Here is a 127,500-nt window from a genome sequence, read left to right on the forward strand (position 1 = left end):
CTAATCTTGAGCCCCCTCCAATGTTTGCCCCCCCCCCCCCCCAATCCAAAACTGCTTCCGGCGCGCCTGATTAGTAGAACACATCAGTGAAAGTTTGAGGAAAATTGGACAATCGATGCAAAAGTTATGAATTTTTAAAATTTTTGTGTTGGAACCGCTGGATGAGGAGACTACTACAGCTTGTGAGTCATATGCGTACAACAGTATAAAGAAAATGTGAAGAAAATTCAACATATTTTCACTTTTTTCGCATAATAAAAGAGCACTTGACTTGCCTCTTTCGAAAGGCAGGGGGAATAATATTACCCATAACATTTGTCGGTAACGAGTCGGGAGAATGTGTACTTTTTTCAAAAGATGAAATTTTGTGAAATTCTCTTTATATTTTTCTTATATTGTTGTACGCATGTGACATCTTATTCACACACTGCAGTAGTCTTCTCATCCAGCGGTTACTGCACAAAAACTTCAAAAATTCATAACTTTTGAACGGATTGTCCGATTTTCCTCAAACTTTCAATGATGTGTTCTACTAATATTGCTACATTTTCTCAATCCTTATATTTATGAAGGTGAACTTGTCCTTTAAAACATACAGAAGTCAATATATGGCAGTCACTTGTCGGACATTGAATCTGAAGGCACTGAATCATAATACATGTAGCCTGACCATTCAAAGGGATTGACAGAATGAGCTTTTTTGCTTCATCAGCAGCATAGTCTCAATGGTTGACAGTACAACCGAGAAATCTTTATCTCAGCCCATTAAAAGGGAAATCCAGTCAAAATTATTGTGATAAGAAAGTAAAATACTATTTAAACGGTAAAATTTTGGTCGAAATCAGGTGGAAAAAAAAATAGGAAGTTACAACATTTTGAAGTTTTGCTTATTTGTGAGGAAACGGTTCTTGAATGGTCAATATGAAGACCGCTATGCAAATGACAAAAATGAGCATGTCATACCCTCACAACTTGCCATATACAATGTAGTTTGTACATAAAATTTTGAAATTTCCAGTTTTTCATTCAAATGCAATTATGCCCAAGGCTCAAATCCTGATAACAAGTCAATATCTAACTGATCACTATTCTGAATTTATTCAACCAGGAATAACATCATGTTTCAAATTTCAACGACAGAAACATTGATTTTCGTAATTTTTTTTAACACGATCACTGGAATATTGTGAGGTTACGACAGGGTCAGCTCACTCATTTGCATATTCATATCCATTGTACAAGAACTGCAGAAATTTGCAGAAATTAGCAAAACTTCAAAATTTCATAACTTCCTTATTTTTCATCCGCTTTCAGGTAAATTTGTACTGTTGAACTCATGAGATTTGACTCTTTTTTCATCAGACTTACTTATTTTTGGACTGGATTTCCCCTTTAAATACTGAGGTTTGCAGTCATGATTGATTGTAATACATGTACAGTGTACTAGTAATTGTAGTGATTATGACAGCAGCCACGCAAGTTGCTAGTGTGGTATGTGCAATTATTCCAACTAGCAGCAGGTACAATATGGGTTAATGCCGTTTGGATGATAATCAAAGCAGGAAACCCAGACCTTCCAAGTCTTACGCCTATGGCGTGAGTCTCACTCACCAGCAACGCATCTCACGCACACCTACCCAGCAATAACTTTCTCATACTTCACAGAAAGAAAAAAAAATGCGGCAGGTAGATCAATGATAAACGTTGGATTCATATGCTGGCTATAGACAATACATATACCCTACAAGCACTGTATCTTACAGCTATTCTTTCTAAATACCGTAGGTATTCCAAAGAAGTCTCCAAAAATTTTATCATCAATCTACTAGGTCACGTCAGTCATATAATTCTAGACTCATTCACACTTTATCAAAATTTAGGCAAAAAGGTCTCAAAATGCTGTCTTGTAGGACCATCTTCCGTAATGAATAGATGAGAATTATGCAGGTAAATTGTGTTAAATGTGTGCACCAAATCGAACAATTTCAAACTCCAAGATGAAAAACCCACGGAAAAACCTCAAAACGGTAGACGGGGTATCTATTCCAACCGCCCCCCCTTTTTTTTTTTTTTTTGTTGCTCTCGGTTGCTTCGCTAAATCGCACTTCCTCACTCCCAGCCAGTTGGAGAAACTTTATCTCTGCAATGGAAATGTGAAACTGGAAAGCTTGTAAGAGGGTGGCATTTGGATATAAATGGCTTGGCTGCATGGCCGGTGCCAGACCAAAGTCAAATGTACCTCAAAGCTCGGGCGTCGAATTAGGGTACACTGTAAAACAAAGCGATCCTAATGAAAGGTGGGTCCCATCTTTCATGAGGATTGTTCAGTTTTGTATATCTCGGCCGATTTCAAAACAAATTTTCATCAATTAAACATTGAATCCCTATTACTTTTCACATTTCATAAGAGGTTTCTCATTATCATTTCACCAAAAAATGTTAGAAACCTGAGTTCGGTCTCAATCAAAACCATACGATCCCTTAAAATGAAATGAAAAACGAAGACAAAATTCTATGTAGGTACAAACATTTGCAGTGTAAATATAGGTTTTCCCATCCATTTTCGCACTTTTGTCATTCAATTTCAAAGATTTATTATTCAATTCCGTCCGGGGAAGCACGTGGAACGCAAATCCTAACTTCAATTTCGTCAATTGTCATTGTAATTCGTTTTTTGTCAAACATTTTCGAAGACATAGTATTCAGAATCGTCATTTGTCATTCAAATTCATCCCTCCCGCTGACGGATCGCAGAATGTGAAGATCAAATTCGTTTTTGTTCACACAATTTCATGAATTTTTCATTCAAATTCGTCAGATGTTGTCGATTCTTTATTTTGAAGGTGAACCAACTTTAAGCCGACATATTTTTACTTTCTCTCGTAAATTGCATCGTTACACATTATTCCCTAACCATTTGCTTAGACAATACACACGAAAAACATGACTGCCAACCAAAATAGATTGAAAGATAAACGACAGTCAAAAGACATAACCCAGGACAGTATGTCAGTGTCACCTTTTGAACTTAATATTCAGGTTTTCACATCATAATGCATGAAGCAAACTTTAATTTTTGTACCCTGGAAAGTAGCAAACATAATTATGTTATCCATTCTTTGACATTAGACAGGCTATTATTCTACACTTAAATTTTGTCTTTAATCATGTTTGCCTGGAAATCGTTTGTCAGTGTTTTCGTCTGCGAGACGGTACGTCTGTTAGTATCAGTGTGTCCTCAGATTGCTTGTGTGTGTATGTCTGTATCTGTGGTTCTGTGTGTGTGTGTGGGGAGGGGGGACACTTGTGTGTATGTTAACTCCTCAATGTAAAATGTGAACGGTTACAGACAAAAATACATGAATGACTGGAAAATCACACCGGATAGAGATATGAGACGAATATGAATGAAAATATAACGAAAATGATTGACAAAAGACGAAATCGATCCTGCTGTTTTGAGTGCTGCGAGTGAGACTGACGAATTTGAACCGTAAATGACGAAAATGCATGCCAAATGACTAAATTGAATGGACTTTATTTGAAAATGAACGACGAAAGACGAATTTGAAAGTTAGATTTGCCTTTTCCCGACATCCTGCGACGAAATTGAAATAAAAATTTATGAAATTGAATGAAAAAAGTTTGAAAATGAATGGAAAAACCTATAATAATTGTACAGTTGCTGTACCTGAATCTGGGCTCCGCGCACTACGGGCCAGGAGCTGGACGTCACGTAAAAAAATCCAGAATAGCGCCATCATGTGGTGAAGTTACAAAAATCAGGAGGAAGTTAGTGGTGATGTTACATCTCACAAGTCATCCACTGATAATATCATGTAAACACATTAATTTTACGAGACTTTTGAACATAAAATCATGAAGAACGAGGGGGATTATATTTCACATGAATTTATGGCAGCACATCTATAACTCTATTAATATAGCAACAGCAATTTTCAGGGGGGAAACGGATTGTCTGGGAGATGCTAGATGATTGACGAAAATGTGATCGGCACACAAACTATTGGGGGACTTGAGAACGAGCTGATTTTCATTGTCGTCTCCAGCCAGTTTGCGTGTGTGGCCGGGTGTGTGGTTATTTACGGTGAAATTCCATAACTTGATTTAGGTCTATTTGATAAAACATTTGTCTTTCACTGCCAAGATTTATGTTGACTGTGGGATTGGACTTACCTATACCATTCAATGGGCCTCGATTTCCCGGGATATTTGTCTTTACCACGGATGACAAACGAAACGACGATCAAAGCTTATAAGTATATTCTGATAGAACAACGCATCTCCGGTCTACCCGTAATCAGACGGTTACAGTTCGTTATTCCGAAGATTCGCTATTCCGAAGGTTCATTTTTCCGAATTTCATTTTCGGATTTAATGAATCTTCGGAATAACGAACCTTCGGAATAACGCCACAATGTTCGGATTAACGAACCCTTTTTCATTTTCGGATTAACGAACCTCATAGGGAATTTGTGTGTTTCGGATTAACGACCCTTCGAAATAACGAACCTTCGGAACAGCGAACCTTTGGAATGACGAACAGCACCCAATCAGACGGTGGCAACTCTAACGTCCATAACTTTCTCTTTCTACTTATTCCTGTCATATTGTATCTCACTCATATATAGCCTCTTCGCACATCCTTCCGAATTGCTAATGTGTGCAATGCAATGAGAACATGAAAAATAAACAAATGAACAGATTGAAAATAAATCTTGCATGCCTGATTATGGTGTTGCGTTTTAATCAAAAGCGTTGGCATGCATGCTTGCGTAATGAAGTAACTATTTCCCCACCCAGCTCAGCCAGGTCGAGTGTTTACTGCGAAGGTCATTGACCTTGTACTTGATCACCTTTAACTGTATCACATTTTCTTTTCTTTTTTCTTTTTTTTTTCTCAACCGTCCATTTAGATATTGGAAAAAAATAAGAAAGGAAGAGGTTTTGCCGCTTCATCTTATACACCAGAATTTATCTTCCAATTCATGCACAAAATAGTGTCAAAGTGGTGACTTCATCACATGTTCTTCCGAAGGTTACTAGTAGTTAATCCCAAAATGAAATAAGGTTCGTAATTCCGAACATATAGGGTTCGTTAAATCGAAAACATTTGTTTATATCTAGGCCCCCAATCTGAAAATGAAATCACGAGGTTCGTTTATTCAAATATGACTAAAGCCGTTAATCTCCCCCCCCCCCCCAAAAAAGGAAGAAATAAATAAATATGATAAGTGATGTGCGTACAGCGAACCTTCATATCTGGCAAATCTTAGTTCATGTTCGGATTAACGAATCTTCGGGATAACGAACCTTACGTTTATTGTGTTTCGATTTAAGAACCTTCGGAATAAAGAACTTTTCTATATTGTATTTCGATTTACTTCGGAATAACGAACATACTTCATTTTTCGGATTATAGCAAACCCCAATTCTGAATGACAAACTGTAACTCCACAATAAAGCCCCAGCCCCCATACAGGCCTCTAAATAAATAATAAGATTAGATGTCCAGCTTTACCTTATGTGAGACCAAGAACAAAGTCGAACAGTCATTGCTTATACAGTAAATACAACCATAAAAGCATAGAATAGAGCCTATACCAGAAATACACAACATGATGACAATAAAGATTCTAATTAGGGAAAGGAATTATTAGCGAGTGACAATAGATAAAAAGAAGTGCTGATATTTCTTCTGTGGTTATGACTGTGTGATATTGACTATTCCACTCTACGTCTACTATCCATTTCCCAATTTTTAAGATTAATTAAAAAAGGAGAGAGTGGCTTTGCCAGTGTTCGCACACATTTCTAATCAGGAGGAGGGGGAGGAGGAGGAGGAGGAGGAGGAGGAGGAGGAGGAGGAGGAGAAGGAGAAGAAGAAGAAGAAGAAGAAGAAGAAGAAGAAGAAGAAGAAGAAGGAACATCGAAGAAGATTGATGAAAAGAGGATAATAAAAATTTCAAAGACAGACAGAATCAAGTTGAATCCTGAAAGCCTTTCACCTTTGGAATCTTTGTTTATTTTTTCTTCACTGATGTACTTTCTGCATATTTCTCGTGCCTCTATTCAAACTCAACTCTTGATGACTGATTTTTATTTTTCAATTGACAGGAACCTCTGAATTTGTAGATGTATATAATGATCTTTAAAAAAATCACAAGTTTCATGTACAATAGCATCATGTGCTAGCTATGTCTAATAGGCGCGTATATGCCTTATCTCTATTATGAACATCCTTTTGTGCATTCAAATAAGATTAAAACAGAAAATATGACGTAGACATGCTCAACTGATTATGATATCAACCATCATAACGCTGACACGACAATATTTGGCTCAAGACCAAGGGTTATATATAGGGTTAGAGAATAGTGATAGGGTTTTCAATTAGGGTTATATAGTTTGAAGTGAGGGTTGGTATTAGTGTTAGGGCTTGGGGTTGTGTTTAAGTTAGGTAGAATGTCTGGCTTTGCGTGCAGATATTTCGTGGGAGCAAAATGAAACCCATCATAACATGACCTTGATACTCCCGTAACGGATTTTTTGGTCACCGAAAAAACCCCAAAACAAAACAAAAAACAAAACGTACAATTTGTAGAATGATACTTTAGTAGTGTTCACCGGGTGCAGTGCGTGTGTCGGGGCGTGTGCAAGCGTGTGACGTCATTTGTAAATACAATGTACAAATGTAGCTTGAGCTAGCTATGAGAGATTTTGTGAGGAGGCCACGCAGCAGCCCGTGGTTGCACACGAGTCGTAATCCACCACATTGGCAACTCGCGGCGGCTTCGCAATGAATGAAAAACATGGCGACTTGCATACACACATGTAACTGTCAGCGGTTACAAGTAATTCCTAAATTAACGACTGTCGATGCTGTTTCGTCAACGGCGTGAATGCGATTGTAGTGAATTTGCAGACCTCGTACTTCCTGTTTACCGTTGGACTGGATAAAAACTGACTACATTGGCTCGTAAATCTACGATCGCTAGAAACATGTTTGAGGATATTACGGAGTCTGAGGAAAGTGACCTGTGCGACTGGCAGCTGCCTCTCGCCTTTATGAAGAAGCGACACACAGACCTCATCGAAGGCAGCAAAACAGAAACACAAACATGGCGAATGAAAGAAAGGGTAAGCTTTGGTTCATTACTAAGTATTCCACTTGGGCCTTAAAACATGTTATTAAAAATAGTTTGATGAATACAGTGCAACTCCAATGAAGAGCAGGGAAACATACATTTGTACATTGATTAATTTGAAGCCTAACACTGGGAAGTAAATTTTACTGTTCCATAAATTTACTTGTAAGTTGTAGGCCAGGCCCAAGTTTCTAGGTTGCATAAACAATGCATGATGTGTGTTTTGCAGGTCGAGTAAACTACACTGAGTGATGTACCTTGCTTGCTGTAAATACCTTGTGTACCTGGTACTAGATAGTTTAGTATACCTTGGAACCTGCTGCATATAACATTACAATTGTCAGGGGCAGATCCAGGAATTCGTAAAAGGGAGGTGCATTTATTGTCTTTTTATTTCTTTTGTTTAAAAAAAAAATAAAGAGGGGGCGCGCGCCCGGTGCCCCCCCCCCCCCCCTGGATCTGCCACTGATTGTAAACGAGCACATAAATTTAATTTACCCATGATTCCCATTTTCAGGTGCTGTATGTGAATGAATGCTCTAATCTAGAAAAGCTCCAGTTGAGCTAGACAGAAAGATCCGTCTGTCCGGAGGACTCTTTTATATTTTGCCATTAACGCCGTCCTCCGTAGACAGACGGAAGGTTGCAGTACCCAGTGCTGTGTGGATGTTCTTAACCACTGTCTCTATGGAAAATTGGGTGAGGTACCTCACCCTTCTCGATTGCGTCTAATTCACGGCCCTAGGTCGGCAAATTTAAGCTTGTATGGTGAATTTATTTTTTTAAGAATACGTTACACTCACCAGATTAATGAATAATCCAACATTTTAGGAGAATTTTCAATGTAAAACACAGCCTGTCGCGTCGTCACATTCAAACTGCAGAAACATACACTATGAATCTATTAGCCAATCACATGCGAGGTAGTTTCTACGTGTTTGTTTTACTAAAACACGTACCTCGCATGTGATTGGCTTAGCAATTGTTACAGATTCAAAATGGCGACTTACTGCTCGCGAACGGCGATGTTGCGATATCGATAAAATTTCTGCATTATAACCGAGGTTATGTGAGTATTTCGATTGCACAATGTGAGAAATTTATCCCAAATATTGCTGCATAATGTGTCATGTCATGTCATACTTATTTGAATGTAAAAAAAGCTGTCTGAAATTTGGTTTATCGTAACGTTTGATCTGTGCGCGACTGCTCCACACAGGAGCCGCAATCATTGACTTCGGTCTGTATACGGAGGGGATCCGTGAAGCCAGACGCAGTCTCTGCGGAGCATTCCCCGACGGACAGATACAGACCGATCTTTCGGTCAACAGTTGAGCTAACTAGCTACGACCAGCAGCCCCATACGCATAGCGTAATGGGGCTGCGCACTGTAGCATTCAGGATCATGATAGAGTAGCAGGGTGGTCCACAACTTGAAATTTTAGCATGTTGCAAGCTCAGAATCTGAGAATATTGCAGAAATTGAATATGCACGGAGCACACACGATGAGTACGTAGTACGCAATATTTTGGTGCTTATCTCTCTTTGTGCTGCTTACATTCTATGTTCTCTTTCATGTTTTGCACACAAATATCTAAAGTACCAGGTAGTTTGATGTTTCTTATGTTATGCACATGTTTTGCACATTTTTGAATACTTTTACTTTGAGCTTGTTGCAAATTCTTGAGGATGTTGCATAGCATGTTGCTGGCTTTTTAGGATGTTGCACAAGAATTTTAGCATGTTGCAGCGACATGCTAAAACCCCTCGTGGACCACCCTGGAGTAGTATAGCAGACAAATATCAACTTAAAATCAAAAAATTTCTTCAATTTGAAGACTTACCAGTGAAGTTGAAGTATTAACAACAGGGTTCGTGCAATGTTTAGTTCTGCCAATCGTCCCTTTTTGTTCAAATTGATGACTTAATGTGACTCGATCCAGAGGAACTTTGGAGAACTACACTGAATTGACGGCCAGCGCATGCGCACACAGACTCAATGCCAATGGATTGGGTTTGTACGCATGTGATGTGTGCGCATGCGCTGGCAGTCAATTCAGTGTAGCTCTCCCAGGTTCCTCTGGACCGAGTCATATTAAGTCATCAATTCGAACAGAAAGGGACTATTGGCAGACCTAAACGTTGCACGAATTCTGTTGTCAATACTTCAACTTCACTGGTAAGTCTTCAAATTGAAGAAATTTTTCGATTTTAAGCTGATATTTGTCCGCTATACTACTCTATCATGATCCTGAATGTTACAGTGCGCAGCCCCATTACGCTATGCGTATGGGGCTGCTGGTCGCAGTTACAGTTGAGCTAACTGAGCTGCGACCAGCCCGAGCGCAAAGCATTCTCCGACATGCGACAGTACTGTGTACAAGGAGCGCCTGGGATTATGACCAGCCGGAACTGTGTACAGCAATGGAGCACCCTGGGCTAGGGTTATAGTTGAGCATTGACCGAAAGATCGGTCTGTTTCTTGTAGTCGGGGATATGTTCCATGGAGACTACGTCTGGCTTCACAGAATCCCCTCCTACCTGTATACACGAAGCAGAGCCGGAAATATCAAAAAATGAAAAAAGACTCCTCAGGACAGACAGATTTTTCTGTCTAAGTTGAGCATTATCACTCAGAGTGCATTGGACTTGCTTTTTCTCATTTAAATAAGGGCAAAATAATCTTAATTTTTACTAGCTACACTTGTACAATGTGTAGTCTATCTATCTGTGCTATAGTCCACAACAGTGACTATTGGTTCCCATATCAAAATTGAACCATGGGAAAAAAGTGATACTAATGTCTAGTCGAGCATCAGCAGTCAAATGTTTGACGCCGTGTAATGGTCGAATTTTGGATGGTTTACTTTACAGTGCTGTTACATTAAGCTTGCAAGGAGACGATCTACACTGTACAGTACTTGGAGAATATATTTGATTTATTTTATCAAGGATTGTGAGTTTGTTTGTAGAACACTATTAGAATAAAAAATTGATCGCTGAATGATGATGTACAGGCACAGGCACAGTTTTTGTTTGGCATTCACAATTTCGCATCATGATGATGATGGCTCGGGGACTACAAATTTATGCTTTGCACATGTCACACTTGGGAATTCCCAGTTGTGTATGCCAGCATAATGATTCATTATTTTTTTAAGAATGACCAGACTGTTGTACTGTCTTCTAGACATTGGAGCTTCACAACAGTTAAGAGCTTTAACCTACATTATATTGTATGCTGTATGGTTCTCATGGATGTGCTAGAACTTGTTAAATTTTTGTCCGGTAGATGGCGCACAAAGCTCCAGCCCAGCCCAGTGTTGAACTGCAGCAACACTTGCAGGTGTTTCATGCTCACACAGTGCACAGCTCAGTTTCTGAAATCGACCATCACAACACTGAACAGTGTTTCTGAATGTTCTCTTGTTTTAACAGGAAATGACAGGTGACCTTTGAACTAATTAGTTTTGGAAATACTGTTTATTATTATTTTTAAATAGCATGTAACAGAGTGATTGTTTTCCTTGTTCATGTGGTTGGGGATTGTTCAGTGCCATGTGTTTTATGAGATGATGTATAATTGGCCTCCCAGAATAACTGGAGAGTCTCATGTTTGAGTCCTTTGAAGACTTTAATTTGTACACTTTTCCCCCTAAACTGCCACTTTTCCTACTGATTGATGTTCTTTCTTGTTTCAGTAGGACCTTTCAACTTCAAGGAGAATTTCATTTACTTAACATTCAATCTTTAATGCTAAAATACAGGCTACAGCATTTAATATAACATACGGATTTCATTATTGCGAACTTAAACACTAGTATTTAATTTGTAATCATGTATGATTTGTAGCAGAATCACTGATTGATTTATCCATTTAGGATGAAGACAAACACACACACACACACACACACACACACACACACAAAATGCTTGTGAGGCGACTATACCGTATGTCCCCCCCCCCCAAAAAAAAAAAAAAAAAAGAAAAAAAAAAAGAAAAAAAATTACCGGTACAATGGGACCTTCCGCCATGATAACTTTAAAAATGGTGAATCAGTCAAAATACAATTTCAGGGTATGAAACTATAACTCATTGCACACATCTTACAGAAAACCCCATTTGATTTGCTTCAGTGATCAAAGAGATAAGGATTTCTGTAGAGCATGTCAGGACTCTCTTCCCTCCAAGTTCTGTCTATTGTGTTTACACATTAATACGCAGTTCCATGAGCATCCAAGTACAAAATTTGTAAGAATCAGGCTCATGACATGCTTTATAACAATCCACATTTCTCTGTGACCACTTAACCAAATTGAATGTTTTTTTTTTTTTTTTTTGCAAAATAGAGCTAAGATGTTATATTTGAAGACCCTTACCTGTACATAAATGTAAGTAGCATTTGGACAGTTTAATCATATTGGGTTTTATCAATGCGAAAATCCGATTGTATTGTAATTTTTTGGGGGGACATACTGTAATGTATCATGTGGCTGAAATATTGATTATGATTGTGCCCTAAAGTGTACAAGGTGAACGTCTTCTATAAACTGATTATTTCCTGCAAACTGATTCTGTGTGAAAATCAGAATGAAAAGGCTGCCTGCCTATTATGCTAGAAATGCTCCCTAATGTTTCCTGCCTTTCCTGAGGAACCGACTGCCAGGAAGTTCCCATGGTGCAGTGAGAATCGGACCTTACCCAGAGTAACTGGAACAGAAAACAATATGGTCTGCATCTTTGTTGTGTTGTGGTAGGCAGGATGCAACTGTACATGTTAACAAAAGGAAAAATGAAAGTTACTTTTATTGCGGTGAACTGTAAATCCAAGGTGGTGCAGTAGAAATCCACTGGAAAATTTCACTTTTCTTTTACAGATCTTCCGAAAAGAAACATTGTTCAACCTGTACATTGTGGAAACCGAGTTGGAAAGGAAAGTTTTATAAGAAGTGATATTCTGGGGATAAAATCAGAGACTGATTGTTACTGACACAGTCATTCATAGACCCTAGAGTAAACATTCTAGTTCTAGGTATCCAGCACAGAATTGGTAATAGTTAGCATGGATACCTACTTTATAGTCTCAGTTAATGTGCTTAGAGTACCACAATGAAGTTCAAGTTGGCTATAATGAACTGAATGAAATCACACAAACAGATTGGGACATATTTCCAAATGACAGAGTAAGGGACTTCTTACATGTCCAATGTTTTCACAAAACAGTGATGCACTAGCAACCTCTGTGATATTTACAGTTAACCCGTTGAGGACTGTTTGATTTTGCTACAACAAGCATTTCCCATAGACGCTTGATCGAGTATACTCGGGACTTTCCTCGACGGGTTTAATTAGCGGATAATGAAGTTATAGCATCACACATCTCCCACTGATCTACACACAAAAATTCTCTGTTTTGGGGTTGTTGTTGTTGTTGTTTTTTTTTTACATTGAAAAAAGAAATGACAAGTTTGTATCCTGGATGTAAATCATGTTATGATGCATAATCTTGCAGTAACATTTGACTCAAGTTTCACACACATCTAGAACAGTGTCCTAAAAGTACCCAAACCTTTCATATAATGTCATTGTGGAATCAATCATTTTAGATCAAGATACCATGGTACAATGTGTGTACACTATACAGTACATTGTGTACATGTATACCTCTAGAGTTTCTGTAGGTTTATTGCAATGGCTTAATTTTCCCAGGGTAGCCTATTTTAATAGTGTTACTGTGTTAGCACTTCTTCCATAGGGCTTTGCCTCTATTTGTACCCCAGCATTGTCAGGTACTCATTTTCACACCTGGGTTGTAAGAAACATCATAGATAAAAAATGCTGTCAAAGGACATATTCTAGCACTAGGCAGGACACAAACTAGGTCCTCTCTGATTGAAAGTCAGAGTCCTATCCACATACATTGTATTACAGTGCCTCTGTCACCGTCAACCGTCAGAATTAGTGCTTTGCCATGCAAACCATGGTGGATCTTTAGTGTACATTGTAGAGGCCTTTTACTGTCTCAGTTCTTCCTTGTTGCCATTTCAATCTCTATTCCACTTTCATGACTTCCTTTACTATTAGTGATGATATCACTGATTTGCTCGCTAATTGACCCTCCATGACATACTGTTGTACTCAGTGCTTAAAGGCAGGCATTGTTTGGAGCTGTTTGGTGATCAGGGGGGCGTTTCATCAACGAGTTCGTCGGGGGTTTTCACCGACGAATTTGCTATCAGCCAATCAGACGCAAGGATTTACACTGACAACTGTTAAAAGCTAATGAAATCCTTGGTCTGATTGGCTGATAGCAAATTCGTCGGTGAAAACTCCGACGAACTCGTTGATGAAACGCCCCCCTGATGCCCTTTCTGCACATTGTCAGAATTTTATCAACCTGCATATATGGTGAGGCAGCCCTGCTTAGTCCTTCACAAAATGTCATGTTATAAATACACACACATGAGGTCTGTTCTCTGTGGGGGAAAAATATATAACACTTAGTAAACTTTGTGATGTTTGACCATGGTCTTGTCACACACAAGTGATAGGTAGAAAACACAACCGGAAACAGCTGGGAGTTGACCTTGAGATAAATATGTTTCAAAATGGCATTGCGTCTTGTCTACTGGCAGAAAGGCGATCCTGGTCTCAGCCACGTTTCAAAAATGCCCTTTGAATGACATTTCAAATCAGTGCCTCTACAGTTTTGAAATGCGTTTGAAAACATGGTTGCATTTATCTAACCCCCCAAAATGCCTCAAACGTGTTTAGGAATTTTTAGAAATATTTTAGATAAACGCACCCAACATGGCAATGTCACGTAAAGATACATTGATATCATAATCACACTTGTGATGTTTGATATTGACGGTGATATTGCAGATGGCTCCTGACAAAGCTGCAGAGGAGCTGTCCAGTAAATTTGGGAGTTTTGAAATTCTAAAATCATAATTTTTCACTGCTAGTGAGAATGACCCTACTATGTCCTTTCCTCAGCCATGCAGACATGAGGGGCATCGACCAAGTGTGTTGGATGCATTGCTAATGAGTTCATTCTGATAATGCAGACACAGTGTGATAAGATTGGCAAGGTGCCCAAATGTCACTGTTTATTTTGCATTTTTGATGCAGTGTTAGAACAGAGGTCCTGCAATACAGATAACAGACGTTGCCAGTGTTGACTTTATGTGTTGATAATAACATTCTATAAGATGAATAATACTGTCAGTACGTTGTGAACAGTGAAGTAGAGTATTGACCTTTGAGTGTTTAGTGACCTATCTTTATTCTGGAGTGCAAAGCCCTGTTTTAACAGACCTCACCTCAACAACATACATGTATGGACAATGTTCCAAGAACAAAATTCCTTGCCTTGGGTAATAAAACCATAGGAGAGGGCGAGGCATACCGTTTTAACAGACACTTCAAAAACCTTCTATAATCTCTGGGGAGATTTCCATGAAGGGGGTGTGTCCACTGATGCGACTACAATGTACCCCGCCCACCGTCCAGCCCCGCCTATTTTCTATTGTGTACCTCATGTAGGCAGTCGTGTTAGTAAACAAAACATGGTTACAATCACTGATCTCAACTACAAGTGTACCTGTACAATGTACATTGTAGAGAGTAGTGGTCACAATCCATGCATGTGATCGCTGTGTGGCGTATCAGTCATTCTCTGTCGACAATGTTGCGCATGCGTGTTGAGTGTATCAAAGGAATGTTATCGTGGTTGTGTTCTAATGGAAGGGTTGTTGGGGGAATGTCTGGGTAATGTTGAGGTAATTACCCTTGCTGGCTAGGATAGAATTTGGCAAAAGTTACTTCGACAACATTCTGCATGTAGCAACATTTTGTGGGGACTGTTTTAATAGGCAGGGTAAAAAAATTTTCTCGATACCTGGATGCTACCCGGATGTTGTGATGGTAACTCTAGTTTGAATGGCTCTGTTAAAACAAGGCTTACGGTAAATGTTTTGTCCTACACGTACATGATTCAACAACTCCTGAAGCCAGTGTTGATGGCATTGTAACCAATGAAAATTTGAATTAAAAAGCTCTGAAAATTCACAGTCATAGTGGCACATTTTGTGAAAATTATGTAGAATGCACATTTTACAGACCACTGACGTAGATATTCCACATATATATGTATCTTCCACTGTATAGAATGGCATTATTGTCTCATTGTGCCTCTGTTTATATTTTTGGCTTATCAATAAACCTGCAAATATTCTATGCTAATAATTTACTTTTTGTAAATCATTGACACTGTTGTACACTATAACCTATATTCACTTGCTTGTTTACTTGCCAAAACATTACAGTCATGTGCATACAGTGGTGTACATGATGCTTTCTGTAAAAGTTATTATATTTCATGTTATAAGTCAAAGCAGAGCTCTTTTCTTTGTATGTTTGTCATTTTTCAAAACTTTATGCGGGCTTTGATATTCTTTGGTTTAATATCATCATTATCACACAGTTTTGTACTCCTTATGCTTACTTGTATTGAAAAGTAAATTCATTGCAGCTGCCTGTGACCTTTGGTCAAGATCAAAATTTCTTATCATGCAAAAGCTTTGTAGCCCTTGATACAGTCTTTGTGGCAAGATTGTGAAAGGACAAGTAATTTTTAAGACTAAGGACAAGAATTGAAACCTCCATTTACATGTTCAGTTGTATCATATTTCCTCTGTGAAAATGTATGATAGAAACTTGTAGTGTTTTTATCTTTGCCCTTTAAGACCAACCATTTACCCAGACTAAAGTATTCAAATTGATGAAATTCTTCCGTCGAGATGTTTTCTTTGCAACTGATTGACAAATTGCCCTACATCGACGTAAGTAAGCACTGAATTGATCAGTGTTTTAGTAGTAGCCATGATAAAATCATGGTCGTACATTGTACATACTCAGACTAAAGTACTTGTACAAGTAATTAAGGATTGAGGAAATTCTTTCTGTGAATACACTGCTTTTAGATGCAAATTGAGGATCCAGTAACACATCCTCAACCAGGAAGTTTTCAGTCTCTTAGCATGGGCATATTTTAATGATGCAGTAATCAAAAGCCACATCTGATTATAGACATCTAACAAATATGCCACTTTTGGAAAAAAAAAAGAAAGAGCTGTACCTTTATACATTGTAGTATGCTGTCAGTCTCTCTGGTATATTACCATATGTCCTCCCCCCCCCCAAAAAAAAAAAAAAAAAATAAATAAATAAATAAATAAATAAATAAAAATACAGTGGGACCCTCCGCAATGATAACTGTAAAAAGAGTGAATCAGTCAAAATACAATTTTAGGGTATGAAACTACAACTTATTACCCACATCTTACAGAAAACTCCGTCCGATTTGCTTCAGTAGTCAAAGAGAAACGAGGATCTTTGCAGAGCATGTCAGATATCCCTTCCCTCCAAGTTCTCTCTATTGTTTCCACACATTAATCATGCAGTTCCAAGAGCATCCAAGTGCTAAACTTGAAAGAAACAGACCCATGACATGCTTCACAATAATCCACATTTCTCTGTGACCACTTAGCCAAATTGTATCTAGAGTTTTCTGCCTGAAAATTGCCTGTATGGACAGGTGATTGGCACTACAGTAACTGTTTTTTTTTTCCTTCCCATTATTTCTGTCAGATGAAAACAGTGAGCGTTGCCTTGGTGATATGTCTCAACGTTGGAGTGGATCCACCAGACACAGTGAAGACATCACCTTGTGCAAGATTGGAATGCTGGATAGGTAAAGAAATACTGTTTCCAAACCTAGACATTCTTCAGAATCAGCTGTTTGTCTCTTCTGAAATGAGCACTGTTTTCAGACCTTGATATTCTTTAGATGAAACTGTGCCTCATGTAGACGGTACTTAGTATATTTTTCAAGCTATGATGTCACAAATTCTGTATAAGCATACACACAGGATCATGAAACACATTTTAAAGAACAATCTTCTCTCCTCTCGAAATGCAAGAGAAATTTGTTTGTGATATTCATATCGCTTTGATGAAAATGTCATGGGAGAAAACCTGGTAGGTTATTTCTGTTTGCAGTGAAAGTGGAATCCCATTTGCTCTGACCTTTAAAGCCTGATGTATTCTCATCCACCTGTCTTTCTGTAAAGGCTTTCATTCTACTCTTATAAAAGAAATTGCAAGGAAATTCAGGTATGATTGCCTCTTGTAGTGCTGGTACTAAATTGAGTTTCAAAAATATAGGGCATTTGTTTCCATTTGCAGGGAAGAGATATTGTCCCATCTATTCTGATTCATGTAGAATATGGAATATGGGGTAAAATTACACTACAATTTGTAGCTTCAGCTTTTGTTGGATGAAATACTGCAAACAAGAATAAGGCAAAAGTGAGAATAGCCATCAATGAAAACTGATGATTTTGGTTGACAAAGATATAGATGTCAACACAACAGTTCAAAAAGTTTGATTCTGTGCAGTTGCTTTATCAACCTCTTACTCTCTTTTATATCACTTAATGCCTTTATATGGGTGATTTTGAAGTGAAAACAAAGCTAGACATTTCTATGGGGTTTTCCAGTTCTATTCTTGGTGTCTGAAAACTAAGATAAGCAATGAAATACTATATTTGGACTGTATTCATGTTTGTCATGTCTTGGCTTGTAATCTCTTTCTATGAATATCTGAATTGTGATATTGAAACTTGGCTTGCATTCATATGAATGCAGATATCTGGTTTTGTTTGCACAGATCAAGTGGATAAATGATTTAAAGGATGAAAAAGAGAGGAAACAGATTAATTTTAGAATGTGTTGATTGAGGAACTAATTGTACATTATAGTTTCAGCCTTCAGAAGTGACCATGGGTAGATGTGTGATTAAATTGATTAACCATGAGTATACATGATATTAATTCACCGGGAATAATGAATTGGTTTAATACGATTTGCTCTGAACAGGTAAATGGATGAAAATGAGTGAAAATGAAATTCGGGCTACACAAGGCCTTGCAAAATGTGTAATTAGAATAAAGTTAAACACACACACACACACATACACACACACACAGGCACACATGACACTTCAAATGCCTTAAAATAGGCAACACACAGTATGAAAGTGTAAGAATTAATTTTCCTATTAAATAAAATTGAATGCAAACTTTTGAAAGCAAAGTGAAATTTGCAAACTTAGCCGTTACTACTTTGTTCTCAGTGGTTATTCAATGACACATCATATGGTACAGATAGACAGATGTGTGATACAGTAGATGATGAAGTATCAGGGCAATTACCCCCCGAGGACAATTACCCCCCGAGGACCCCCCCCCCCCCCCCAATACTGGTTAGTGATAAGGTTAAAGTAAAGTTTAGGGCTAGGATTAGGTTTAGGGTTAGAGTTTGGGGTAGTTACAGGATCAGGTTCAGGATTAGGATTAGGGATAGGGTTAGGGGAAGGGTCTGGGGTAATTGCCCTAGATCCGTAATGATAATAATGTCTTCATTTTATGGCCGTGATTTAAACAAGAACTACCATCTGAGATGATGAATATGATTGACATTTTTTATTTGTGTATTAATTGTTGTCTTTTTGATGTTTATTTGTCTTCTTCACAGATCCTCTGGCCCTTAGTCCCTCCAAAGCTTTGGAGAACATCGGCACAAATCTGCAGAAGCAGTATGAAAGATGGCAGCCTCGAGTATGCAAACTGTCTTTTTTTCCCTATCTATTACCTCATCTACTGTATTTAACCTACATCACACACACACACACATTAAAATTAGTCTACTGCCTCAACATGCTAGGGTCCTGGAGGCATTTTATTGTCATTATTGAAAACGAAGTAGTGGTAATGATGTTACAGTGTGATGATGATGATGAGGAGGAGGAGGAGGAAGAAGAAGAGGAGTAGAAGAAGGAGGAGGAGGGGATGAGGAGGAGGAAGAAGAGGTGAAGGAGGAGGTGAAGAAAGAGGAGGAGGATGGTGGTGGTGAGGATAATTAGAAATATTGGTAGTATTGGTACTGGTAGATTTCTCTGTAGTTGGCCCACATGTGAGATTTAGAGTTTGAATTGAATGGGGTTGAGGTTGATCAAAACTCACTGGACTTTGCCTGAAGATATTGGACATACCTTCGGTTGAGAAAGATAAGGGCGTTGCAGCGCCAATAGCACCATAGGTTATGGGAACATTGACGCGCTTATCTTATTCACCTGACGATACTTCTCCTTTGTGTGTGTGTGTGTGTCGGTGTGTGTGTGTGTGTGTGTGTCGGTGTGTGTGTTTGGGGAGGGGGATCTAATTGGGACACTATGTAGATCTGGGAATCTGCATATTTCAATCTTCTTGTTGTTTGACTGATGTCTTTATTCATTTTTGCATGATCTTCCAAAGATTGCTAAAGAAATGCACAGCTGGTATACTATCCATTTCATCTAGTTGTTCTTTTTATTGCATTTGGAAGCCATATGTAGAAAAAAACACCCCCAAATTGTATCTATCAGTGAAAATTACTAATTCATATTTTGTTGTATCAAGAGTAACAACTTTGCAGATTAGTGAGAACCGTCAGTACAAGTCCAGTATTGATGGAGAATTAAGATGAATTTTGAGATCTGCTAAGTCTTCTGCAGTCTGAATTAAATGATATTTTGCCGACCTATTGGTAGTTATCTGTGATGAGTCAAATTTCCATGCAACTCTGCCTCCAAATCAAGAGTTTGACTGGAGAATCACTGTCCCGACTCAGGATGTGCAAGCAGACTGCAGGATGCAGTGCACTATTTACGATGTTATGAGAAGGAGGTTTAATAGCGTATAGTGTTACAATGGCTGCATCATCGGTGCTTTGTTATAGGCTTGTTAGAAGTGCCATAATCAAAATTGTGAAAGTGACCTGGTTTCAATGACACATTTCAGTGCTCTCTGGTGTGGATAGACAGTCATTGCAATCCAGCAGTTGATGCTGGTGTTGTTTGTGGCATATGATACTCTATAGCTAAGTTTCTCTAGATTGACAGTAACATTCTTCCTATGATCACAAGTGTATGCTGTCTTACCTTACAAAACACTGCAGAATGATTGTCTTCTTATATATCGATAAGTTGTTAATCGATGGAGAATTTCTGTTTGATCCTTTCATTTTTAATTTATTGTCAAGATCACCTATGAATCTTGAATGATTAATTGCAAATTATACACACCATGTAGTTTGTGTGATGAAAACGATCATTGCAAATTAAAGCTAATGTAATGAAAATGTCTGTATGATATCAGGCTATTGTCGTGGTTAGCAGAAACATCAATGTTTGATAGCAGTTATCTTTAAAATCGATCCATGATGTCAAAATGTAATCCTGCTTTATTGACCTTATATTACCGGGGTAGTAAAACCTACATCCTGTTTCAGTCTATTTCAGTGAAATCCCAGGATGTCTTTCAAGGGAGGACCCTGACCCAATTCGTTTTTTTTTTTTTTTTTTTTTTTTTTTTTTTTTTTTTTTTAGTGTTTCCTCAGGTCCTGTACGTGACAGTCATTTAGAAGTAAAAATGTGTTCGATACATTCACAGGGGGTCAGTGCATTTCATTTGTACCGGTAATGTGACCTTAAGCTACCTGTCTGTGTGATGACTAGGTTCAGTATGGATGGGATTGGTCCTGATCTTAAAGACCACCTGTCCATAAGGGCAGTTTTTATGCTTCATGCAGGTGTACATTTTTTTGACAGTTTAGACTATGCCTGAATATTCTAATGGTTGACTCAAAAGATGAAGCTGAGAAGGTAAGCAGAATCAAAGCATTATCAATGAATGTTTTACAGATGTTGCTCTGAAGACAAGGATTTGACCACTGTTGTTTTGTTTGCTTGTGTTTTCTTTGTGTTTCTTGTTTGACCAGGCCCGCTACAAGCAGAGCCTTGACCCCACAGTGGACGAGGTCAAGAAGCTGTGCACCTCTCTGAGACGAAATGCCAAGGAGGAGCGGGTCCTCTTCCACTACAATGGCCACGGTGTTCCCAGACCTACCACCAACGGTGAGATCTGGGTCTTCAACAAGGTAAGAAACTCCCCACCCAAGACTTCCCTTGCTTACCGAGAAATGAGAACAATAATAGGAAACTTAAAGGGGCTGTACAGTACTGGTTGAGGTGAGGATTCAGGTTTATACAGGTGTAACATTATTGGTGAGATAATGAGAAACCTTTTATGAAATATGAAAGAGCATGTAATTTCAAGAAGGATTAAACATTTATTTGATTAAAATTGGCCTTGAAATATCTGAGATATCCAAAAAAGCAATCCTAATAAAATTGACAGGCCACGACTTTTGTTAGGATCTCTTTGATCCTTGTTTTTAGATATCTCAGTCATTTCAAAACTGATTTTCATCAAATAAACTTTTGAATCCCCATAGAATTGTATGCTCTTTTAACATCTCATAGAGTGGTTTCTAAATATCTCGCAAGACGTTACAAGCTGAATCCTCACCTCAACCAGTCATGTAGGCCCTACAGTCCCTTTAAAGGTCGGTGGTGAAAGGTCATTGATGTCCTGTTGCAACTGTTAGATTGCAGACTGATATGAGTAATGTTTCAAATTGAACTCCTTGTTTCATTCTCCTGTTACTGTAGGAAGTACAGTCAACATGAATTTTATTAAGATAAATGATATGCAGGTGATGTGTAAGTACTGCATGGCTGTCATGTATTAGAATCCAGACTGCTCTGTGTGTGTATGTGTGTGGATTATATTCCCCACAATGCTCAACCAGGGGTTCTCACTGTAATACACAACAGGACGCAACCATCTGCATCCATGTTCTGTAAACATGGCACTGTTGGCAAACAGGGCTGTAATTAATGTGAGCTCAACTTATATTCCACCTGCCCAGAACTACACCCAGTACATCCCCCTGTCGGTGTATGACCTACAGACGTGGATGGGAAGCCCCTCAATATTTGTCTACGACTGCTCAAACGCTGGCCTCATCCTCGAGTCCTTTGAGCAGTTCTCACTCCAGAAGGAGCAAGACAGGGAGGTGAGACACTTGATCATGTGACACTATGTATGTCACATGACCGGTAGGGGTATTCCCCTGTGATTGCCCGATTTCTAGAGATACTGTTTTCTTCTTCTGTAGTCATGAAAAGGGTTTGTTTTTCTTTAGCTTTGTGTTAATATTCCTCCAGCTCTTTTTTTTTTCTGTATGTACCAAACATGTCTTACATAACATTGATGTCTGTCATCTGACATACGATGGAATTCCTGTAAAATTTATTTTTTGAAGCCATTCCCCCTCAACACATTCTGTCATGAGAAATATCTTCGAGCAAAGTAACATTTTTCAATGTGGTTAGTAGGATCCTGTCAACCATACACTCATTACAGTTACAATGATGGCAATCTGTCATTAGGATTTGATGGGACACAGTATTGCCAATAAAGTGGAAACAACCAAATTAAACAAAACTGAACACACACAGCAATGTTTGCAATTAATCTTTAAATATTTCATCCTATGGTGTACAGTACAGTGCAGATATGTTTCAAAACTGAAATGTCTCATTTGAAGTGTTGTTGTGTTGGTTTTTGAGTCGGAGCCAAGCAGGTGGTGATTCACGCCTGAAAATGAAACCAAGGTGCCTAATACGAAAGATGCTTGACAGCTTTAATTATGCACAAATATAAGCGATGATTGTATGCAGATTGCATTCCTGTAAATATTAAGACAAGTTTTGAGTGCATAGAAGTGTACTGATCATGACACATCTAGAATTATTGTTGCAATGCTTATATCACTGGCATGAGCACCCTTGTATTGGCATTCATGACTAATGTATGTACATGTCGTATTGCACTCATTATATTGGCAGTGGTAATGCCATAAGCAAAGTCTTAACTGCCATTTTCACCGCATCAAAAAGTGTGATGTGATAGCCGTTCATTGCCATGGAAACTGGTTCTAAACAACCTCACCTGGCCCAAATACATGTGAACACTATCGTTGGTAACAATGCTCGCACCTGGTTCCAACTCAAGCTACTGTAAAAGTGGATAATTTTTGCGCTACTAAATTCTTTGCGCTCGGCCGGGTAAGAAGAGTGTCGCATGTTTTTAATTCCGCGGAATCAAGATATCAACTACTGGAACATATGGCAAGCCAAAATATTCACGTGCTTTTATTTTCGCACCAGTTGGTGGTTGCACGAAATGCGCGAATATTTCAACACCGCGAAAATTTCCACATATACAGTATAATCTGAAGACTGTGACATCATCACTTTGGTACTCTATTGCTTGAATTTGATATGTTTCAATGGCACTATAGATGCTTTTTTTATGCCTCCGCCACGAAGTGTCGCCGGAGGCATTATATTTTCGGGTTGTCCGTCCGTCCGTCCGTCCGTCCTTCAGTCCGTAATGTTATTTTGTGGACAGCGTTATCTAAAAAATTGTGAGAGGTATCCTAATGAAACTTGGCATGTCTATGTATGATTGGGCGAAGTTGTGCCTATCAACTTTTGGGCGCACATGATCAAGGTCAAAGGTCAAAAGGTCAAGGTCAAATGCTCAAAATTTCACTGTTTCCCCCATATCTATGCAATGCCTGGTGGTATTTTCTCGAAACTTGGTGTATACATGAACTACCAAATAAAGATTGCCCCAGAGAGAGCTTTGGGTCATGAGGTCAAAGGTCAAGGGTCAAAGGTCAAGTGAAAATGTTAAATTTCAAATTTTTCTCCACATCTCCCAAATATTTCAAGGTATCTTCATGGAACTTAGTATTTATGCATGTACTGACTGGCAGTGATCATGTAGGGAATTAAGGGGTCATGGGTCAAAGGTCAGGGGTGAAAGGTTAAGGTCAACTCATCAAAATGTCATTATTTCTCTCTTATCTATGTAATGCCTGCATTATTTTTTCTGGAAACTTAGTGTATGCATATATTACCCAATACGGATTCTCTTGGAAGTTTCTCGCCTAAAGGTCAAATGTCAAAATGTCAAATGTCAAGTGAAAGTGCTAAATTTCACTTCTTCTTTAAACTTATAAAAGGGTCAAAAGTTGGGTACAAAAATCCTCAAATCCCCAAATACCTGCACTCTTAGACAGTATAGCCATTCATCCAAATAAACCTTGTTCAAGGATAGTGAACACTCAATGCTTTTGTGACAAACCTGTCATTTTAATATTTTGCCAGTTATGTGAAGCTGTTATCACACATTGTCAAGACATTGCGCTATAGACCTATTCGGAGAACCATGCATCATGGCGGAGGCATGCCAGTCGCCATAGCAACATTTCTAGTTTTTAATGATTTGTGTTCCTCTTTCATCTTTTTCCTCAATACCAGATGAACTCTCACCCCCTGAACAGAAATGTAGGAACCCTGCCCCCACCGGCCAGGAACTGTATACAGCTGGCTGCGTGTGGGTCCAGTGAACTCTTGCCAATGAACCCAGAGTTACCAGCTGACCTATTCACCTCTTGCCTCACCACACCGATCAAGATAGCACTACGATGGTGAGAGCAAGACATCATACTTGACCTCGTTATGACCTCTAGTTGCCTTGACCCAGTCATTCTTCCTTATTTCTGCTTTCTGTGAAATGGAAGTGCAAATGAGTGAACAGTTTTTGAAATGTATTATTTTCAAATGATTACACAAGATAGCTCTTATAAGATAGTTTTTCCAACATTAACTTTCTGTTTGATCCATTGGTATAAATGATTGAAGTGGTCCCTGAACAATCCATGTGTCAGGTTTCCTAAATGGGATATATGTCCTGCAGAAATTGTTGTACAATGATTGTTTATTTAAACTTTCTGACAACTTTTAAGACACAGTGTGTAACTGCTTCCCAGTCTCCAAGTTCATTCTTGGACAGTTGCAGGAAAGCTCTGGATTATACCTCTGGTCATGATGGCTCTGTTGCTCCTTCGTATGTTTGTTTTGTTTCTGTCCACCATTTTGCCGTGTGCGAGGAAGAACAATGCCAATGCACACTAGCGAGTAAGGTATTGTATGTACTTGTGTGCATTCACATCATTCTTCCAAACACACGACAGTTTATTTCAGTTATATTTCATTGACCACATCTGCTGTCTTTTTTATAATCCTCTTTTTTTTTCCGCAGGTTTTGCTTCCAGAAAAGCAGTCAGCTTGTGCCTGGAGTGACCCAGGAGCTCGTTGACAAGTAGGTTTCCTGGAACATGATTTTCTCTTCTCTGAACACCATTTGTGTTTTAGTCTTACTTTCCATCTCCACTCATGCACAGTGCAGTTATCATTTGTAATTTGTCTTTGTGAGAGTTGAGACAAGGCTAATTTATACTTGATGTATGCAAGGAATGAAATTTAAAGTGTTTGAAATACATTTGTATATGGTTGTGCCTTCTTGAGAACTGCAGTATTTTAGTCCATTTTTTTTAAGTGCATTACCATCATGCTATGGCTTTGTCATCATACAAAGTAGGTGCATTTACAAGGAAGTCATAGCATGTTCAAAGTTATGGCTTCATTTGGTAAGTCTTTGACAATCTTACAATCATTTCATGTGCCGTTATATTGTTAAAGAAATATGGAAAGGACTTGAACATTTGGAAGATTTTAATAGGAAATCAATATTAGGCAAGTTGACTTTATCTAGTTTGATGATATCAAATTTTAAGCTAAGTGAATCATGTTGAACTTTTGACCCCTGTGTTGCTAGGATACCTGGAAGGTTAAATGACAGGAGAACACCACTTGGTGAGCTCAACTGGATCTTCACAGCCATCACAGATACCATAGCTTGGAACGTTCTCCCCAGAGGTATGCCCACAATTCCTTGTACACAGATACATGCAAATTTAGCAGTAGGCTCCACTTTCTTTTCCCACCATATGTAGATCACATTCAAGTTTCATTTCTTATGAGTGTGTGATATCAAGCTCTTGAACATATCACTTGTTTTCTCATTACCTTGTACCTGGTGTAGGGAAAAAAAATCAATGTTGATGGTATAGAGACTGCACAAAACGATGTATCGTGCCACTCATCATAGACCAAGTTGGCTGAGCTTTGTCAAAATGGCACCCTCAGGTAGACAGAAGTCAACCTGCTTTTTCAGGTACAGCAAATATGAGACTTGCTAGGCAAAACAAAGAATGCTACTTTCGACATTAAATTATTACTCCATAAAAGTCAGGTAAAATGTATGTCAATATTGTAATGCAAGTCTAAAAGTTGCTCATTTTTCCCAAAGCAAGACCAAACAACGATATTTAGTGAAAATATGTCCTCCAATGAAGCATATGTGTATTGTTTTGTTTTTTCCTTGTAGATCTGTTTCAGAAGTTGTTCAGACAAGACCTGCTGGTGGCGAGTTTATTCAGGAATTTCCTCCTTGCAGAGAGAATCATGAGGACGTATAACTGCACCCCAGTCTCAAGTCCAAGGCTACCTCCAACATACCAGCATACCATGTGGTAAGAAGCAGGCAGTGGATTCTTGTAGCTTCACTCAAAATGCCAATCTTGATCCTTCTTTCAATTGAATTTGCAAATTTTATGGTTAGGGTTAATCCTTAAAAATAATCCTTCAATTGTAAGACAAGGGAAAGCTGTAGGTGCAACATGATTCACACCTTTGGTTAATTCGTTCAAAGATGACTAATTGTAGGTTTCATTGATGAAGAGAAGGGTTTTTTGGTTTTTTGGGGGTTTTTTTTGTCCTCTTTGGTATTTTTGGGGGGGTTTTTTGTCCTCTTTGGTAGCACACATTTAAACAGTGGATCTTTGGTTGTGTGATGTTATCATCGTTAGTTAGTTTGTTGTTGCAGTTGGCACTTGGAGGTTGATATGAGATATGAAACAGTAGAACATAGATTTAGTGTCTACAAAAGGCACTATGACCCCATCCATCTATGGCAAGTCGCCACCAGTCTGATGAAGCCTGCATAAAACAGTGGGCAAAATCTCACAAAAGTAAAATCAAATTCTGATGGTGAACTGAAGAAATTTGTTTCTAATAATGATCATAATGACTATAGTTCTTGCATCAGACACTATTGTGATTTAAAAAAAAATCAAAAGTTGATATGTTTTCTAAATTTTTTCTTGGAATTCATCAGCATGCTTCTAAATCAGAATGTCTGAATCTGTAGTCTTTATACTGACTGAATTGTTTCCCCACCAGGCAAGCATGGGACCTAGCAGTGGATGCCTGTCTTTCTCAGCTTCCTGCCCTGAGTGAGGGCAAGGAATACAAACACAGCCCTTTCTTTGCTGAGCAGCTAACAGCCTTCCAGGTTTGGCTGGGGATGGGGTCGGAGAGGAGAGAGCCACCGGAACAGCTTCCCATTGTACTACAGGTATGGAGACTACCCATCAAGGGTTACGCCCAATACCCCCTATTCCTTTATCACATCCAACATGCAAACCCTTTTAACCCCACTTCCTCCCTTAGGTTCTAATCTACTGACCCCATTAACTCCACCCCCATAGCCTCACATTTAAAGACCCCTTAAAAGCCCCCATTGCCTCTCATTTACACATGCCTTTGACACACACCTATCATTTACAAATCAGCTATGATTAGTTAACAATATTGTCATGAGCTGAGAAATTTTACATCTAATGTAAATCAAAACTGTTGATGTGACATTTGTGTAAAATGGAAGACATTCCTGCTGCCATCCATCCAAAATTTGCCAATATCTGGTACTTGTCAAATATTTCAGTTAATCTTAATTCTAATCAATTTAATGGCTGTGTATGGTAAACTAATGTTCATGAGTATGTCGGTGTGTCATGAAAATTTTCATGGAAATGGCATCTAGATATCTGTCCAAATTACTGTATCTCTTGCCTTGTAACAGGTGCTTCTGAGTCAAGTGCATCGGTCCCGAGCTTTGGACCTCCTAGGAAGGTTTCTGGACCTGGGGCCATGGGCGGTCAGTCTGGTGAGTGTGTGACTTGACCGGTGTGCAAGGTTTTGTTACATGTGTATGACAAGGTGTTGAACTATGCAGACAGTCCATATGCCTGGAAAGTTGTTGGGTTAGGCTTACCAGTATCCAATGGGATTTCTAAATCACATGACCAGGTGTTGTAGCGATGACCGGGAGACAGGTTCTGTCTAGTGACTTTGCGTATGAGGCTATCTGCCACTGACGGGAGTCTTTCACCTTGCATGTAATGTGATTTAGAACCATAGTATCATCAAAGAAGAGTTTCAAACCAGAGGAGAGTTACTCCTGTATCAAATTTATGGAGTTAATGCCCTTCTGTCACTCCACTCACAACATGGAATCAAACTTCCTGATGACTGTTGTTGGATTTTGCATTGTACAAAATAAAATAGTTAGTTTGATTTTTTGAAATGGAGAAGGACATTTTAAAGGCATGATTAACCATTTGCAGATGAAACAAAAACCCAGCTTTAGTGCTTCAAAATAGTTCTAAAATGTGAGTTAGGGATAGCTACAGAAACAACCAATGTAAAAATTTGAATCAGTATGGTTGATATTAAATATTGTTAAATATACAAAATGTGAACAGTAGTTATGATAAAAATGTTTCTAGACTAAACCTTCTACAGTTATTGTTTAGTGAGAAAAATAGTGACATCTCCTTATAGTTTAGGCTTTATTGCAGAATTTTTATGTGGTAGGATGTTTTGTGATATGACTGTCGTACTCATATTCATCAAATGTGATATCTCGAACATATTTTAAATCACTACTCTCAATGGTAAACAGTACCTATAAGGACAGGAATACACCTGCAATGAAATGTTTACCTGTGATGACAAGGAACATCCGTGGAGAAATGCCTGACATTTAACACACGCAGTCTGAAATACTTGCGACTTGCTTTATTTGCTGTGCTTGCAGGCCCTCTCTGTGGGTATCTTCCCATACGTCCTGAAGCTCCTTCAGAGCTCCGCCAGAGAGCTGAGGCCTCTTTTAGTCTTCATCTGGGCCAAGATTCTGGCTGTAGACAGGGTGAGTTTACCACTTACAACGGTTGAATTAGATGGAGCTAGTAGATGGGCTCTGCTTGTCATATCAGTGGGTTGCATACAAGATCTTAGTGGAAAAAAAACAAACAACAACCCTAAAATAACCAGGACAAGATTCTTGGATCTAATTGTTGTACTGGAAACCTTCAAAAGATGTAATATTTTTGTTAATGTGAGTGTATGTGTAAATATTTTGATCTCTTGGAGACCTGTAATGTAAAGTAATATATGCATCAGGGTGCCTGATGCATACATTACTTTATGCCTTGCTCTTTATCACTTCCATGACCTTAGTATCCACCAATGGTTACTATTGAGCAGGGTCCCAATTTTCATAGATATCTTTTGTTATCTTCTTGTTTTTGGTTGCAATCACACTGTACAAATTTGATAGAATTTAGCTTCAATGGACACTATCAGTGTATAGCCCTATTAGTCTACTGCTTGGATTAAACATAAATGATGTACAGGAAAGTAGTAGTAAGTAATGATAAGTAATGTGCAGTATACACCAATGGTTTCTGTTAAGCAGGGTCACAATTTTCATAGATTTCTTTGTGAGAGTGCCCATTATTTTAGTGTTATTCAAAGCTTAAAAACCTCATGGAATTTAGCTTCAAGAGACACCACCACTGTAATGCCCTGTTAGTTTATTGTATTGCATGGATTGAGTAGCAGCATTGTACAGCAGATTAGTTGTTGGGTAATGATTGATTGTTACAGCCTTGTTTGATGTATATTGTCTCTCTCTCTCTCTCACAGTCGTGTAATGCTGACCTGGTGAAGGATACAGGTCACAAGTACTTCCTGTCTGTCCTGGCGGATCCTTACATGGTGGTAAGTGTAGCAGAGACTCCAACTTTTCCTCTTTCAGTGGGAAGTCTCTCCCTTTCAGGTCACTTTCACAATGTCCCCTGCTCTCCTGCTTGAGTTTGAATTTCTACCGCTCTAGCTGTTTGTCTCCCGCTTAAAGGAAACCAAAACCCAAAGAAAAATGTGGATTGAGTGAAAGCAGCAACATTAGTAGGAAATCAAAACCCAAAGAAAAATGTGGATTGAGTGAAAGCAGCAACATTAGTAGGAAATCAAAACCCAAAGAAAAATGTGGATTGAGTGAAAGCAGCAACATTAGTAGAACACATCAGTGAAAGTTTGAGGAAAATTGGACAATTCACTTTTCTAGCATAATGAAAGAGCACTTGACTAACCGCCTTCAGAAAGCAGGGGGAATAATTGCTACCCTTAACATATGTCAGCGTCAAGTTGATGGAATGTGTAATTTTCATGAAAAATGAATTTGTGTGGAATTCCCTTTATATTATCTTTATATTGTTGTCCACACATGACATCATAACCTCTAGTAGTCTCCTTATCCAGTGGTTCCAACACCAAAACATAAAAATTCATAACTTTTGCATCGATTGTCCAATTTTCCTCAAACTTTCACTGATGTGTTCTACTTATGTTTCTGCTTTCGCTCAATCCACATTTCTCTTTGGGTTTTGGTTTCCTTGTGGACACTTTTTTTTTTTTTAATGCTCGAGTTCTAGCTTTCTCCTGCTGTACTTAAGTTTTGTCATATATGTTCAGAAAAATAAGGTTAAAGTAGCACCAGAGAACATGTATATCCCTACAACTTTCTAAGCTTTAGAGCAGGCTCTGGATCCTGGCTGCAAGTTATGTCACAATTCACGCTTGGGATGTGCGCTACATGCACGTAATATTGTGCACATGTTCGTGCTTACATTGTCTCCAGTTTACCAACTGACTGTAATGGTTATGTAAACTACAAAGGAGATCCATTTTGAGGATGTCAAAAGTTTAGTGTGTAAAGCTGGATCTTTTGGAGTCATAATCTTGCTGGCAAGAGATAATAACTAGGATTTCGCAAGTACTTTTTACTTCCTCTGGAAATTAAATGATTAATACGATTGGAATATGATATATGCCAGTACAGTAACTGCGAGTCAGAAGAAGAAGACCGATGTATAAATGAACAGAGAGATCAAGAGATCTGGAAAGTCTTGTGTTGTGTGTGATTTGATTTGTAAAGCAAGAATACAATGTCATGTAAGTAATCTATGTAATCATGGATGACATAAGATGTGACTGATGTTTCTATTCATTATCAAGGTTTGATGTGTTTTTCACAAGTTATTACAGATTGAGATATATGAAGCCATTGTAGTGTAATTTGGGTTACTAAATACATCTTTGTTTGTGTATCTCTTTTCTCCATCTCATCAGGCCGAGCATCGAACTATGGCTGCCTTTGTGCTGGCGATGATTGTAGAAGACTATCCGAATGGACAGGTAAATGAAGGCAGAAGTTTATTTAACCTCCCTACCCCTACCATGAGCCCCGAATGGTTTGATATAATACTGCTGGTAATTCCTATCCTGTGGCAATTAAACATGGTGCAGTTGATTGAAAAGGTTGGGAAATGATTGTACTATTTATGGTTTTGTTTTTGTAATGTTATACATGAACACGTTCATTGAGTCATACATGCAGCTAGGTTGCAGATCTGTAAGACAGCATTTCCGTCTGTATTTGGAAATGCAGCATATGGTCCTAGCTAGCATTGTGTTCATGTGAGACTTTACTGACTTTTTTTGTGAAGCTATTTATGATGGGTTATTTGGATAGATACTCACCTTTTTGGTTTTACAAATACTGTATTGATCATGTGTAACTTGTAAGGTATGCCTGTTGTCTTTGCATTTTGGAAAAAGACATTAAAACTCATGTAGTGGACACAAGAGAAGGAATTTGAGCTTCATGGTATATGGCCATATGAGTATTGACATACACACACGATCTATTTACTCTTTCTGTATCTATTGATATTTTCTTTCTATTCCTTGTTCTGTCTGTCTATCTGTCTGTCAATCTGTCTGTTTGTCTGTCTGTCAATCTGTCTGTCTGTCAATCTGTTTGACTGTCTGTATGTCTGTCCATCTGTGTCTACCTCAGGAAGCCGCCTTCCAAGGCAACGTGATTGCCATCTGTCTTGAGCAGCTGAACGACCCCCACCCCTTGCTACGCCAGTGGCTGGCCCTCTGCATAGCCAGGGTGTGGACCAACTACAACGCGGCCCGGTGGTGTGGTGTCAGAGACAGTGCCCATGAAAAGCTCTACAAGCTACTCAATGATCCCATCCCAGAGGTAGATTTTAATTGGAAGATTAATATTCTTTTGTATCGAGCAAGTGTTGAAGTTAGAAGTTCTGGCTGGTGAAGCCTCTCCCTGTGATTTTGTTTGGAACAACAATGTTTGTAAAATTCAGTGGGTCCTGCAGCTCAGTTTGACCCGCTGTCCTTTCCTTGAGCTTATCAGGATTTGCCTGAGAAGTGTTACATTGTGACAGATTAAACCCTAACCTTATCACTCTGAAAAGTTGTATAGATTCACTTATCCATGAGAGCTTGTTGATATATCATTATTCTGCATGCTGTAATGTAAAATGTCAGAGCAGTTTTGTTCACCTTTGTCAATATGTAGCTCTTTCAGTAACTTCTCCCAATGGTCAAACTGCAGGTAAGAGCAGCAGCCACCATAGCTCTGGGGACATTCATTGGCAATGGGTCAGACAAGACTGACCATGCGATGACCATCAATCATAACGTTGGAGCCACCCTACTGTCAGCTGCCAGCGATGGGAGTGTCATCGTCAGAAAGGTTTGTGTGCTGTCCGTTTAGTATCCCCTCTCCCCCCCCCCCCCCAAAAAAAAAGAGAGTTAAATGAAAATGAAAGCCAAATGTACAGTATATTCGCATTGAGTCAATGCAACAATTTTAGCCAAACACAACAGTGAAGTTTGAGAAGAATTGGACAGTCTGTGAGAGTTTATGTTCTTGCCCTTGTTTGTGATGAATTGAATAGATCAATGATTGCTCCATCCTCATGTTTCATGTAAGTAGCAATGTTCTTACTTATCTTCAATTTCTATTTCTTCTTGTCCTGTTCTTTGCTCACCTTGTACTCTGGAGTAGCATTATGACTGATGAAAAATCTCTAACCACTTCCAAGAGAGGTATAAATGCATTACAATGTACTTGTCTTCACTCTCCCATCCAGGAACTGGTGGTGGCGCTTTACCAGCTGATCAAGCAGTCTGAGGCACAGTTTGCCGCCATCGCTCGGCAGATGATCGAGGAGGAGCAGAGTTCGGACGAGAACCGGGCACCGCTGGGTGCTGCTGTCACGTCTGGTGGGTGGCTTGTGGTCCATGACTCACTCAGACCAAATGGTACAGAGATCTCGTTCATGATTTGGCACCGAATAGACACACTGACACCTCCACCACCACCATCACCAAAAAGAAAAAACAAATAGTTTTCAGCTCAGCGCCAACTTCACACAGCCCCTCCAATCAATAGTGCATAGCTGAGTATTCACATATTATGTTTTGTTTTGCCAACTTTTGTTCCTTTTGTTTTGAGCTGACTTATTTGATCTGTGATTAGAAATACCACAGATTAGTTGTATTTATTTTTTTGCTTTGATTTTGTTAAGTGCCATATTTGTGTTGTAGTTTTGTTTATCTTTAGATTTATGTTAGTCAAATATCTGCTAAAATCATTGTACCAACTTATTAGTTTTATAGAATTCTTGACACATGCATTATTTTAGAACTTGCAAATAGCACTTTATGTTGATTTTGCAGTGAAAAGAAAACACAAAGGAATGGCATTTTGCATAGTTAAAGGCATAATTTACCATTTGCATAAGAAACAAAAACCCAGATTCAGTGCTTCAAAATAGTTCTAAAATGTGAGTTAGGGATAGAAACAACCAATGTAAAAATTTGAATCAGTATAATTGATGTTAAGCATTGTTAAATATACAAAATGTGAACAATAGTTATAATAAAAAAATTTTTAGACTAAACCGTCTACAGGTATGGTTTAGTGAGAAAATAGTGATATCTTGTTAGGCTTTATTGCAAATTTTTTACGTGGTAGGATGTTTTGTGATACAACTGACCTACATATATGCATCAAATGTGATATCTTGAACATTTTTTAAATCACTGCTCCCAATGGTAAAGAGTACCTCAGGGTAGAACTAGATATTTCTTCAGTTTTATGTCTCACGGATTCAGTTTTCTTTCTTTTTTGATAAATTTCATAGAAGTCTTCTCTGGATAAACAGGAAATATGATATTGCTGTTTTCTGGTACAATGCACAGTTCTTTCAATACATCACTCTATTCAACAACTACTTAAGAATAAATAAGTGCTAAATTTGGAAAAACGGGAGGTGGTAACCATGTGGCTTTCTAGAATATCAGGTAGTAAGGGGGAGTATGTGATGAGAGTGATGTTTTATCAAATAGTTAAATATATTACATTAAATATTTGATATATATTACATTAAATATTTGATATATATTACATTAAATATTTGAAATATATGAAGAGACTGATAGGAGAGAGAGATATAGGGAATAGGGAAGTAAGTGCATTACATTTGAAATTTGAAATCATTTCAGTGAAGTCGGCTATTCTCCAACAGGGAATATATGACTACCATGTTGTTGGTTCTGGGGTTTTTTTTTTCCTGCCTGTTTAGCATGCAATGACTGACATTAAATCTATGTTTAAAAAAATATATGCATCAGGATATGGGTAAGCATGCCAACTAAAGCATGAACAAGGAACTCTTATACTTGAAGAGGAGTCTTGAATGTTTAGTCATTATCATAGTTTGTGTGTGTTTGCATGACATGTGTATCTATCTGTTCATGAAGGGCTGTAGCTGGTGTTACAAAACAGTCACAGCATATTGTCATATGTGAACTTGATGCTGTGGAAGTGTATTTGCAGTCATGAGCACATCAAAGCATTAAGGAACGGAGAAGTTGATAAAGAGAAAAGTATTTATAAAATCTTGTTAGAAAAATCGCAAAGAGAGCACACATTACTTGCAAAACAGAGGGAAAAAATGCATTTTGGACAGTAACTGAAGTAAACCCAAGGAACCCAGGGAATTGTGGGTGCAACAACCATTCTGCAGTAGGTATGGTACTGTATACGCTGTTATTTTCGCGTATAGATATTTTTGCGAATGAGGAGTTCACAGACATTTTTGCGAATTGATGCAGAGGCCTTCATAAATGCACTACTACCTTTGCGTATGGTGACATTTTCGCATGTTGATAAATTGCGGTCCAACTGTGATTCGCAAAATTCGCGAAAATTAAACCCTCGCGAAAGTAACAGCTCATACAGTAGATTGTGTGAGAAGCAGGTAAGTCAGTCATAGTGTAAGCCTAGAGTGCAGTAGGTAGTGATGTGTATTCCATGGCTGTCTGTGTGTATATACGAGTTTTAATACTAAATGTCGACCTGCAGTATATTGTCCTATATTCCCTTAATGTGCAACACATCAAATACCAAGGAAATGTATACCCATACTGCATTTTAGTGTGGTGTGTCAATAACACCTTCATTCCTAACAAGCAGATTTATTTGTGATGCCATTGTAGGGCTTTAATGAAAGTAGGGTAGCATAGAACATTGTGTGCAATGGTGTGCCTTTGAAATATCATGCTAATGTCAAGAACTGAACAAAGCTTTCACTCAAGTGACAAACTTTGCTTCCATTTGCATAAGGTTTTTCTAAAGGAATATGAACCCAGAAAGTTCTTGGCTTTCATTAGGACACATTACTCTTATTCTTTATTTGCCTTTGTCTTCCAGCAATGAAGTGTGCATTGTGCAATTTGTCTGAATTGTCATTGTACTTGATGCCGTGGGATGATTTTTCAAAAGAACTTTGCAAATGTGAAATGATCTGATCTGATAACGGCAGCATTTTTCAGTTTACTTGGTCTTTTTCCTTTCATCTTTCCCCCTCTCCTCATGGAAAGATTGCCATCTTTTTCTGCCTCAATTTCCCGTATCATTACCACTTTTGTAGTTTTTCTTTTGATTTTTATTCATTTACCCAAAATTTTGTTTCAGAATGAATGAAATCATGTCCCAAGTTGATGAAAGTGACCATGCCCTCACTGTTTTCAGTTTTTCGAAACATGGGTTTACTGTTAAGGTTTATGTGCTAGTAATACTGGCAATATGGCAAGGATTCAGAATTTTGTAGGTTGAGCTGTAACGTAAAAGTAAGGAAAGATTTGTAGGCTGTAGATGGGTGATGACTCGAGAGTTATTCAGTTTAATATCTTCAAAGACAGACCAGTAGAGGAATATTTGTCCAGAGTATGGTTTTTGGAAGGTTCTTTGGGTGAGCTTTGAGCAAACATTTGGGGTAAATTAACTTCAATGTGATTCTTGCGTGGTTGACTAGTACTTAGTGCCTAACGCCATTTCAGTGTCAAATTTTCCTTCAAGTTCAAAAATAAGAAAAATCAGTCTTGATAAGGATAAATGTTAATAAAAGACAGTAATATTCTCCAGGTTATGACGTAATATCAGTGGGGACTATTGTGACTTGGATTCATTCTGAAAAAATATAAAGCAATTAAAAAAAAATTAATCCTGAAAAAGATGATGTCTTTGTACCGTGGGTGTTTTCATAGGAACTTTCCATAGATACACACACAGCAGTTTGTAGGCTCAGCACAAAATCCATGTTCACAAATGAAGGCTACTTGCCTAATTGGGACAGGTTGATTTTGACTCCAGTGTATGTGTGTCAAGTTAACTTAGGGTACATGAAATGAAAGATCTTGCAATGCGATTCAAATGGATCCATCTGAAAGTTAGTTGGCCAAAGTTTGTGTTAAAAGGGCTCTCCCTCCCCCCATTTCCAGACCATCTACGTCGGGCCTCTGTAGCCGTAATGAGTGTGAGGAAGGCCACGTCGGTCCTCCCCCGTACCTCCAGCGGAAACAACCTTCAGCACCTGAATGGTATCGCTGCCCATTTCTCACATTCTGATTTCAGATGCTTATAATTTTTTCCTTCCTCCAATGTCACCATACCTCTCTCTGTTTGTCCATCCGTCTGTCTGTCTGTTTATATCTCCTGTATCTCTCTCACACACATGCACATAGACAAACAAACAGACATTCATACACACATACACCCATCCATCCTCTCATAACCAATCACGGATGCTTCTCTATTTTCAGGCCGTTGTCACGGACGGGTGCCAAATGCAGTCTGCTAATAATTTATCCAGCCATCCCATGCACGAGCATTTCTCGTTCTAGCTCCACCCAGATCATGGCATGAGATCTCTGGTTGATCCATGTTGAGATAACCATACCAAGCTGAAATGATGTGATTTTAGTTCACAGGTCAAAGGACAACTGAATAACGTGTGTTATTTTGAATGACAAGTTATGAAACAGGCAGTGGAATTCACACAAATTTGGTACAGGGAAACCATACCACAAAATGATAATACACCTTGCATTGTGAGTTTGACCAACAAATCCAACTTAAACCTGGGAGAAACTTGAACATCACTTTTTGAGAGTCTAGTGTCTAAACAACAGATATATCTTTGACATCTCCTCCCTTATTTTCCTATGTATATTCACAATATTTAACTCGATTGTTTTCCTACTTTGTGTTCATTATGTTTTAATGTATTATCCCAATTTGTCATTCAGTTTTAGCTGGTTTATTTCTATGAGTGTTTTTTGTTTGTATGTTGTTGGGGTTTTTTGTAATAGAAGACAATGATTATTTAATGTAATACCAGAAGCTGGGTGAAACTTCTTTCATTTCATGTGAGAGGGCTGTCACCCGAGTATCATAGATCTCTGATGGAGTGAGCTAGAAGTTTGTTGAAACACTCTCAGATCACTCTCAGAAGCTCTTGACTATATTGAACACAAAAGATCTCCAGAAAACCTCTAAGAGCTAACTTTAATCTCATGGCACATGTGAAAAATGAAGTCATTTGTTATATGATTCTGGGTGCAATTCAAAATTTGGATGCTGTGGATGGATTATTTTATGCAGTCCTCACTGTCAAGATTGCTGTGGCTTAAAAAAAAAAAGGGGGGGGGGGGATGATCTGATTATAAGGTCTATGAATTCTGGTTTTTAACATCACAAGTGCCAGGATACAGTGTGAAGTGTCTGTTGGGCATTAATTTGGGGTATGTGTATGATAATGCCATTGAAAGAAATGTTGTTAGCCAAAGAGACTTGCTAGTACGACTTGCTTCCAATAGTTGAGGAATTGTTCTTTGGCATACACATTTTCAGAGCTGCCGAGTCTCCCTGATTCTGCAGGAGTCTCCCTGAAAATGTCAAAATCTGTTCGTGTCTAAATAAGAGAATATTAAAATCCCCCTTATTTGGGAATTACTTTCGCCCATTGAAATGCATGTAACACACAGATATCTCCCTGATTGCTGTGTGGAATCTCCCTGATTTGGATGTGGGAATGTTTGCAGACCTGCATTGACCTTATCCAATACCTCTTGCTAATCATGGATGGGATGGTTTACGACACAGTTTATAAACTAAATTGCATTATACATTCATAAGCATTTTTTTCGTAGACAGCTACAAGATTTGCCACCGAGGGGACTAGAAATGTAACCCTGTCATGAATCACCTGAGAATGATTGCATGGGTCAAGCACTCCAGCAATGGCATCTTTGCACACCCTTCATCTTATTGCCTGATATCTGTATTAAAGGACAAGTCCACCTTCATATACATAAGGATTGAGAGAATGCAGCAATATTAGTAGAACACATCAGTGAAAGTTTGAGGAAAATTGGACAATCCGTTCAAAAGTTACGAATATTTTAAGTGTCTGCGCAGTCACTGCTGGAAGAGAAGACTACTACAGTGTATGATGTCACATGCGTACAACTATATAAGGAAAATAAAAAGAGAATTTCACAAAACTTTACTTTTTGAATAAAGTGCACATTTCTCCGACTTGCTACTGACGTATGTTAAGGGTAATATTACTCCCCCTGCCTTCTGAAAGAGAGAAGTCGAGTGTTCTTTTGTTATGCGAGAAAAATGGAAATATGTTGAATTTTCTTTATTCTTTCTTTATATCATTGTACTCATGTGACATCACAAGCTATAGTAGTCTTTTCATCCAGCCGTGACTGAGCAGAAACTTAAAAAATTCATAACTTTGTAACGGATTGTCCGATTTTGCTCAAACTCTCACTGATGTGTTCTACTAATATTGCTGCATTCACTCAACCCACATGTCTATGAAGGTGAACTTGTCCTTTAAGCTTGACTCACCGGTGGTCTCGTGCTATATATGCCTTGCCCCATAATGTTCAGACACTCGGTCACACCAGTATGCATGAATGTTTAATATTGCTTGACAATTTCTCCGCCACATAAAATCAGTTTGGATGTTTAGCCTCTTCACTTGCAAGCAAATGTTTGTAAGTGTTACTCACTACCCAGCAAACATTCGCCTCTTGTTCAAAGTTATATTAGTGTTATTAGTGTATTGTTATTTGAATGTGATTTTTGGATAAACCTTATCTTTATAATGAAGATGAGACACCCAGCAATGGGATTATTTGAGGAGTATAAGAACTCTGCCGTTCTTTTTAAGCTAGATTTTTCTTCCTACTTATGACGCTTCTCATTTGTCTGTGTGTAACTTGTCTGTTTCCATGTAAATCTAACTCAGAGAATCAACTGGGCTAGAAGACAGTACATAACACTCTTTATTTTAAGATGCTTTCTTGTCAGGGTACAGTGTTTACTAATGTTTACCACATACTGTTTATACTTTTTGCCATTGAAAAACAAAACTGCTACTAAGACTACTACTACTACAGTACATACTTTAACACTATTTACTCCTTATATCTCTTAGGATTAATGCAGCAGACGTTACTGTGGTTCTGGCTATTATTTCATCTTAATTCCACAATGAATGTAACATCTAATGATCAATTGTGCCAACAGTTTATAGAGATTGATATTTATGTCTTGTTATTTCAAACAGTATAGCATTTAACCTTTTTTTTTTCTTTTCTTTTTTTTAAAGAAGAAGCTAATTCTAGTGCATGGTATTAAAGTTTTTCACTAATTATGTGTTTTCCTTAGGATATTTTCTTTAGGAACGTGGAAAAAAAAAAGGCTTGCATCATTTCACATGGAAACACTTGTTACTTGTTGCATAGCATGTTTTTCAAAATGCAGACAAAGCAAAGCTAAGCTTGTGTGGAAAAAAAAAAAATTTCCTGCTGTGTTTGCATGAGCATTGTTTCTACAAATATATTGCTTGTTGATCGATTGAGCTACCTTTCTCAAAAACAAAGCATGATACTCTTTGCATGTCAGTTCCATTTCTGCCTCGTAGAGTGATGTTGCCGTTTTATGTCTGCATGACTGTCTCAAGCTTAACAATGTATCTTTCTTTCTTGGCATCACTGGTTTCAGACACCAAGAACCCAGGAGGCCTAGATTTGTATTACTATGGTAGTTTTCATTGGACCATATCAGATATGGCCACACCCACCAAGAGAAGCTCTCACTGTGATTGGTTGGTGATGAGATACTGCAGGTGTGAGCTCCTGGCCAGTGAAGGAAAGGGTGTGGCTAAACTTGAACCATTGGCATGACAGTTGCAGAGAGCTCTGTGACCATGTGATCAGCTTCAAAAAATGAGGCTGAGCAGCCTTTTCACAGCCTCTTCAATTCTGGGAAATTTTACTGGGAGATAGGCCTTTCTCTTTAGATAGCTGAAATTTCACCTTTGGATAGCAGCTGGTCTCGGCATAGCTTAGCATAGATCAACCCTGATCCTGGTGTAGCAGAAATGAGTCAAAATGTTCTAAAAAAAAATCCCCTTTTCCTTGCCTGGCATGTATAGTGTTGCTACAAAGATGAAGAGCTGCCTTACTTGTATATACTTCACATTCAGGCCCAGAAGTAATTGTTGTGTTTTGTTCTACTGGTGGACTGTCTGCTTTCCCCAAAATGATCCAACGCTGGAATGCATTCTAGTCATGCCTCTGTACAAACAACGACTGCTAAATCAAAATGCATGCAAATGCCACAGCTCTTAATATACCACCAATATATGTAGTCCCATCCTCAACCTCTGTGGTAAGCACTGGTGTGTTAAGAAAACTTACCAGCAAACTTTGACCTTCTTGTCTTGCAGTTCCTCCAGGGTCAAGGTCGCCCTCCAGCAGTGGCACGAGTGGTTCCTCCGGCAGCATCAACTCCATGGGAACACAGAGCCAGGGGGACTTTCTGACCCCACCCAACCCTCTGGGAAAGGTGAGAGAGGATGTAGTGGTGGCTGGGATAGAGAAGCCATTTATTCATAGTGAAAGGATGTTTAACACTTGAGGATGAGTCCCGAGTATAGTCGGGCAGGTGTCTATGGGAAATGGGCATTGTAGCAAAATCAGTCTGTCCTAAAGGAGTTAATGTTGGAGTGAAGTATGAAGGAAGAGAATGAGGGTCACTTTTTACCAATTTGTTCATGATGATGTAAATATGATATCAAGATGAAGAGCAAGAAGAGAGGTACATGTGCAGTTTATCATTTGTGGCAAAAGATATACAAATAATGCACAAAAGAGAGGGCTTAAGTAGAGATGCATCGCACTTGAGGGTATTTACTATGGTGTAGCATGCACGAGGCGTAGATGAGTGATGTACTGTCAGCATGACGTAAATACCCGAGAGTGAGCTGCATCTCCATAACATCCCGTACTTGAATATTTGCTTTATAAAATGGTTTCACGTGATTGCTCTCAGCAGTAGGATCCATGTAGCCATTTTATAATGAACAATGTTGAACGGTGAAGTGATTCCTGTGGCTTAACCTGTTGAAGACGAGTTCTAAGTTTACTGGGCAGGTGTCTATGGGAAATGCATGTTATAGCAAAATCAGGCCGTCCTCAATGGGTTAAGATTCGTACTGGTAGATGAAGGGAAAGACAGGATGTGAACTGCTTATATGTAAGGATGTAATCATGAAAAGATTACAGATGTGAATGAAATGATTGTAACTTTGCTAGAATTTGATGTTTTATAAATGAAAAAAGTTATTTCATAAGTGAAAATAGAATAACTGTCTTTTCATATAGTTTTCCAGAGTACCGTCCACTGGCTCACTGACCACTGTCTTCAGCTCCAACATCTTCGTCCAGATCTGGAGGGTCATTCTCCTCCTCACACAAGACCCACATCCAGAGGTCAAAAACTTGGCCCAGACCCTGGTCAATGCGGTCAACCTGAAGGTAAGACAAGGACTGATAGTCCCATGAGCAAAATCTAAAGAATGACAGTGAATTTGTCAGGACCTATCAGTGTGCCCTTAATGTATTTTGCCCCTTAATGTGTCTCCATAGTCACATCTGGGAATATTAGAATGTTGTTCTCAGTTGTGTAGTATAGGTGAGTGTATCAGACAGATAAAATTCCTAGATACAGTGCACTCCCACTCATAGTTGTAACAAAGATCTTGTTACAATGAAGTAAAACTTCTGTTCTGAAAAAGTTGTTATTTGTATATCTTTATGTAATTACTTTATTGTTTGGCTATAAACTAAATTTTGATACAACAAAGGAGAATTGCATGTCCCAAGGACGTCATCGTAATGGAAGTCACCTTTATATTATTATTGCCCAGACCCTGTTTTTCTCCCAGTCATATGCCTTGAGTGACGCTGAATACATCCGTTGTTATACAGGCCACCATAACGACCAAACCACAACAGATGCGAGACAGCAGGAGGACAGCCTCCGCTCCATCGAGTCCTACCAGGAACCAGACAGCAATCCAGCCTCAAGCCATGAGGTAAGCCTGGGCCCCATTTCATAAAAGATATTAGGATGACAACTCTTGCTGGAATGACAACTTCCAATAGTAGCAGCCTATCAGGAAGCTGAATTCTTGTCGTTACTATGACAATTGTCATTCCAGCAAGAGTTGCTATCATATCAACTTTTTATGAAATGGGGCCCTGGTCTCTCGGTAATTGACTCGGTTCATAGCCTAGTTTCTGTCGGTGTACTCACCGGACTGGCGCACAATTCATGAAGTTATTGGAATGTTTGCACAGTGTCTGAACTGCAGCCTGTTTGGTTTTACAAATGTAGCCGACATGCCTAATCAAATCCACTGTAACCTTTGACAAAATGCTAACTTACACAAAACCAGCTTCTGTATAGGTTGATGCTAATTATACCCCCGCCAAACGAAGTTTGAAGGGGGTATATAGGAATCAGCGGACGGTCGGTCGGGCGGTCGGTCGGGCGGTCGGTCGGGCGGTCGGTCCGTTGCAAATCTTGCGTCGCGAACTACTTCCTCAGTTTTCAACCGATTCCCATAAAACTTGGCACAGATGTGTGCCTTGGGTTGTAGATGTGCAAGACGTATTTTTTGACAGTACCCAAAAGTACATTGCCATGGTAACGGCATATTATGGGCAAAAATGGGTACAAATCTTGCGTCGCGAACTCCTCCCACAGTTTTTGATCAATTTTTATGAAATTAGGTACAGATGTTCATCTGAATATGTTAATGTGCAAGACACATATTTCCGCAGTGGCAAAAAGTGCGTTGCCATGGTAACGGCATGTTATTGGTAAAATATAGGGCAAAATGCTTCATGGCAAAACTGCTTCATCAGTGTTCTTCCAATTCTCATGGAATTCATATTGAATGTTTGTCTTAGGATTTAGGTCAGCATGACACATTTCTTGACAGTGACAAAAAGTATGTTGCCATGGTAACAGCTCACATATTATGAGCCAAAATGATGGAAAATTTTGTGTTGCAAACTACTTCCTCAGTTTTTGCCCAATTTCCATGAAACTTGGTACAGATGTGTGCCTTTGGTTATAGATGTGCAAGACGCATTTTTCGACAGTACCCGAAAGTACGTTGCCATGGTAACGGCATATTAATGGCAGAAGATCAAGGAAAGATCTTGCGGATTTAACTACTTCCTCAGTTTTTTGACCAAAGCTTATGAAATGTTGTTTTGACCAAAGCTTATGAAATGTTGTTTGGCGGGGGTATAACCAGTCGCTGTAGCGACATTTCTAGTTTGTAACCGCAAAAGGAAGGATATGAATCACTGTGGAATAACCAATTGTGTGAATTTTGTTTAACATATATGAAATTGGTTCGTGCTGAGTTGTCTAGCAGGGATCTCGCCAGCGTATATCACCCTTGTCGGCCCCGACAAGCGTGCGGTTTGAAGAAGCAATCGCCGACAAGGGTAAAACTTGCCGAAAAGGGTAACACCACGCGTGAACTTGCCGACAAGGGTAACTTGCTTGACGAGCGAAGTTCGGACCAATTTCTCGCCTTTTTCAGTCTTTATTATCTGGCTAGAAAAGAAGCTAGATGTTGAAAGCAGCAGCAGTTTATACTTATACAAGCGCAAAAATTTACCCACGCAGTCACCGCACCGATCACAACAACGCGGCTCAACAGAGCGACGTACTAGCTGATACCCGGGAGGTCTCACCTCCCTGCTGATACACACCACATCACACACTTGCTCACTCACATGCGCTCTGATTTGGGATCCACACACACATGGACAAGCACCCAGCCGGTCACTTACAGCCGCCTGCGTGTACAACGGTACAGTGTATTGTGAGAGGGAGAGAGAGGACGGAAAGAGAGGGTCGGAGGCCGAAGGAGGCTGAGGAAGGCTGACACGTGCTCGCTTGTTGTCACGCTCGTTGTCGGGTTACGCAAAAACAAACGATATGAAATGCATGCCCCCCTGCGCCAAAGGTTGTATTTTTTTTTTTTGGCTGCTTTGGTTTGTTTGTTAGTTTGTCTGCCTGTCTGTCTCTCTATTCGCAAAATAAGTCAGATTAGGATGAAATTTTCAGGAACAGTTGGTTGGTAAAATGGCGCAAGGAACAGATGATTAAATTTTGATAGTGAGCAGGATTTATAATACCACCGAAATTCACCCCCAGGATCCAGGATCTTTAGACTTTGTTTCATATATTTGAAAGGATTCGTATCAATTCTTTAGGAAGCTGGCCATCGGCAATGACGCAAAATTAGATGCGTTCAAAGCATTGCCGCAGAGAGAAAATTAACTCCATTTTTCGTTAAAAAAAGAAAAGAAAAAAGAATGTGCGATGGAGTAAGCAAATGCAAATTGTTATTTAGGTTTTGGTAGTTTCAGTGGGTTATTTTTTTTTAATCTAAAAAGCCATGCGTTCCATTTTAGCCTTTTCAATTTCTATGGATTTGTAAACGTCATTCGTGAATATTCCATTTTCCTTCTCCGGGCCGAAATTTATAGTAATTCTGTCATGATGGTCTTTCAAGTTCAACGTACGTAATGCTCCACGTGCTTCTGGCTTGGTTTGTTAAAAGGTGGGTTAGGGGGCCTTCACGGGCAGAAAATAAATGATGATCATTCATCAATGTTCCCAGTTGGTTTACATGCTATGTACACGCTGTTTACGACCACTGAAGCAAGGTGGCAGTACGCGCGACATTCTTTATCTGACACCTGGCTTTCGTGGAAATTTCATGGAAATTTCCACAAGCCATGATGTCAAGTTTCCCCACTGCTTGAGGTCGTGCTTTTTTTTTATTCTTCATTACGAACATCAATTTGTTCAACTTGAAACGTGTAGATAATTTGCTTTGAGGACGTGTTTCTTTCTTTTTTTTTTAATTGCAGCATCGGTAACATTTTGTTTTGTTCATCGTCCTGGCATGGCAGGGGTTCATGGGAAGAGAACGATAGGAATGACTGGGGAGAAAATAAACTGAAAGAAGGAAGCATCTTTTGAGTGAGCTGTCTTTGTTTTTCTCTACACCAGCATCAGTTATCGCCACCAAGATTCATTTTTTTTTTGTTTTAATGATAAAATGATGCTAGATTCTTTATTCTGAAGGTTCGTTAATCCAAAAATGATTAAGAAAAAATGTCCGTTCATTTCACGACGAAATCAGTTTTGTTATTTCGAACGTTCTGCCAGTGAAATTTCGGAATAAAACGACGGCACAAAACAGCGTGTTTTCGTACTCTAAGGGTCTGATATTCCGACACAAGTAGTAATGATGAAATAATAAATTGTAGATTCTTTATTCTGAAGGTTCGTTAACCGAAAATTGAATAAAGAAAAATGTCCGTAAATTTCAAAACGAAATCAGTGAGTCATTTCAAACGTTTTGCCAGTGAAATTTGGAATAAAACGACTACCCCAAAACAGTTGCACTTTTCTTACTCTGAGGGTTCGTTACTCCGACAGATTAATGATAAAATAATGCTAGATTCCCTATTCTGAAGGTTCGTTAATCCAAAAAAATGATTAAGAAAAAATGTCCGTTCATATCACAACGAAATCAGTTTTGTTACTTCGAACGTTTCTGTCAGTGAAATTTCGGAATAAAACGACGGCACAAAACAGCGTGTTTTCGTACTCCATAAGGGTCTGTTATTCCGACAGAAGTAGTAATGATGAAATAACAATAGATTCTTTTTTCTGAAGGTTCGTTAACCGAAAATTGAATAAAGAAAAATGTCCGTAAATTTCAAAACGAAATCAGTGCGTCATTTCGAACATTTTGCCAGTGAAATTTGGAATAAAACTGCCCAAAAAAACAGTTGCACTTTTCTTACTCTTAGGGTTCGTTACTCCGACAGATTAATGATAAAATAATGCTATATTGCTTATTCTGAAGGTTCGTTAATCAAAAAATGATTTTAAAAAATGTCCGTTCATTTCACAACGAAATCAGTTTTGTTATTTCGAACGTTTCCATCAGTGAAATTTCAGAATAAAACGACGGCCCCAAAACGGTTACAGTTTTCTTTTACTCTGAAGGTTCGTTACTGCGAAAGAATAACAATATAATACTTTAGATTCTTAATTCTGAACGATCGTTAATCGGAAAATGATAAAGAAGAAATGAAAACGGTTACAGTTTTCTTACCCTCAGGGTTCGTTACTCCGAAAGAATAATGGCAAAATAATACTCTACATTCTTAATTCTGAATGATCGTTAATAGAAAAATTATAAAGGAGAAAATATTCGTTTATATCCAAACGAAATCAGTTTTGTTATTTCGAATGTTCTGCCAGTATAATTTCGGAATACAACAACGGCCCCAAAAGGGTGTTTTCTTATTCTGAAGGTTTGTTATTCTGAAACAATAACGATGATAGATGATAGATTCCTTTCTGAAGGTTCGTTGATCGGAAAATAATAAAGAAAAAATGCTTGTTAATCTTCGAACGAAATCAGTTTTATTTTGAACATTCATCCGTAGTACCGACCCTTGGTGTTGTTGTTGTTTTCGATTACAAACCTTCGAAGTACTCAGTAATGAATCGTTTCATGTTATGATTAAACAAACCTTCGGAATAATGACCATCATTACATTTTTGTATGATATCTCTTTGATGTCACGGCCAAACTACCGCAGTATACCCAGAAAGGAAAGTGCAACGATGTCCCGAAAGTTCTCGATCGCTTCTCGCGCATCTGCATGTAATAGGCCTACCACGTGGTCGAGCAGACGGCGAGAAAGCAACACGGCGCGCGTTGTTGCGACGCAGAGTCGGCTAATTATTGCAACAGTGAAACAGGAAAGGCCTAAAAGAAATCGGAACCTCCACCATCGGCACCTACTTCTCTTTCATTTATTATTTAGGAACTGCCGCTAACAAAAGGTATGGAGTTTCTGCATTGTTTATGTGAGAATATGCCCCTCACAACGTTCATTACATCTCCGTGAAAATGTCGCATTTAGTGGCATTTTAGCAGCGATTTATCTGTGTTGTATTGAGCATTAGCGAAGGCTTCGCGCGAGAGGGGGAACCCCCCTCCCGTACCCACCCCCAGAACAGCGCGCATAAATGCCGACAAGCGTGAAGAAATTCCTGGCGAGAACCCTGTCTAGGCATGGCATATCTGCCCTTGACCTGTGGGATTCTTATAAACTGTCACATACACCTATTTAGATGTAATATCAATCCGGTAAGTCTGTTACAGTGATGTAAGCAACATTGTGAATATCAATTGCTCTGCGAGGCTTGATGCTCATTTGATGACACGTTTAGCTTCTGAGATGGTTCTCTTCTACCTGAAATATTTCAAATAAGTTGAATGTGGAGAGTACTTCATCATACATTGATATTTGCAAACCATGAATTCTGTCACATACCTTTTAATAGAAGTTTTGCATACAGTGTGCCACGTGGGATGTGTGAGTTTTGATTTCATTGTTAAATAGTACTCAGTTTTGCAGACATGCATACTGCTTCTAACTACTGTGTATGTGAGGTACAGTTCTCGTCACCGACAATAGGCAATATCAAGGCGATATCAAGTGATATCGTACGATACCTCCGATATCGAACCTCTAGGGCCGAGGCAGTAACTTCGGGTTATTGATTTGCGTGTGTGCTTTTCTATTGGCGAACTTGCCAGCTTTGTTTTGGATCCAAAGAAATATATTTGTTTAGACTTTAGTTTGTTTATTTCCCAAATATAACTATCCATTACACCATGGGGTTTTTCTGTGAGGCAGCAGAGTGTACTTCTGATGATGCTAAAAGGAAGAAACTGGACAAATATCCGTGTGCTGAGCAGTAGAGGTGCACCACATTTGCAGGCCGCGCATCAAGCTAGCTCGCAGGCATGAAACCGGAAGTTACTGCCCTGGCCCGAGAGGTTTGATATCGGAGGTATTGTACGATATCACTTGATATCGCCTATGTCGGTGGCGAGAGTTGTGTAGAATTTTTAATGAATGGCCACACCCACCTAGTACCTCTTGTGAATTGTCCAGGTGTACAGACAGACACTTTTTTATGCAAAAAGTTTGCAAACTATTTCAGGAGTAACTGTTATATTCCCTCCTTTTCTCTGTCCCCCACAGTGACTCCCCACCAGATGAGAGCATCAACATCCCAAATGAGATCATGCGCCCGGTACCACTGAGGCCCGGGGAGCAACCTCCACCAGAGAGGCCCCCCAACCCTCCTCCCCTTGGCCACCAGTACCCGTACTCACACCACTTCTCAAGGACGAGGAAGCTCTTTGACAAGGGGCCCACTGTGGTGAGTTTTCTTCATGTATTATCTCTGCCAGTTTAACCAAAACATAAGAAACAAGAAAAACAAATAAACACCATGCAGACATATTTGGTAAACTCCAACTGTAGAGGAAGTTACTAAAATGTCCTTTTAGGGCGTGACCAATTGGTGGTGATATTACTGTGCATTGTACAACAACATTCAGGGTGCTCTCATTGACAGTTCTTTTGCATATATTTTTGCTAGGAACATAGTATGATTGTTACATGAATGTTACCAGAAGTGCTCCTTACTATCATCAGAGAAAAGGGCAGTAGATATATATGTCTTATTCTCATTTTTCTCTCTTGCTGATATCACAGACTTATGATGATGTTGATGAGGGACCCACAAACAAGGATGTGCTGATATCTACCGAGTTCAGTGAATGGTGCTGTAAATACTTTGCCAAGTCTGTGATGAAGGTAGGTGACTCCTGTCGTTGATGGTGTATTACTTCTGAATAACCTTTTGAACCATCAGGTGATGCAGAGCACACCATGAACAAATTTTAGTAGTTGCTAGACATAATTTCATTTTCATTTAATTTCATTTATTTCTGCATGGTACAATTAATTAGCAAATCACTTTTGAAAACATACGTGTAGATTCATCCTCTAAATTGAGGGCATCAACTTTCATCACATTAGTTCTGATGCTTGTTACTGGATCAGGAGGACGCCAATTTGTGGATGAAATCTCATTGGTACCTGTCACTTTTCTTTTCCTGCAAGACTACCGTAAAGTTCCGTGTATAAGACGCACCCGTGTATAAGACGCACCCCTACTTTCGGACCTAAAATTAAAAAAAAAAAAAAAGAAAAAAAATTTCCATGCAAACATTGCATGTCTCATACATATTATTTCAGCACAAAATTTCCCTAGAATGCAGCATGTATTTGCTCTATTTTTCGTTTCCTTTTATACTTTCTTTTAACGGTATTCATCGGACATCGGCAAAATATAGAAAACGCAAAATGCGAGACTTGTCTCGGTACTCACTTGCTATTGTTTCGCCTTTCAATCATGGTTCATGTGTCATGCATATCGTACTCATGAGTGTACAGTACGATCTTTGCTGTCATACATAGCAGAGGGTACGTGTCTCGCATATTGACGCATGTCAGACTGGAAGGTTCATTACGAAAAATAAGAAAAACATCAACAAGTGTAGCAGAGGGATCATACGGCGAGACGTACGGTGCGTACGGTAATTACACTCACTGTTGTTTCGCCCGGAGGGATTGCCAGTAACATGTGTGTCTCTTGTACCATGCTTGTATGCACAGTGCTAGCCTTTTGCAAAAGGCAGCTCGCTATAATTTCAGCACATGCACACAGAGAGCAGTGGACTTGCACACACAGCGCGCAACGGGCAAGCGCGCTACGATCCGATCGCTGTGTGCACGCGAGTCCATTGCAAAAGCCTCTCTGCTCTGCAGCTGCTACCTTTGCCAAAGGTTTGCTAGCTAGCTAGCTAGCTACAGTGTAGCTATGCTACAGTATAGTATCCTAGCTGGCATCATGAAATGAAGAGCAAACGCATGCTTCACACATCGTTCATATTTACGGTGACATAGTGTCGATCCTACTCAGTATTTTACAGCTTTTGTCTATGGCCATATTGATACTAGTGCATTGATAAGTTTTACGGTATCGGTAATTTAGTAATGATACCTGTACATCGCGTATTCCAGCTACTAGGTTGGCTGTTAGTAGCTTGGTAGACTGACATCGGTAGAATACAGCAGTGCTGTTACAGCTGTTGTCTATGGCCAGATTGATACATCGTTACTGCACAAGGCCGATCGTAAGTTTATCTCGTATTTGCAGCTTTTGTGTGCGTCCAGATTGAAAGATCGCCCATTTATCCGTAAGTTTTAGTGATTGCTTACCTTCCAAACGTCGATGGGCATACATGGCCCCAAGTTGGCCTTATAAAATTGGGTGTACATGACAGATTTTTTTCCGTGATTCGACTGTACCCGTGTATACGACGCACCCCCGATTTTCAATGTTTTCCGACGAAAAAATAGTGCGTATTATACACGGAACTTTACGGTAGTTATTCATAAAACTGCTGCTCACTCAAGCATATTGTATAATTCTTTTCTATATTAACCCCCCCCCCCCCCCCCCACTGTTGAATGGTGAGGAAACAATTAAAAACGCATGTCAAGATTTCAAGTCAATCTTATTAAACGCAGCGTGTGAAATATCACACAAACAGCCTTTGACAAAGATTCTGCGAGGATTGTAATATAAGGCCCTTTGACTCCCTACTCCACTGGCAATCCTCTATTAGATAAGCAGTTTTCAGCAGCTTTTTTTTTTTTTGCTATATTTTATTTCAGTGTGTGAATGCTCAAACCCGCTTCAGAGTCAGATTGTGGCAAATAATTTAAGCATTTTATCATGTTCTGTATTTGTAGCAGACCAGTGAATGACAACAGAATCAACACAATGAACTATTTGATGAATGAACAATTTCTTCCTCACTGTCTTCATTGCATGATGGCTATCATGTTGGTAATTCAGTATCTCTTATCAAATAACGTAGAAATGATCCCCGAAGAAAACCTGTAAATATGTACATATACCACTGTTTCTGTGGATATTGTAAATACTATATGTTATGTTATAATCTATATCATTGAAAGGACTGGCCCAACTAGCCTGCCACTATAGCTGGGTTATTTTTTCCAAACTGTACTTCAACTATTGACTGTTGTGACTATGTTGACGATGTTTGTTTGTTTGGCAAATAAATTTCATTTCATGTTGGTAATGAAGCGTTGATAATGTTGTTTGTGATGATGTTATCCTTTTCCAGGCCCCTGAGGAGATGGATCCATTCAGTACCCTTCATCACAAGAGGGAGTGGAGGTTTGTTCGTAACGCCAGGATACGAAAAGAAGCCAGGGATCAACTTAAAAAAGCCAGTGAGTAACGGTCATTCATCTTATTCTCAGTTTACCAATTACATTGACCAGTGAAGCATTGATTTGCAATTGCTTGTACTCATGAACTTTATTTAAACCATTGAAGACTAGTCAGGAGTACTTAAGATACTGAAATTGTTTGCAACCCATAATGTATGCAAATTAGCTGAGGTGATAATATTAAGTCTCAATTCAGCCCAAATTCAACCCAAACACGAATCTTCACGAAATTGAAAGTTTTAACGTGAAGTCACAAGGAAAAACTAACCCCTATTTGATGGGTAACTGTGTTAGGGTTTGCTCATCTAGGTAATTCTGATTTTTTCCTTCTTTCACCAGATTCTTGCCACCTTGACGATCAGATTTTCATCAACAAGAACTCGGGGGTGCCAAATGTCGTCAAATTCCATCCTTTCAACCCACATGCCATCGTAGCAGACAAGGAAGGAGTCTGGTAAGTTATACTGTGTCTTAAATAATGATGTAAAGAAGAAGAAGATGATGAACGTACAAGAAATGTGATGCTGATATCTGTACTACCCTTTGTATAATGATTGCATGAGGATATACAGTGGTGGAGTGCTGTGAACGCAGAAATTTTCGCGGTACATTAATTTTCGCATATTTTGTGCTACTGCTGGCTACCGTGAATTCTAAAACCCACGAAAATATCTTCACAATTTTCTCTGCCCATTGTGAATGGGTTGACAATTGTGCAGTGCGAATTCAACAACCCACAAATATTTTTTTGAGCTGCTCAGCAGGAAAAATTAGTCATGGGAAAATAGTGACGTTTACAGTATGGAGCAGTTTCATTTTTATGCAGTACAATTCTCATGCGTGAGGATTATGTCATTATTTCAGAAGGGTGATATCTTAAATACCTGTATTGCTCTGACAGCAAGCTTCAGAAACCAAAGTTGTCCTTGTAGAATTGCGTTGGAGCCTAAGATTGGATGTAAGAATGAGGTGATGCATATTTCCTACAGTTTTCATGTGTTTCTTGACAGCAACTCTGAAAAGAAAAGTAGGGATCTCTTATGTAATATTTGACCTTTTGTTTGTTGATACTCAGTGTATGGAACTGGGAGAGTGGAGAGAGATTAAACTACTTTAGGAACATGAACCCAAGGTCAACGAAGGTCACCTCCATGGACCTCCTCAACTCTCATGACCTGAGCCTCATCATGACAGGGGCTGGTAAGTAGCATCACTCGTGGAGAGTGGGGGGGGGGGGGGGGGGGGTGCAGTGGGAATGGGAAGCTTTAGGGTACACTTATCAAAATCAAACTTGACTCAGTCCATATTTCCAGTGACTTTTAGTTGACACCGGTATAGTAGACTCCTGTTATAATGAAGTCCTCGGGACTGGCATTTTTCTTTCATTATATTGAAATTTTGTTAGAACTGAACAAATAAACAATAAAAAACATAGAGCAGATCATGTTGCGGCCTGAATTCTTACTTCGTGCAACAGGATTTTTTATAACCATGTTCGTTTTAACGGGAGAGCACTGTATAGTTGAATTTCAGGTTATGTGATGTGAAATTGTGAATGTTTTGCCCAAGTTGAATTTAGATGTGGGCATCTCACGAGACGATCCCAGGTGTAAGATTATTTATGAGGGAGAAATATTGTGAGTTCATCCTTTCAAGGAGTGTCAATTGAATCACATTCAAATCACTACTGCAGGGGGTATGTATTAAGCAGTTTGTGAATTTTAACTTGAGTTTGAGAATCTGCAAGACAAAAAGTCAAAGTTTGTATTGGTTTGTTGCTTCCTTGTCTGCAATCATTGACAGAAAACAATCGTTAGTTTTAATCACTTCAGTTATCAATTCAGTTCAATTTATTTATTTCTTAAAATCACAAAATATCTAGAGATGTGTGAGTTAAAGGAGGATATCACACAATAGATTTGCAAATGCCTCTTGGTCAAAATCTTATTTTTGTTGGGTTTTTTTTATGATATCCAACTTCATTGATGATGCATTACCACCATGTTGTAGCCAACGTGAATTCTTCCCATGTGCATTCAATGTTTATAAGATGCAGTGAAGGGAAAATGTGCAGTAATCAGTGAGTGTTGAAGACACAGGTATGTTGTACACTGTACTTCCACCTTCAAACTTTGAATTGTATACAAGAATTCCTCGATTTCCTTCCTGTAGATGATGGCTCCGTTCGTATATGGAGGAATTACTGGACACCAGAAGGCAAACCTGTGGAGTTAGTGACAGCTTGGCAAGCCCTCTCAGACATGCTGGTATCAAATCGAGGTATGAACAAATAATGTATTTTATTCACTACTTATCAAGCAGGTAACAATGTGTTGTTGCTTTTTTTTAGGGGAAGAATAGCAGTGTTAAAGATCCACCAGTTGCAAAGAATGGTCTAGAATTCAAGTTTCAAGTTTATTTTCCACATCTCATAAAAAAGAAGGAAAATGATATCAGTGTGATTTCATGTAGTCATAACAAAATGTACATCCAGAAAAAAAAACAATCATTAACAAAATAATGCACATAAAAGTAAAAATTTGTCACTCAGGATAAGTGGCGAGTGTGGAGGGGAACAGCAATAGGCCATTGACCTTTCAATATACATGTATATCTGCTTTGTGGATCAGAAGTGACAACCAATATCTGCATGGCAAACAACCTTAGAATGGTGTATAGATTTCAGCCATTTCTCTGTTGCTTATTATCTTGTGCCTCATCCTGAAAGCCTAAGATTAAAGGAGCAGGTGGTAATGGTCTGATATTTTGGTTTGAGGCATCAAGAGCTGGAGGTCAAAATGATGTGAGATCAAATTCTTTTGTCGCACTGTAAAGCCCAGCTCACACCTTTGCGGTTTTAGCTGCGTATAGCTGCGTCAGTCGAACGCAGCCTTAAAGCAGCCTAACGCAGCACTCCGCGGCAAAATATTTTGTAGCAGTCACATTGTTGCGTTGTAGCTCGTATATTTTGTACAAAATAGTTGCCTACGGTTGCCTTAGTTTGCTTTTCACCTCGCTCCAGCTCGCTTTTGCTCGCAACAGTACGATTCAGTACGAAGATTGCTCGCCCCGTTGCGCGTGTACCTCGTTCGCCACTCGTTCGTTGCTCGCTGGCATCTCGCACTAGCTCGTAGCAGTTTGCATGAACTCGCTTTTCCTCGTTTCACTGCTCATCCACTCGACTGTTACTCGTTCAGGCTCGATCCGCTGCGTATCAGTTCGCCCTGCTGCGTATAAGCTCGTAGAGAGCTTCACTGGTATATAATTTTTGACATTTTACAGTTACAGGGGGGGGGGGGGGGGGCACAAGGACTTTTTGGTTCAAATTCTTCAAAAAGCAATAAATTTGGTACACGTGTTGCCAAAACCATACTATTTCAATTTTTGATGGGCGCCAAGAAGGGCGCCCTGAGGCCATATTGGCCAAATCCAATATGGCCGCCATATGAAATTCAGAAGTCACTTCCATTGTTTAAAAAGGTAAACATTTCACAATAATTTTCAAAATCTGTATTATCGGTTTTCTGGGTCAATGAAATCGATTCTGAATGTTGTTTTCATGGTCTGAAGTCAACTTTTCTTTATAGGGTCACCCTTAATGTCGCTTTGGGTCAGGACATTATTTTCACTACAGGTTATTTCAAAATGGCTTGCCTACGGTCACTATAACAAGAATGACAACCTTGATCATTACCTGCAGTTGTTGAGGACTGAACAGAGCATAATATTACTGTGTTAAAAAAAAAATTACTTTTCAGCAATATACATTGTGTGGTAATACAATTCTGAGGAAAAAAAAAGATTTTCCACAAAACCTACAATAACAGCGGGAAACTCAGTTTGAGGTGTTTTTAAAAACTGATATGTTTGAATCTGATGTTGCTGAAAGCACACAATCATTCCAAAAGCTTCATGATTTGATAAGCATATTGTGTTAGTCAACTAAGTGAATTTTAATTAAATCTAACTAGATTTTGTATGAACAGATATATACGCAGTCATAGCGAGCTAAAGCGAGCTGCATCGAACAGGATCGAGGAGGAACGAGGTCAGGCGAGGATGAACGAGGTGGAGCGAGCGACGGACGAGCTAGATTCGCAATGAAGCGAGTTACATCCGCAACGGTCCTTGCTAATGCGAGCAGAGTACTAGGAGTAGAGTGAGGTGATGCGAGGTAAAGCGAGGTAACGCGAACTAAAGCGAGGTACGTCGAGGTGAAGCGAGCAGGTATCGTAACCATACGCAGTGAAACGCAGTTCAAAGTAAAGCTGCGTTGGCCTGCGTTAAGCAGCTCGTTGTCGCTCACCCTTGCTCGTCCTTGCTCGCATTAGCTGGTTGTCCCTCGTCTTAGCTCGTATGGATTTTGATCTTGCGTTCAGTTGCGGATGTTTGAAAAAATTTCAAACTAGCGAGCTAGAACGCAAAGCCTCTGCGTTAGTCTGCGTATTAACCTCGTATTAGCTCGTTTCATTGCGTAGTGCTGCGTTGGGCTGCGTTAGACTGCGTTCGGGCAATACGCAGCTGAACGCAAGCTCGAAACGCAAAGGTGCGAGCTAGGCTTAAGGGAGATGACTAGAATAGAGACCATTGATCTATTGTTATCATGAGGTAGATATTACCACTGATTAGATTTGCCTTCCCTGCCTTCTCAGAAGTCAGGGGTTAAAGATCAAGCAGGGCGTTCAATAGAAGTTGTAATTTTTGGCTTCTGGACAAGTAGAGTTGTCCATTGCCTCGGATCAAGTAGTTAAAATCATATCCAGTGAAGTGAAGGGTAATGCGTAGAGCTATATCCAATGATGTGATATCCAATTTTCCTGATGATATCTCAGTGATTTTATCATTTGTGGTGTCTATATAAGTGAGTGTAGTAAGCATATAATGATAGAAATAATCTGCACAGAGAATGGAGACTATCAGTGCGTGACCTCTGACCTTGATGTGACCTTTGCCTCTCACCCCAGGCTCTGGTCTGGTCCTGGACTGGGAGCAGGGATCAGGGATGCTGCTGGCTTCAGGAGATGTGAGGACAATACGAGTCTGGGACACACAGCGAGAGCTCAAGCTACAGGTGGGTGAACTCCTCTCTCTATTTACCACCTGATTCATAGTGACCCCCTTAGGGGGCGCTCTGTAATTCTCACAGTCGGACATCTGGGTATTTAGTGGCAGCTGGAGTGGAATAATTAACCCATGTTCAGTGCACAATCGGCATATTTTTTAGATGAATTATCTACTTTTCTTCCGTAATTGGCTTGGAATTCCATGAAACTGGCAGATATGGTTCATCTGAACATTTCTGATAGCCACAAGAAATGATATTGCCAAATTATGTAAAGGAATGGTAGATCAAAGATTTTGAATGCCGATGCGGTGTCGTCTGTATCACCATGTAGGTAGATTCATACATGGTATGCTTCTTTTTCTATGCACGCATTCACACACCGATTCACTCTCCAGGTCTGCACATGTACTGTATGTACAGGTGAGCCGTTTGTTTTCACCCCAGCTACATGTATACCGGAAGTGACGTATACCCAACCATGAGAATAGATTGGTAGTATGTTGGGGGGGGGGGGGTGAGGATGGAGGGATTTCATTTCAAAAGGGAATAAAGTCAAATCCAGCACAGAGCATGATGCATAAATTTATAATAACTCGACTGGATGGTCAAAACTGGATGGTCAATACTAGATGGTCAAAACTGGATGGTCAAAGCTAGATGGTCAAAACTGGATGGTCAACTAGATGGTCAAAAATGGATGGTCAAAACTAGATGGTCAAAACTGGAGGGTCAAAACTAGATGGTCAAATATGCTGAGTCCAATAACATCATGACTAAACTTTGACTCGTTTCCTTTGCAGGACATTCCCACTGGTGCTGATAGCTGCGTCACAAGTCTTGCCTGTGACTCGGTTGGGAGATCGCTGCTGATTGCTGGCTGTGGAGATGGTTCCGTCAGGCTCTACGACAGGAGAATAGCGCCCTCAGAGTGGTGGGTTCAGAAATCAAAGACAGTCGGCAACTCTTAATGTGACATTTACATATACATGATGCATTCTTTGCCAAGTTTGTGTTTTTCCCATGAATGTTATGGTGAAGAAACTAAGTGAAAGAAGCTCATGGAAAGCAATATGGTGTGATATGATAGGCTAGTGTAGCCCATGGTGTTTGTCATGTATGTTCAATTGTAGCAGTCATTGAATTGTACTACTGTATACGCCATATATTTAGCGATTCTTAATTTTCGCGAATCGGGACTTCCAACGATTTCACAATCGTGCAGTACAGTACTGAAAGGAGAAATATACGTGCACGTCACATTCATGTCTGGATCAGAATCAATATTTTCATGTGTCTTTAAATTTGTGAATAGCACTTGACTTGCGAAGGTCGTGAAAATAAAAACCTCATGAAATATTCGGCGTATACAGTACTCTTGTTATGGACATGTGAATGTCAGTGTCAGCTAACGTTTTAATCATTGAGATTTGACTGAAAGTTCTGTTATTGTTCTGTTTTTAGTCGTGTGATGACGTTACGTGAACACAACAGCTGGGTGGCCAATGTACACATACAGAAAGGAGCTGGAGACGGCAAAATCATTAGTGCAGGGTAAGGCCAACCACACCATTTCTCTTTAGCAGGTTGAAAGGACATGTTGACCATGATACTTTAAAACAGGCATATACCTAACTGAAGTGTTACTTGCTTAAGCTGTTATTAGCTGTTATTGAAAAATTGAAATGGGCCCCGTTTTATCAAAAGATAAAATCAATTTTAAGTCCAGAAAAGCTATCATTAATCTCTCAAATCAACTATAAGTCCATATATCAACGATTAACTCCAAATCAACCATAAGTCCGTTTTATCAAGAGACCCAAAGTTGAAATCAACTTTAACTTCCTCCCAAATCAACCATAAGTTTTCATAACTGCTCCAAATGCATGATAACTTTATAGTTGATAAAAAATCAACTATAAGTAAAGAGAGTCTAGGTAGACTTAAGTGTAAGACAATTTACAGAAGAAAGATGACTGTCACACTTTCCTAGTCTAGCTGGGGTCTTGTCACAAATGTTTGTCTGTTAACTGCTCACTTTCTCTAACATTTAGTTAAATTTCTTTCATTTGGATATGGTCTTTTCCTTGCATGAAATTCGCGATTGGCATGCATTGCTTATGCGACTGCTGCACGCAAACACCCTAGACAGCAGCGGCAGTCTCAATCCCACCCTGCGCGCCCTGCGCCTCTGCCCGCCCATCCATCAAGCCATCGCCAACAAGGGCAAGTAACCGAGCGCTGGAACTGCATTTGTGTGCAATGCAATAAGAATTTCAACATTGTGTATAGGTGTGCTAGATCTATCGACCTGTTTTCATCAATACAATAGTAGGCCAGCCAAGATGATTTTTTTTTTCTTCTTGGGACGGCGTATTTTGCGGTTCTGTTGCAAACATACTTCTAAATCAGTGGCTGTAGCACTACTGCGGCGCACTAGCAGACTACGCTTCCTTGGCCATGGCAAATGATCATGTACATTCGTGTTTTTTTTTTTTTTTTTTTTGCTTTATATATTGTATTGTTTTTAAGCAGACAGTACTGGAAACCAGCCTCGTCCTGTGTTGTTTATTTTGACTGAATCAATAATTAAGTCGTGGTGATCAGCTATAACTATAATCCACTATAAAGTCTCTTCGTAAAACGGAAACTTATAGTTGATTGAAAGTTATAGCGGATTTTAAGTCGATCAAAGTTATCATTGATTTCACAATTGACTTTAACTTTATCTTGATAAAACGGGGCCCTGAAGAAACATTGTATTGTGCCCAGCAAATAACAATTGATAAATCAGACTTACAGTATAGTATACCATGGACCTACTACACATGGACATTCATCGCTCGTTAATTAATTCGTGCACCTGTTTCTGTCAAAAGCGTCACAAAAACATTTTGAACATGCTTTCCTGCTTTGATCCAGTGTTGTCCACCGACAGCCAGCCTGGATAAAAACAAGATGGCACTTTGAGAAATCTAAAAACTCTGTGCGCAGAAGATGATAACTCTCTTAAATCAAGAAAAATGCATGTGCAGTTGTAGTGCATATTGTGAAATCATCGCTAAAGCAACTTCATTTGCGAAATGCAAGTACTTTACAAGAAAAAGCAAGTAATTAAGCAGGTTGACTTTGCTTTGTAATCTATTTTCCCCCATTTGTCGCACACTGTTTCAGATTAAACATGGGCAGTGAAAGTAGACAACATGCTTGTCTTGCCATTCAGGGATGTGACATGCATGGCCGCAAGTGGCCGCTTCAGTAATTACAAATTTTGTGACGCAAAATTTGTCCTTGTTTCAGGTTTGCTGCTCCCCATCATTGGTGTTTATTCAAAGGCAGTTGAGTCTGAAAAGGCACCTCAGCCAAATAGGACCGAAATGAGGGAAACCGCGTTCTTTTGTCAGTGATGATGCACGATTACACAATCGTCACTGTCCAAACGTCTGAATGTATTCATTAAGATGCACATAATCAGGTGGCGGTGGTGAACATTGGATCAAAGAAAGACCTCCGTTCATGGTCCATATGTGTAGTAGGTCCATGAGTATACTATAGTTAAGTACACCCATACTAACAGGATTTTAAATGGCAGTATTACAATTGCCTTGTGACTATTAAAGACTGTACAATCTTCTCTTGTACATTGTAAAGTTGCTCTATATTTGTATCGATTATGCTGAGTATTCTCTGATAACCATTGCCTGGCTGCCCTTGAATCCTTGCAGCCTGGGAGGTGATGTGAGGTTCTGGGACCCAAGGTTCACGGAGTCTGTTCGAGTAGTGAATACCGCCCCCGGACTCACATCTATGGCTGTTCATCCCCATGCTGGTATCTTTGCATGGTAAGACATCTGTTTCTAGGGTAGTAAAGCCTGCTGATACCATGGGTGACAGGTCTGTGTACAATGATGTTAACGGCATATTCGGAGATGGAGTTCCCAAATGGACTTGTGCGACAAACGCTTGCAGTATGCGCCAAAAAACAACCGCACTGACAGAATGAGAAGCAAGTACAATGTACTATCTCTATCAAGAGAAAAAATATCAATTTCCCACGCTAGAGGGGATATGCAAAACATCTGTGTTATGGGAGGCATTATTTTTGTGAATTGCTTGTTTTGTTAATACTGGTTGACACATGAAATTTGCGAAAATAACAACAGCAAAATATGTCATGTGTACAGTATGTGACATTGCCTTTTATTGGGGGGAATGACTTGATTTGTGTCAAAGTTGAACAAAACTTCCACAAATTTCTTATCAAAAGAGGCAGTTGATTCATTTTGAAATATGGAACCAAGTGGCAAGTCAAGTGAAATTACCGTGCAAATTTGGCTGTGCCACCTGGGTCTCTGTCATTGTCTTCCAGATTTACTTGAGGTGGGGAAGGTCAAATTCAGTCCTTTCCTGCAAGATGATTTGTTCTGTAATAACAATTTGCTCTCCAATTCATTCCTGGTTGACTTAGATCCATAGAACCCCCACCCCACTACAAAGCTTCAAACTTTGCCCCCTTACACCACCCTCCCCAATACAACAAGGCTCAGTGTGCTTTATGTACTGGAAACAATGCTAAGTATTTTAAGCCCTTGTGATTCTGCAGGGATTAAAAGGAGGAAAGTCAATCACTGCCTTCTGACTCCAAGATCAGTGTGGCTGGTCTTTACTTTGTCTCTGGTATCAAGTCTCTAGTCTCTTGTCTTTAGTATCCAGGCTTGGGTGTTGGTGAGGGATTAGGGTAATGCCTCACACTCAAAAAGCTGTAGGCACAGGAAAGATGAGTTAATTGTTTGATTCTATAGGAGATTCTATGGGAGGATCAGGCATGCTGTTTCTTTCAAAGCATTGTAATCTGCAGTATTTTGCGGAAATGTAGTGGGTGTACATGTACCATGGAATGTCTGCAGGTAGAGACCCAAAGGATATGTTAAAACACAGTGAAACCAGCCTGGGGGTAGTTTGTAGGAATATGTAGCAGTAGTGCAGTAGGCACAGCAGTGTTGTCCACTTCACCATATTCTATTATCCCAAACTTGGTGATGAAACAAACAATCACACTTGCTGTTACATGAGAAAATTTTGAAGATGTCTAAGCCTTATACATTGTGGCAAAGAAGTTTTTTGTTTGAAGAAAGCTTGAATAAATATTTGGTAGTTCCATCAAGATACACTGTTCAAGTGGTGAAATGAACAAGATTTACATAGATTATTCATGTACCCACAAACTCTGTACAGATTAAAAGCAAGAAAAAATGTATTTTGGTGTTCCTGGCATGATTTGTTTGATACAAAGTAGATATTTAGTTGTACTTGTCATAGTGTATCCTTTGTTGTTGTTGTTGTTGTCGTCGTCGTCGTTGTCGTTGTGTTTGTGTGTATTATGCATAATTTGCATTGACTTTATTTTATAATAAAGTACGATTGGAGTTGAATGTAGATAGTGGTGATCCACCCTCTTTTGTATCAACAAACATGAACATTGGCATTTGAAATTGGATATTCCTTTCTTCATAGATAGTTTGCTTGAACCTGTGTTGAAGAAAATGTATCTACAGTGATGATCAATAACAGAACAGTGAATTTTTCACATTAAACTTTTAGTCTTTACACTTCTGCTTTGGGGTACTCATTCTCTCAACATTTTATGTAAAAAGTCACCCACACTCATTTCATATGCCTTTGAAATGACAACACAACAAAAGATAATTGGTATGTTTATCTGTACAATGTATATGTTTTAAGAAAGTACAGGAATGATAGGATGTGTTACATCTCAGTTTCTTGATCTGTTCGATGCTTTGTCATTTGCGATCGGGCCCTTTCCACTATCATATCATTGTTTTGGTTTGTGTTCCCTTGCAGCGGTTACAACTCCCAGCAAATCAATGTGTACAACACGCAGGGAGATACACTGAGCACCATCAAGTACTATGAGGGCTTCATTGGGCAGAGAATAGGACCGGTTAGCTCCTTGGCTTTCCACCCGTACAAGGTAATATGGCTGTACAGTATACTGTAAAACACATTATTTTCGTGGCATGAAATTTTCGCAAATTGGAGCCGATGGCCTTTTTCGCGGCATGAAATTTTCGCGAGTTGCCTCTAACATTCAATGAGTATAGTGTAGACAAGAACTTTCACATGCATTTTAATTTCGCGAATCTTGGCCCTTGCGAAATTCGCAAAATTAAAATGCACACGAACATTCCTCGTTTTACAGTATCCCCCCCAAAAAAATTACAATTGGATTTTCGCATTAATATCTTCCAATATGATGAAATTCTCTGAATGCTATTTCAGGGATAGTACAGTTTTGGTGGAAATGAGGATTTGGCTTTTAACTTTTTGTGAGATACCAAGAAAACACTTATGATATAGTACAGAGCATACCATTTTAAGAGGAATTCAAAGTTTATTTGATGAAAATCGCATTTGGAATGACTGAAACATCCAAAAACAAAGTAAAACAAAGCGATCGTAATAAAGTGTGGGTCCCACACTTTATTAGAATCGCTCTTTGTGGATATCTCAGCCATTTCAAAACCAATTTTCGTCAAATAAGCGTTGAATTCCTCATAGAATTACATGCTCTTTCATATTTCATAAGAGGTTTCTCATTATCTCACCAAAAAATGTTAGAAACCTGAAACTAGGTCTCAACCAAAACTATACGATCCCTTTAAAATATAACATCTTTCCTATATTTCATAGAAAACCCCATTCAATTTGGTCAAGTGGTCACAGAGAAATGTGGATCGTTGTAAAGGATGTCATGGGTCTGATTCTTCCAAGTTTAGCACTTTGATGCTCTTGGAACTGCACATTAATGTGTGAACACAGTGGACAGAACTTGGAGGGAAGGGATTCCTGACATGCTCTTCAAAACTCCTCATTTCTCTTTGACCACTGAACCAAATCGGATGGGGCTTTCTGTAAAATGTTTGTTGTAAGATGTAGTTTCTTACCCTGAAATTGTATTTGGATCTATTCACTGTTTTTAAAGCTTTCATTACAGAGGGTTCCATTGTGATTTTTTTATTTTTTTTATTTATTTATTTATTATTATTATCATTTTATTTTTTATTTATTTATTTATTTTTTTTTTTTGGGGGGGGTCATATGGTATAACGCCTAATCGTCCTATGTGATAGTTGCTTTGTGCTTTGTTACACCATAAAATTACTTTGTGAGAACTGTGTGTTAATCTATTTTTCTATACTTTCGTTGTGATATCATGGATTTTTAGTGGATTTACAATTAGTATAGACCTGCTATATCAGGGTACAACAATATAGAAATGTAAGGAGTTTAGACCTGCAAATCACCTTATTTTATGAGGGTTTTGTTGTACAGTGCACTCTTGTCATAAGGCACATGGTCACAACAAAATTCTTGTTACAGTGAAGTAAAATTCAGTTCCCAAAGTCATCATCTATATGTTTATATACTTTACTGTTCTGCTTTAATGAAATTTTGATACAACAAAAGAAAACTGCCAGTCCTAAGGACTTTGTTATAATGGGAGTCACCGCTATCTTAAGCCTCTTTGTAACTAGGTTCCACCATAATTACTACTAATCATCTCGAGTGCTGTTTCTTTGTTCTTTCAGCTCCATCTGGCTGCAGGATGCCGGGATTCATTCCTCTCCATCTACTCCACCGACAAGAAGAGATAACCCCGCCCCTCCTCCTCCTCCTCCTCCTCTCTCCAGATACCAGGAGACGGTGGCACCAAACTCTAGCCAACATGGGTGGTGGGAATGGGTGCAGTCTGCTCCTGTTGTCTTGTGACACGCATCCTTGGCGGATATAGACAACTCTTCACTAATGACACTGTAATGAGAATATGTATTCAATGGGTGGATGTCATCGTTTTTGTTTTTGTTTTTGTTTTTAATACATACAGTCAACCTTGCCTAAGTCGAATCTGTTTGGACAGAAGAAATAGCTGCGACTTTGGGAAAATTTGATATATGGGGTATTAAAATCAATAGAATGTATAGAGAAGAGGACTTGAAAAAACCTTCGACTGAGGCGATTACCTGGTATTCGACTTATGCGAGGTTGACGTTATTTTTTGTTTTTATTTGGTCTTTGAAGGGGATGTAATATGAATATCAGTTTTGATATGAACAAGCAATCCTAATGAATTACCGGTACCTCATTGAGTCCCTCAATACATTTTCATGTGCTTTCTGTGACAGTGTTCAAGCTGTTAGTGTAGAAGCAGAAACTTCTGTGCAATCAGATTTGTCCCAAGAATATATTTCCTCATTCTTTGGGATGTTGATGTGGAGCACAAAGTTTGAGAAAATTTCCACTCCATGAATTTGTTTCCCAAAGTATTGAATGCTATCCATACAAATATGAATATACATCTACAGCTAGACAGTAGCACTTCAAGCTTTGCTACCCTCAAACTGTCCAAGTTCCAAGAGTGCTCTGGTAATAGATCATTGCAGTGATTGTAAGTGATTGTCATAATTTGAGTTTCTTAGGGGAAACAGTAAGATGACTTCATATTCAGATGCTCATAACTCTGCTGTAGTTTTCCCATTTGCGGGATGATTGTCAGCCAGGGCACTGTTTCATGAAAGTTGTTAGACCTGACAAGTTCTCATTCTCTTACAGTTGCCATAGTAACAGTCTGTAAGTGGAGCTTCTCAGCTAATCAAATCCATGGATTTTTACTGAAATTGTCTGAATATTACAACTTTCATGACGTGATGCCCAGGTCTTTAAAATCATTAGTGGACTGATATGAAACCAATGCCCTTTCTTGTTTAGATAAGTACCTACTGTACCCTTCAATTTTGGGTGTTCTGTTTAGAATTCATTTGCTTTTTTCCCCCAGTTCTTGATGATGGAGCATTATGGTAGTTATCAATATGTCCTAAAACATGTCGTCAGTGTGATGGTGCTAATGAATTTAACCTCTGTGAGTCTATCATACTGAATCATGTACAGAATTTCTGTCATTGTAGCACAAATCTTCATCCACCATTCATATTACAGTGAATGCAGTTTTCCTGTGCCATATGCTGTTTCAGATATCAAAGTAATTGTTTTGGATATCAAAACAATGCAGAATAAGGCTGCTATTTCAGGTTTCTGAAAGGACACATGTTAGAATCACATCATCAGGATATCTTCAAGTTGTGAATTTTCATCGAAGGTTTGGCTCAGCCTCGGCACATTTTCAATGTTTTTAGCAAAACACTGCAAAATGGTCTGGCTTGCAGGTGACATCTGACCTTTTGTGTCAAAGTTCAGACACAAGGTGATTCCTGTATGACCTGAAGATCAGCAGTATTTTCATTGAAGGATAAATATTAATTTTGATCATAATTCTTCCCTGGTTTTCATGGTTCCATTTTGATGAAGTTCAGAAAAAAAGAATAGAAGTTAAAAGTTTGTAAAAATGTCAATATTGCCACAAATCAGTATAAACTGGATATTATCATCTCAATAAAACCTAATATCTACTTTGAGACAGTGTTTTTTTTTAAAGGAAGTCACTGACTAGAGATCTTGACATCGAAAAAACTTTAACCATGATAATGTGTAGTCTACAATGATATCAGGTTGATTAGAATGAACTACCAAAGGTTAACTAGTCTTAACAAAATTATGTAGTGCTGTCTTGTGGTGTACAGAGAGATGCTTCCTACTCTTTTTAAAGATACTTGCAGCCTTAAAATGGGATGTTCCCCCTGCTTAAAAAAAGAAAAAGAGTTGTCTTTATCTCCCTTGTGCATGAGCACTTATATTCACTCCAGTGTTTACCAAAATACTGACACTTGTTCAGAATGTGCTACACTTATTTCCAAAGATCATGCAATGTGTCAAACTTATCAAGAAGTAACGATAGTATGCGCCGTTGTTTTATTGCCAAATACACGACTTCACCTCTCAGCAGTACATCCAGCCACAGGATAGTTTGTATGGTGCCGTTATTGTTTTGATTAATGGTGGATGATTGCTATAACGGATATAAACTCTACTAAATATCAAGGATACAAATGACAATGTGTCTATGTAATTACATGTACTTTGCGAAGAGTAACAGTCTTAACGAATTATCAGTAAAAATGGACAGAATGCAGTAAACCAAGTTGTGTATTAAAATTTAACCACAACTTCTCAGTTTTATTCATAAACGTTGGTGAATGTTGTCAGAACCTTAGTCACTCAACCAAGGCACTATGTGATCCGAAATTTGTCGTGGGGCACTGGTGCCACTACGCCGAGGAGTGAGCTGCTTATGAATTGAAGGGGTCGGTGCAATATAGTGCTAACCCACACAATGGTCATTTTGAGATAATCGCTGTTGAATGTTTGGAAAGTCCATACATTGTACATTAATAAAACATGAATGCGTGCATTTTTTACCATCTTATTGGTTGAATTCAAATATGATATTTTCACGGAGGTTAGAGTGAAAGATAAGGATCATGAAAATGCATGTAACTCAATTTTGACAAAAGTGTGGGTTAGCACTATATTGCACCGACCCCTTCAATTGCAACACCCAATTTTTGGTGGGCAAATGTTAGCAGGAAGCCTTATTACTTACTATAGCCCCATTTCATAAAGCACTGCAATTATCTATGGTTACCATGGCGACTGCTGCAGCAGTTGCAAGTATTAATCATCTGTGAATGAAGGTACATGTATTGTACAATGGGGCGTTAAGCCAGAAGTCCACTGGTCTTGCATCATAATTGCAACTTTATAGTCCATGGACTTCACTTAAATGACGTTGTGTGGTAAAGTTTTCACTGTAGTAAATCAGTATTCAACATACACGTACTCCTACGAGATGAGATACATGATGTTTTACATTACAGCTTTCCATCTGGGCTAAACAGATTAGACATACCCATTATTGAAGACCTTGTTCTATTTTCCATGTTTGTTTGTTTTTTCCGGAAACTATTCTTTCTCATTTACCACACATGGAAAAGATATTCAGTTTATTTCTTGAAACTATTAAATACCCAGAGTTCTTGAACAGCATCTCTGAAAGGAAAACTGCTGAGTATTTTTTTTTTTAAAGAAAAGAAAAGTATTCTGAATTTCTTTCATCTGGGCAAGAGAATTGTATTTGTATGTTAGATTTGACATCATGTGGATGTTCTGGAGAAGAAAAATATGACTTTGCAATCATTCTCAAGCTATTTGTCATGCAAATATCATGACAGGGAAAATGTCTTTCAACCACAAACATATCCTAAAGTCAGGTTATGACACTGATAAGTGTTACTATTTCTTTTATCTAATTCTGTTCATTTTCCTTTCCCAGTTGAAAGAAAAAAAAAATCTGCAACATGTTCTGAACTTATTTGAAAGGAAATTCCCATTCATGTTTTAATTGTACAGCTAGCTTTCTGTCGTATTTATCATCTGTTTCTTACATTTGTAAATGACCAAAAGCTGTTGTACAAGATCTGTGAATGTAGAACTGCGAAAACTTTGGATTACTTTGACTTGAGTTGTTTTAATTTCATTGATGCTGCATGCCAATGTGTTGGGTGTGCTAGTTTTGTCAGTTTGGACACAAAGGCACATTGATATAGACGTAACGAGTAGACACATTTCATCCAGTTTGTGCCAATCAAGACACTATTGCAAATGCATCAAATTACACATGCGCAAACTGTTATGATATTAAAACGTACTTTATGATTTTACACTACACAGTGTGTAATACTATCTCTTATCTACACTTGTTCAAGACATGGAATGATTTTTAAGGAAATATGATTATTTAATTTTTAAAGGGTTTTGTTTCTTCTGTGTTATTCCTATTCTTTACCTTGCCCTATGTTTGGGAAAAGTTTGTTTAAAAATGAGAAAACCAGTTCTCTATACCTGTATATACTAGAGCACATAAGGTGCATGTGCGTTTTCTGTGATTGTGCATACTCTAAATTTGTATGTATAGTGCAGAATTTGTAATCTGTATGATAAAGTATGACGTGTAATGTGTAATAAAGTTAGACATGATCCAAATCTCCCATGTGGTGTTAGAAAACATGGTGTAATATGGTGCAACATGTAAGGAGGAAATCACACCGTGAGTAATGCAAACTACCGTGACAATTTTGACATAATTATGTAAAGAATTATGATCTTTGTAAATTGTACATAAAGAAGAGGAACTATGGAATGTTGGTGAGAATTATCTTTATTTGTACAAATGAGGTACCCAGTGCAAATTCACTCAAGTGTCTTTGTCTTAATAATAAAGGCAAGTTGAACATGATCCCTGCGCATGATGTTGCTTTATTGCCTTGACACAGACCTTGTTACGAAAACGACACAAAATGGAAGTATGAAATGATACACATCTACCCCTCCCTGCCTACAAATTTGAAGTCAAATTCCATAAATAATTTCTGATTGCCAGCTTTAAGACAATGAGTAAAGTCATTAAACGCTTCATGCAGCCATGCCTGAATATCAGAATGGACCACATCAAGATTATTGTGTGCACATCTGATACACAGTACAGTGGACTCCTGTCATAACGAACATGGTCATAACAAAATTCTGGTTACAACGTAGTAAAAATTCAGGCTGCAAAATTATCCGCTCTTGGTCTTTTGTTTATTTGTTCGGTTATAACAACATTTCGATATAGCGAAAGAAAATTGCCGGTCCCGAGGACTTTGCTATAACAGGAGTCCACAGTATCTCTATGTGAATCTTCATGGAAGAATAGAACAATTTGCAAATGAAGGTGTAGGCTACAGATCTTTGAACTGAAAATCAGAAGACAAGCAGACAGAAGAGAGGATCGACATGATCACCAGGATTGAGAGTCCACAGCAGTTGATGAAAGTTCATCCACAAAATTGCTTAAATTTGGTAGAAGCCGTAACCTCCTGTTACTCTATCGTATCCCTAACTGCTGAAAGTTTTCTGTATCATTGTGCTATCTGTTACGTGACAGGGTGTACCACGTAGCGTTTGAATCCCTTTGCCAGCAAATATATCTCTGAGGAATCCTTGCGGCTTGCCTCGGGCCTGAGAATCTTCATAGTCCGGAAGCCCTGGGCTAAGTCACTTTTGAGGAGCCCTGTATGGTGACCGTCCCACAATTTGGCCAGGAAGTTCCCATTTTCTCCCAGAACTTTGTAAGCAAACTCTGCAGCTGTCCTGACAAGTTCCACAATTTGCTCATGGTCCATGGAGTGGATTCCAGTGGCATTCGGTGCCATGTCGCTCAGGACCGTGTTTGCCAGCTTCCCGTCTAGACGAGCCAGGATCTCTTGTTGCGTTCCAGGGTCTGTGAAATCTTGCTGGGGTAGAATGATGGCGCCCTCTATAGGCTGCATGTGCAACAGATCCACTGCTACCACAGTTCCCCCTTCTGTTCGTGAACAAAATTAAAGATACAATTATAAATTTACAATTATGTTTACCATAAGCGAGCATGTATGGTAGATTAGGAAGAAATCCCCCACTTCTCGAAAAACAAGCAAACAAAGAAAAACAGCAAGCAAACATTTCAAATGTTTCCTCCCCCAGTTCAGCATAGTAAGCTATGGGAGCTTCAGAAGCATTCTCAAGGCATAATTCTGGTACAGTCTAGACCCATGCTTTGAGATAACCACTGAAAATAGCTACCAGTACATGTGTAATACTACTGCTGCATTCCTTTAAAAAAAGCTTATTTTAAAAATGTTTTTAAACTGGGGTAATAGGCAACACTTTTGATGCATCACTAGTATTGTGAGATACACAGGGATAGCATACAAGAATACAATGTACATACATTGTATACCATATGTCAGGATTCTTGCAATACTACTCAGCAGCTGCAGTTTGCTCAAATTTTCACTGTTCTCTTAAATGATCATTTCACTGACTACTATGATTGAGTGACAAGGGGTAGTGGTTACAATATACAACTTTAGATTTGTAATGTAGACAAAATGTAATTATTTACAGTATTTGATGTGTCCTAATACAAGGGATTAAAATGCTCTGAAAGTGTAATTGTGTAAGTGTGTAATTCAACACCATATTTTTAAAAGTAGGCTTCTATACCTTCAGTAAAGAGTAAAATACATTGCATCCTTTACATCTAATCATTGCAGTCTGGTAATACCCTTTACTGCAATATTGACATTCTGGGGCAAAGTGGTTTGAGGTTGCTAACACATTGCATGGCCGGCGGAACCATGGGGGCTGTGGGGGCTCTGGCCCCCACACTTTTTGTGCATCATACAAAGGAATACATAAGTGTAATCACTTTGGGCCCCCACACTTTTTTTAACCTGGAAGTACGTAAGTGGCACTAAATAGAAATAGATGGAAATCTTGAAGTGTGAGCGCAGTAAGGTTATGGAAGGGGAGAGATGAGCTGAGGACCTTTTTTATTATTATTATTTTTTTGCTTGTTAGCTCATGAAACCCGGAAGTGGGCCCCCACACTTTTGAAAACGCTCCACTGGCCCTGCATTGAACAAAACAACAACTTCCCAAATATGTTGTGTACAGACCGATGGGAGAGATGTGAGGTGTCATGACACTGCCTCTTCTCATTGCCACCAACACCATTCTTGAACATAGGTGAAAACATGTAAACATATTAAAATTCCATTCACTTTATTGTTTAATCAAAGTGATTCTTCAAACATTTTGTAATTGTACAGGGAATAATTTTCCAACTCATATTTGATTAGCAATTTCAGCTGATGAACAATATTTTAAGTGGTATCCTGTACACTTCTATGGAAGAAAACTGCTACACAAAAGTTAGTTTGTATAGCAATGGTGTAAAAATGCATAGCAAATTGCGATGCGATACCAGGAAAATTATTCCCTGTTGTATACGTCATCTCATTTACTTCTGCGGTACTACAATTGATTTTATTCAAATCACCATGACCATGAAATGGAAGTGAGCCTTAATAAGTCACCTGGATCATTTGCTCTTGTCTTCTCCACAGCGACTTGGGTCCAAGATCCAGGAGCTGCCCCACAGTCTATCACAGTGTTGCCAGGGTGAAGAAGTCTATATTTGGCATCAATCTCAAGCAACTTGTAGGCACTTCTGGCCCGGTAGTTATCAACCTAGAGATAATGGGATACTAGTTAGTAGAAAGATGTGGAAGGAGGGGCTAAGGGATGGTAATACAATGAGTAATGATATAAAACAGAAGAATGCTGATGTTATTCATTCCTTCATGGAAACATGACAGAGAATTTACTTTACCAATGAAAGATTCTAAAATGTTGCTTTTTCAAAACACAGCTACAGATTGACCAGAGCATTTGGTGCGTTGCAATGAATCCAATATAAACACAATATGCTTCAATATATTTTTAAGCAAGACATGGTCACATGACACAGTCAATAAATGAGTATAAAATCACTGATACAAGACATTTGTCATTATACTGGGGTGTGTGTGCTGCTTCGTAATCTATGTCCGGGTCAGGTATTTGCTCAAATCAAAATGTTGCTCTTACCTTTAACGTTAGATATGATCCTGCTCACACGCATTCTAGATCTAATTACCTCTACATTTTCTTTATTGCGACCAAAATTGTTAAGTTTAAGCAATTTCCACAAAAAAAAAGTGCTCCACGATGGTGGTCTTAAAGAACCAATGTTTAAATCATAGATCTACATCACATGTGAAGCAAACAGAATCTCATTGGCTGAAATCTACAGATGTGCCCGGAAAGCAGATGACAGGTTCAAGTCCCAATGGTTCCTTTTTTCCGACGTGTTTGTTAATTTATACAGATCGCATCTGAACCTTCATCCCTCCGAATAACCTTTCTTTCACTAAATTTACAGTAACCTTTGGCTTGGGTCTATATAGGCCCAACAAGCCATAGGCATAGCCAAGGAAGGTATTGATTCCTTATGTAATAGCTAAATTGCATAAATGAGGATCCCTACACTAAGACGCTCTAGGCATTTTGATCAAGTGGGTATAGTTTATATTCCGACGTATAGTGGCTACATACCCGTGCCTGTTTAACAAATGGATCGTTGACATGTCTGTTCAACCATAGTCTGGGCTCCGTCCCCTTTTCCTTGGTGCCAAGAGAGGGCGCAAACTTTCTGATCGCGATATTCGAGAGACTGCGCGCCCAACGAAAAAGGGTCCGGGAAGAAAGTTTCAGTTTTACGACTTTCCGATCGGATTTTGACTGAACGCGATATATCATTCGCTCTGACAGGTCCCGCCCACCGAGTATGGTAGTAGTCTGTTTATCAAACCAATGTAAATGAAATTTGCGTCTATCTGACTTCGTATGTGATCTATATTAATGACATGTAGATTCATATAGGTCACAAATTGGTTTCAGAGTATTCAATTCTTCTGAAGAAAAGACACAGTACCTTTTTATTCATAGTAGGCCTAATACGAACACATAATGCTGAATTTACTGCTGAATTTGGATTAGACTAGTCATCGACCGTTATAGGCATTACACAGTTCAGTACCTTTCTCCCAACACCCTGCAGATCTGTCCTTGGTCTCTCTTCCACCCCCCCCCCCCCCCCCTGGTCCCACCATGGGCGGATGGAGTACTGCATGCATGCATTGCATAATTATGTACCTTACCCAGTATAAAGTGTTTAGTTTGGCCATGGAGCTAAAAACGAATGGCGATCTACGATCGTTTATCTCTCTAGTGATTTCTCTCTATTTTTTTCAACTTTGTACAAAAGAATAGGGCCCAATAGTAGCCATGACTATTCGTATCATAATTAGAAATGTTCTTGATTTTGCGATCTTGTTTGTGGCAGTGCAACAGGATTTGGTAAGAGAGAGGTATTTCAGTCGGCTGCTCTGTGTCCGAGTGAATCCATAAACACTTTGAAGAAGGCACTGATTCTAAATATCAAATTGATATTATATGCAAATTGACTGCGGTATACTACGACTGCAGTCGACTGTATGTTGTACTTGTGTGCCAATCCTATAAGATGAAGCCTTGAACTTCTGGAATCCCCCCCTTTTTTTTTTAGCCAAGTATAAACGTTAAGTAGGTTTACAATCGGATTTCTATATCTGGAGAACAATAATTCACAACACAACCACAATAGTAAAACTGTCAGCATAGGACCTAAATACCACGCAATTTCAAATAAAAACATCCACAAATCTTTCTGAGTGTGGGATCTGACGCTGAAATTACTAGTAATAAGTGATTTCATCGATAAAATATGTAGCCATCAAAGCTTTATGTGTTATAAAATATAACAGGTTAGAATACAAAAACACGCTTTGATTACGCGAGCATAAAAGGTTTCCCGCGTTGAGCTTCACAAGCTTAGGAATAGTATTTTATCAGTTTTGATTTAAAAAAAATAAGCTGGTATTTTCTTCAGACCTAATTTACCAAAGGAAGATAAAGATATCACATGTTAATTGATGGAGAAATTACGTGGCAAACCTTATACACGCTATGTATCCAAAAATTGAATAGGCATTGTTTTCCCGAAGGTTCGTTAATCTGAAAATAAGAGAAACTTTATTATTTTGAAGGTTTGATAGCCCCCCACCCCCACCCTAAAAAACAAACAAACAAACAAACAAACAAACAAACATCAAACAAACAAACATATGAAACAAGGTTCGTAAATCCAACATATGGAAAAATTGCATACTTATAACCAAACATTCGGAATTACTAACCAATATCGTTTTATATTAACGAACCTTCGGGATTGCAAACTTATTTTAGCGGATATAGTGGGATTGACCCTTTTACGGAGGTCATTCTGTTATTCTCGGAGGAATCAATCTAAAATAAAGTCTGTAATCTTCAATAAGCCTATAATGTCCAATGAAACATTTTTTTTCATCGTATTATAAAATTGTGGAGATATACAGCTCCCCTATTTGGATGGAGGCTACGTTTCATGAAAAAACTTCTCTCTCATAAGACACACAGACTTTACTTCTCTTGTATACATAATATAGCTTCATAATTATGAGAGTATTTGGAATTTCCTTGATTTTATGTAACAACTTTTATATGATGACTTCATGAAATCATGGAATTGGCAGCTTGTCTCTCATCATGCATAAAGAAAGCATAGGCCTACATAATGCAGTATGAGCAGGCGGTCGAAGTGGGTTCAACTTCACAACAAAACCCTCTATTTGGTGGACATTGCTGTAGTGTATAGTATAGCACCTCCCTGGTATAGTGGAGGTGGGCAGCACTACCACACACTACCAGTGGGAGTGCGATCAGCTGGTATTCTCATTAACAAGTAGTAAAACTGTCTGATTGACTGCGAGTCATGAATATTCATGACCACTCTAGCGTGAACTCTTGACCCTGCTCGATCCGGCGAAAGTATTTTACTGGACTCTTTTTTCTCGGGTATCGCAGTTCTCGGCGTATCGCAATCCTCGGGTGTCACGCCCTCATACGGCTTGACGTGTACACGATCACTGCTACGAGTAAAAAGAGTCCAGAAGCTAGACTAGTTCAACCACTGCTGTGAGCTGTGAGATTTTCCTTTCGTAGATGTACGCTGCTGCTTCTTGAGCAAGTGTCGACTCGTATGAAGAAGACGGTTTGTTGTGGCTAAAGAGCCGACAGTGTGGACAAAACTAGCACTATGTACCGAAGGATACATCACAACGACATGCGTGCTGAGGATGATAATATTATGGAGTAATTTTCAAAGAGCATTTGACTAGAGTACGCCGTTGCCTGTACTATACTTCAACCAGCACAGAACTGAACGGATGGGACTATGGAAGCATAGATGCAAATGTACTTGCGGCGATAACCACCGATACATTCCGATTGCTGAGGTGAGCTCACGAGCATGTTTATCGCATGGAACATGCGGTGCCAGGCCGCACAATCACTCAACATCGTCTTGTCACGCGTGATGGGCACAACGTGGCCAGGGTGGCGTGGGCGTTCGACGGATCGGAGGAGAGAATCGATGATGGAGGTGGCTGGATACCACTCAAGGTCGATGGGGTTGTAAGGATTTTTGGCGTGGTTGAAGGGGGAATCCCCTATTTGCACCTTGCGGCATGACTAGATAATATACGTCTTACCAGGGAGGTGGATCTCTTCCACCTCCCTGGTCTTACCAAAGAGCTACTAGTAATCCACGTAAGTAGTAGCTCTTTGGTCTTACACTTCCACGACAGGTTGCTTGTTATTTTCCACAACAACGTTTATACTGTAATACAGGTTGAAAATTATTGCTAACAACATCTCAGGGAAGTGAAAAAAAAAAGTTTAAAGGGAAAAAGATGAACACACTTTGAAGCTTTTTCCTTCCGTATTCTTATATTGTTTGCTGTATTTTTCAAATGTGCGTGGGAAATTATGTAGAGTTTGGGACGGTGAAGGTAAATAAACCATAATGAGATGACCAAAACAAGAACAAACCAAACCAAAATGAATGTTTCCAAGATAAATATAAAAGAGGGGGAAAATCGTATACCGTTTGGTCACAGTGTGATCTTGCCAACAGGGTGAGGAATTGTTCCACGTGGGCGCATATGAGTAAGTGTTACAGGGCTTAAGGGCTTCTTTCTCTTTCCCTAATATACACAGTCCAGTCGCTGTACTTTTTTTTTTACAGCGACTGGGCTGTGTATAGTTACTCTGTAATGTTGATATTCGTCTAAATAACAAAAAATTATTCAGAGTCATGGAATGCAAATATCTTGGGGTCTTGCTGGATTGTAATCTCTCATGGATTCCACAAATTAACAATGTGAAGAAAAAGGTTTTAAAGATGTATTTTGCTTTAAAGCGAATAAGACAGTTCACTGATGAAAAGATAGCGTTAATACTTTACAAAACCTTAATCCAGCCTCACTTCACTTACTGCAGCACTATTTGGATGAATGGTCGACAAACTCGGTTAAAACAGCTGCAGACTTTACAAAATAGATGTTTAAGATCTGTACTTGGAGTGAATAGTAGATTTCACACTGAAGCTCTCTTTGAAACCCTCAAGATTGATCAGCTGAAAGAATACTGGGTCAAACAGGCTTTGGTTAATCTGTTTAACTTACTTCATAATCTCGGCCCACCTGTTTTATCTTCATTGATCGAATTCAATAGTGATGTTGGCTATGCCCTTCGCATGCTAACTCACAAATTGCTCTTCCAAGACCTCACACAAATTTTCTTCAACTTAGCCCATTATATCATGCATCAAAGCTTTTTAATACATTGCCCAACAATCTCAGACTTATAACAGATTTGAAATTTTTTGGTAAAGAGATCTGTAAAATTGAAAATATCGGCTCTCTTCTTTCACCATGTAGATATTGAATATTAACCTATGTCCTCTTATGTCACTACATGGTTACTACGGTTTCTTTTTCTTGGTTTTTTTTTTTCCTTGTATTTTTCTTCCTTTCAATACTGTAAATGTGTTCAATCTTGTTTATGTTTTGTTTAATTGTATTTCATTGTTTTTATCTATTGTTTTAATGTATATCACGGCCTCGCTGAAAAACAGCTATTAGCTGAATGCGGGCACACTCTGTATGTGTTTTTAACCGTGAATAAATAAAATAAACAAACAAAATAAACAAACTCTTTCTCATGCATTTCACATTGCTATACAGTGTATAGTGTACAAAATCTGTGCATTACATGTTTTACTTTTTTTTTAAACTTGCTTATTGGACCTAATAAACTTTCTCTCCCTTCCAAAGTTTTACATTAAACAAGCATTATTATCAATTTTCCATTTCGCTGTGTGTGGGCGTGATTATGTTGATAATTCGAGTTCGTGTTATTTGTTTTCTTGTTTTATTTTGTAATGTGTGATTGCAATGTAAATCTTCACGTATACTAATGTGACGCTAATCGATTTATCTTCAGAAGTGTAGCTGGTCTTTTGTTTTTTAGTGTGTGTATAGAAATGAAAAAGTTAAAAAAATCAGAAAGAGAACGGGAGAAATGGACTCTCGTGGACCTTTCTTTGCATTCACCTCGATGGATCATTTACCTTCGACAGGGATGCCAAAGTAGGCCTACATTGTACTGTAGTAGCCCCCCCCCCCCCCCCCCCACACACACACACACAATTCTTATACATGTATTCTTATTCTAAGTAGGCATAAGCGCGCTGGTGACGGTAAAACCAAGTACATGTACACTTTGTACACTGTACTAGGCTCGCCTAGTATCCTGGATAAAACAGAATTTCTGCACTGCAGCAATGCAGTTTTGGAGATGGTGTTTTCTACGAGACCTGCAGTACTTTTGTCAAAAAACTATAGAACACATTTACATGTACAATGTACATGTATACTATACTGCTAAAGAGTAACAGGTAAAAAAACCTTCTGTGGCGTCATGGTGGTACGTTGACCGAAAGATCGGTCTGTATCTGTCCGTCGGGGAATGTTCCGCGGAGACTGCGTCTGGCTTCACGGATCCCCTCCGTATACGGAGGACAGCCTAAAGAGTCCTCCGGACAGACGGATCTTTCTGTCTAGGTGGTACGTAGCTCCATGATCGCGTCGAGGGGTTGGCATTTCTACGTCGTATTTTTTATTTTTTTTTTGGTCTATTATTAGATACAAGTATTAAGATACTGAGAAACCATGCACTTACGAAATATCATCACAGAGCATACTAAGAGGAATTCAATGTTGTTTTTTTTTTCTTTAATGGAAATTGGTTTTGAAACGGCCGAGATACATGTATCCAAAAACGAAAGTAAAACAAAGAGAATCTAAATAAGCTGGGTCCCATCTTTTTGCTTGTTTTGAATATCTCAGCCATTTCAAAACCAATTTCCATCATATAAACGTTGAGTTCCTATCAAAATTACATGCTCTTTCATATTTCACAAGGTTTCTCATTATCTCACCAAAGGAAATAGAGGGCTGACCTGAACCAGGTCCTAACTATACCATCCCTTCCATGTACTTCACTGTTCTATGCTACACGTCAAAGTTTAAAATCTCCAAGCTCTATGTACTTTTGCGCAGAAAATTGAAAATATCTGAAATCTCTTTCTTGAATGTTTGGGTGGCTCTAAAAAGAGCCGTTGGTGACCAAGAAATCGACAAAAGTCAATTTACTTGGAGGTGGTGTACTTGGTGACAGCCTTGGTGCCCTCAGACACGGCGTGCTTGGCCAGCTCACCGGGGAGGAGAAGACGGACAGCGGTCTGGACCTCACGGCTAGTGATGGTCGACTTCTTGTTGTAGTGGGCAAGGCGGGAAGCCTCGGCAGCGATGCGCTCGAAGACATCGTTGACGAAGCTGTTCATGATGGACATGGCACGGCTGGAGATACCAGTGTCGGGGTGGACCTGCTTCAGCACCTTGTAGATGTAGATGCCGTAGCTTTCCTTTCGCCTCCTGCGCCTCTTCTTGTCCCCACTAGGCCTGGGGGCCTTTGCCTTCTTCGATCCCTTCTTTCCAGCAGCTTGAGCTTTGGCAGGCATTATGAATGAGTTGTTCTGCAAAGTGAACTGATGTGCAACTAGAGACACGCAGTATTTATATGCGAGGGGAGGATTCACCTACGCTGGTAGTATGTAAATTTGGATCCACTGCACAACGGCAAGCGCCAATCGATAAAGCTGTATTCAGCGATTTGGTAATGCACATGCGCAGAACAATTACGTATGCAAATATATCCCGCCAAAATCATTGCACCGTTGGCTCGTTTGTCGCTTGCGATTGCTTCATGTGCGTACATGATGCATGGTACATGGTAGTATTATATACATGGTTTGTGTTTAGCCTGATTTGTGTGATACAAGTGCACCAGTTTGTTGAAGGAGTTTCAGTTCTTATGCTAGTTACAGTAAATAACATCACTTCGTACGAAGTATGCAGTGGTATGGTAATAATGTCCATTAATATCCAAGACGCGATTGTGGCAAAATATGTGTGTCATTTTTGCAACTATGATGTCGATTCAAGCGCAAGTGAGACCAAAAACTCCGAAATGTTGGTCACGTTTATCCCCTTATCAGACCTCAAGGCAATTTGAATTATGAAATTATGCAGTCTAATCAGAAAGAGGCTGAAATAAATTAAAGTCTAATCCCTGAGTATAACTATGTTTTATGAGTTGTCTGCACGGGGTAAATCATAACTGAACTGGTAAAACTTGTGTGAATATGTTTTTGTGCTCCTATACACAGATTCATTGTGTTCACATAAACAAAATCTTATATGCCGATAAACAGAGGAACAGAGGCATATATAAATTTATAAAATGATTGATTTCAACACAGATATAGATAAGTGGATTGATAAGCAAGCAAACTATCGCGAATATATGATGATAATGTATGCCTATGAGAAGAAGATAAAGATATAAAGAAGGACAGGTAATCATACTGAGAAAAGCGAAGGAAGCAGCTGGGTACCATGAGACAAAGGGCAGCCGTTGGGAGACTGCATTTTTTAGAGAACCAGTCTTCGAGCATATAGGGCGGCTGGTTCGAGGCAGAATTATGGTAGAACTGGAACTGTCCTCCTTATAAAAGGTCTACTATATTTCTCTCTTGTTGTAGATAGGAACGCGAGTATACAAGCGTTACGTACAATGAATTGGTAGCCACATCATATGTGTATAGTACATGGTATGTGCATGTGCACATTCAACGAAGGTTGTTCGTTCCGCATTTCGTTGCAGTATACAGCATATGGTTTCCGCACGTGGAAGTTCGCGGTCTCTTCTTTGTACAGTAGCTCCATGGCAAAAGTTTCTGTGTGTGCTACAATACGGATGTTCATCACACTCCACCCCACAGGCCACATGGCGACAGCAATGAATGTTCTCACCACACATGCAGCCGTTGGTTATTGCATTATATCCGTGATTATGAAAAATACAGTACACACGTTTGTATACTTCAACATTGAGCATACTGTGCATCAGGACAGCTATCATGTATAGTATAGTGATTAAACTCGGTGTTGATTCAGATAATAAATGTGGGTTGAACTTGTAATCAGTAAAGATGTTTTAAATATGTACAATGTAGAGCATTCGCAGTCGTATTAAGCAAGCATAATCAAAACATGTACACAAGTTTCTAATTGACTAATCATAATGATGATAATTATATCTTTAAAAATTGTTTGTGTTGAATACAAAGATACACGTTGAAAGATACACGTATAATGACGAAAATCATTGGAGTTTTGATAATTTCGATTTTGATAATTGTCAAAATAAACCTAATTATGAGTATTATATGAGTTTCAACAACAACAACTGATATCAATTGTCAGTAAGCATAATATAGAGTGCTTTCATTTTTATTATTGTTACTATACCATTACACATTTAGCAAATATTCACGATCACCAGCATTTACCAGTTTGCCTGAGTGTCTGTAACCGTATTTTATTAATCATATATAGTACTTTTAATTAACTTGTATTGTTGCCTTATTTTCAACTGATGCAATGTACCCATCTTTTCCCACATGTATCACATTGTTGTTGTTCCTTTTTATTCGTGTATGTTTAGAAATGTATATTTCTCCCTCATCTGCTTATTCTTTGCGACGTATTGGACATAATTGTTTCTAAAATGCTGTTCTTCATGCATAGGCCTATATAGCTGTATCACCGCATCGGTATAGATATCAATCAAAACATACAATGTACGTCATGCTTTTTTAAAAGAACCTCTAGACCTACCTTTTAAATTTAAATTGACAATTGTTAACTGTATATAAGTATATTGTTTGTTTTGTTATTATATCTTCTGTGATACTCTGCTGTAACTTATACATTATGTATACTCTGTTCTACTTGCAGCGCCATGATATCTTTTTAGGTATGACCGCTTTATAAGAGTCTCTCTATACCCATTATTATTATTATTATTATTATTATTATCATTATTATCATTATTATTATTAGCATTATTGTTATCATTATCATTAGTAGTAGTGGTATTATTATCATTATTATTATTATTATTATTATCATAATTATTATCATTATCATTATTATTATTATTATTAGTAGTAGTAGTATTATCATTATTGTTATCATATCGGTTTAAGATACTTCTTTTGGTTTATCACGTTATTGAGGGAACAGCTCCTGATTACAATGTTTGTTTGTTTCGTCAATACCAACCTTCACGAACTCTTCGATCCTCAACTTCAGGTCTCTTACATATTCCGTTTTCTAGGAAATCTTGGGGGGAACGAGCTTTCGCTCACGCTGGACCAACACTGTGGAATTCACTTCCTCGTGAGCTGAAAGACTCAAGCTCTATAACATCTTTCAGGAGTAATTTAAAATCCTATTTGTTTAGCAGTGCATTTTGAAGACCAGTGTCTTTTGGAGACAGACTTTCATGTCTTTTTTATTTTCTGCTTCTTCATCTTCTTCTATTACGGTGATGTACTTGTATCTTCAGTCTGTTTGCTTTGATGTACAATTGTAAAGCGCCTTGAGCATTTAATCAAAGTGGAGAACGGCGCTATAGAAATTGTATGTATGTATGTATGTATTATCATTATAGAGTGGAGGCGCACAGCTTTGATTGTCCACTGATATCTGACAATACTGGCTGTAACGACGATGGCGATGATTTTACAATGCTAGTAATTAATAGATGCGTAAATTGCATTGAAGGACAAGTTCACCTTCATAGACAATACGCCATGTGGATTGAGTGAATGCGGCGATATCAGTATATAGAACACAGTCATCAATGAGAGTTTGAGGAAAATTGGACAATCCGTTCAAAAGTTATGATTTTTTAAAGCTTCTGCTCAGTCACTACTACACAGCTTGTGATGTCACATTAATGATATACAGAAAATATGAAGAAAATTCTACATATTTTTACCTTTCTCGCATAATAATAGAGCACTTGACTCGCCTTTTTCAGAAGGTATACGGGGAATTATATATGTATTACCTTTAATATACGTCAATGACAAGTTGAGGAAATGTGCACTTTTTTCAAAACATAAAATTTTGTGAAATTCTCTTTATATTTTCCTTATGACATCATACACTGTAATAGTCTTCTCACCCAGCAGTGACTGTGCATATACTTTAAAAATCATAACTTTTGAAAAGATTTTCCCCAAGACGTTTACTGGTGTGTTCTATATACTAACAGAGCTGCATTCACTCAATCCACATTTAGAAGGTGGACTTGCCCTTTTAGGGAAAAGATGCCGTGTATAAAATTTGCTATACACGTGTATCAAATTCATGAGTGCAATGCATCGTTTACATCATATTCCTCATCAAACCTTACTTGTGTGAAGGCAAAGATATATATATATATATATATATATATATATATATATATGTATCTTTTTTGTTGTTGTCTGTAAAATCTGAGCTGTGACGATCAGTGTTTGGCGAGTTGCCAGCAGACTGGTTGTTCATATCAGGCTATTAACAAATGTACCAGCAAATTGACGTCATTACTTCCGCAAGAAGTTTCAGAATGCGGTGTATAGTATACATGATTACGAGAAACATGATTACGTGTAGGGCCTACAGCTACAATGTATGCTTGTATATACTTGTGTATACTTATATGCGAGTTTTTTTTTCACTCAGTTCATATATTCTTTTATTTTTGTTCCTCCTTTTTCTCCCTCGTTTCTTTTGCTTCTTTTGCCTTTGGTACCTTACTACAAAATTGTATTTTAGCTTTCATATGATACACATGTACTGTCATCAGTATTGTGTCCTATCTCACTTGCAAAATGTATTCACAATGGTTGGAACCCGCGGTTACAAGCTTTGCTTTTGCGGTTCCTTCATATTTCACATGTTATTGAGAAATGTCTTTTATGTAGATGATATGCTGATATATACACTTTCCAGTCATGATCTACTTTATATCATATTTTGTATCTTGCTTGATTGTACACTGTATTTTTTCCTAGTATAATATTGTATATGTATGACATAATCTGTCAAGGGAAATATAGGTGTCTCGAGTGTAAGACCGGTGCAGTCTCAGTAATTCAATTAAAAAAAGAATATGTACACACTCCAAAAAATGAAATGATAACCCATCATTTTAAATGTTGTCTCTCCTCCAACCTTCTGTAAAATGTCAAATGATCAAATTTAACGCTCAAAATGATAAATTCAGCACTCAAAATGTTGAACTATTTCAGAAATGATATACTGGATCCAACATATTGTAACATTTACAAGAAGGTTGGAGAAGTAACAACAGTTAAGATGTTGATTTACCATTTCATTTTTTAGAGTGTGTAAGTACACGCACTGTAGTTTACTCGTACAGTGTATACGATTTTCAGGGGGAGGGGGCCCTACGGGAAGAGGGGGGGGGGGGGGGGATAAAGTTAATGGTATATTATACCCTGATCAAGATGGGAGTTATACTTCAATTTTCTTTCCAAGTCCAAAAAGGAAAATGAAAACTGTCGATTCCCTGCGAATATTCATTTTTTACTCTCCCGATGTATCACGTAAAATGTCTGATGTTTCTATATTAATTCTAGTATAATCTTTAAACAAATACAATGTACTCTATACAAAAAGCCAAGTTTTCGTTGGTTCCTTTTTCTCCCTGTCTGCCTATGTAACTGTAAAGGTATTGCGACATTCTATCTACAAATCCAAATATTCGTCTACTGAGTGACGACGCACAGTGGGCCAGAGAGATACCAAAGTGCGCCAAAAGTCATTTTGGGCACTTGGGATTTTGTAATTTTTGACATGCGCTCTTGAGAGGAAACACTTTGAAGAATATTTCATTGAAATATTTAAATCAGATATGTACATTAAAGGGATATATTTCCTACCTGAAGTAGCAAAATACAACATTTTAAGAGTTTCAAAGCAAATTGTAACCTCTTTAATGAATACGTAATTTCGACATATAGTTTTTGAGATATCAACCTGTAATTTCTCCCACATATTTCTCAGAGTTTATCTTACGTTATGAATGCCGTAAAAATGCAAAGAAACTTAATCTTCATGAACATTTTTCAGTAAATATCCTTGAAAAGAGGGTAATTATCTGTCTTTTTTAATATATCCAAATGAAAAGTCTAGATTGCCACGGATTTCCAACTAAATTCTATTACTACAACATTCCCTGATGTCTCAGCTTTAAGCTGATACCAGAGTTGGCTGCCACCTTTTGCCACTTTTTGTGTTAGAGCCGATTTTCCGCGGCACATTACGTATATTTTGGACCTAGCAGCCGCTTAGGAATTCTGTTATCATACGGCGCCGCATGAGGGCGGCATTATATTTTAATTTATCTTTTTTTTTTTCTTGCACGTTAAAGGCCCGCAAACATGATTAACACTGAATTAGAGGTAAACAGAGTTACAAATATATGAATAGGGCTAGTTCCGGCACATAAAAGACCCTTCTTTCAAAGATAAAAGAGTACATAATTGCACATAATCAAGGTCATAGCCATATTATTGTCCATATTGTCATAGCCACTGCTGTAAACAAGCTATTCCCTCTGCGATACATATTGTGATATGGACACCTGAATACTTCGATCCTACTCTTGACATATGCAGATAGAACGTTATACACCTAAACACAGATATTCTATTCTCATCGGTTACTCTTTGGAAGCAAAGTCTGTTGCTATCCGGCTGCTCACCAAAGTGTATCGGATCGCAGTCTGATGAATCCGACTGTGTCGATCGGTCGACTATCAGGTCAATGTCAGACATTGCTCGCGTGATCCTCATCGGACGATCTTGCCTCATGGGATCATGACCGACCTGTCTGACACTGACCTGATAGGCGACAAATACAAGTCGGATTCATCAGACTGTGATCCCATATACTTAGGTGGGTTGCCGGAAGCAAAAAAAAAAAAAAAAAAAAAAAAAAAATGCTTCCGACGACTGACTGATGAGAAAAAAAATCCTTGTGGAATGGGGATGAATTTATAATTTCACATGATAGTGATTCCGATAGATTTTTCATTAAAAAAATCTTTTATTATAGCTTTTTCAAGTAAACCTTCATACACGGAAGACTCATTCTTATCGTTGTTAAGTCATAACCTTTCATTCTCCTGATTACTGACTTCACAATTTGTTATCTTTCCAGTAAAATTAGACAAAATGGTTTTTCGAGTGTTGCGCTTGTATAAATTGATATGGCATAGGCCTAAGGTTATAAAGTAGAGAGATTGATTAAATATCACACATTTATGTCCTGCTAGAATAGAGTGAAGAAATTCCCCCAAAAGTACAGCGTACATCATAAACTTATTCTAATTTACACGGACAACAGTATTATTTTGCAGTACGTGTGTATAATATGGAACTTCCAGCGCAGCATGAATTCGATCGCCGAATATTTATACACTTTCTGTGGCCAATTATGTAAGCATCTTGTATGCAATAATAGTAGATAAGCAGTGTCAGTGAATGTGGAAAGATAAATGAACCCCTTTTCAAATTAACCTTTAAAGAAAATAAAACAGCCTAAGATTTGCACTGCTTTATTCGTCATTTACAGACCGATTTTTGGTAGCCAATGAAAAATCAGCATCACAGTGACGTCATATGAGTTTGAAATTATGTTCAATCGATTCTACGCCCCAAATTACCCCTTGACACCAAATTTGGGTAAAAAGAAACCATGGGATATAATTTTGGCGCACTTTGAGCTCATTCTGGCCCACTGTGCGACGGCGTGTCATCGGATACCTATCTTTCAACAAATCCAGTCTGGTTTTCCCCATGGGCAGGGAGGCGTCAACAGATCTTTGGGTTTTTCCCAAAGGAAAAATGCAGAATTCTTGCGTCGAGCTGTGTTTATTGCTAACCGATTGACAAATTGCCCTTCATCGATGCAGCCGCAGGGAGGTGACTGATGTAATTTACGAGTTAGGACAAATTGCCCTCTATCGATGATAATTTATGCGCCAAAGTACACCAACCCAGCACCTATGATTTACGCCGATGAAGGGCAGGTTGTCAATCAGTTGTTACTTGAGAACCCATCATGGACCACAACGTAGGTCCATGATCCTAAAATGCCACTATGTTTGCGTTGCGTTGTTATACATAAAAGATGCGAGTTTTAATTTGAACAATGCTAGTTCAGCATTTCCTGAATTCTGATGTTGTTCAACAGTTTGGGGTTCGCACATCTCTTAATTATCTCTTTATGTATGATTTTTGCTTTAGAATATCAAATCCTGGAATTATTGAACATGGATTTAACATATTATCTGCCTTGCACTGGCATTATTTGGATTCGTGCAACTGCCCAATTTGACAAGTAGAAACACCCAAATGTAGTTAGAAACGAAATAAGTTGATCTACAAGTAATTATGACCATGACGAACAGGGAGATTTGAAGAGAGTATAGAGGAGGGATCAAAGGAGTATAAGGAATTAAGGACTAGTGAATATGGAGTCATCACTAAAATTTATTTCTTGAATATTTGCGAATGCTATACAGTTGAGCATTTCCTGAATTCTGATAATCACAAGTTTGGGGATCGCACAAATTTAGAACAATAAATTCTGGCATTTTGGGAATCACTTATAAAAGGGATTAACTCGTATCTGCTTTGCACTGCACTGGCATTATTTTGTATTCGTGCAATTGCCCAATTTGACAATAGTAAAAACACCCATATGCAATTAGAAACGAAATAAGTTAATCTACACCAAATGACCATGATGACGAACAGGGGTAGAAAGAGTATATAGAAGGAGAGATCAAAGGAGTAGGTACTAGCAAATATGGAGTAATCACTCAAATTTCTTTCTTGAATATTTGGTGGCTCTAAAAAGAGCCTTTGAAATCCAGTGTCGAGTGAGAACTGGAGCGTTGTTGTCAGCTTCTTAACCGCCGAATCCGTACAGAGTACGTCCCTGGCGTTTCAAAGCGTAGACGACGTCCATGGCGGTGACGGTCTTGCGCTTGGCGTGCTCGCAGTAGGTGACGGCATCACGGATGACATTCTCGAGGAAAACCTTGAGGACACCGCGGGTCTCTTCGTAGATGAGACCGCTGATACGCTTGACACCACCACGGCGGGCCAGACGGCGGATGGCGGGCTTGGTGATTCCCTGGATGTTATCACGCAAGACCTTGCGATGACGCTTGGCGCCTCCCTTTCCGAGTCCCTTTCCTCCTTTGCCACGTCCAGACATGATTGCTTGTTGATTGTTTCGATGAAACTTGCTCTCAACGAGGAAAATTCAGTATTTATACACATATTGCGGACCTAGAGGGGGTGTTAGGCACAGTATCGTAACCAGCGTTGAGGGCGGTGTATGCCATAGTGTCCAAACTCCATTCGATTTCTGAAACGGCACCACGGTTTTTTCACTTTTTACTCACTTTGACACATTCAGGTTTAGATCTCTCTTTGCTATTTGATTACTTTAGTTCTGGTTTTGTTGATTACTTGCGCTCAATCAGCAGTTTCGAATAAGTATACAATAGAAACGAGTAATAATCACAAAAAATATATCGCAGTGGTCTGTAGTAATAAGGCGGGCAGATCGAAATTTGCATATTCCATTCAACGCTAGACAGGTGCATTGAGCGTCACTCGGTGGTGATTTTTGACATGCGTTTTTATCTTTATTCCACTTAGTTATATCACTACAACTTCCAGGATCCATTTTCAATTATAATGGTGCATTGCACTGATATGGTGGATTTGTATATTATTGAATGAGTTTGTGAAAATAGTGATATTTCTTGAGGATCTAGCGCTCGCTGGAAGGAAGAAACGCGTGATGGTCGCAGTAAAGACAGGTGAATTGCGTCTTTTGATTGGTTAATAATATTGACCAATAAAATCCAAGAATGCATCAGCCAATCAGTGCACAGGAAGCAGCCCTTATATACCTGCGCCGGGCTTTTCGAATTAGTTACTCGTTGAGAACAATACAGGAACAAAAATGGCCCGAACCAAGCAGACCGCTCGCAAGTCCACCGGAGGAAAGGCTCCCCGCAAGCAGCTTGCCACCAAGGCAGCTCGCAAGTCCGCCCCAGCCACCGGCGGAGTCAAGAAGCCTCATCGTTACAGGCCCGGAACCGTGGCTCTCCGTGAGATCCGTCGCTACCAGAAGAGTACCGAGCTGCTCATCCGCAAGCTCCCCTTCCAGCGTCTGGTCCGTGAGATCGCTCAGGACTTCAAGACCGAGCTCCGCTTCCAGAGCTCTGCCGTCATGGCTCTTCAGGAGGCCAGCGAAGCCTACCTGGTCGGTCTTTTCGAAGACACCAACCTGTGCGCCATCCACGCCAAGCGTGTGACCATCATGCCCAAGGACATCCAGCTTGCCCGCCGCATCCGTGGCGAGCGTGCTTAAGTCGCTAGATCTCTGATCTGACGCAACAACCGGCTCTTTTTAGAGCCACCAAATATACAAGAAAGAATTCTGATATTCTCTTTATAGCCTCTTTATCTATCACAGGTGCAGTTTATGTGTGAAATTCCCGACTCTTGTTCAAGGTTTGAATTTACAGAACAAACAGCACATTATACCTGCCAATATAACGTACAAGTACTACATAATGAAGATAGGTAACTGGATTCGTCCCGTAGTCCTCCCTGGATTTCATCTCCCTTTATAATCAAGCCAAGATTAATTTGGCCCATCCCTAAACCCAGGATTACCATTATATGCTGCTCTAGTGCAGGAAAAAATGATTACTAATAAGTAGACACCAATTAAATAGGCCTACTCAATGCAACCTAATCTGCAGCTTCAAAGTCAGAAGGTAAATAATGATCCTGAAGCTGTACATTTTGTTCAATGGTAGGTCCTACAATCATGGACCTGTAATAACTGGTAACACTACAGTTCGTAGCAGTACGGTAGTGGGTTACCATGGTAGCGCGCGGCGCTCTATCATCTTTGATATCTTTGATGAGACTATCCTCGTTCAGAGCTCCCTGGGATTTCCCCATCCGCCATAATAAATGCGCGCCAGTTCCCGCCTTTAGACACACCCCTACTTTGCTACCATGGCGACCCCTCCGGTCCTCTCATCTCGTCCCCCTGTAAGATTCTGTGTACGGAGTGGTGGGGTGAGGGATACAGTACATTATGTACCCAACTACCACGTGTTGGAGAGCGCAGCCTAATAGTTTGCTGTGGAAAATAAGATATAAAATTTATAGTCTTGCATTAAAGAAGGCTCATCATCACAAGTTACTAGTAGGCCTATTCTACAACGTTACACAGCCACAAGAGGGCAAGGTCACGTGGTTGTGGGACCACGATTTGACTGTCACCTGGTACATTGCTGTTACAATCCATGAATCGGCTGGTGGTATCCCATTCCCGATCCGAGGGCAGCGCAGAGTGTGCGAGCTCTCTTCACTTCCTCCACGCTCTCTACAATGTGCGTACATGTTTTCCACCATAGCATAAGGAGCTTCAAAGCTTCTGTTTCCACGTACTAGACCTCGTTGCATGGTGCATGGTCACGGGGTAGGAGTGGTGGTAAGGAAATTTATGAAAATTGTGATCATTTTGAGCATGCTGTACATCGGCTGCGGTGTACATGTCTCCTAAGTCTTGGAAGTGCCAAAGTACAATGTAGTTTGCAATCTACTGCACTGAATAACGTCAGAATGAAGAGTAATTGTCTTGAATTTTATAAATGGGCTGAGAGTGTGCTGGTGATGGTCGATGGTGGTGGTTGCTGCTGCACTCCAGTGCACATGTTTATATAAAACTAGAGAGAGACTGATAGAATGTGAGAGAAGAGTTAACTCACAGATAGCTGCTGAGTCCATAATGCAGCCATTGCACCCCCCCCCCTTTAAAACTTTTGCAGGTGTAATTTGTTATGCATGGCCTTTTTGGGGGGATTAATGGCTGGACCCACTAAAGGGCTTTTTACACTTGTAAATTTTTGCTTAGCCCCGGACCAAAGGTGGGGCTAAGGGGGGGCCTTAGCCCCACCGTTGGTACGGGACTATCCTTAGCCCACTTTCTGTTTACACTCGTTTTTGCCAAAGTGGGCTAGCCCCACCGATAGTACGGTACTATCTGGCCCTGCAAATTAGCAGGGGTTAGCACCGCAATTGCGGTGCCAAGCAAGTGAGTGTAAACAGAACGAAAAAATAATCCTGGGCTAAGCGACGGAGACGAAGTCCGACCCTCACTGACCAATCAGAAACGAGGTAATCAAGTGCTGCCGGTGCGTGCGTGTACGTGTACAGTACACAACGTAATTATGAATATTCATGTGGTTTGGAAAGTCCGGGGCTAAGAAATACGAGTGTAGAAACGTCAGTTTTCTCCTTAGCCCCGGACAAGAGATAGTATGGGACTAATTAGCGAGTGTAAAAAGCTGAAAAAATTGGTACGGGACTAACGATAGTCCTGGGTCAGAGAAAGTCCGGGGTTAAGAAACACAAGTGTAAAAAGCCCTTAACATTTTTGTTTCTCCTCTCTCCGAAAAGGCCCTGCTGAGTACTGTATGTGTTGGTTAACTTGGCTTAACAGGTAAACTCGGCTTAACAGGTAAACTCGGCCCCTTGTAATGGGGTTGTAGAGGGGCTGCTTCTTCCAAACAATTTAAAGGACAAGTTCACCTTCACAAACATAAGGATCGAGAAAATGTAGCAATATTAGTAGAACACATTATTGAAAGTTTGAGGAAAATCGGACCATCCGTTCAAAAGTTATGAATTTTTGAAGTTTTTGTGCAGTAACCGCTGGATGGGAAGACTACTGCAGTGTACGATGTCACATGCGTACAACAATATAAGGAAAATATAAAGAGAATTTCACAAAATTGCATATTTTGAAAAAAATACACATTCCCTTGACTCGTTACCGACATATGTCATGGGTAATATTATTCCCCCTACCTTTAGAAAGAGGCAAGTCAAATGCTCTTTTATTATGCGAAAAAAATGAAAATATGTTGAATTTTCTTTACATTTTCTTTATACTGTTGTACGCATATGATTCACAAGCTGTAGTAGTCTCCTCGTCCAGCAGTTCCAACACAAAAATTTAAAAAATTCATAACTTTTGCATCGATTGTCCAATTTTCCTCAAACTTTCACTGATGTGTTCTACTAATATTGCTGCATTTTCTCAATCCTTATGTTTATAAAGGTGAACTTGTCCTTTAATAGGTAACCGGTAATTTTTTTTTTTTTTTTTTTTTTGGGGGGGGGGGGGCTGCCTCCTGTGTAAGCAGTGTACATTGGAAGGAGCAGGGAGCGTCCTCTCACCTCCCTGGAAGGAGCGACCAAATAAAAGTCGTACCAAAGGAGTTATTAGTAAGTCAGTCACATTGATATCATAATACCCAGTTGGGGGGCTTATAGTTGCTTGAGCATTGACATTTGATGGGTCATTCTTCGCAAAGTGTATTTTTGGTCTTACAAATTATTGAAAGAAAAAGTCTCAGAAATGGAAATCTCTTTCATAAAGTGGGAAAATCATGATGAATGTTGACTTCATTAAATACGGGTGCAATCTTTGTAGGGTGTTTCCTCATTTAAAATAACTCAATTTTTTAGTGCTGCAGTAATAAGTATATGCAAAATGTGACGTGACGGAGATGACGTTTTGTAATCTAATGTGGCATAAACAAATTTAAGGATGAATATTTAGTGCAACTGAAACAAAACAGAAAATAGCAGTGGTTAAAGGAATTCCAATATGATTAACACCATGCATTTTTAATATCACTTTATTGTTATTTTGAAAGAAAGAAAATAAATCCATCAACGTCATCTCCGTCACTTTTTGTGACGGAGATGACGGGTCCAACAATTAATGGCCTCATATCATCTTCCTAATCCATTCACCTGCGGTAAGAACCGTGTGTACTGGTAGAGGGTATGATCTCTCCCGTTATGCCACCAAAATCATAAATTAATTTGATTTGATGTGTAATCTTAAACATTTGGAGATGATGCTGAATAAAGGTACGACCTGGCTTTTGTCACAAATTTCAAAAAAATTATAACTTTCTTGATTGAAATAGGGGGAAAAGCAGGTGAGTTCTTCAACTTCAGCTGGTAACTGTCATGTATCTCTAAAATCGATACTTAGGGTACCGGACATTTTTAGTTAATGGTGCCCTAAATGTTCGTGACGGAGATGATGCAAATTTGTGGGACACACAATTTTGAATTATTTTTTTAAATTTTTTTCTTAAATCGTTTGATATTGGTATATCTTATGCTAATTATTTAATAGTACCGGTACACTCTGAAGTGAAATAAAAAAGCATTTAAAAACATTTCAACATGCTTCCATCTTGAAATGTGACATAAGGATATCTATTTGTAGTATCACGGGGACATGGGGTTTTCAGTGGTATACGGATACAGGAAAATTAAAATAATAGGTTAGGATAAACAATTTATCCCTTTTTTGTATGTTATCGTAATACCATGAATGTAAGTCATTGTAAACAGAACAGAAAGTAATGAAATGACCTTTTATTTTTGTATAACCTTTGAAGGGTGTGTACAGTTCTGGTTGAGGTGAGGATTTAGCTTTTAACGTTTTGCGAGATACCGGTATTCAGAAATCACTCTATGAGATGTCAAAGAGCATGCCATTCTGAGGGGTATCAAAAGTTTATTTGATGAAAATCGGTTTTGAAATGGCTGAGATATCCAAAAACAAGGTGAAACAGAGATCCTAATAAAAGGCGTGGCCTGTCGCCTTTTATTATCACATTTATGGATATCGTAGATATTTGAAAACCAATTATCATCAAATAAATGTTGAATCCTTCTTAAAATTACATGCTCTTTCATATTTCATAAGAGGTTTCTCATTATCTCACTTAGGAATGTTCAAAACATGAATCCCCACCTGAACCAGTACTCTAATCCCCTTAAACTAGAGGGACACAGAACTTAGTGAAGAATGACCCTGATATGGCTAAGTGCAGGGGTAAAAGTGTGCAAGTATACTCTCAGGAGGTTCTGCACAGTGTAGGAAGAAGAAGAAGAAGAATAGGCCTACCTTTTGCCTTTTAAATTGACACTTTGACACTGAGCTGCCGTTTCTTGTATATTTTTGGCATTTCTTGTGCTTTTACTGATTTACAAATCTCCATTAAAGGGGAAAAGTTATAAAACTCAAATAGCTATATCCATTGTACCATTGAACAGTGCCTGACGTTTCAGTGTATTTAACCATGTTGAGAAGGAATAGTATGCTTCAATTGTGCTGTGACATGGACAATTCTAAACTGATATACTGTAAAAGTGGATATTTTCACATGATTAATTTTTCGCGCTCGGCCGGATAAGAAGAGTTTCGCATGTTTTTAATTCCGCGGAATCAAGACGTTAACTACTGGAACATATGGCATGGAGAAATATTCATATGTGCTTTTATTTTTTCGTGCTAGTTTCTCGTTGCGTGAAATGCGCGAAAATTTCAACACTGCAAAAATTTCCACTTTTACAGTAGATTGAATCCAATCTGAGGAAAAAATTACTCTGAAAACTCCTGAAAATAATCTTCCTGAGTGATTAAATAGTTTCAATATTAACCCATTGAGGACAAGCCCCGAGTATACTCAGGCAGGTCTTTATGGGAAATGTGTTTGTTTCAAAATTAGCCCATCCTCAACGGGTTAAAATGAAGAAACCCCTATACCACCACATGGATCATAACCCCCCCCCTCCCACCCCCCCCCCCCCCCCCCCCCCACCCCATCCACTTCCTTGTAACTTTGCACTGTCTCACCCTTGTCTCTTCTTTAGTGTTGGCAACCATGTGAATATACATTTTTATTTCTATTTTATGATACTGGAGAGATGTTATCGCTGATGATTGAAAATGTTGCATTCCCATTGTTTCAAATTCAGCTGTGACATTATTTGTATATGCAGGGCTCCACACTAACTTTTATTTTTGGTGGCCCAAAGGCAAACACTCGACCTTTTTTGGTGGCCCGATCAGGCCACCAAATTCTTCTTTTCTGAAATTTCGGTGGCCCGACGTGCGTTTTTAGTGGCCCCGGGCCACCGCGCCACCGTTAGTGTCGAGCCCTGGTATATGGAAGAGATAGTTCAGGCTTACAGCTGAGGTCATTTAAAAAAAGAAATATACAACTTTTATAATATGGAGGAGAATGTGTAGGCAGACATTGAATTTGAGGTTTATCTGAAACAGCAAATGAAAAGTGAAAATTTAATTTTATTAGATATAGTAGCTCCACTCTCAGTGTGGTGTCCACAGCAGGCTGGCTCATACTAGATGCATATGACTCGTTTCTACTGAATGATTAAAGTTCAAAGTGATGAAACACCAAATTTTTCCTCTGTAGAAACATGTTGGTAGTGGGTGATGTGAAGTTTTGCACAGAGGGATGATTATCAGTAGAAACAGTGTGGGTAACAACATTCTTGAAGTCTAAAATTCCTATGGGATGATTCTGCATGTCATTCAGTGGATCATAAGGCATGCCATTGACCTTATCTGATCTTATCTGATTTGCAACTTTCTGGTTCACTACATTTTGCAAGTTCCCTCACATTACCTGCTGTACCTGGCATCACCGCATATTTTATTGCTCAGTAGAAACATGTTGGACAGAAGCAAGATACAAGGTGATGCAGGGGACAAAATTGTAGGTGATGCGAGGTGATACGGGGTGTCCATAATAGAAACACACACTTAAATCAGAATAAAAACAGAAACAAACCTCGAGAAAAAGAAAATGTCCAACCTTCAATAATGGTTGTAAACATTAGGTGTATGGAGATATATAATACAGTATTTTCAGAAAGTGCCCTTTTTTAGGAAATGTTTGAAATGTCAATTTGTAAAGGCTTTTTCTTCCTGTTGATTGTAGAACTCCCTTTATGGAATATCTTCATTGCATCCAAATCATTTTTATAAGAACCTAATTCTTCAGAACGTTGTCACACCTATACACCACTGCTGTAGAAGGATTTGGCTTTATGATACAGTATCCGTATGTGCTAAATCTGTTTCCAGGTTGACACATAAGCATCTGTAGGCTTCCTACCAGCAGGACACTACTGAAAAAGGGAAGAAGAGTGAACATCTCGACAAACTGTCCAGGAAGGATGAGGCTTCCAAGCAAGCAGGTACTTGATGAATATGACTGGTCTCCCGACTCCTAAACAAGTAGCTTTTCATTAAGATTATTGAATAAAGGAACAGAAGTCAGGATTTTTAGCTCACCTGAGCCAAAGGCTCAAGTGAGCTATTGCGATCGCCCTTCGTGCGTCGTCCGTCGTCCGTCGTCCGTCGTGCGTAAACTTTTTACATTTTCATCTTCTTCTTGAAAACCCCATGACCGATTTTCATCAAACTTGGCAGGTAGCATCCCTAGGGGGTTAGGAACTCAATTTGTTAAAATGGGCACCATGCCCCACCCAGGGGGCCCCCAGGGGGGCCCAAACCCCCCAAAATTACGGAATCTGTAAAAATCTTCTTCTCTAGAACCAGAAGTGATAGAGCGAAGTTAATACTATGAGTTAGTACATTGATGACTGTAGTTTCAAGTTTGTTCATGGCAGAATCAGGGGTGCCCCCCTTGGGACCCAGGGGAGGGGGTGGGGAAGGGTTCTAATGGGGCCTAAATTGTACATTTTCATCTTCTTCTTGAGAACTCCATGACCCATTTTCACCAAACTTGGCAGGTAGCATCCCTAGGGGGTTAGAAACTCCATTTGTTAAAATGGGCACCATGACCCACCCAGGGGGCCCCCAGGGGGCCCAAACCCCCCCAAATTAAGGAATCCGCAAAAACCTTCTTCTCTAGAACCAGAAGTGATAGAGCTAGGTTAATACTATGAGTTAGCACATTGATGACTGTAGTTTCAAGTTTGTTCATGGCAGAATCAGGGGTGCCCCCTTGGGACCCAGGGGGGGGGGGGGTGGGGGTGAGGAGGGGTCCTAATGGGGCCTAAATTGTACATTTTTATCTTCTTCTTGAGAACCCCATGACCCATTTTCACCAAACTTGGCAGGTAGCATTCCTAGGGGGTTAGGATCTCAATTTGTTAAAATGGGCACCATGCCCCGCCCAGGGGGCCCCCAGGGGGCCCAAACCCCCCAAATGAAAGAATCTTTAAAAATCTTCTCTAGAATCAGAAGTTATAGAGCTGAGATAATACTATGAGTGAGTACATTAATGACTGATAGTTTCAAGTTTGTTCATAGGAGATCCAGGGGTGCCCCTCTTGGGGGTAGGGGGGAGGGGGGTGGTTGGAAGGGTCCAAATGGGGGCCTGAATTGTACATTTTCATCTTCTTCCTGAAAACCTCATGATGGATTTTTGTCAAACTTGGCAGGTAGCATCCCTAGGTGGTCAGGATCTCAATTTATCAAACTGGGCACCATGCCCCACCCAGAGGGCCCCAGGGGGCCCCAATTCCCCCAAATTAAGGAATCTTGAAAAAATTGGGCCCTTATTGTACATTTTCATCTTCCACTTGAGAATGCCTCGTCAAATTTTGGTAGAGCTGTGAATAATTTAGATTAGTGACTGCGTGAAAGGTGAACTTGCTATACTCAGGTGAGCGCTAGACCCACGGGTCTCTTGTTTGATATTAAAGCCAAAATGGTCTGCTGTGTTTGTAATGAACTTTTTAATTCAGTAACTTGTCTGTGAAGGCATGCTATTAGGATCTGCTGATGTCTTGACTTTTGATATGTTCCCATTCCACAGAGATTTTCTCTCATCGGTCACTCATCAGAAGCTAAGTTTATTGCTTCCGGCCACACACTGAAGTGTATCAAATCGCAGTCCGATAGGTCCGACTTGTGTTGGTCGACTATCAGTTCAGTGTCAGATATGTCGGGGGAGGGGGGGGGGGATGCTATGAGGCAAGATAGTCTGATGAGGATCACGGGTGACATGTCTGATGCTTGTGTGATAGTCGACCAACCAAGTCAGATTCATCAGATTGCAATCCGATACACTTCGGTGGGTCGCCGGAAGCAATGCAAACTTGCTTGAGACAAATGACCAATGAGAAAATCTCTGTGGAATTGGGGTATTATGTTATGCCCGTCTTCTAATGACACCTTACTAGTACCATTGTCGTAACTTTTCACATATAATATGCTTCGTTGAACTCATAAGGTTTGCTTTAGAGGAGCAAAAGTCCTGAAGGTGAAACCATTTCTTCTTAGGTAGTGGATAAGAAATTTATAGGTAGATAGCGTGTTGATGTGAAATAGGGTGTATTACAGATCGAAAGAAATCATGCAACGACTACATAGGTAGAGAATTCACTGATCAGGATGCCCTGTGATCTTCTGTTGTTTATATGGAACATCAAAACTATGAACTTGGAAGCCCTTATTAGCAAAAATGACCAGCTTTCACTCTCATGTGGCATTGTGTGGTGTTCTCAGAGATTTTGTATTGGCAACATTCAATCAGTCCTCATATTCACTTGTCATGTTGCCTCCACCTAAATAGTGGGCCGAATGCATAAACGCTAGCAATTGCTTGTGCTAGCCTTTTACTTGAATCCGTATGCATAAAAACAAGCAATTGCTTGAAAGCAGAAGCTTTTGCTAGCAAGCACAAGCTATTGCTTGCTGCCCGCAAGCAATTGCTTAGAGACCAAGCATTTGCTGAAAAACGTATGCATAAAACATACCATTTGCTAGTTCTTGCTAGCAATTGCTTACGATTTTCCAAGCTCTGTAAAATGAGCTTGAGCTTTTGCTTAAGCGGAACGTTTCCTTTTAAGTATCATTTTCATATTTATGAAAGAAAGACCACACTTGTGAAGGAGTGGTATAAATCTACCAGAAATTACTCATAAGTAGTGTAAGAAACTTATTCATTTCAACAACGGGAATGTCCAGTGTTTAGCACACAAAATGTGATGAAAAACAGGTAGGATGTCTGACTTCGGTGGAGAGCGAGGAGACCTCTCTCCACGTGCGATCTGGCAGATCCGGGCTGCTGTAAGCTTTGTACAAAGAATTTAATTTTCTTTCATTATTTTGTTAAAGCCGAACAGTGGTCCATACAAAGACATGAAGATGATAATATTGGGACTTGAATCTTTGCTTCTTTGTAACAAGGATTTTATAATAACCATTATTGTCATAACAGGAGCACACCGTAATGAAGTACAGTGGACTCCAATTATATAACAAAGTCCTCCGGACAGGCAGTGTTCAAAATTTTGTCTTAAATTCATATTAACAACTAGAAAAGCACTCTGAGATCGCAGACCTCCACCAAGCAGCTACTTTCCACCGATGATCTTGCTCTTCCATAGAGATCAGTGATTACCACCCACTGAAAAATCGCCCGATTTCCCAATATAGAAGCCTTTGTTATGTCACAAACCCTCAGCTGCGCAGTGCGCCTCGCCCTATCAGAAACTAGAGCACGCACTTAAGTGCGCACATGAATACCTCAAAAATATGCAGCTTGAACTCCCAAGTTCATTGACCCTTCCTGCCAAAATATCGAAAATCCGTCATAAAATCCATAAACATTTCCGGATCACTACCAAAATTTAATAATATGTTCCTTGTGTCATTCTCAACCTTTCCTGCAAGTTTCATCCAAATCCGTGCACAATTTTTTTTTTCTCAGTTATTTTGCACACAAACAAACAAACAAACCAACAGTAATGAAAGCATAACCTCCACCCTTGGCGGAGATAATGAAAAATACAAATAGAGCTGATAATGTTGCGGCTTGAATTTTCACTTTGTTGTAACCGGAATTTCATTATAACCATGTTCGTTATAACGGGAGTGTGGATAATTTTACCTACATCAGGTGTTGCTGAGGGTGTTCCCCACCTGGGACAGGACGAAACAGAAGCACACAGCTCTCCGCATCTCTGTCAAGTATGGACCGGCCTTCCTGCGTCTTCTAAAGGTAAATTGTTGTGTTTATTAACCTGTTGAAGACCAGTCCCAAGTATACTCAGGCAGGTGTCTATGGGAAATGCATGTTATAGCAAAATTAGCTCGCCCTCAACCGTTTAATTTTTGAGAATGCTCCTCCACACCTGGGGTGCAGGATGGGTGCGGGAGCAGTCGTCGCCTATATCATTGAAAACTTGATCAAAATGCAAGTGATCATATGACAAATTAGAATGAATGTTTCTTATTTTATTTGTAGAATATGTCAGAACTATCATTGGCATCATTCCCGGACAAAGTTTGATATGTGGGAGTCTACACGTGGTCAGTTGGTCATTTAGGGTCAGTCCGTACGTTAGGTGGTTGGTCTGTTGCAAAGTCCATGTACATGTTGTTCAAATACTTTGTTTTTTTTTTCCAACCAGTGCAATGGTAACCACAATATTCATAGAACTGTTTGGAACCAACTTTTTTTTTTTTTTACAGAGTTTTATGCAGTTGGAAATTTGAGGTAACTTTGCATATATTTGAGTTACCAACCTTTGAACTTTACATTTTAATTCTTATAGATATGGAATCCGCATTTCATTTCCCTCTTTGAATGGGGTTAATTCTAGTTTCACTGTGGGATGGTAGGTGTTAAAATGTGTATGTCATCAGAGAACAGAAACAGAAACAAGAGCACCAAATTACTATAGCGGAAAGGCTGGCTCAAATCCATATGCAACCTGCAATACGTTCTGCCCCAACTTCCTATCTTATCTCCAACAAATGGCTATAACAGTCACTACTTCTGAAATACTTTTTATTATTTGATTAAGTTAATCTGTGCTAATGATTGATAGGTGAAAAAGATACCTTGGGTCATAAAAGAAAATGTCATGTGTGCTTCATGGATGTTTTGAAATACAGAGTGTGAAGTGCAGTGAAAGATGTCTCTGTTGTATTGATATCTCCCTCTTGATTAGATCTGATATGTCTAATTTTGCCACAATGTTTTTTTAATGTTTTCAGAGCACTTCCTCAAAGATGCAGTCGCAGGTAGGAGACTCTCTTCCTGAAGTCAGGAAACGGGAACTAGAAGACGATATGGTTGTGCTAAGAAGCTCCAAGAGATTGAAAAGATCCTCCAGTGCTTCCAGCCCTGCAGCATCCCTGGCTGACTCACCTTCTGCAGTGGTGGAGGATAATGGTGGAGTTGGCAAAATGCACTTTGTGGGAGCATCATGCAAGCAATCTACTACCCAAAGTGCAGCAGACATTCCAAAGGGAGCTGGAGGGGAGATTCCACCTTCCAAACCAGATGGTGTGAAGGAAGAGAAGGCATCATCTGATGATCACATTCCAAGCCAAGATGTGAGAGGCAAAGAGCATTCATTATCATCTTATGGACAAGGGGAAGACATCCAGCGGCAGTATGTCTCAGAAATGCCACACGAGGGTAAACTTTCTACAAGTGATGAAGCAGCAGACATGGAGGCAAGGAAAACGCCTAACCCAGCAATTAGGAAGAAAAGAGAACTTAGAAGCAGACACAAGTCATTACATTCCATGAGGGAAGCTTCGGGAAAGAATTATCACCCTTGTGAGTCTGAAGATAATCAGGAGGAACTCAATGTGAGAAGATTTCCATTCAAGGAGGGAACAAATGGTTTGTCCTCTGCAGGAGGTACCGGTAGTGTGCCAAGCATCTCTGGAAATGATGGGAAAGTTTGTGTCAGTGAGACATCAGAGGAGTGTGAGGAAATCAAAGCCTATCAAATTCAAGTTGGATATGTGGAGTCAGATGAGTCCAGTGATAACTTGAGGATTGCAATGAACAGCGACCCCATGCTCTCTGCGGCGAGCTCAGTTGGAATGAGCCAAGATCTTCAAGGCAGTGAAGACTTACCTTCTCACATTGAAGGTCTTCGCTTCCAGAGTCTTTCAGTTTGCTCTTTAGAGGAAAATGAGAAAGCTCAAGATGGAGAGAAGACCTTGCTTGACTCCTCATCACCTGTGGATAGCTCTCTGGCAGAAGATGTTTCCCCAATGTCTGCCACCTTTGACAGTCTTCTTCCTGGACTGGAAATGCTGCAAGTCTGCAGACGGTCACAGGATGCCTCTTGCCCTCAAGACTTGGCTTCTCGACTGGAGGTAAAATGTGACAAGGTCAAAAAAAGTCCCAAGAAAAAGAAGAGCAAAGGAAAGAAGTCCAAACAGGAATCTATGATATCCCCTTCAATTATTGCAGCAGGCAAAGGGTGTCACAAAAAGCCGAAGCAGACTCCATCTCCTGTGAAAAGTCCAGTCTTTGAGATGGGGCCTCCATTAAGTAATAGGGTTAATCTGAACAAACCAGTCACGTCTCCATGCCATGTTTTCCTCAAGGACAGTCTGAAGTACCCAAGGATGGGTGAACTACAGGAGTTAGGTCCATTGGAAACTTCGTCAGAGCCACAGGATAAGGGTCTTTTGACCTTTCAGGACAATCCAAGCACAAAGACCTCTCCATCCAATGCTAAAGATGGTACTCCAGCAGTGTGTAAATGTCCAGCTGTCACCCAGGAGAAAGTGACCAATGAGAGACCAGGTCAGGACACACAGGAGCAAACTAAGGGCAGTAGGCTCCTTTCTCCAAAAATGTTTATCAATCAGTTCCTTGATTATCTGGAAGGTGAACCTGATGCTATGGTCGGCAAGACTGCGAACAGTGGGGAAAGTAAGAGCACAAGGAAGGACTCGGTACACAGTGAGCCTAGGAAGCAACCCAAGAAAGAATCACATTCTGATGGTCGAAGGGGGCGGGGTGGATGGGAGGCATCTCTGAGACAGTGTCCTCAGAAGATCACCTTGTTTCAGCTTGGTCAGACGCCTGGCACCAACGGTAGCAAGTCCACAACCAAGGACAGCCTGAAATCTCCTGTCAAGAAAGGAACCCCATCCAAGAAAAAGATGGTCTCGGAGGTAAGGCTCATTGCTGTACTTACGGCTTTTTCAGCCTACTTGCTAGAAATTAAGTCTTCAAGCTAGTCATACCAAAAATACTTTCTCAGTATGATATGCCTGTGATTGTAGTAGCCAGAGGGATGTAATCAATATGTCAGTGTACGAGTTTCGTTTTAATCAACTACACTAACACAACTTGTGATTATTTTGGAAGGTAAAGATTGAGAAGGATCTTCCATCTGAGACCTGTGTTGTGACGCCAAAGTTGGAACTCATTAAACGGAAGAAACCCAGGGAGGTGGCAAAGGTAATTCCTGAAATTAATATTTTCAAATTTTAAGTTATTTTACATAGCAGCTAGATAATTAAGCAATGAATGCATGCCTGTGAGCAAACAGCCATGAGACTGAGCAGTGAGGATAAAGTGTCTATTAAGGGAATAGCTTCTGCTACCAAGAGGCTTGAACTAGGGACCTTGTAATTGATATCTCATGCCCTGCGTTCACATCATTCCTCGTGACGCGGGGACTTTCTCCTCGAAAACCATAATGTGAACGCTCACTGGGACTTGTCCCCTCATCCCCTCGAAGCAAGTCGGGTCTAGAGACAATATGTGGAGGGAGAGTAACCTTTCCGTGAGGCGAAATTCAAAGCGTCCAGCTGTTTTCATGAAATGTGCGCATGCGCTATGCCTGGTTTCAAGTGGCAGAGCTCACCGCAAGCCCCAATTGCTTCCACAGCTCAGGGACAGATGAGTTAGCATAGTGTGGACGGTCAGTCGTAAAAAAGGTAAGATCTCTGGTGACTGTCCCCGCAATACGGGGTCTAATGTGAACGCGGGAATGGTCTTTTCCACCCAGCTGCAGCAACTCATAATAACATCATGGTGGACTATAGATTATAACTAAGCAATGCATTCTTTGTCCTGAATAACTTTAAGTGATAGGATTTGGATTACATATCCCATGAGCTATTTCTGTGATGATTTTATACTTTGTTATTGATAGAAATAAATCTTCAGCATTCAAGCCTCATAAGAACCATGTGTTACCATAAATTTTTGATGGTTTACTCTATTATGTGACATATACCACAAATTATATATTTGAAAGGAAATCTATGAATACCAAAATGAAAGCCTGCATTTTGTATTAGTAAGAAAATTCAATTGATTTGTTGTGTTTGATTCTTAGGAATGTTGTTTTGTATCTTAGTCTTTCAATAGTGAAAAAGGCTTGAATTGATTCATAAATAATCCTGAACTGCATGCTTTTTGTTTCATTCTTATTTTGCAGCCATCATCACTGGACAAAGATGATAAGGATATGACAGCTAAGGCAAAGGCTAACCAGAAGAAAACCTCCACACCAGTACAAGAGAAAGAAGATGCAGCCAGAGATGAGGTGATAAATCAAATAGCACGTGTAAAGATTATGATCAAGAATTCAGTCTTTGTGGATCATGGGGTGTCCCCTGAGGGGCCCTGGAAGGGGGGGGGGGGGGGGCAAAATTGGAGCCCAATTCTCACATTTTCAACTTCTTGATAACTTCATGATAGATTTTCACCAAACTTGACAGGTTTAATCAAATTCTCAGGGTGATAGGATCATCTTCTTTTTTTTTTCAATGAGCACCATGTTTCTCAAATCCAGGAATTAAAAAAAAAAGAATTCATCTACAACCAGAATGATGTGTGGATCCAATTTTCATCTTCTTTTTGAAAATGCATATGATGGTAAAAATTTACATTTAACTTAGGCAAGAATTTTGCTAGGATCATAGAAATATATATTTCTACAAATTGGCCCATGCTGTACATGGGGGCCTAGAATCCTCAAATTAGAAAATGTCGATAAAGTTGTCTTCTATAAAACCATAAATATTCTTGAGTAAGTACAATATACATTAGTGAATGTGCTTTTAAGTTTGTTTATAGCAGATCCAGGGGTAGCCCCCTTGTGGCCAGGACCAATTTTGTAACCAGATTTTATAATTTGATCTTCTTTCTTTTTTTAATAAATCAAATTTCCTATGAACTTGGTACTAGATTTAATTGCCTGTATGATATAGAATATACAAATGGACACCATGCCCACCTGGAGTACAATCCCCAAAAGCTCCCCAAGTTTTTGATGTTCTTCATGGGTAATAGTCTACAAGGTTGTGTGGCAGGTGAATTTACAATACTCGTTGAGTGCGAGACCCCCAAGTCTCTTGTTAAACTATCCAAGTTGATTAATGTGTATGTTTTCATTAGCCCTTTATTTTCTGTACCTTCTTTCTTGTCACTTCCTGTAGTCCTTCCCAAGAGGCCAGCTGGTACTGGGCAAGATGAAGGGCTACTGCTGGTGGCCAGGGAAGGTCATTCATCACTATGACCGCAATATTCCAGACTCGCCCCCTCTGCTCTCCAGATGGGTGCAGTGGTATGGGGACAACAAGGTGTCTCTTGTAAGTATATTTTAAAATCCACCTTATTAACATGGTTTTGTGTGTGTGACTGATTGTTGTAACAACATGCTACTCAAGTACTTTTAAGCTTTACTGCTCAATTACCTTATTTTACTTGAATCTAATACCAACTGTAAGTGACAAATATTTGTGACAGTTGTCTAGGACTGATTTTTAAAATTTTCTTCCCTTTAAGCGGTCTGTGCTGTATATATGTGTGGAGTGAGGCCAAAGCTATGCGTAGATTAAGTAAGGATATTGTATTGATACTCCATTTGCATATATGTCAATGAGAATCATTACTTTTGTTTTGTAGATGGATTATTTTAACCCGTTACAAGACTACCTCTGGGTATACCCGAGCAGGTGTCTATGGGATATATGCATGTTAAAGCAATATGAGCTACTCAATCATGGGTTAACAATCATCATAGTCTCATTTTGCAGGAGTTCTGATACAGATTTGTCCCAACTGCAATGTATGAATGAGTGTGGTTCATAATTGTATAATGCATTTTTTTTTCTTGGGTATTTACATTTTGAGACCAAATGATCTCTCTTTGTTGTAACTGACATACGTCTTTTGTATATTAACCAAAGTGCAGATGTTTCATAATTGCCTTAAAAAAAATGTTAAAGCATTTTTATCTAAGCAGGAGGTCTAATTTTGGGAGATATCATAATATCACATGATTTGAGGAAAGTTGTCAAATGACATGTCTTTCAATTCTGCAGGCATTTTTGTTTTTAATTTGTTGTGGTTAAGATTAAGGTTTGGCCACATTTTCATCATTCTGTCTCTTTACAGCTGAGCCTTGGTCAGATTGTGGACTTTGAAAAGTTTCCCGAGTACTTCAGCAGCTCATCATTCCAAAAACTCTCTCTGTATCAGAAGGCCTGCTACCAAGCTCTCAATGTAAGTCATTCACCTAACCCCTCCCTGATACCTCAAACCAATAACTCATCAAACCATCACCCCACCATTCCCACTTCTTTCCATTGTTATGTCATGCCATCACTTCATAACCCTTATTACATAATCTTATCTAACTCATCACGCATATCCATTCCCTCATCTTTCCACCATGCCATCATCCTCTTATTATGTTTCAGCATTACTGAATTACCCCATCACACCCTCGTCACACCCTCCATGATCTTTTTTTTTTCAATACATCTTCCCATCATCCTATCAGCTAGACCATTACCCCACCCCTTCCTCCCAGAACAAGATCTGTATATTTGACCCATTACTAAGGTCTACCAAGTATCAAATGAATGGATATCATGTCTCATAAGCAATGAGTTGAGTCAGTCTTCAAAAATGATGTATCTTGGCGACTCAAAATGAATTTTCCTTCTAGATATTGAAAAAAACAAAAACAAACTCAGTTCACTGAATTAAATGTGTCATAATATCATTTTGCAGTCCTAGTGTAGCATTACTGCAAACATTCAGTCATAGGGTAGTAAGAAAACATATTTAGCAGCTAGGTATTTCTTCCAGCAACCTGCCCCCCCCCCCAAAAAAAAAAACAAAAAACAAAAAACAAAAAACAAAAAACAAAAAACAAACAAACAAACAAAAAACAGAAACAAAGAGAGGGGGAACTTCAAGGATGTCATCCCCATTATCCCATTATATTTCAAAGCAGAGGATGCTAATTGTTTATGAATTGAATATGAGCTTTTCCAATACCAGCAATCATCTAGCTGCCTCAAGAATTTTGTGTGTAAGTCAATGTAGGGCCTCTAGCTCCTCTATTGCTCTCCTTTTTTTTTTTTTCCTCCAAAGGTTGCGGCAGAGAGATGTGGCAAGGATTTCCGCAATGCCAAGCCTGACGACCTCCCAGCCGGGGCGGGGGCCAAGGAGAAGCAGGAGAAGAAGACCAAGATGCTGCTACGGTTCCAGGAGATGAAGGAGTGGGCCTTTGGGGGATTCCCCTCAGGGGGAAGTACCAGCATCAGACCCTCAGAAGGTGATGTGGGCGTGTGTTGTGATGTGGACTATATCATCTAGTTGGATTCTGTTCCTAATCCTTTTCAGTGCATGATGTTGTTGTGATATGTTTTTGGTTTTGTAGTAAAAGGTGCAGCTGAGTTCAAGCTCGAAAGGTGAGACTCAAAGTCTCATGCACACAGTCGGAGGGAACCCTAAAAACAGGTTCCACAAATCAATTATATGTTGCAAATCTCAAAGATAATCTTGACACATGCATTCTGTCTGTGTAATCTACAGACACTGACTAGAAGTATACATTCAAACTCATCACTATGTAGCCAACATCAGAAAATTAGAAACACAAATGAAGACAGTCAGAGGGCATTCATGGCCATTGTTATGCAGGAGATTTTTCTCTCACTCATTGCAGTTGAAAGATGGATTACTGTAGAAAAGGTGTTTGAGAGTTAAATTTTGACTGTCATTTCATACGGGAGATTTAGAGTTTAATGTTCATATTCTTTGACCTCCTGCAGAGGAAAAGCAACCACCACCTCCACCTCCAGAGAGCCCTGCCCCATCCAGCCCAGTGGGAGAGAGAAGTGGGACCACACTTGGCAAGAGTAACAGTAGGAAACAAACAGAAAAAGAAGTTTTCATGGATGTCAGAGGTTAGACTGTTAAACGTTTAATTCTGAAGTGGGTTTGGAACTCCCTGATTTGATTTGTGACATGGAGCAAACTCTTGAATTAGAAGAAGGTGGCCAGTGGATTGGAAAGTGCAGATATGGAATCAAAAATATCCTATAAAATTTGCATTATCTTTAAGCCTGCTTGTCTATGTCAGGTTTGTAGGAAAAATTTGGAATAAAATCTAAGTTTGTAACTAGTGCACATTTATGTTTATTTCACGGTTGCTTAGAAAAGGAACAATCTACAAAATGACGATTATGGTTACAGGTTAAACAGCACATTGTTTCTGTCAAAATCTTCATAAAGAAGTAGCAGCTTCAGTTGCTTTGATATAGATGATTCACTTTATTATTAACAACAGTTTTCAAATTCCTGAAGTGTGGATTTCATAGATGGCCATTCATATAAACAAAAAATAATAACATATTCCATTATTGCCATGGAAGTCATGTTGCACAAATTTGACTAAAAGATACTTCTGGGCAGAATCTGCCCCTCTCCGGTTTTAGCATAACCAAAAGAGCCTGGCCTGATTAGGGTTAAAGTGATGTTTGGCATATGTACAGCAATATGCACATCACAAATATCTCATGAAAGCACGCTTATTTCTTTTATTTTCAGAAGAAAGAATGAAGGAATTGCGGGATGGAAAGTGGACAGTAGAAGGTATGTAATGTTTGGATCTTTCACACTGTCTTTGCTATTCCAGAAAATTTTACAGAAGTGTCAGTAAGATATGGAGACCTGGTAAAAGGCTGAAAATCTGAACAGTTCTTTATAAATCTGATAATTGGAATTTTTCAGTGTATTTGCATAGTTGTTGCATCAGTCATTTTGTTTGATAAATCTCAAATACATTCAGGGAGTGGGTTTGAGGGAAGGTATGGAGCTTGTACTTATAAAGAAAGGGTTGTATGGTCACACAGTACGTAATCTTTAATTTGAATTTTTCTGCTTACCATGTTTAATGTGAAACTGACACAAAACTTTTTAGAACAATTGGAATCACTCATATTGTCTTTCTTTAGATTGCTCATCTCTTTTAGCACTTCATAATTTATTATTTTTATTTATTTGATTGTTAAACTTACTTTGTTTGATTTAATTACACTAAAATTATTATTAAAAAAAAAAAAACCCAGATATTTCAGTGAAAATGCTTGACTGTTTGAATTTTTTTTTTTGAAAGCTGTGAGTTTTTCCAAATAACCCTTCTAGCTTTTTAAACTTTCCAGAGATCTGTATTGGGTGTGGAAGTCTGTCGCTATCAACCAAGCATCCGCTCTTTGATGGTGGTCTTTGTGAAGTCTGCAGGGTGCGTAAACTCTCTTCAACCTGGCACTCTTGATGAATGCAGCATAAAGGGAGCCGTATAGCTGTAAAAATATCGTCCAAAGATTCTCAGAAGCTCATTGGTTCTCTTTGTGACCTTCCACAATGTCAATTTTCAGACACAACACTGCAGAGATCTTTTCATGATCACTGGAAAATTAAGGCCACCTCCTCCTCAGTGTGTATGGTCTATCTGAATTCCAGTACAATTCAAACACACTGCAGTTTATTCACAACAGCCTAGATTACAGAAATATCATTGTAGTTGAACCTTTGTTACCCATTAGACACTTGGAAAGTGGATATATCCAAGTGATATTTTTGTTTTCTTCTTCGTCAAACTCTTAAATTCCTGCTATTAGTCTTATTCGCTCATTGTTAATGATTTGCAACACTTGAGTGATAATGAAATACACTTCATTGTCAACAGAATTCACCTCTTAATAGCTTCCACATAATAGTATCTGTGAGTGTTAGTATTCAATGTTGATTCTTTATGGCTAGCATTGATTGGACTGCATAAATATAAGTTCATGTAGACTAAAATTTAAGGTGATTTTTTGCACAATTTGACAGATTTCTACATGTATTTTTTCCCCAGATCGAGTACCTTGAAGTGGCATATCTCTATGATTGTGAAGGGTATCAGGTAAGCTAGAAATATATATATATATATATATATATATATATATATATATATATATATATATATATATATATATATGTATATATATATATATTTATTTATTTATTTGTGTGTGTGTTTTTTTTTTTTTGTACAGTTGCTTCTGTCAACAATTACACTTTGAAAATCACCTCAACCCATTCATGATATGTGTGTTTAGCTAAGCAAACTTATTACTTACAAGATAAAAATGGGAATTCACAGTGTATTTGAGTGGCATATCTGTGAACTAAATTTCATATGGAACATATTGCTTGATGTTTGCCAAGACGATTACAAAGAAAGCATTCATTATATGATATCAATTAATATTTTAATAGATGTTGAGAATAATTGTAGAGTGGTACGTGTTCCTATCTCAGGCTCATTGCTGTATTTGTGCTGAGGGCAAGCAGATCACCCTGTGTGGCAACCTTGGTTGCTACCACTCTTACTGCACTGACTGCATGAACTTCCTTGTTGGACCACTGGAATCAAGGAGGGTAAAGAAACACACACCATGGATCAATCTTTCCACCTTTCCTTTTCATTCCTCTCTTGATTCTCGTACCAGACTTTAGAAGTCAAAATTTTGATATTAGCATTGGTTATCAGTTTAATGTCATGCTCAAGAACAACACCTAAACGACAAAATGTCAATGATTAATACATCATGGCTTATACCAGACAACTATGGTCCCAGGGTACCTCCATGTCAGACATTTTTCCATGTGTTTATCCTAGTTTTTTTTTATAGTTTTTTTAATAGTTTTTTTATTGAATTGTCCATTTTGTTCCATGTTTTATCTTCTAGTGCTTGATAAAGAAGGCATTATAGGGCCTACTCTACCCCTGTTGCTTAGATGGATAAGGTTATGTTATGTTTCTTCCATGTGCCTTATTGCAGTCATGAAGGTGTTTTTTTTTTTCAACCAGAAGTGCAACACATATATTTTATTTAAAGTCAAGCACTTGTAGACCTATTATGTAAGGTTACACAAGATTTTCATTTCATTTACTCAAATTTCTTCTATCTTCCAACATCAAACACCCCCCCCCAAAAAAAAAAAAAAACAATAAAAGGAAATCAGGAAAGGAAATATTGATGGTTGCTAGCATATTCATGATTAATTCCTCCCTTTTTGATTGTGATTTTTTATCAGAAAGGTCTTGATAAATCTTTACCCTCCCCCTACAAATTTCCGTAAAAGCACTTACCTCATACCATCTTCCTTTTCTATGATCTACCCAATTCAGGTATCACAACAAGACCCCTGGTCCTGCTACCTGTGTTCATCAATAGATTGTCATGGTTACCTGAAGAGACGGGTTGACTGGCAGGAAAGACTAGTGGAGTTCTTCAACCAGGACCAGTTCATGGAGTTCCCACCCCTCCGTGTGTATAAGCCACACCTACCTGCAGAGAGACGGCCAATCAGAGTGCTCTCGTTGTTTGATGGCATCGGCACAGGTGAGCCACCGCTGATGAAGTATGCATGAACATCAAAGGTATCAAAGTATTGAGTGTGTGTGTGTGTGTGTGTGTATCACACCCTCTTGTGAGTTTTTGTGCATGGCTCTGTGTTTGTAAGTTATGAACCATGAAATGATGGCTCCATACAGTCAAAACAAAGGTCCCATTTGTGATCTCCAGTACTGTCTCTTGTTGCATTTTGTTACTCAGGCTGGAATTACACACTGAGATGTAACCTTCTCCAGGTATACAGGACTCATCTCCCTTTGTACTACTACCTCAATCCAACATTTACAGGGCAAGGTGTAGATCTTTTTTATGCCTCCGCCAACGAAGTGGCCGGAGGCATTATGTTTTCGGGTCGTCCGTCCGTCCGTCCGTCCCGTTTTGTTTTTGTCGATATATCAAGAACCATGTGGTGGTTTTACATCGAACTTGGTATGAGGGTATATCCTGGGGGGATAATACTTTGTTTGGATTTTAGGGTCACAGGGTCAAAGGTCAAAGGTCACAGGTTATTTTGTGAAAAAAAAGGTTGAAAATTCATGTTTTTCTCCATATCTCGCAAATGGTTCAAGGTATCTTCATGGAACTTAGTATATATGCTTGTTCCAATGGGCAGTGATTATCTAGGGAAGTTGGGGGTCATGGTTCAAAGGTCAGGGGGTCAAACGTCAAGGTCAACTCCTCAAAATATAACTACTTTCCTTATATTTATGCAATGCCTGAAGGTGTTTTTTTTTTTTTTTTTAACTTGATGTATGCATGTATTACCCAATATATATTTTGTGGGAAATTTCTTGCCAAAAGGTCAAAGGTCAAAAGGTCAAAGGTCAAGTGAAAGTGCTGAATTGCACTTTTTCCTCCATATCTCAAAAGTAACTCAAGGTATCATCATGAAACTTACATATTTATGCATGTTCAACCTAGCAGTGATTCTCTTTGGAACTGTGTGGTCAAAGGTCAAAGGCCAGGTTTAGATAATGCTATTTTCCCATTTGATACTGAAATTATACTTTTTCTCAATACCTTGAAAATTACTCAATGCATAAACTTATAAAAGGGTCAAAAGTCAAGTAAAAATCATCAGTTCCCCAAATACCTGCACTCTGACATTTTAATCATTCATCCAATTGAACCTAGTTTTAGGAAAGTGAACATTCAGCACATTTGTGGCAAACCTGTCATTTTAATATTTTGCCAATTGTGTGAAACTGTCATCACACATTGTCAAGACATTGTACTATAGACCTATTAGGAGAACCATGCATTATGGCGGAGGCATATCAGTCGCCGTAGCGATATATCTAGTTAAAACTTTCTTCCAGGAATGCTTGTGCTGAGAGACCTTGGGTTCGACGTCGACTGCTACGTGGCGTCGGAGATCAGCGATGAGGCCATTATGGTGGCCGCTGTTCGTCTGCAGGGGGAGATCAAGCAAATTGGCGATGTCCAGAAAATCACCACAAAGGAAGTCAGTTGTTTGGTCTCGTATTTTAAATTTATTCTGCTGTTTAGAATTTGAAGCTTTCAGTGCTCATTTTGTCATTTTCTGGGAATGTTAAGACTGCAGAAATGATCAGAGGAAAGAATGTACTGTTTGAATCGTAATAAACGGCATTCTGTTTCTTTGGTGACAAATAAACACGTACAGTATTCATGTTGTTGTGACTACCAGACATGGTGAGTGTATGGTCCTCTTAAAGTTGCCATAAGTTATCAATGTTAAAAATTTTAAAGTGCTAGGTAGAGGGAAGGTATAATATACTGTTGAAAGTGTTGCCTTCTTAATTTTTAACAGTTAGCCCATTGAAATTGATATTAGCTTGTGATCTTATGGGTGAACAAAGTGCTAGGTAGAGGGAAGGTATAATTTACTGTTGAAAGTGTTGCCTTCTTAATTTTTAACAGTTAGCCCATTGAAATTGATATTAGCTTGTGATCTTATGGGTGAACAAGGAATATCCCAAAAATGCATGAAATATGCACTGCAGAGAGTGATTCTGAGAATTTGTTCATATTTTACTCATAACAGCTTCATGTCACATTTTGCAGAAAGTTATTATGTTAGTTACTGAACATTACTTTATTTACAAAAATACAAGTATATTGGATGTACTTAACCACTCTCCTTTGTACATTAATTTTGACATCAGTTTTGTGTATAGTGCAATACAATACTGAATATACCCCTGTATGTATGTTATATAGCAATTGTATGGCCAAAGAAATAATAAAGATAATAATTATATAATGATGATGATAATAATGATAGTAGTACTAGTAGTAATAGTAATAATAATAATAATAATAATAATAATAATAATAATAATAATAATTATTATTATTATTATTATTATTATTATTATTATAGTTGTTGTTGTTATTATTATTATTATTATTATTATTATTAATATATCAATTCATTTTGTGCTTAACATATGATGACCTTCCCCACTTCCTGTCCTAAAGCTGGCTTCCTGGGGACCTTTTGACCTCCTGATTGGAGGAAGTCCTTGCAATGACCTCTCGGTGGTCAACCCCGCCCGTAAAGGTCTGGAGGGGGGCACGGGTCTCCTCTTCTTTGAGTTTTACCGCATCCTCAAGGCCCTGGAGCCAGGCCCAGATGACCCCCGACCTTTCTTTTGGCTCTTTGAGAATGTGGTGCACATGGGTCGTAAGGACAAGCAGACCATCTGTCGATTCCTGGAGGTGAGGTTGGCAGGCTTTGACCCCGCTGTCATTAGAGATACTGTTTACAGGGGGAGAAGGTGATAAGGGGGTTGGGGTTTAGGCTGATATCTGGGCTCCACATGCATAGAATGTTGCTGCATGGTAGTAAGTAAGAATGCTGTTTTTGCAATAGTTTTCAAAATGGTATCAAAATATCAAGTTTGAGATGGCTTACCTAATCAGTTCTTTTTTCTTTTTCTTTTTCTTTTCTTTTTTTTTTTGTTTGTTCCAGAGCCTTCTGATGTATACAGCAGTGATAGATAAACAACATTATTATGTATACATCAACTGGTCATTATGTGCAATTACGGTTGAAAGTGACATTTTACCAAAGCCCATGTTACAGGAATGCACAATTCTTGGTTTTTGTGAGCAAACTTTCTTTGTAACGTAGAACCTTTTGTTTCCTGTTTGAAAATAATGATTTGCCTAAGACAGTGAAAAAAAAAGGAAAAAGTTGAAAATGGTATTAGCTTTTCGTGAGATAAATAGAAATCACATTTATGACATATTAAAGAGCATACAATTCTAAGCGGAATTGAAAGTTTATTTGATTAAAATCGCTTTTAAAATGGCCGAGATATCCAAAAACAAAGCAAACAAAGTGGTCCTAATAGAAGGTGGGTCCCACCTTTTATTAGGACCTCTTTGTTTTTGGATATCTCAGCCATTTGAAAACCAATTTTCATCAAGTAAAATTTGAATTACTCTTAGAATTGAATGCTCTTTGATATTTCATAGAAGTAGTTTCTAATTATCTTGCAAAAAGTCAAAACCTGAATAATCATCTCAACCAAAACTATACCATCCCTTCAAAGGTAATTAGAAGTAATTGTTGATTTGTGTTATCCCAAATCCAACTTACTTGATAGAAGTCAATATTACTGTGAAATAGATTTTCAAAAATGACCCGTAAAAAAAATAGTGAAATGTAAAAATAATAGTAGTGAAATGTTTAAAAAAAAGTATATCAAAGTTTTTGTTCTTACCAATGTATATTGCAAAGTGCGGTGTGTAGTCATAAATGCTGTTGGTTGATTGTTGTGGAGTAGCCCAAAATAGGGCATACCAGTGTGGACTTACTTCTTTCTTGCTTTCATCTTGCCTGTAGTGTCATCCGGTGATGATTGATGCCCGCCATGTCTCCCCGTCACACAGAGCTCGCTACTATTGGGGAAATCTTCCAGGGATGCATCGGTAAAACCATCACAAATTTTATTGACTTGTACAGTCATCAGTTCCTCTTTCTCAAATTTAAGTACAATCTAATAACTATTTTGTTAGTGCAGGTGAATTTATTGAATCTTGAATGAACCCATGAATTTCTTGAAGCATGGATGTGTATTGCGTGTTGGCAGCAAGAATTCACTATCAATAATAATCTTTACCCACATGCTGTTTAGCTCACCTGAGCCAAGAGCTCAAGTGAGGTATTGCGATGATCGTCTGGCTTCTGGCGTGTGTTGTGCATAAACATACAATTTCACCATAATGTCAAAATCCCATGACAAATTTTCACCGAACTACACATGTAGTATCCCTAGGGTAATAGGCTCTTAGTTTCTCCAAATGGGCACCATAAGCCCTAAAAGGATTAACAGTAAAATAACCCAAAATAAAATAAAATTAAACAAAACAAAAGCTCCCAGCTATCAAAAAGTGATACAGCTAAGTTAGTACTATGAGAACCAAATTTGGATGTATGTACCACACAATTGTCTCCCTATTGCTCCTTGGAATCTTTGTAGGTTTAATGTGTGAATGTTGCCACTGTTGTGATTATGAATTATTTCACTTTTTATCTTTTTTTTAAGGGGGAGGGGTTAGTGTTAATGGTGTGAAGGGTTGAATGGCTGCTGTGAATCTCTAAGTGAGCCTGTATGAGATGACATGTACAATATTGTACAGGCCTCGAAATAGGATTTTGGAGGGGCAAGGCCATTTAGAAAAGGGCACTTTTTCCAAGAGGCCAGGGCACTTAAGTCAGTCAGAGGGGCACCAAGGCCACATTGGAAAGGGCATGTTTGGTGTTTATGAAAAAAGAAAGAAGAAAAACAAACCGAGAAAAACAAACAAACACACACACACACACACACACACACACACACACACACACAGTGCAACACACAACAAAAACCTCTTCCCTACAGCTGTAACACATTCCCGATCTCCGCGTTTCTATCAGGTGAAACGACATTTTTTAAAACAGGAATAAAACAACAGTAGGTATTGATTGAAACTCGACACCCTTTCAGGCCAGCCAGGCCAGGCTGCCATGAAACTTCAAAGCACATTCCGACAGCTGGCTGGCAAAACCACAAGGCAAAGGAATTTGCACACGCGTGTAGATTGCTATGATTAGTCTGTGACAGACAGTTCATGACCTCCAAGAATGCGCCAGTACGCGCGGTTTCTTCTGTTGATTGGTCTCTCTCTCTCTCTCCACCCCTCCCCATTCCCCAGTCTGGCACACCTTGGCATCGTGGGATTTTTCTTTTTTCTTGGTGAACTTGGAGTTCACTCTTTACTTCTCTATCTGAATATGCGCTGCCTAGCTAGTACATACTCGCGGCCGCTGCGCTGCGGAGGCAGTCGGGACGGTAAAAGCCGGTCGGGCGTACATGTACGTACACGTCGTCTCGTAACTCGGGAAGATACTTTGAGTTTGAATCAGATATATCGGGACGCGAGTGAACTGAAGGTATGATATTTGAGATCAGGAAAGTTGTTCAAGCTTATTAAAGAGACTTTGAGAAAGGGCATATCATACGTCATAAATAATAACTTTCATTCTAAAAGGGCACCACGGCCCCAAGAAAAAGGGCACATTTTTTTTGGCCGTAACTTCGATCAAAAAACAAAAGGCATTGCGGCCAACGAGAGGGGCACCGACGGCCATGGCCATCGGTGGCCATCGGTTAATTCGAGGCCTGGTTGTATATCTCTCTTCATTACAGCCCTTATGTGGCGGCCGCAGGGAATCCCCTCATCCTTCAAGAGTGCCTTGAACCTCACTGTGACAGACAGGCTCAGGTATGGTTAGTGATTGAGAGTGTCTGTCTTTACATTTCCATATGTACTACCAGGAGGAGATAAACTGAAAGTCAAACTTACTGTTTTCTTTATGGCAATTAATGATTAGATATCTAAATATAGAAACTAGGCTTGATTCCTGGAAGATAACTTTTGATATTTTTTGTAGAGACACTGCTGTGCTTAATGTTTTCTAGTGGTTGCATGGATTACAGGATTGATCAAAATGCCTGTCAATGCAATCTTACTCTGAATTATATCAGTTAATTGTATGAAGAGAATGTGAAAATGTTTTTACAGAATATCGTCAAATTCTTTCCCGTGACAGATTGTTTTTGATGAACGTTAATGCTGTAGATTGAATGAAAAATGCAGATAGCGTTATATGACCCTTTAACACTCATCTGTTATTCTGCTTGCCATGGATGGTAAGAGAGAATATATGTGGAATGCCCTTCCATAGATTACAAGTGTAAAATAAATAGGTACGGGATAAACAGTTTATGCTGTGATGTTACTTTCTGTGTGAACAGTTCTCCAAGGTTGCCACCATCACGACGCGATCTAACTCCATCCGACAGACCAAGGATGCAATCCTACCAGTCATCATGAATGGCAAGGAGGATGGACTCTGGGCCACAGAGCTTGAGAGGTACAAATTAAAGTACAGACACAATTTTTCATGTATGTCATATATGAAATTTTAAAAAAAAATTGTTATTTTTAGCTAATACAAGTAAAAGTGTGTTCCCATACCAAGATATATTGAAGTTAACATTTGTTCTTTTTTATTTTGGGTGGTTTTAAGACAAATTTTATGTTCATACAGCTGAAATATGAAATTTTTGACATTTCTGTCCTGAATAAGAAATTGTGAGAGCAGAGTCAACTTGCTGATTTGAATATTTGTAAGGACTGGTCAAGAAATGCTTTTCGAAACCATGAAATATCAATATGTCATAACTTCTTATTTCGTATCTGATTTTTGTCATATTTGTATTGTTCTGTAGGGAATATTTTTCTCTATCCTTTGAAGTTTATTTATTTTTGGGGTGGATTTCCTGTGTATGTATAAACATAGGCAGCATACATTTGTGGGGGCATAGTGGATAATATTCTTGACTCCCAATCAGAGGACCCAAGTTCGATTCTCGCCCAGTGCTTATATGTCCTTGGACAAGATGTTTTTACCCACCATGTCCCTCTTGACCCAGGTGTATATTGAATGAGTACCTGGCAACACTAGGGTAATAATAATAGCAGGGCCCTCTGGTAGAGCATTGGCAACACTGAAGAGGCTACCTGCCCTGGGTAAATATGACCTTATGATGATGATTATCATTATTATTATCATTATTATAAAATTATTATTCTGCATTGAATCACTATGCATGCATTTTGTCTCTGTGTGTCTTCCCAGGCTCTTTGGTTTCCCAGATCACTACACCGACATCGGTAACCTAAGTCGCACCAACCGACAGAAGCTGTTGGGAAAGGCTTGGTGTGTGCCAGTCATCAAACACCTGATGGCACCACTCAAGGACTACTTCTCCTGCAGGCATCAGGAATGACACTATATTGTGAGTCCTACTGCATCATTGCACTCACCTCCACCTGACCCTACCTCTACCAGACCCCACTGCCACCATACTCTAATTCCATTCACTCAACCTCCACCTGACTCTACTTCTACCTGATCCCATCTCCACTTGACCCCACCTCAACCTTACTCAACCTCCACTTGACCCCACCTCAACCTTACTCAACCTCCACATGACCCCACCTCCATCTTACTCAACCTCTACATGACCCCACCTCCTGACTTCACCTTCACCTAACCCATCACCTCCACTGAACCCACCTCCACCTAACTCAACCTCTATCAAACCCCACCTCAACCTGACTCTTGATCCTTTACTAGACCCTACCTCTAACTGACTCCTCCTCCACCTGCATGACCTGACCTCATTTCTACCAATCTCAACCTCCACCTGACTCCTCCTCCACTGATACCACCTCCACCCAACTCAACCCTTTCTGGACTCACCTCAGCCTGACTCATCCTCTGTCAGCTCCACCTCTATTTGACTCTGCCTCTTCCTGATCCCCCTTCTTTTGGTTCAACCAAACCCCTTTTCACCACCTGACTCCACCTCTAGTCATCCTCTACCAGACTCCACCTAACCCTGACTCACCCTCTATGAGACGTTACCTCCTGACCCAACTTCTACCAGACCCCACCTCAACCCGACCCTACCACTTGACTCCATGCGTTTTCACCTGACCCATTACGTCCACTGATTCCACCTCGATCCACCTGACTCAACTTCTAGCAGACCCCACCTCTACCTTACTCAAACTCCAACTGGTCCATCACCCCCACTGATCCCACCTCCACTCAACACAACCTCTACCAGTCCCCACCTCAACCTGACTCCATATACTTCCACCTTACCCATTACCTCCACTGACAAGGCACTTCTACCAGACCCCACCTTAACCTGACTCGCCCTCTACCAGACCCCACCTCTACTTGGTTCAACCTCCTCCAGACCCCATTTCCTCCCAATTCAACCTCCACCTGACCCTCTCTTTACCAGACCATATCTCTACATGACAAATCCCATTCTAGACCTTGTCTTAGATTCATACTGCCCACACTTGCCTGCTGCCAAACTCAATTTGGCCCACATCATAGCAACCCCCCCCCCAAAAAAAAAACAGCCACTCTTCACAATAGCACATCTTGCCACTGCCACACCTTGCCCCATATATTTGGCCATTGTACCTACTGCCTTCATGCTGACATTGTCCATAGAAATGAAGATATTCAACATTTGCAGGGAGTCTTGAATGATAGTGCACCAAACCAGCTCACTTTATGCGTACAAATTTTCCAAAATAGTGTTATAATTTCACTTCTTCTGTTTTGTTTTGGTTCAAGCAGTCAGAATAGCTGCCATTTCTTCGTTCTTTTACTATGTTTGCTGTAGACTTTGCTAGATTTTTTAGATACACTGTATTGTTTACAACTGGTTTTCTTTTAGAGTTCCGTAATCATGCGGGAGATGCAAATTGCAATCTCATATAGAAGATTTTATCATTGGGCATTTTCTCAAGTTTTTCTGTTGTTTATTTGCATCATTGCTATCATTTTCGCTGCCACGATGTACGCTCTACATGAATACAATCCTCAACTTGATTTCATAAAAGTCACAAGTTGTCTTTACCTGTTGCAAAGTGTCAGTCACTATACATGACGAAGTTGAAACATTATTTTACCTGACCTTTCCTCATCTGATGCTGAGTTCTTTCTGATTTCTACAATTCTAAAAACCGAGATCAAAATGGCTACACTTCTGCTTCTGTTACTGCCCAATGTGATGATATCTGTTTGATTTGATGAAGCCCTCTATCTCTTCATGATGATATGATTTTTTTGTGTGTGTGTGTGATTGAAACAGAAGAACATGTAAAATTATCTCAAGAAATAGTGAAGAGCTATTACACAGAAGTGTAAAGGAAATCTATTATCAAAAATTTGGCTGTTTTCATGTGAACATAATTATTGATCAGTACTTACCATTAGAGTGTTTGTATTTTCTACATAAACATTCCAGTGAGATAACCATACCAAGGGTATTTCTCACCATAAGTTTGTTATCTGTATTACCAGAAGTGATTGATGTGACATGCTTAAACCAGCTGTCAAAAGGATTAGAGCTGATTAGCATTTTGGTTGGATTCACAATTCTCTCATGATTTGGGCTTTTTCCATGAACAGAATAAAGTTCAATAAAAATGCACCTTTGTGATCAGAAATAAATGAATAGTTGCAGTAGAAGTGACCTCAGACCTTGGCTTGAGCAACAAAACAATCATTTCCCCAGAACTATCGTGATCTCAGATTTAGGTGACAAGATAAGGTTCTGGTTCTCAAACTTGGATGCAATCATAATGTTACTGTTAGCAAGTTTTCAATCTAGATCTAGATGAATAGATACATAAATGATAGGTGTATGAAGTAATGAACAAGAACCAAAATAAATGAGCTGATTCTCTATATTAAAAAAAAAAATAGCATGTACAAGACACTGTTTTTTTCACCAAATTGCAGAAATAGATTATGGATTGCCATGTGACGTAAGTTTTGGTTTGGGCTGTTCACATTAAAATTGCTATTTTATGTTTCCATTTTGGCATCCTCTTTCCCATTTGCTTCTAGCATTACCTATTGCTGACAACTACTGTTTATGTGGAGGTCACTGTATGATTGTACTGTGGCCATGTCTCCAAAATACAGTGTAGGTGTGATTTTGGAAACATATTTTGGAACATTGCCTTGGTTAGAAAGATCCTATGTATGTCTTGTAACCAATAACTGAAATGTTGTAGTGTATGTACAGTGTCGGGGGGGGGGGGGGGGGGGGGAGGAGCCACTGGAAAGTGTGTGTGATTGAGAAAGTCATTACAAGGCACAAACGTATCGTTAAAGATGTGGGAAGATAAAAAGATCTTCTTTGGGGAGAAATGAGAAAATGACTACATGCCTGTTGGTAAAAATGACTGGGTATACTTGTTACCAGAATCAGTACAAACTTTGCCTGTTGCGGTATAGTGCTTTATGTGTTTTGACACAGGTCACCAGTATGCTTCTTTAATGATGGTCAGTTTAGCCCCGTGTAAAGGCTGCCTGAATTCGTTTGCTTTTTTCTTATTCATCTGGTCAGGATTGCAAATCAAGTAAGCATGTCAGTTGAGTGGATGTTAAATCAAAAGCCAACAAAAATCAACTCTTCTGCTTGTAACATGTGAATCTGAAAGAACTTCATTTGTGGCACTTTTATGTTGTTTTGACTTAAATTGTGTGTTAATCTCTTTTCTGCTTAGTTCTTTATTTTTGCCTGTTATATCTCAGTAGTTAGTTTCTTTGTCATTATTCTTATGTCCTTTTAGCTTCAGCCAGGTTATGGTCTAAGTTTTCATGACCGAGATGACAATGCCTACGTTGTTAAACCTTCTCTTTGACAGGGTTGCTGGTTTATGTTCTGAGTGGCAAAGGCACTGTATGAGAAAATTGGGTCTGATGAGAATTATACCGTACTATCAGCTCCTCAAGGCTTTCTGCTCTATTTCAGATGTATCCGTCTAGTTTGCTTAAACTGTGGCAACGTTTGGTACCAGTACTAAACTAAGTATGAGTTGTTTGTTCATTTTATTTAAAAACAACAGGCATTCTGCATCTCAGCTTTTACAGATTTCATATCAGATGAGCTACTGTCACTCTGGGCTTGGTGTATTGGACAGCACCAAACAAAATGCAACTGAAAGACTGGTTAAATATGTTATATGTTGCCTTAAAGTACCTTGCAAACCTTTCAAATTTGCAGCTGTTTTTATATTGTGATATGTTTTCTAATAAAAAGTATTTATTAGCATACAGTTGTTTGCATCCAGAGTTCTTTGTATTCAGTCTGTCGATGATATAAAACAAAAGCCTTGGAGCAAGTTAAGACTAATGATTAATTTGAACTTGTGCGTCTGTAACAAGAAGATGCTTATAATTAAAACAAATGTAGGCTGTGTGTGCATATGAAGTCTGAAAGCACTTTAAAATAACTTATGTTTTGATTCACAACTTCACAGGCAAAACTTGAGTGTCTCTGTGTTTTTTTTTTCCTTTAAAGATGCACCTTACCATCAATGGTAGACAACCCCCCCCCCCCTTCGTTTTTAGAGGGACAATTTTTCTCAGTGGCAAGTGCCCCTCCCTCAATTGATTCAGACTAATAATGTTCAGAGGTATAAGAAAACAGAAAGAATTCCGACATCTTGCCTCCAGTAGTCTCGTTCTTGAAGTGTGATGTTCATCTTGCAAAGTTTCACCATGTATCTGTGTGGATTGAATGAATGCAGGGTTATTAGTAGAACACATCAGTGAATGTTGAGGAAAATCAATCTGTTCACAAGTTGTGAATTTTAAAGTTTTGGTTCTGCCATTGCAGATGAGAAGACTGAGTTAGTGACAATACTGCAAAACAAGGAAATAAAGATAATTAAAAAAAATAATTCCTTCAAAATTATTTTTTTTTAATGATAAGTAATTCCTTTCACTTGTTACTGATGTATTTTAAAAGGTAATATTATTTCCCCTTCTTTCTATGAAAGGTAAGTCAGATTCTCTTTCATTATGCCAGAAAAATGAAATTATGCAGATTTTAAAAAAATATTTTCTTTATATAGTTGTCTTGCAGTAATAACTGCAGTAGTCTTCTCATCCAGTGATTGTGACACCAACACTATAAAAATTCAAAACTTTTGAATGGATTGTCCAATTTTTTTCTCAAAGTTCATTGATGTGTTCTACTGATATTGTTGTGTATGCTAAATTACCCTATTTTTGCTGGGTGACAAGACCTTGTATCTCAACTATTGGTGAATGTCACTTTATGGATTAGTTGTCAGATAATCAGTTGAGTGAGGTCTTGTCTAAATCCTAGATGTCTTACCCCAAAAATGAAGCCACTACGGCATGTCAAATGAAAGGTGATCAAATTAGTGCTTTTATTTGGCTATCATGTTTGTTTTGTTTTTTTTTTTTTGCTCTCCTGAACATTTGACATGTTGAGATACAAGGCTTTGATGCCCCAAGAGCAATATGTTTGGGGCAATTTCCCCCTTTAATGATTGCACATACTGAAAAGAAATATGAGCAGGATTGAACACAGACAAGCTGTCTACAAATACATACTCTGTCACAAAAATACTCCCACAACACAACGAGATCAGATTTACACTTATCCAGTCTACTCGCTGGTTTTATTGGCATTTCTTGCCGACATTGTATCTTCACTCAACTTCTGTGGAGTCACCGCCATTATTTACAAACTATACATGCATGCATTTCAGTTGTATCAAATTTCATAACATTCACTTATTAAATTTCATGATTTTTTTCCCCTCATCAAATACAAAGATTTCCTTATTCAAATGGGGAAAGCAACATCTAAAAGATTCCATACTTATAAACTGTTTGTAAGTTTCTTGACATGTTAAGCAAATTGTGCAACTGTTGATCTCATTTGGCCACAAATAGAGTTGAGTTACAACTGAGAGACAAGATCACAATATTTAAATGAATTAAGTACAAATATACTGGGTAACTGACTGCTAGAATTAAGTGATCTCTCTGTTTTGGGACCAATCACATTTTTATGACTAATTCACTATATTCACATATATGCAGAAATACACACCTGGTTTGACTGATTATATTTTCGAGTTCAATGAAATTGCTGAAAATGCACCCAAATAAATATGCAAAGAGAAACAAAACTGTCTTTCATTGAGCTAGTCTGCCAGCTTCTCCACTTATTACTGTTGATTTTATCAGCGATCTCGCGATGCTATCACATCAAAATCATGGTGAATTATTCCAGTGTAAAAACAAAAAACAAAAACAAATTGGCAGACTTCTTACAACTCTGTTTGTAAGTATCCAAGTACAGCAAATTATATTGACAAGTTACATCAAAGTTATCCAATACTAGCCTTACAGCCCTGGGTGACCTCCAATTGCTAATCATCAACTGCACTGCACTGATTTCATATACATGCCAAATAGATACTACAACAGGAGGGAAAAACCTGCTTGTTTATAACACTAAACACTGCTCAAACAAAGGTCACAATTTACCACATCACAATCTTCTCAACATATCTGTTGTTTGTGGAAAATAGACAAGTCCTAATCCATGATGCTCAGAAAGACAAAAACAGAAGAGACGTCCTCAAAAAATGGCCCAAACTTCCTCCCAGTGGAAGCGTGGGGTGCTTATCTTCTTTTCTGGATTTCCTTACTGCATGCAAATTGAAGTTAAGGTCCTTGAGCCCAGAGCTCCTGTTAAAGGCCCAGTAGCTCCTGGATACCATAGGGTGGGAAGGCTGGCCCACCTCAAATATATTCAAGAATCCATACAAGGAATCATGTACAGCTTCATCACTGATCTCTATGTAAGTACACAGACAGCCGAAGAATCTCGACTGGACTTGACAGTTACTGATGATTGTAAACTATGATGTAAGCTATACTGTAAAACAAGGAATGTTCACATGCATTTTAATTTCGCGAATTTCACAAGAGCCACGATTCACAAAATTAAAATGCATGTGAAAGTTCTTATCCACACTATACGCATTGAATGTTAGAGGCAACTCGCGAAAATTTCATGCCGCAAAAAAGGCCGTCGGCTCCAATTCGCAAAAATTTCTTGCCGCGAAAATGTCGTATTTTACAGTATACAGTCAACCTTGCCCAAGTCGAATCTATTTGGACTGACGAAATAGCTTCGACTTACCAGAGAAAATTAGACTTATGAGGGGTTAAAATCAATAGAATGTAAAGAGAAGGGGACTTGAAGAGACCTTCGACTGAGGCGATTATTCGACTTATGCGAGGTCAACTTTATAAGCAGGGTTGACTGTATTCGCTGGTGAAAGCTATTTGTGGTGTTAAGAGTATACCCCAATGGCAGTGAATGTAAGATCTATGCAATCAGGCGACCCGTGTCTCCACACGCTACTGGTCTTTAAACCACTTGGCAGTCAGTTGACACAAAGTTTGTGACTGATGCTTTAGGACAGATAGAGAAACAACTTAGCTATGCATTGTTAGAATCCAAATTTAAACATCTTCCAATTGACTGCCGTGTTTCAGGTGAGCTCAGTGAAGTCCTAGGAAGTTAGAGTCCTATTTATTTCTCTGTGGTGGTATTCAAAAAGCACAATTATTATATACATTCTAAATGTAGATTTTCAACACAAATCCAGAATTGAGCACCTGTTGATGTGATGACGAATTACATCAATCATTTCAGTTTTGTCCTGATCCACGACAGCTTGGAACTGAAAGTATGCCTCAACCTTTGAATTGGGTTTGTTGTTCCTCATCGAACATTTCACTTGAAAATTTCAGCCAGTAAGATTTAGAAGCAACATTTCATATAAGAAAATAGAGTTCTTTTCCTTCCTAACCCCCTAAAGGAAGATGTCATTGAAGACACATATAAATGTAGGGCCAAGCCAGGATTTCATTGAGGACCAAATCTGTAGCCATCATATACTTGACAAACTATCTATTAGAAAAAAGAAGGGAATATTACTCAAAATGCATTTATTCATATACCTGAGAATACATGGGATTTTATACTACTTGCTAAAACTGCTCAGAAGGAATTCTTTTGCAGTTGCTTTTGAAATGCACTTGTGCCATCCTGTATCTGGAGGAGTTAGTAGTCTCTTTTCGAAACTGATATAAAAATGTTGAGAAGATAATAGCCCAAGTAATACAATGCCTGCATTAGTATCCAGGATAACTGACATCATATACCCAAGCAGCTTTGTATCACAATTGCACAATGAGTCGATGGGTACCTGTTCTTCTTTAATGCCAAGAATTATACAAGTATCACCCGTCGTAAAATGGTATCTACCGATAGCCTTCTCCAGCTGACATCTCAAGTGGTAAAGGGGAAAAAACAAACAAGCAAAGCACTATTAAAAACAAAGCATTTCAAAGAGACCTGATTCAGTACCAACCACCATGGAAAAGGCCCCTTAAAAAAGAAAGCACTATAAGAATAATTTTCAAGTACTTCTCCCACTATAAAACAAGAGACCCGCGGGTCTAGCGCTCACCTGAGTATCGCAAGTTCACCTTTCACGCAGTCACTAATCTAAATTATTCACAGCTCTACCAAAATTTGACGAGGCATTCTCAAGTGGAAGATGAAAATGTACAATAAGGGCCCAATTTTTTCAAGATTCCTTAATTTGGGGGAATTGGGGCCCCCTGGGGCCCTCTGGGTGGGGCATGGTGCCCAGTTTGATAAATTGAGATCCTGACCACCTAGGGATGCTACCTGCCAAGTTTGACAAAAATCCATCATGAGGTTTTCAGGAAGAAGATGAAAATGTACAATTCAGGCCTCCATTTGGACCCTTCCAACCACCCCCCCCCCCCCCCACCCCCAAGAGGGGCACCCCTGGATCTCCTATGAACAAACTTGAAACTACAGTCATTACTGTACTCACTCATAGTATTATCTCAGCTCTATAACTTCTGATTCTAGAGAAGATTTTTAAAGATTCCTTCATTTGGGGGGTTTGGGCCCCCTGGGGGCCCCCTGGGCGGGGCATGGTGCCCATTTAACAAATTGAGATCCTAACCCCCTAGGGATGCTACCTGCCA

General features: G+C 39.0%; 5 protein-coding genes and 1 pseudogene across 5 annotated transcripts; 3 read left to right on the top strand and 3 right to left on the bottom strand.

The window, feature by feature from the left end:
* The first annotated feature begins 6,822 nt into the window (after nucleotides 1-6,822).
* On the top strand, nucleotides 6,823-65,779 carry LOC139742452 (regulatory-associated protein of mTOR-like). Its single transcript, XM_071652990.1, has 32 exons — nucleotides 6,823-7,161; nucleotides 16,826-16,928; nucleotides 18,773-18,855; nucleotides 21,056-21,214; nucleotides 22,049-22,195; nucleotides 24,513-24,682; nucleotides 25,297-25,356; nucleotides 25,873-25,973; nucleotides 26,485-26,629; nucleotides 27,339-27,513; nucleotides 28,021-28,104; nucleotides 29,038-29,148; nucleotides 29,928-30,002; nucleotides 31,413-31,478; nucleotides 32,143-32,334; nucleotides 32,707-32,847; nucleotides 33,248-33,419; nucleotides 41,255-41,373; nucleotides 42,192-42,344; nucleotides 42,798-42,904; nucleotides 48,984-49,164; nucleotides 49,503-49,604; nucleotides 52,013-52,121; nucleotides 52,461-52,575; nucleotides 53,197-53,321; nucleotides 54,294-54,401; nucleotides 57,086-57,192; nucleotides 57,987-58,117; nucleotides 58,648-58,737; nucleotides 60,909-61,025; nucleotides 63,046-63,175; nucleotides 64,794-65,779. The coding sequence occupies exons 1-32, from the start codon at nucleotides 7,024-7,026 to the stop codon at nucleotides 64,857-64,859; spliced, it is 3,882 nt and encodes a 1,293-aa protein (XP_071509091.1). The 5' UTR covers nucleotides 6,823-7,023; the 3' UTR covers nucleotides 64,860-65,779.
* A 4,351-nt stretch (nucleotides 65,780-70,130) lies between these two features.
* LOC139742455 (rRNA methyltransferase 2, mitochondrial-like) lies at nucleotides 70,131-75,814 on the bottom strand (annotated as a pseudogene).
* A 3,438-nt stretch (nucleotides 75,815-79,252) lies between these two features.
* Nucleotides 79,253-79,636, bottom strand: LOC139742464 (late histone H2B.L3). Its single transcript, XM_071653002.1, has one exon. The coding sequence runs from the start codon at nucleotides 79,622-79,624 to the stop codon at nucleotides 79,253-79,255; it is 372 nt and encodes a 123-aa protein (XP_071509103.1). The 5' UTR covers nucleotides 79,625-79,636.
* Nucleotides 79,637-87,971: 8,335 nt separating this feature from the next.
* LOC139742465 (histone H4) lies at nucleotides 87,972-88,328 on the bottom strand. Its single transcript, XM_071653003.1, has one exon. It carries the CDS (start codon nucleotides 88,314-88,316, stop codon nucleotides 88,005-88,007), a length of 312 nt encoding a protein of 103 aa, XP_071509104.1. The 5' UTR covers nucleotides 88,317-88,328; the 3' UTR covers nucleotides 87,972-88,004.
* Nucleotides 88,329-89,075: 747 nt separating this feature from the next.
* On the top strand, nucleotides 89,076-89,531 carry LOC139742466 (histone H3, embryonic). Its single transcript, XM_071653004.1, has one exon. It carries the CDS (start codon nucleotides 89,076-89,078, stop codon nucleotides 89,484-89,486), a length of 411 nt encoding a protein of 136 aa, XP_071509105.1. The 3' UTR covers nucleotides 89,487-89,531.
* A 6,628-nt stretch (nucleotides 89,532-96,159) lies between these two features.
* LOC139742456 (DNA (cytosine-5)-methyltransferase 3A-like) lies at nucleotides 96,160-119,756 on the top strand. Its single transcript, XM_071652994.1, has 21 exons — nucleotides 96,160-96,235; nucleotides 99,913-100,014; nucleotides 101,016-102,947; nucleotides 103,144-103,236; nucleotides 104,225-104,332; nucleotides 105,228-105,380; nucleotides 106,189-106,296; nucleotides 107,176-107,359; nucleotides 107,859-107,993; nucleotides 108,637-108,681; nucleotides 109,251-109,330; nucleotides 109,949-109,996; nucleotides 110,395-110,514; nucleotides 111,269-111,482; nucleotides 112,814-112,959; nucleotides 113,958-114,197; nucleotides 115,330-115,415; nucleotides 117,176-117,251; nucleotides 117,785-117,903; nucleotides 118,672-118,809; nucleotides 119,585-119,756. The coding sequence occupies exons 1-21, from the start codon at nucleotides 96,215-96,217 to the stop codon at nucleotides 119,754-119,756; spliced, it is 4,320 nt and encodes a 1,439-aa protein (XP_071509095.1). The 5' UTR covers nucleotides 96,160-96,214.
* The last annotated feature ends 7,744 nt before the right edge of the window (nucleotides 119,757-127,500 follow it).

This window comes from Diadema antillarum, unplaced genomic scaffold (assembly GCF_040938485.1).
Source record: "Diadema antillarum isolate AM-2024a unplaced genomic scaffold, OU_Dant_1.0 seq00001001_RagTag, whole genome shotgun sequence".
In the NCBI taxonomy this organism is placed as follows: domain Eukaryota; kingdom Metazoa; phylum Echinodermata; class Echinoidea; order Diadematoida; family Diadematidae; genus Diadema; species Diadema antillarum.

What these genes read in the sequence shown, in the direction of transcription:
- LOC139742456 (XM_071652994.1), top strand. Translation starts at nt 96,215, where the DNA reads ATGAGGCTTCCAAGCAAGCAG. An exon ending in AGAAAAAGATGGTCTCGGAG is followed by an intron (nt 102,948 to 103,143) that starts GTAAGGCTCATT and finishes TTATTTTGGAAG; the next exon opens with GTAAAGATTGAGAAGGATCT. An exon ending in CCATCTGTCGATTCCTGGAG is followed by an intron (nt 114,198 to 115,329) that starts GTGAGGTTGGCA and finishes TCTTGCCTGTAG; the next exon opens with TGTCATCCGGTGATGATTGA.
- LOC139742452 (XM_071652990.1), top strand. Translation starts at nt 7,024, where the DNA reads ATGTTTGAGGATATTACGGAGTCTGAGGAAAGTGACCTGTGCGACTGG. An exon ending in TTGACAAGGGGCCCACTGTG is followed by an intron (nt 49,165 to 49,502) that starts GTGAGTTTTCTT and finishes CTGATATCACAG; the next exon opens with ACTTATGATGATGTTGATGA. An exon ending in GGCAAAATCATTAGTGCAGG is followed by an intron (nt 58,738 to 60,908) that starts GTAAGGCCAACC and finishes GAATCCTTGCAG; the next exon opens with CCTGGGAGGTGATGTGAGGT.
- LOC139742466 (XM_071653004.1), top strand. Translation starts at nt 89,076, where the DNA reads ATGGCCCGAACCAAGCAGACCGCTCGCAAGTCCACCGGAGGAAAGGCT.
- LOC139742465 (XM_071653003.1), bottom strand. Translation starts at nt 88,316, where the DNA reads ATGTCTGGACGTGGCAAAGGAGGAAAGGGACTCGGAAAGGGAGGCGCC.
- LOC139742464 (XM_071653002.1), bottom strand. Translation starts at nt 79,624, where the DNA reads ATGCCTGCCAAAGCTCAAGCTGCTGGAAAGAAGGGATCGAAGAAGGCA.